Genomic DNA, 141,956 nt, shown 5'->3' on the forward strand with positions numbered 1-141,956 from the left:
CAGTTGGACACATCCTAAGCAGGCATGGAGGTTCACCTCCAGAGAGAATTGCTGCTACTATGATGTGTTTTCCAAAAACCTCCCAGGAATCATCTTTCTTCATTCTGTGGTCTAGGGAGCCCTGAAACCAAAACTGGGAAGCAGAGGCTAAGAGAACAAGAACTCATTATGGCAGGCACAGTTTCCCACATGTGATTTTCCTCCTGCTTTCTACTAGCAGAGGTTATTCTGTTATTAATGGAAGCAGTTCAATATTCTCCCCAAATAACCTGTCATAAAGGCTTAATATTCTCAATGCTACATTCAAAGTACTATATATAATTCATACCTATTATTTCAGTCTAATTTTCTCTTTAGCATTTCAATATATATATGTTTAAACTTATAATCCATTTTGTCCTGCATTTATTTAGGATTTATGAAAGTCCATCAGCTTTAAAGATACCTGTGCTCTGAAAAACACCCCACTAGAATTAAGTGATTTCAACTCCCTCTACCATCAAGGAACAGGAGTTCACATTCTAGCACAGTAGCCTAAATTCAGTGTTTCATCTACTGCTCTCTATATCTAATTTTATTTCTTGAACTTTTCCTTTTAATGCTCCCCATTTTTAGCAAGACTTATTAGAAATGTTTTCCAGCTTTGCATAACAGACAAAAATATACCACTTGTGACTGAGAGCATAGAAATCTTCCTGTATGAGTAACTGAAGAGTAACATCAAACTAATTTAATTTTAATATTCAGAATAACAATAATTAAAACAACATTTTTATGACAGTAGTCAATGATCTCACTGAGGAAGGAGAGAGAGTAAAGAAAATTACTTTTTCTTTTTTTTTTTTTTTTCATTAATTGCTCTCATCCTCAGGCCTGTTGGTTTTATGATATGATCCCTTGCTGCTTTGCATAAGCTAGCAGCAGCTTACTTCCTGCTACTCTGTATCATGAGAAAATGAACTCCCCTACCCTAAACAAGCACCCTTCAATTATTTTATCACTAATCCTTGCGTGCATGCAGCAGGCTGCTGCTTCCCCAGAAGATCTTAAACAATCTGTCTCAGGGTTGTGGTTCCAGGTGATTGTAACAGCGTTAGGTGCATTATTTCTACTTAATTTTCTGAAACTATACAAATTTTCCTTAATATACTAAAGAGTACTAAATTTCCCCTTTCTACTCAAGTGTATGACATTATCCAGTGAATGTTTTCAAAGCTACCCAAATATATTATTTGTCCCCATTCCAGCAAAAGTCAGATTTGGAGGTAGAGGATTTATGAAACCAAAATATACAACGCACTGGAAAATTCACCACACAGGAAAAATGCTACCTGCATCATCAGAAAATGCAGATTAGCATTTTTTGTGGTGAAATGGAAGCTGGAAATCATATAGGGAGAAAACAGAGGAGAGAGCACCCCACTTTGGGTACAAATCAACAGGTACAATGTCCAGTTCATGCCTGTAGGCAGAAAGGAATAGGCTGAAGACCTGACCTGAGGATCTGCAGGTCAGAGCTAATGCAGCAAAAAACTGTTACTCTACATAGACACAGCAAAACAGAGGAATGGGGAAAACAGTGTATAATCATTTAGTAGTTGTGTTGGCCAACTTTTATTTGAAAATCATTGCCTCTTGTCACTATCTAACAGACAAAGTCCCTATCCCTCCTTTCTGCAAGTCACAATAAAGTTTCCTTGGAGTTTTCTCTTTCCCAGGCTCTCCCAGCCTGACTTTGTAGGAGAGATGCTACAGCCATCTGATCATCTTCATGGCCCTCCTCTGGAGCTGCTCCAACAGGTCCCTGTCTTTTTATTTTTTTGCTGAGGATTCCAGAACTGGATGCAGCACTCCTGCACATCCTGGGATCTCCAGAGGGGGAGAACCGCCTCCTCACACTGCTGGCCATGCCGATTTTGCCACAGCCCAGGATGTGATCGACCTTCCAGGCTGCAAGTGCACACTTGTTGGCTCATGTCCAGCTTTTCATCCACAAGAACCCCCAAGTCCTTCTCCACAGGGCTGCTGACATTTTGTTTTGTTGATGTTGATGTCTCTGGCATCAACATCACAGAATCATAGAGTAGTTTGAGTTGGAAGGGACCTTCAAAGACCATCTAGTCCACCCTATTCACCATGGTTAGAGACCTCTTGCACTAGACCAGGTTGCTCAAAGCCCCACCCAACCTGACTTTGGACACCTGTTCATCCACACCACCTCTCTGACTCTGAGCAGAGCAGAAATACACTTTTACTAGCTATGCAAGCAAAGCCTCAAAAGATACCTCCTTGTCATCCATTTATTTTCACTTTTATTAAACAGCAGAAGTGCAAAGAGTTTAAATCCTCTGGGGGAAAAAAATGAGATAAAACAGAGCTGGTGGCAGGCTTCTAATTCATATACTCTTTTTCTCCACATCCCTGATGGGGCCTTACTGCCTCACTTTCGCCATTACTTTCCTCTCAGGTCAAATCACTGGCACCAATCCCAAGGTAACAACCAGACCTGATTCCCCACAGAACCACCAGGTGTTTTCTGTACCTCCCTCCTCATTTGTAAAACACAGCAAAGTCCAGACTGTCTAAAAGGAATTGGAAGATCTTGAGTTTGAACTCTTGGTCATAACCAACTGGGAAAGCTCTGGTGCTTCACTGATGGTTACCATTCACTTCGAAAATCTGATCATTAATTAGGTGAAAAAACTGCTTGTTCACACTTCATGCTCTTAATGTCCTCAAAACTACATCACACTAACACTATGTTCAGGAGACAAGGGGAAAGAGATTTAAGCTGTAATTACATGTAACTGGTCTCCAATGTTATCTGGTGGCAGCATTCAGATTTTAGTCCATTTTTCTCACATTTAGCAAAAAGTAACACCTTGTTCTTAAAAAGGACACCAAAAATCCTTCAGTAAACAAATATCCACACACTAAACTGGATGAGAGGGATGTAAATTTCTCACTACAGGTAATCAATTAAACTCAGCATTCTTCTGCAAGCACTGATCTAGCTCCCAGTTATTCAACAGGAGTTTAAATCACCACAACCTTACCAGTGGGACTATTCAATTTCTTCTGTGTCTCATTTCCCTGGCTCATGTTCTTCCAGTTAGAAGGAGAAAGCTAGTTTGGATTGCCGTGTTCCACTTCTTTCCCTTTCTAATTTGTTTTACCTTATTTTCTTTCATTCCCAGCTCTATTCCCTATTTTTCAGGCATATGAATGAACATTCAAATACATTTTGCAACAAAGATAGGAAAATTAGATTGTGGTGGCTCTCCAGAGCAAAAGCATGGAGACATCTGCTTTTAAGCCACCCAAGCTCTGATCATGCTCCAGTCAGAATCCACGTACAATTGTAATTTCCTCCCTGCTTATCTGGAGATAGTAAGAAATATTTTTCTGGCAGATGAAACAAGTAATCAAGTAATCACAAAAAAGGGATTCCTCCCCAGAATGGTGAAAAAAAGAAACAAACAAACAAACAAAACCAAACCAAAAACAAAAAAAAAAAAAAAAACCTTCAGAATTTTTATTTTTACTTGTCTCCAGTTCAGTAACAAACTGAAAGCCATGATTTGAAAATGCAACTAGGTAAGAAAGTAGGAGCACACAAACAACCAAGTACCAGTGACAGCATTCATAAGGCTACCCTCTTGCATCCATCCTCCAGTTTCTTTAACACAGTATCCAAATTCCGTGGTTTCCCTAATACTTCCCATTTAGGATAGGTTGCTCTGCTAAAAAGCAGTCATCCTGCAAAAGAACCACAATTAGGCATTTTCTCCCTTAAATGACACCTGCACAAATACTTTTGCCTATTGAAACACCTATAGCAAGACTACTGCTCAGTCTGATAATAACATCTACAGAATACAAACTTGTATCTGAACATACATGTTCCAACTGCAAAAAAAAAAGATGAGGAGAGTTAATATGGTTATCCACCACATCATAAACCAGAACTCCAACAAACTACACAGTGTCTAATTACATTTAATGCTACTACATGTCTTGATGTTAATCTGAAATAAGAAAAGTGTGAATCCAGGAGACCTAAAGGCTTAAATAATTTTTAAAAAAGTAGTATTCTTGATAGGTGTTGAGGCAAAGACATGAGATCTGAAACCCAGCCTGAATCTCAAAGCATGCGAAGAACACAGTGTTTTGCAGTAATTCTCCACAGGAAAGGCATTCTCTCTAAAAATACCTTTTTTCTTTTCCTTCAGGAAAACATGAAATTAGTTGTTTTCTTTCACTAATGTGTATAGATTTGGGAAAAGAATAAAAAACCCATCTACCTAGTAAAAACAATGAAGGGCTTGTACAGTAACAGTCTCGTGTAACTTGACCTTTCAGCTGCTTGTCACACACAATGACAAAACAGAGAATACAAACCCCCACTTCTGATTCAGCGTTTATTTCAGAGGGACAAAACACAACATCTACAAAGGCTAACATAATGGTTTTCTTGCAGAAAACACACGAAGACATTTTATGCCTGAAACATCCTGAAAATCTGTTCTGTCTGACCTCTGCTTTAGACTGCCCCAAAATGTACATCCAGAGGCAAAGCAAGCAGCTACATCAGACTTTAGGTAATGCATTTGCAATGATTCACCTCAAATGAGGTACACAATGATGCACTCCCACCCCTCCACTCCCAAAATAATGATAGAAGTATACTGGTATACTTAATCTTAAGGAAATGAAAATAATTTAACATAATAGAAGCGTCCTGGAAAAAATTCACAAACGGTCATTTGCAAAGAATATAAAAGTATATTTCTATCTCTCACAATCATGGTTTTATGATCAGAAACCAGTTTGTTCATTAATTAAAATATTATACTTGTAATGGTTGCCAAGTTTTGCTACATGATAATACTAACATTTGAAAACTGAATTTGAAAAAAATCTTAGTAATCTTTTTTTTAAATCCTTCAGACAAATCTGTTAACCCACAAAATTAGGTCAACTAAGAAAATCTGAAAAAAATCCTTTAAGGTTTGTTTTGGATGGCTTAAGATGAAAAGGCGTCCAGTGAAAGCCAGCTGCACAGAGCACATGAAAATCCAAACACACAAGAAAAGAGCTCAGCTCTACCTTAGTGGAAGTAAGCAGGTGCTGGGGGATCTATTCTCTGCACAAAACTACATGTGGGTATAATTCCTCTCTACCAGAGGGAAACATAAAATGCTGGCACAGGTCTGCCAGCACAAGGTTGGAGAAAGGTTTACAGTTCTAGATTCTGTGGATACATCTCATTTCCAGTATCACCACTAACACACCACTGATTTCCTTAACCCTTCCCCCCTGCAGTTTCTCAGCACAGTTACCACAAACTGTCTCAGCTTTGCCATCTAGGCTCCCCAGTTCATTCTGAGTGACAAAAATCCAGTGTTTTAACCAGGTAAATTAAGCAAAATAGTTTTGGCAGAAACAGAAGGGTTCCTATTTTCAGCTGGCAAGTCAGGGGCAGTTAGTGCACGCAGAAGATGAATGACCAGCTGCAGGGGTGGGGGGATGACTGATGCAGAAGACAAGCAGACATCACAGCTATGGGCTATGCTCTAGAGATTCATTGTTCCTTAGACAACACATTGTTATCACAACATAACTGGATGTTGGATTCAACAAGGACAAAGTTGGATCAGTCAGTGTTCCTATGGCAGTACGTGAACACTAAGTACTGTCACCACCCTTTTTCTGACCAGTCTTGCTGTCCTCCCACAATACCACTTCCCTTGTCATTTATCTTAAAAAATACCAAATCCCATGGCACAGGATGGCATAACCTTGTCACCCCTTCTGTAAACTGGTGACAAAGCCCACTCTCAGCTTCCCTTAAAACAAACATATTTGCCATAATTCTCTTAATCAACAGTGGACATTAAAAACAACAGACCTTTCAATTTCTCCTACACCTCTCCCTTTTAACAGAATGAAAGAACAGAGTACAGATACCAGAATGCTGTTCAATATCCCCTTGCCTGGAAAAGGTCTTTGAAGGTCTGCAGCAAGTTGCAGAATCCTACAGTTTTTCCATTGCTCCATCACCAGCTCATGCCCCATCTCCAAAGAGCCCAAACACAGCCCAGAATCATCAACACAGGCTGACATGCAAGCTGCTGGAAATGACACAGCGGCAGAGCCTCTCTGGGCAGCAGCAGATGCTGAAACAGAAGCTGCAGCAGCAGATAAGGGTGTGAGCAACCTTCTGCCAGGACCTGGAGAGTGCTTGGCTTTCTACCTGAATCTATGACACGCAAATGAGTCACAGAACAAGGTCAAGCAAGCTGAAACACCTCATTAAATTTTGTTGATGCCTGTATCACCAGGAACTCCAGACAATGTAACTGCTTAAGGTCACTATTGTATTCACGACGGGAAAAAACCAGGATATCCACTGCCTAAAGTAGACAAGTGGGTGTTAGTACTAGGTTTTAACAAGAAAAAAAAATTGTGTATACACATACAAATAAAAGGAAGTTAAATTCTGGAGAGTCAGCAAAATTACATCTTCACTGGCCACAGGTGTGCTGGATTAGGCACCAAATGGGAAGTTTGCACAACAGGTAAAGTGTAATGCATTCCACAAAAACACCTAACTCTTGACTATTCTGATTATAATGAGACTTGGCTGTGGTGAGGTGGAAAATCAAACCTGACAGATAACACAGTCCTACTATTATTTCTAGTATTTGTTGATTCAGGGTGCATCATTATCCTACACACATAAGTTTGTGCTGTTAAGCATACGAACAGTCAGCTATATAGCTCAACTACTTAACAGTATTATGTTAAAAGAGTATATGCCTCTGAGATGGACATTTAACAATTCCGACAGTTTTAATCTCAGCCTCAAACATTGTTTCACCTCAGAACCAGGAAGGGAATGAAACCCACTAAATATTACAAACACGGTAAGATGCCACAAAGTGGCAAACTACAACCCACGAATGCACTTTCAAAACAGACACAATGTGACAACACTCATTATCATCTTATATTAACACAAGTTTTATCCAAGTACTGAAACATCAAAATAGAATGCCAAATTCATTGTTCTCTGATTCTGCCATTTTCTGAGAAGAAACTTATTAAATAGCCTAACTAGAGCTCTTTAAAACTGAAAGCATCCGATCTGATTTGTACATTTGTTATTAAGTCGGCTCCTGCATGTCCTAGAAATCAATAGTGCATTATTATTAACTCCAATGAACACAGCAACAGGCATATGGGCCAAACCCTAGAAAGCTGTACTGTCATTATTTTCCCAAACATGAACATCTCAATAGAGCAGATGAGGAAAGTGTATTTGAAAATCATGTTTGAGAGGAGTGCTTGGTATTTCCAAGTCAGTGGAAACACTCATATATACATGCTTTCAAGTCTAAAGATAGTGACTTGCAACAACTTTGTCTCTTCAAGTTTCAGTTGTACTCAACAAGAAAACTTCCAGTAAACTCATCCTACATAGAAAATGTTTTATTACCTTAAAACTTTCATAGGATATCTTAAAAGTGTGAATGAAAAAGCCAAACCAAAACCACTGTAAAAGACTGAACATCAGATTTTTGATACCATATACACTACAGTACATGCAATAAAATATGTTTTTTACAGAAAGAAATATTTCAACTCTTTAGAGTATATTTGTCCTAGTTCAGCTGCAGGAGGAAAAAATGTGTCTGCTTGTTATATCAAAAAGAATGGACTATGGAATTATAAAGCACCATCTCACAGATATCTAGGCTCAAGTTCAATTCCCAGGCTAAATTAAACTTTCAGGTTTATTGTGAAGCTGCCTGAAAAGGAGCGTTGCAGGTAATGCTTCACCTTGATTCAGGCAGTCAGTCATGTTTCAGGTTACAAAACGATTTCACCGACATACCCTCTGCTGCTTTAGTGACTGCTGGGGGTGTTCTGCTGCCAGGCCAAGTGCACATTGCCTGCCTCTGTCTGCTTGCAGCAGATGCGGCTGCAGGAGAGCAATGCCCGAAGGACAGAGAGATGGTTCAGGGAAGAGCAGTGAGCAGCTGACTTCTGAACTATGAGCAATGTCCTTGCCTAGCTAAAGGCAGAAGAAAATCTTTCTCACCCCTGAATATAACTGACAGTATCCTGAACAAAGAAAGATGATACACCAACCTGGGAATAGGAGGGGACTGTGTAAAGTGAGGATCTGATATCCTCTCACCAGCTGCCACCACATGTGTTGATACTCTAGAGGGAAGTACACAATAATTAATCACACTCCCAAAAGTCAAATTAGGCACCAAGAAAAAATGGTCCTCCTGACCCAAGAGAAAACCAGCCAAGTTCTGAAGTATGGCACTTTATTGTAATCTTGTCAATGTAGCAATATGTGCTACAATCCACGGAAAGCACTGCAAATAATCTTGTTTCAACCTAGGGAAAAATGCATGTGAATGGAGTACAATCCTTCCCCCTTCTACACACACTGAAAACATCCTCCACCAAAGCAAGTGAAAGCACATCTTTAAGAAGAAAAACCCAGCAACTTTAAACACTCTCAGCAACTGCAAATCCACTACAATCCTCTACTGCCCTCGTCGCTAATTATTAGTTCAAAGTACAACATGCCTAACTTCATCTTTCAGACACTGGATAGTCAAGTAAATATCATGTATTTTCCTTACACACATGTATGATATATACAGGCACCATATCCTTCCTCAGATGTACAATCTGCAATTGTGACACCTGGTCTCCAAATCCTGGATCACTTTGGTCCCTGTGCTCTTGTAAGTATTTCACATCCTTCCTCACGTGTGAGCAGCAAAACCAGACATGGAATTCCTGTGATCTTACTAATACCATGTACTTTCCTACTTCTGTGCAATATTTATATTGCTGCACAGCCAAAGACCACACTTCAGTTGCCGCATTGCAAAGAAAACTCCTGTTGAGATGATTCTCTGCACAAATTCTTAAGCCTTCTTTCAATAAATTATCAGTTTGAGGACAATCCCCTATCGTGCTGGTGTAACCACAATCCTGGTTCCTCTGTATGTGGCTGCATGAAAAATGCCTTCTGATGGACGCTCATAATTTAAAAAAAATTATTTGGAGTATGGTGTACTAGTAACTTGTTCTACACGTGCACAAACCTGCACATAATATGCTGGTAATGATGCAATATCATCACATAAGCTGTGAATATATTGATATTAACCAGTCTTACACCAAGTTCCAGCCCCCAGGGAACCTCACAAGAAACAGCTGCACTCCCATAGAAGAAAGGCACGCCTAAGTTCCTCTCTAAACTAAGAAAGATTTATGAAGCAACTTTGCCAATGTTTGTGGTATTTATTCCACAGTGACTCCATGGCACAATTGTTTTAAACTCACACTTCACTGCAGACTTAATAGATATATCAGGGACACAATATAGGGTGAGTCTGCTACAATAGAGCAGTTGATGAATAGCTTAGGAATTTAGGAGATGTGGGTTTTTTACAATTCAAAATGCTGGGAAGCTATTTGCTTTAGTTCTACTGTAAACTGTTCTTTAACAATCGTTAAGTCATTTTGAAGTATTCAGAACAAGTAAGCCCTGGCTTGTCATTTATTTCAGAGGTTCCATTTTAAAGTTTTCAATTTTTCAGCCAGGAAAACAATGAATAATGTGAGTAAGGAAAATAATTCATAGCATTTACCAAAGATGTTTAAGTTCCTTTCTCTAGTAAGGAAAAAAAAACCCCAAACAACAAACCAAAAGAACAGTTAGTAGACCCGGTAACCAGTCAAATAACATTGTTATTCAGCAGCGTATTTCCATGTACAAAAACATACACACAGGACTGGTGAAGCTTGTAGCATTGCCTATTAGGCAGCTACAACACTGAACACTTTAGGCTGAACACTTCCAATGCAAGATGCTGCTTCCAGCTGCTTGTAACTTGGCCAGACTTTGACTGCTTGGGTTAAAATTTTCCAAGTTGAATGTCTGCCTCAGGCTAAATTCTGTTCCATGTGCTGTAGAAGTTACCTCTGAGTGAGGGGTGCAGAAAGAGGCAGATTGGGATTAAAAGAACTCAGCCAAAATACTTGAGCTGTTCTCAGAACAAAACTAGGGAAAATACTGTCTCCCAATGGCAATACGTGGCTGAAAACTTGAAAGGCTTTAATGTTCTTCCATCTCCTCTCGAAGACAGATCTGAATGAGGGGTGGAGCCCTTTTGGAGGTCCCTCTTTTCCTGCCCCCATGAAAAGTGCATCTGCATTTGGTCAAATGTCCAAAACCAAACTGCACTGTGTGTATTTTCAGTAGGTGTTTTCTAGGCCACATCCACATTCTTCTCAGCTCCTCATGGTGATCAGACAACACAAGCAATTACGAGCAAGTACAGCAACACAGACCACAGCCATGACCTACCACCACTGGTTACCCCCAACAGGGGCTCTGACAGCAGAGTCCCAGGTGCTACCTTACAAATCCAGCTGATGAAGGACAGTGGACAAATATGCTACCCTAGGCTGCCTATCTACTTTTTGGCACTTTTCCTAAGGGAAAGAAAATCTAGGAAAATATTAAAAGCATGATAAGCAAAGCAGATTTTAGAAATTATTAGAACTAAGTGGTCTATATTAACTAAAAATATCTCCTAGTGCTCATATGCATCAATCTCTAATTAGATAAATCTGTATTTGCAACTGACCTGGTCACATTTTTTCCCACTGAAGCTTTGCTATAATTAACACACAAACTCCTCTTTTTGCCCTTGTTCTCTAGAGCATCATCAAACGCTTTCAAATCACAGAGGAAGTTATTTATTTTCTCTTAGGTTCTTATATGCTTCTCATCACTACAGTAATCTGTAAGATAAAGGATACTGTTATCCACATATTTTTAATACAGGAAACTAAGATATATTAAAGCAAAAAACTATGGACACTGAGTCAGCAATTCTGACACTCAAGGCTTGTATTTCTAACATGCTTAGACCTGCAAAACATCTTCTGTACACAGAGACCAAACAGACACTCATTTATGTTCCAGATGGTTAAGTTTAGCAAAACTGCAAAGCAGATCCCAGGGAGTCAGGCCAGGCTCCCAGAAAACCCAACAGACCACGGGCAAAAACCTTTATGTTTATATGGAAATCAACGGCAAAGGCCGGGGCTGCAAAATCTGATTCTCCAGCTGTCTCAGCCCCGTTGCTGCCTCTCCCTCTGTGCACAGTTGTTTGCCCCATTCACCTCTCCTCACTGCTGCCCGGCCAGAGAGCTGCTACACCTGGGGGGACACATGTTGTGTCCCGAGCCGGCCGGGAAGGATGTTTGGCACATCCTGTCACGACCAACACCACCGTGGCGAGGCGGACAGGTGAGCCCGGCATCCTGAGCACTTGGCTTTGCAAGCTTACCGGCGGGGTAGGGCTGGGCACAGGGGAGAGGCGGTAAATGTATAGAATATATAGAGACCAGCGACATCCACTGGGTGGCAGGCATGTTTCACGGGATCCAGATCCAGCGCGTATATAGAGGTACACAAAACGAAAGCTCCTAAATACTGGGCTTGTTCCCTGTCTCAGAAGCAGCAATTGAACGGACAAGGTAAAAAAAAAAAAAAATAAGGAAAGAAAAATTAAATCCCACAGCGGGAAGTTAACGTATTCTGCCTTGATTTTAACATCAGCTTCTTGACTTCTTGTCCGTGGTGCTGAGGCATTGGAGCTGCCCTGGCACTCGGGGGTTAGAGCTGTGCAGACACACAGTGTCCCCTCTCCCTCCTGTAGGTGGGTGCCCTCACTCGAGGTAGCAGAGACCTTGTAAGAGTCTTCAGAGTCTCTGCTGCACTAATTAATGACCAATGCCTACTGAGGAAAAGTCTTTAAACTCTTCCTCAGTTTAACAAACTCAAGGGGAAAGGAATTTTTTTTGGACTAACAGCTGTAAATGAGTCCATGTGTGTAAGCAGCTAAACTTTAAAGTTGAAAGAAACATAAAAAGCCAGAATTTTCCATGGAATTCCACTTAGCATCTAAGCAGAACCATTTCAAAAGTTGCTTAGATAGAGAAGATGCCATCAACTAAATTTCAACCCAGGGCGTATATTTATAGCCATGTTGTGAACTACATAAAAAGTACACTTATAATGGAAATGCTGACAAATGCAAAACTCCTGCAGCTAGCTATGACAGTCTGACCACAAGCCCTCCTTGTGAGAGGAAAAGGCAACCTCCCCACCTCCTTTCTCAGGCAGCCCGACAGCGAGCCGGGGCGGGGGGTGCTAGGCACAGGTACCACCGCTCTGTCCTTGTAGGATGGATCGAGGCAACTCTTACTCCCCGTATTTCCCACATGTTGAATGAGCCACCCCCCCGGTTTTGCCATAAACAACCGGAGGGCCTCTTACAGCCATGACTCACTCCGCAGGCTTCTCCTCCACCCCTGTGCGTGACTGTAGCAAACAGGCTGCCAGCTGCAGCCGGTGAATTAACACGACTTTTTTCGCAAAACCGTGGGGAGATCAGTCACACAGGGCAGGGCGGAGGGGGAGGGAGGGGGTGAGGGTGTGCTGCGGAACACCAGCCCGGAGTGGGTTTTATTTGTGGGGGAAGCAGCGGAGGAGGTGATCCGGGGTCAGTGTGCCGGGGACGCCCGAGTGTGACCGTGTCGTCCCCGTCCCCCCCGCCCCGGCACGGCGCCGGCCCTTGCGCCCCCCTCCCGCGGCTGCCCCAGCACGGCGAGAGAGGCGGGCGGCCGGGAGGCAGGCAGGGACAGAGGGAGGGCAGGGCGGCGGCGCCGGGGGCAGCGGGGAGAGGGAGGAGGTGAAGCTGGTACGCAGCAGGAGCCCTCCCGACACACGCGCCGCCGAACTCCCAGAAAGTTGGCAGCGGCGTCCGGCGGGACTGGGCTCCGCTGGCCGCCGCCCCAGGGCGCGCTCCGCCGCCCGGCCGGGGCCCGCTGCCTCCCCAGCCCCTTCGCACCCTGTCACCGCCCTTCTCCCCACATCCTTCATCTCCCATGGGTGCCGCGGGGCAGGGACTGCTCGGCACAGGGCGCTGCCGGCGGTGGGGCTCGAACCCGTGGTCCGCGGTGTCTCTGCCCACAGTAGGGGAGGCGGCTGAGCCTCCCGGTGCCCCCGAACGCGGGACGCGGGCGGCGGGCGGCACTCACCGAGCGGCCGCAGCTCCTTCTCCCGGTCCGGGCGGCTCCCGCTGAGCGCTCGCCTCCTCGGGGACGAGGGAGGAGGAGCGGGTGAGGGCAGGAGGGGGAGAAGGGCGGGGAGGAGAGCGCGGCTTGAGCCCTCCCGGCTCCCGTCGCCGCGCTCCCTCCCTCTCCCGGCGCCGCCCCATCCCACCCCAGCGGCGCGGCGAGCGGAGGGGAGCGGAGGGCTGCGGCGCGGCGAGCTGCCGGGGCAGCGGCGATGTGAGTGCCGGGGGCCGGGAGGGAGCGGGCACAACCCCCCGCCCTGCGAGCCGGGGTCGGGCAGTGCTGGTGGCGTGTGATGCGGGGGCCGGGCCGGGCCCCCGCAGGCCGTGGGGAGGTCGGGGACACGGGGGCTGTGGCCGTGCCCCGGCTGTGGCCGGCGACCCCTGCCCCGCTGAGTGAGGTGTTTCACTGCCGCTCCGGTCCCTCTGCTCCCGTCCGGCCTGCCGCTCTCGTCAGGTTGTTTGTTTCTGCAGCGCTGCCTTGCTCTTATCGCCCCAGCCCAGGCCGGGCAGCTTCTCCTCCCGCCGGCGGGGCACTCGGCGTCCCTCAGAGCGGGCGGGAGCGCTGCGAGGCATGGGGCCCGTGGCTCCTCAGCCTGCACCCCCTCTCTGTGCCCTTTCTCACCCCCGCGCTCTCTCTCCCTCCCCCTCCCCTGCACTCCCTCCTGCCCTCTCTCCATCCCCCCGGCCTCCCTCCCTCGCTGTCCCAGGTCCCCCCACCTTGCGGCCTCCTTTGCCGCCTTTGGTTCTGGGCGAGGCGTGAGGAAGAAAATTGCCTGTGCCTTGGTTTTACCCGCGCATCACTATCTGTTTGAAGCCTTTCATTAGGAAATTTGTGTTAATACCTGACCGCGTATTGGGGAGGGGGATGTGTAAAAATCAAGCCGCTGTCTCTATTAGGTGAGAATGGCATATAGAATGGTATGTCCATCTGCTTGTTTCTGTTACTTTTCAAAATATCCTAACTTCCGTGCTGAAAAAAAAAAATCTTGATGTGTTCAAACATTTCTTTAGAGGTCTGTCTGTGGGGCAGTACTTGATGGTGAGCTATGTGAGCCTGCCTTGCAGACTGGTACAAGGTACAGCAGTGTTCTTAATTTTAGTTATTGCTAAAATTATACCTGAGCAGATTCCTGACCCAATTTTTGTTGCTGTTTTTTCCCTCTCTTCTAATTCTTATCACATTCTTCCTGACATAGCCCATATCCTTCTTCTGCATCTAGCAGCAGCAGACCTCTGCTCTCAGGAGATATCCCTGACTTCAGATATTTAACTTTTGAAAGCTGACTCAGACAGTTCACTTTAGGTTCCCTGTGTAAGGATGAAACACACACCTGAGGAGTTCAATATGCTTCTCAAGTGTCTCTTTCGGATGCAAAGAGTGCTGGTTTTGAGATGACAGTTTCCATCTATTGACAGGGAGAAGTGAGACAACTCTACCTCACTGTTTAGACAACTGAAGTAAGAGGAGATGACCTAGGGAACTGCAGCTCCATACATGCAGAAGGCTGCTTCCCTGATATCTTTGTGCATTCTTGTATGTTAAAAGTATTTGTGGCATTGGAAGTGGTTGAGTCACCATCCCTGGAGGTAGCTAAAAGACACATAGACGTGTCACTTAGGGACATGGTTTAGTGGTAGATTTTGCAGTGCTGGGCTAAGGGTTGGACTTAATGATCTTAAAGGTCTTTTCCAACCTAAGTGATTCTGTGATTCTGTAATTTACAATTTTGAAAAGAGGCCTGGCAAAGCAGATTCATGCAAATACAGGTCAGGCTGAGCAGCTTCTGCAGACTCTGGTTTCCATTGGATATTGTAGTTCGTATGTAGTTCACAGGGGGCTAATGTAATGATAAAAAGAAGCAGACATTTGGGTTGTGAATTAGAATTTACTGAGGGCTTGAAAAAAATATATGTGACTTGAGGGCCAGAAGAGCAAAACCCTTCCAGACAACTGCCATGTTTCATGTGGATGAAACTCTCATCTGGCTCTGCTCTGTAGGAGCCCACGTATAAACATATATTGTGTGATCTATTAGAAAGACAGCAAGCTGGGGTTAGGCAGGACAGTCCCATGTACTCACAGTGTCAGGGATAATCTTTTCCTTACCTTATTTTTAAATGCCTTTAAAAAATCCAAAAGTTAAGGATATTTAACTAAGAAGAGTTTTTAGAGTACAGTTAGTAAACTATGAGTGAACAGAGTTGCTGTGAATTGTTGGGGAGTGTGAGTCATTAGCGGCCATGGCACTGGGACCTACTTCACAGTACAAGAAAGCATTTTTGATCTTCTTCTACTTTGCCAGTCTTGGCATTGCGATTTTAGATCTCACCAATACTGGGATATTTGAATTAGAATTAGCTGTTCTAGAACAGCTTCCCATGTGGAGGAGGGTCCGTGGTGGAATACATGGAATTCTTTTTTTTTTTCTTTTTTTTTTCTCTACTTCTTTCCATTACAGAAGTGTTACTTTTGTTCAGAAGTATGCAGTATTTCAAAGTGTCAAAGTGTTCAGAAATAATAACAGATTCTGACCTTCTGACTGGCTGTTCTAGAACAGCTGCAGTATCTACCCTGAATTAATTTGCTTGTGTACTCGAGAACTTGAATCTTACTCACACACGTGTATTCAAGGCGATGATGCACATAGCAGCTCGTTAGTGCTCAAACTTGCAGAAAGCTCTGAGATGTTACATTCTTGTAAAGTGTTTGGAGGTTGTAGATACTCAAACCAAAGAAGACTGCTGAGCCCATGTATTCTGTTTTTTACCCCTGAGGGCTTCTGATTTGGACAGATACATCCTGGATACAAACCCCCTGCATCCCTGCCAGATATTTTAGAACCGAGCTATTCAAAGCAAATGCTTCCAGGTTTTGTTTGTACAATAAAATTCTTTTTCATTGTGTTCAGAACCACCAATTGTTTCTCTTTCCCTCTTGATTTCAGTACATGGTAGTAACAAAATCCTCTGGCCCAATCTCCACGTAAAGCTGTCTCAGCTCAAGACAGCTACTTTGAGGGTTTTAAAGCTTCCCTTTGTAAGGAAGCTGTTTGCACCACCTGTTGAAACATTACTGGTACAGTAACTTGTGAGGAGAAGGAGTCTGCAGGTTGAGAGCACTCTAGTACTTGAGTTACTCTGCAGGTCACTTCTGAACCTGTCCTTTTTGCATACTCTCAAACACTGCGCTGGGATGCGTAACCTGGTCACTGCAGCATAGACTAGGTGATTCTCCTGGCTCAAGAAATGCATTGTGCAGAGTATAAGTACCTGAGTTTCAGTGCTTTCTCTCTGAGTTTCACCGTTTTCATATCTTTTTGGAATCGCAAGTAATAGGCATTGTTAATATAGAGTTGCTACTTGTTCTTTCTCGTCTTCTTGTTCACTCTGATGTTTTAAATTAGTTTCAGAAATCTGAACATGTTTTTAACATTGATCAATTTACACTCTGCTGTTTGCAGACAAGACTTTGTCATCTCATGAGTTCCAAAAAACCAGCTTGATGTTCATTTCCTCCTTTTCCTTCCTTTTCCTTTAGCCCCCTAAATTGTTGTACATTCTTTTTCTGAGTGGTATGACCAGTAAAAGTTGAAAGAAGATCACTGTTCTTGGGGAGACACCAATTGGTTGTGAGTTAGTATGGGATTTCCAAGTCTGGATGGGTCTACAGCAGTTTGCCCAGAGGTTGCCCAGTACCCATCTGTATTGGTGCTGCCCTGTTCCCTGGTAGCAGACTACCAAATCAATTTGCTCAGTGAGCTTGGGAAAGTCAGGCTCCAAAGAGACTTGGTCCAGAACCCTTCTGCAGAGTTAGAGCTCTGCAGTAAAACTGGAACCTCTCTCTGGGTCTGTGTCACCGAGCTCCCTTTTGGGAGGCACGCCTGGTGAAATGTGTGCAGTGCTAAACTTCAACCTGCAAACCTGGACAATGCAGATGTGATGTACTCTAGACTGTCTCCTTGTTTTAGTAAAAGGAAGAACGGGAGTTGTACTGGTGTTGTTCAGCTGGCCAACTTTCTAGTCTTTAGGAGGCTGGCCCAGCTGTAGAGCTGAAAACAAGAATCAACCTTAACTTCTGGCAGAAGACAAGGAGTCTTAAAAGCTGTACTATTTTGACTGCAATGACTTTATAAGATAGCTATTTCCCATTACTTTTACACAGTTATTCAAGAATAAAAAACCTTTGTACTATTTTATTCTCAAGCCTGTATTTGTCAGGTTGATAAAACAATCACAGACTTAAAAAATTGTCATGGATCTGAATTGTGACTGGAGCCCATGAAGCACCTCAGTAAAGTGGGGTTTCACTTCAATTGCTGCTCTTTTCCAAATAGTCCTCTTTGGTTTGCTCTCATTGCAGCACTACTAGAACTTTGCAGGTTCTGCTGTTGTTATAGTGGCAGGTGTTATTCAATGACCATTTCAGCTGAGCTTGCTCTTTTTTTTTTTCCAGTGGTGTCAATTCAAGTAGAAAATCTTTAAGATAAATAGTTGTATATAAGATTCGTGCTCATAAGCCACAGTATTGAGATCATAAGTTACACAATTTCATTAGTCATGAAGTGCAGGATTTAAGGTTCTTAGGACAGCTGTGCACACTACCATTTACATTTGTTTTATATGTAACAGTAGAGAGACTTTTTATGAAAGCCAATACGAGAAGAAGCTAAAATACTTATATCAAGATGTGGATTTGTACTGAAGCCACAGGTGTGCCCTCAGGTTCTCCAGAGTGATTACTCTATGTATTGCTACAGTGGTTTGCAACAGATGTGGTGACCAGCAGGATTTAGGAAAGAAATCGGTGTAAAATAGAGCTGTGAAACTATGGCTTGTCAAATTCTCAGGTATTGACTTGTGGTGGATGCAGCTGTACAGTCTTAATTTTAGCACTTACATTTGATTCTGTTGAAGAGAAAGAGCCTCCTGTCTTAGGTTAAACTTGGAAGAAGGCAGAGGTTCTTGCATATCCAAAACATGCAGTGAGGCTTTTTTTAGTTTATGTTTTCTATCAAAATTGGTCCATTGCCATAGGAAATTTAACCCTGCATTTAGCTGGAAATTTATTGTAGATGATGTCAAACAGTTTAGAGACAATTTATGGCTCAAGCAGGAAAAGGGAGCTTGAGGTATTTCTGAGCTTTGAATTTCTCCCTCCCACTCAGGTGGTTTTCCAGCCAAAGCATTAGATTTCTCGGGCTTTGCCCCATTATGTTTGGGTATAAGTCTCAAAAACCCCCTTGTAATTAAATGTGTGACTAAGTAATCACACAGTTCTAAAGTACACCATTTAGGGATGAGCAGATTTCTGTTTAAATCGAGGAAAGCCCAGCTGCTTCTTTCTAGATTTCCAGGAAATTGCTTGAAAAGCTGTGCATTGCTAACCATGCTATTGCTTATAGCTTGATATATTTTTGCAGAGTACATCCTTTGTACTTAGACTTTCAAATACTCATAGCCTCTTGGCAATTGTATTTTTGTGTGAAGCACTGATGGGAGAGTGTATTTTGATATCTGCTACAATTGTAGGAGTTGAGTTGATCAGGTCTGTTTCTGTAATTAAAGATCTTCTCACACATATCATAAGGATTGAGGGTGTTATTGTTGTGCATGGAAGAATTTTTGGTTTTATTCAATATCAGGAAGTATTTTCCTTGAACTTTGTACAGTGATCTACACACAAAAGGCCAAGATTCAATTTTTCTGATGTTATCAGCATAATTGTGAATATTTTTTGAAATTTTGTCCCTCATTCTTTGTCATTTTAATTTAAAAATGTAGAAGTCTGTTGTTCAAATGTCTTCTGGTGAGCCAAAGCATTGTGTCTGTTCCTGCAAGCCAATGAGAAATAGAATTGCTTCTACAAAAGTCTCATCTGGCATTAGAAAGCAGTTTTTGATGAAGAAACAGCCATTGGAGGTTGTTGGTTTTATTGTTAAGTACTTTGATATACTAACTTTTCAGCTCTGAAGTTTTCCCCAAGTTTGCTTGCTTATCTAATTACATGGGTCAGAAATTCCTTACTTTTTTACACTGAAACCAAACAGTGGTTTCAGTGTAAAAAATCCAAACAATTTACTGCTGTGTCTGTGACCCCACAGGTCAGAATCTGGTCTGGGATTCACTCCCCACGGTAGCTCAGTGTCATCCAGAACTGCACCTTTGTGTTGCTGAGTTCACTGTGTACAGTATCCAGCATTTTTATGAAAAACAGTGCAAGTGGCACTTTTCTGACTGTTCCATGTTAAAATGGGGTACCTAGAGCTGCTTTTTTATCTCTGGCTTGCTTTGTTTCATATTTCTGGTTCTTACAATACCAACTCAGTTATAAAAATTCTGCAGTTTTTGGAGGTCAGATGGTCAAAATCCCAATACTGAACTGTGCTTTATGAGACACAGTTGTTAATACAGCTACCCTTGGTAGGCTTGGTTTAAAAAAAAAAAAAGAAAACCAAACTCTTAGTATTTAATCACACAATGAAGACTAAATTTAGTTTCTGAAGATATATATAAATATATATGAAAACCTGTGGCTTTGGTTATTGTTTCAGATTATACATCTTTTTTTTTCTTTCCCCAGGGCCGATTACTGGAAATCTCAGCCTAAAAAATTCTGCGATTACTGCAAGTGCTGGATAGCAGACAACAGACCTGTACGATGGTCTACCATACTATGTCCATTATTTCAAATATTAGGAATTTGATTTACAGGCTTTAAACATCACTTTTTGATACTAGTCTGTTGATGCATGAAATCTGTTCTATAAAAATGCCCTTGTAATACCTGTAGTGCTTAAAATATATTACATCAGAACCAGATACCCACATACACGATGGTGTCTGCTGCTCTCCTTGGCAGTAGAGATAGGGACTAAATATCTGACCCTGCTTATTCTTTGAGTTCTGTAACTTAACATTTGGTCTGTGTTGAAACTGTCTGCACCTGTCCTTCGCTTTCATGTGCAAGTAGAAAGCAAAACCTGGCGTCTGTACTGTTTGTATGTGGTAGGCACAGTACAGCCAGTGCTCTGGGCTCTTAAAGCAGGTTTCTTTCATTTCACACAGCCCACAGAAGCATTACTGGGTTACAGAAAGGTGTTTCAGACTTGCAGATGCCTTCTGCAGACTATTAGACACATTGATGTCTTCCTTAGCAGTAGGTTTTGCATTCCTGACTGGATGCCAGGGATACTCCTAGAGTTGAGCTTCCTCTGGCTTACAGTAAGATACCTAATTAGCTCACATGAACTGCAGGTATCTTCTCGGAGTAAGTGAAGAGAAATACATGTCAAGGGGGGGATTTGAGCAATTTATAAAGTCTGTCTCTAAACAAGATGAGTCATCCTGGGATGTGCATCCTCTGCACATCAGTTTGTGCAAAGGTCAGGCTTAGGCATCTAACATCTGAACACCCAAATGAGCACAGATGTTTTTATGTGAGAACTGCATGAGGACTACCACTGTTGTACCTGAGCTTCTGAACTCCTTCTAGCTCCTACTGGTGTCAGTCTTTCTGGCAGCTTTTTGGTTTGCAGACTGTTCTGTTGTCCTTAGTTATCCAACTCTCACACTTTGCCTTTTCCTCCTTTTCTCTCTCTTTTTCAGATTTTTGAACCTGCAGATTAGTTTAAATTCATGAGATATTTCTGAAGTGCAGCATAATGTAATTAAGGGCCGTAGATACTTGGAACCCTAAATAACCCATATGGTTTTTAAAAGCTTGCATTAGAACAGGGACAAAAAAAATCCTGATGATACATGGAAGGATAGCATGAAGAGGGAACCCAGATTCCCTGTTGTCTCTAACATGTGTGCTGAGCAGTATTATTTGAAAAAAAATGAATCTTATTCTAATACCATGAGATTACTCATAGTAATCTCATAGTATCTATGTGATTACTCATAGAATCTAATACTATGAGATTTTATAATTTCTCTGTTGAATGTTTCTCAGTGTTCCTGTATTCCTATAGCCATTTTAGAGCTGTAGTGTTTGCTGTAAGTCTTCTCAGAACAGGTTGCATTTAGGCTTGTTGAACTAAAATTAGTCCAACTAAATTTTAAGTAACTAAAATTAACTGTTTTAAAATTGTATAATACATATTACTTTTCTTGATTTTTTTCTTACTTTGAAGAGCATTGAGTTTCATGAAAGAGGAAAGAATCATAAAGAAAATGTGGCAAAGAGAATTAGTGAGGTAACTCAAATATCTTAATTGCACAAACGCTTATTTTTACTCCTTTTCATTATCAGGTTGGTTTAATTTATTCTCTTGGGATTTCTTTTTGTTTGTTTTAGATTAAGAAGAAAAGCTTGGAAAAGGCAAAAGAAGAAGAAAACATGTCAAAAGAATTTGCAGCAATGGAGGAGGCTGCAATGAAAGCATATCAAGAGGATATGAAAAGGCTTGGAATTAAGCCAGGTAGTTCATACAGCTGCCAGAAGATTAAAGACAGAATTGAAAGAATATTAAATAGGAGAGTTTTGTCTTAAATTACGTTTAGGAGTGAGAGAGAAGGCCTCCAGGACTGTTGCTCATTAAAAAAAAAAAAAATGGAGTCTGCAAAGTACCAGTAGTAGAAGTTGCAGTACAGAGTATTTATAGCTATGGTATCCCCTGATCCATGGAACAATCAAATTTGGAGTAGAAAAATTAAACAGTGTGTTAACAGAAAGGCTGTAGTTGGTGCTTTGAATCAGCAGTGCAGCATCCTTTGATTAATTTTATATTTCACTTTTGTAAGTTGGAGGAAAAAGTTCCCATGAGTAGCAGAGGCTGGCTTCTCACTGGTATGAAACAGTGGAGATGAGAATCTCCTAGTCAGCTTGCAGCTCAGCAAGTACTTTTGTTCTGGACATTGAAGACATATTGTCCTTTAAAAACAGGTTTGTAGTTTCAGGCCCCTGTAGCAACTGTCTTTTTCATAACTCTTTTGTTTTCTCTTTTGTTGTTCAGTTAGAGCTCATTGGTCCTTATGATTTTTTTCTTTGTAACTCATCATTTTAAGTTTGGATGTTGTTGTGATGCTATAGTGGTACAAAGCAAGATTCTTTTAATGTAGTCTTTTAAGTGCACCTGCTAGGAGTGTAATACTAATGATTTTCACTCATTAGTGAAAATACTCATAAGACCAAAGATTCCTATTTTCTGTTGTGCAGGAGTGACTAATATTTAAGTTTAGAATAGTACTCTTTTTTCAAGGATATTTTTTTCTCCAAGATGATGTAGGTTCCAGTTCAACACAGAGTAAAACACAGAGTAACACAGTGGAAACTAAAGCAAAGAAAGAAAAGAAAGAGAAGAAGGAAAAGAAAGAAAAGAAAAAAAAGACACCTCAGGACGCTTCAATGCCATCAAAAATTGAAACAAAGGAGTGGGTGCAAGGATTATCTCCCGAAGGCTATACATACTACTACAACACAAAAACTGGAGGTAAAAGCTACTGAGGAGCAAGTGCAGATATAATTCCCAAATATAAGTGAGAAAAGACTATCTGCATTTTTTTTTTTACTTCTCTGCTCTTTCAGTAGTATGCTGTTAATTAAAATGTGAACACTTAGATGGAGTTTTGGTATTTAACATTGGAGACTTGGGTATCCAGCATTTCAGACTGGTTTTACTGTTGATTAATAATGGAAGAATACAGTAATTCCACAGTTTCTGGAAATGTTTAGCCTGCCAGGGGTTAAGTACACAAAGATAGCCGTGTTCTTCCTGAAGAAGCTTTGTGATCAGGGATGTGAAATAAACTCATTGTGTCTTTCCACATTACAGGATTTATCTAACTGACTTCTGTTGAGGAGCTCATGTTGTGATTTTACTTTAGAATATAAAAGCAACTCTCTTTTATGATTAATGAGAATGTTACAAACTATTTCTTACAAATTTAACAATTGGCATTAGTATTTACTGTAGTCTTTCATAATTTCCTAATTTTTTTTTTTAACCAAAAATCCTGTATCTGTGTATCAGGCATAGTAATAGAGTCTGGAGGGTTGTTAGCTCCAGTAGAGCCAGCTGTAATTGTGATACTGTGGTTTATTGTTCATACCATTGTTTGGTCAAGGATTATTCATATTCCAGAGTGGTGTATATATATTTATATAATTTGTTTATATGTGTGCACATATAGCAGTGTCATATCCTTTAGATCTGTTTTTAGTAAAAATTATTAAATATCAATGAAATTGAACAATGTGAAGCAGTGAAATGTGCTTTTGTTTTTTAAGAATCACAGTGGGAGAAACCTAAAGGATTCCAAGGCAACTCTCAAAACTCACAAACGGTAATCAAATTATTAACAGTTTTCTTTGTCCTTGTAAACACTTAAATAATATAAGCAATTTGCAAGTTGTCTGATTGAGGAAGCTAATTTTTTTGCCCTTTAAAGTTAGGAAAATATAATTTGAATATGTAGAATATTTTTTGATAACCTGCAGTTTTACTATAGAAATCCTATTTGGCTAATTTGTCTGTCAGGGGAAGAGAAGTAATTAGTGATGGTTGGGTTCCTGCAGAATATACTTCTTTTATGCTTCAACCCATGCAATGGAAAGCTTTTGGGAAATGCTGAATAAATTCTGTTAAAGCTTTTTTGAATGAAATGTAATTACAAAAACTAAATATTACACAGTTGAAGTCGATAAGCTTCCTTAATCTAAGGCAATACTGAGACTGCATTGTCAGGTAGTTAAGAAAAAAAATGTCCATTTTTTTTGTGTTTGCTTTGTGATACAGTTACATGATAAATTGTGTTTTTACTGGGTTTCTTACGATCATGGAACATATATGCAAGCAATTATTCAGCAAAATTAGTATTTAGTACATTACTTCATATTCCTTATTTGAGGCACAGAAAAACTTGCAGAATAGTCCAAAGGCAGAAGAAGTTATAATTATGATTAATGGGTTTTCCCATGATACTTACCACTCTAGGATTTTTGTGCTTCACAGCATTAAAAACAGGATTTTTCCAACATATCTGTGATGTTACGTTTCCCTGTTTCCAAGATAGGTGTCATATATACACTTTAATTTTATGTCAGTTTTGTTAGGTTTGCCAGTGTTGGATTTTACACTAGAGTTCAAAAAAACCTTGGTGTTTTCAGAGTACTTGACATTGTGTAGCTCTCTGTCTTTACATTGTGTGCTACTCTGGCTTTTTGATTCCCTTGTCCTGTGGTTTTGCACAACTTGTTAATCAGCACTTCAACTTTATCTTTCCAGTCGATGCATAACATTGCAATATGTAAAGTCAGCCTTACTGTAGCCTTCCACTGAAAGATGTGGTCCTGAAACTAATCTTGTATGGTCCTTGGTACATATTTACCCTGACAGTGACCTAGTGCAGGCAGTGAAGGCATCAGAGTTTAGGTTAGTGCTTTGGAGACTTATTTCCCTGCTATCAGCATTCTGAATAATCAGAAAAAATGCCAATGTGGGCAGAGCAGATTGGGGGCCAGAAGGCACTCCCTTCTTGGCATCAATATGAAGTTAGCTCATCCTAGCCATATCAGAGGCACACACCTTCAGCCCCCAGTATCTCTAACACCACACAGCTGTATTTTGCCATTCCTCCCTTACCCTGCTCAGTGACTTCGTCCTGTCTTGACTTATTTTCGCTATCACTAAAAACAAGCATTTGATTGCTCCCTTATTTAGTCTGAGCTAAGGATATTGGGCACATTCCAGATCCCTAGCAAGGACTTACTGCCCAGAAATTAAAGGGCATACTTGCAACACGTTGTGCCAGGAGCCCTCCTGGTTTTACATCACATTAGGTTTTGCTCAGACTTGGTAAGCAGTGGGGAGAACAGGAAGGGGCATGTTGAAGGTTGCCTATAACCAGTTGGACTGAAAGTGTGCTTCTTAGCATTTATGTCACACTCAGTGTGCCTAGTGTCAGATTTTGGCTGAAAACCACTAACCAACAGCTCTACAAATGCTCAGGATCTAATTCTTAATAAAAAGAGATGGGTTATATGTTTTTAGCCTCTTTATCCTTAAAATAAACTTTCCTTTTGCTTCTTTTGTCAAAACCAGCACACTGAAACTTCTGAGGGCAAAACCTTGAGAAAGCTTGATTCTGAAGGCTTTTGTGCCTTTGCCTGCTCTGAAACTATCAGTACAATTTTTTGTGTTTACAGAGTGGGTGCAAGAACTTCAGCTTCTGACTGCATTTTTATTAAAGAAACCCCAAAGTTTTAACAATATTAAGCAAATGTATAGCTATGCAAAAGCCTGTCTGTATACACATACACATTTATTAATACCAAATTAATATATGGTGAAGTTGCCCAACACAGAGCTGGGAGTATTGGTACTTAGGAGCAGGGAAGTAGTTGTGTGTGTAAGAGGGGATGAAAACTGGTGTCTTAAGGAAGATGTTAGGACATGTGTAATGACTGATTATATAACTGTAGCTGATTCTGAAAAAAAAAATTACATATCCACAAAGATATACCAGCAAGTTCAGCCACATTTCATGTTTATTTATTAATCAGTAGGGAAAAAGAGTGCATTGTTGAAATTGGTGCTATAAATTGTTGACATGCAAAGTTTGATTCTATAATTATTTGTTGCAATGTTCTGGTTTGGGATAAATTTTTATTTGTTTGGGTATATTTAATTTGTGATAAAATTTATTGGTACTAGTTTTCTGTAGCCCTCACAAAGACCTAAGTCTCCTAGAGAATTTTTTTCAGCCGTCTCCACTGAAGACAATGACACAAATAGGAAATTACAGCCTCAGGGGTGAATACTTTGAGAAAATCCAAACATGTAAAATAATGGTCTATATAAAAATTTAAACAGTATGGCAACGGTTATTATGCAGCCTCATACTAATTATCCACTGTTTGAGTAGTAATTGTGTAGGTGCATTTGCAGTATTTTAAGTTGTGGAATTCCATCTTATTGGAGTCAGAGGAAATACTTTGTAACAACATTAGGGATTCAAGGTTTAAACCAGCAAGGTGCTCACAGACAAAAAGTACTCAGGGGTTGAATAGACTCATAAGTGATGTATTGACTGGTCCTGAAAATTTTTTTTCATGAGCTCCTGTATCTTTTTCCTAGGGAGCAGAGTGGGTGGAAGGTGTCACTGAAGATGGTCATACCTATTACTATAACACACAAACTGGAGGTAAATACTTTCTTTCTTCTTAAATACTGCGTCAGGAGAGAGGGTTTTCAGAAAAATCTCTTTTGTTTTGCAAATAGCTGAATTTTTTACCAAGTTTTGTATTTTTTTAGTTGCTGGCTTAGTTGGAATCAAATAGTTGCTTAAGTCAGCAGTGGCTTTCTGGCTGCATTGTCAGTGTGCATACATTTTTGCTTCAGAGATTTTTTTGGACATTCAACTTGCAATTCTAAACTAGGCATTAATCTTTACTACATATATATTGAAATTACAATTTGAAAACTAGAAGAAGGCAGGATTTTGTGTTGATGGGCATGTAGAACTGACTAAGAATCTCTTAAACTTTTGCTCTTGCTGACATAGCATTGATAAGAAAGTCCAGAATCTTACCTCCTACTTCTTTTCCACTTTTTTCTCCCTACATGGGGAACTTTGTGGTAACTCCCTCAGAATAGCGTCTGTTTTCTAAATCTATTTGAATCATTTTAAGGTCAATGATGCCTCTCTGGAGAGCAAGTGGGTTTTTTTGCTGGCTATGAGTTTTCCTTCTGCAGTTGGGTATGAAGTGACATTGCTAGTGATGCCAAGAATAGGAAAAAAAGAAAAAAAACCAAGCCAACCAAAAAAACCAACCAATAAAACTAATCCAAAACCTTTCAGTTTTTCACTGGGCCACTCCCCTGCCCAAAGGATTTGCAATTTCTTTTGAAAGGGAAAGGAGATGTTGGTTATTTTTAAACATTGCCTTTCAAGTTCAGATACATTTTTGACTATGTTTGCTGTTCTTTTAAGTACTTCATGGACATATGACACTTGTGAAGAATATGTTTCTAATCATCACATTTGGCAGAATTTTGGCTGTTGAGATTTCAAAATCCCTCACTTTTATATAGCTGTAAGTGTGTGTCTTGGGAGTGCTTGAAAATTACTTCTCTGTTCTGTTAACAGTAATCCCATCCTCCAATGACAAGACACATTTTTAACTGATGTAAATAGTTATAAGTGTCTCGTGTCAGACACATAACTTAGGGGACTGCTGGCTCCATGTTTGTTGTTATGAGTCTGGGAGGCTGCACCTACTGCACTGTTCATGAGGCACCTGGGAAAGTGGAATTGCTCAGTTCCTAATCTGAAGACAGGTGACAGCACTAACTTTAAGAGACTGCCCTGTTCATGCAAATTCATGCATTGCCAGTTTCTTACATCTGTACTTCTTCAAGATACATCTAGGCACTTACATGTTGTGTTGTTTGCAATTAGGAAAAAAAGTAGGGTTTTTTTTGCATCTGAAAGCTTATATAAAATTATAGACTGAAAGTTAGTGTACTTTTGCCATATTCTTACTAAAACCAGTTTTAAGACCATTGAGTCAACTTTTATTTGAGTATTTCTTCTCAGTGTACATACTGGAATACTACTTTTAAATTGAAAATGAGGATATATGTGTATGTATATATTGTGTCTGTACTTCCATGTCTTTTCAGATTGATGTTTTTATTTCCTTGTTTGCTTGAGAGCTCTTTTAATTAGAGACCTAATATTACTAAGAAAAGTAGCACTAGAAAAGGGTTTAGCTGCCTGGAGACCTGAAGCTTGCAGTTATCATTCTTTACTTTATCATGTCCTTCTAATCAATGAACAGCTCAAATCAAGTAGGCACATCTACAGGGCAATTAATTTATTTGTCTGCCCTGTGTAAGGATGAGAGGGTCACAGTTCGCCTTGTGTGATGTTTTTTTGTAAGAGCTAATTAAAACAAGCTTTATCACCAGTGAATTCACCTGTCCTGACTGTGTCTCTGCTGGGAAGAAATGTTATCTTTCTGATTATAGTTATTAAAACAAATGTACCAAACAAAGGCAAAAGCTTTTTGCTCAATTATTTGCTGTATTTTTGCATAAGGCAGCACTGCTTCTGAAAGGTTATGTTGTCGAAGCAATAACAGATGAAAACAAGAAGCATAAATAATGTGGTTGTTCAAATGTCTTGGACAGTATCCACATGGGAGAAACCGGATGGTTTTGTTTCATCTTCAAATGAGAAGGGTCAGCGTGACAAGCCTGCAGAAACAGCATCTGATTCAGACTCAGAAGATAGTGAGGATGAAGCAGAGAGTTCAGAAACAAACTTCAAGGTAAGTTTTCTTCAGATTTATTTTGCATACATGATCTTATACTAGAAAATTATAACTGAATCTTTGATGATTTGTGGTAGGCTGTACTTACTGAAATGAGATTAAAACGTGTGACTGAAAGTAAAATTTTGCACTTAATACAATGAATCTTTATTCAGTTATTTGGCTCATTAGTGGCACTGTTCCAGAATAGAAAGCATGATCTTTCCTTCAACACGCCAGAAGTACCTTGAATTCTACAAGACATGTGATGGTCTCTGAGAAAGGTCACTGTCATCTCTCTGAAATAATCCCCAAAATTGTTTGGATTTCAGTGTGGGGATGACTTCAACCTTTCATTGGTAAATGTGACTGCCAATAGACCTTCAGGGAATACTTTGGACTGAAAATGACATGGTTGTAGCTTCCTTATTAAATTGAGAAAAAACACAGCACATAGTACAAAATCTGTATCAATCATATGTTTAAAACATAAATTAAAAACTTGAGATAAAACATGTGATTATGTCTCTGGTTGGGTTAGATGGTTTCCCTGAAGCTGGTAATTCAGAACAGACAGAGGCAGTTTAAATAAAAAATGTATTCCTAGACAGGTGTTAATTGTGAAACACATACTTTTGTATCACTGTGCATCACTACAAACTGCTATCAGGTATTAGCAATAAGTGTGTGCATCTGCATATAAAGGAAGTTGCATGTGAAAATTTTCCTCTTTATTTTAAGATATGCTAAGCTTTTCAAGTGAGTTTGTAAGTTTGCTAACTTCAGCCTTGGTAGATGGGATTTTCCTGCTTTAATTTCTTGTAACATTGAAGATTTTGTTTTCATCTATAAAGCTCAAGAAGAAAAGTGTGTAGATTGTATTGCAATATGAATTTATTGCTTCAATAAATTACTCTTGGTTGAAAAGCATGAATAGTAGATAATAAGTAGATAATAATAGTACCAAATAGAAGATGTAAAATAAAGCTACGTTATGTTTTTATTTAGGCTTTTTTGCTTAAGATGGGTTTTTTCCTCTTTAGAGGAAAGGAGATAATGGTGAGGAATCACAGGAAGGGAAAAAATCTCCCAAAGCTAAAAAGTTAAGCCCTTATGGGAAATGGCGAGAAGTTAAGTCGGAAGACACCACGGATAAAGAGGAGAGTACATCAGCTTCCCAAGAAAACTCTGGTGATGGATCTAACAAGAACAACCCATATGGGAAATGGAAAGCACTTAAGGAAGTAGGGGAAGAACAAGAAGAAGAAGAAGGAGGGTGAGTAGCTTTTTACCATCCTTATTTTCATAATATTGTTTGCAAGAACTGAAGCTTTTTCCTCCGAATTCTGGCAGAATTAGCACAACTGTGATTGGAAATGTTGCTCAAATACAATTCTTTTCACAATTATTATTTTAAGTAATAGGTCTCCATTGCAGACAGAGGTGGTGTTTTGGGTTTTGTGTACAAGTTCACCATGAGTACAAAGTAAATTGAAGTGATTTAAGAATCATAGTAATGCACTGTTTTTTTCAGAGGCTGAGTATCAAATATTTAAATGTTGTTACTCTGATGTTATGTTCCTTACATCATCTCCTTCAACAAACTGATTCAGCTGCCCCCGGAGTTCCTGTCTCTCTCTCTCTCTCCCCCATGTCAGAACAATGAACTGCAGATGTTTTCATGAAGTGCATCTGATCAGAAGGATTGTTTTTCAGCATAATGCCTGTGGTGGATCTTTTGTTTCTTATTATTTTTTTGTTTATTATTTACTTTAAATTCAGTCTAGACCAACCACAGTGCCAACCACTTCCAGAAAGTTTATACTTTTGGCATACTACAACAATCGCATTTTCTCGACTTGCCATCACTCTTGTGGCTCCTGTCTGGGTGCTTGAGCCAGATCCATCTCTTCCTAGAAGCTTGGAACCTCAGACTGGGTGTAGTACACGAGCTGACACCAGGCTAACACTCAGTAGTAGCAAAAGTATTCTTGTGTGGATTGGCCAGTGTCTCTGCAGCAGTGTTGTGCTGCTGCAATACCTGTGATTTAGGTAACTTTCTGCCAGCTCTTCGGTTCTCCTTCTTCGTCATACGTTTGTGCCATAGGTTATCCTTGTGGAACACGGTGTTTTGTTGCTGACCCCTTAAAAGTGATAGGTCATTTTTAGTTTTTGTCTTTGATTTGTTTGGATCAGTATTGGCTGTGATCCTGCCCTCCGAAGCCGCCTCTCCCACCTTAGGATCACTGTCTGATTTGGTAAGCTGGGTCTCTTTGCCATGCAGTCCCTTCAGAATGGACATTTGAGGCAAACAACTCAGTGGTGCTCTGGCAGTGAACCACTGCTACTACTCACTGTCTCCTGTCTTTCACTAGTCTTAAATTTACAGACATACAGCCCTGTTATCTCTTGCAGGACTGTTGACACAATGAGTGCTTGGGCCATGCTATAAGTTCTGTACAGAATGAGGTATTCATTTGTTACTTTTTATGGCAGCCCACGCAGAAGAAACAAAGAACATGGGTGTTTTTTCTTGATGCCTGTCATGATGATAACTACAAGACTGCATCTAGCTCAAAGCTGCTTTGTGAAATAAAAATAGCTGTTGCTGACTGCAGTACACCATGTTGTTTTCTCCTGTAGATTAACCCTTTTACATTTTCCTCTCTTCTCCCAGTGAAAAAGTGGACCTGGAGCTTCCAAGTACAGAGAGTGACAATGTAGCACCCCCAGTGCTGGAGGATCCAGAAGAGGAAACAGTCATATTTAAAGAGAAGACAGTCACCTCCCTTGGAGACCTGACAGAAGGGGTGCCAACGTTTAAGAAGAGGAAATTTGAAAATGGAAAATCTAGAAACTTAAGACAAAGACTAAGTGATCAGTAATGCTTAACAAATCATTTTAGATTCTGTTTAAGCTAGAGTGAATCAAAAGTTTAATATTTTCAACAGGCTTTTATAAAGAAAGTGTTGGATAGAAGTTAAGGATTTATAGGTAATAAAACATATGTGAGTTTAATATTTTTTTATTTTATTTTGATGTGATTGGTTTTGGAATGGAAGTTGGTGTTAAATTACTTATGCAATATTGTAAATACATGTATTCTTTATTGTAACCATGCCATCCAAGTTCTATTTCCACTGTGTATGCTGTTTTAAATACATTTCATAAGGTTTTTTACTCCTTTTCTAAGTATGTGAGAATGTAGTAATCCTTAATCTGACAAAAATGAAGCAGACCTTTTATTTTCATAGAGGAACTGGATCACTAGAGTATACTAGAGAGTAAAATCATCCCCCAAGGTTGTTTATGTGGCGTAGTTTCTCTACTAACGAGTAAAATATTGTGCTTACTAACCTTTGTCTGATGACTTGCAAAGGAGTGGGTGGTGAGACTGCCAGCATTTCAAACTGATCATTTAGAAGCTGTTTTTAGAAGAGTTAGTCACATCAGTGCCACCCATTCCAAATGATGTTCTGAAAAATTGTGTATGTGCATAGTAACTGTATTAAACCTCTGCAGAAAATCTAACCCTGATGAATCCTGACTTGTAGTAACAGCACCAGAGCCACTCCTGTTGGAGTAGACATTTCTGTGATGTCTTCCTGTCTCCTGCTTTATTGCTGTCTACTTGAATTTTTCCTTCCTTTTACTTATCAAGTTTTCTTTTTTAGTCTTGCTTTCTTTTTGTCTATTTCCTAGCAAAAAACCCACTTGCCTGTTATTTTAATGAAAAAATACTTTAGAGACTTGGCCCTGATACAGCATACAGGACCATTTTTGAGGTGGTTGTGTTTTTTCTGTTGATAAGTGTGTGTTTTATGGTTGCAGTGTTTGATAAGCTGAGAGGGCCTAAGTGTGTTGACACTTCATCATTCTCAGTACCATAGGGGAGGAAACCAAAAGATCAGGTGAGCTGATGGCTGTAGAGTCCAAGATGACTTGGACATTTTCTTAAGGATTGTCCCACTTGGTGGGATTGGTCTGCATTTAGCATCACCAGGATTTGTTGTCTGTGTCAGAATACAGCTGCACTCATTATATATAATATAGCCATCAAACAGTGAACCAGAAAGGTCCAAATAATGAATTTATTAAAAACTATGTCTCTGTTCTTGAAGGTCACAGTGTTTTGTTCAGGAGAGTCTCAGTCAAAAAAAAGAAGGAATGTGGCTAAGGCAATTGTCAAGAGTCCAGTAAAACAGAGTTGGTAACTGCTGGGCTTGAATTTCTTTGAGAAAACAACAATTAATATGTTGGCTCAATTGAGAAAGGAGTGCAGGATAGGGAATCTGGTTTGTTCTGTATTACAGTGGAAGTTGAAGTTCTTTTTTCTATTTTTTGTGACTTTTATTGTATTTAGAAGAGAATTAATTATTGTATTTAATCCCATGTGTTTTCTTGGCTTCCTCAGGGTTGGTGTATTTTGGCTGATGTTTGTTCTGATAAATTTGAAAGTTTACTGTAATATCTGACCCTGGATTATTGTTTGGAGATGCAGGACACATGCAGGATGCTTCAAAGTCTGAGATGCAGGAATGTACAACATGTACTCCCAGGAGAGAGTTTGTTAATCACATTTTTTAGGGTTTGTTCTTACTTGTGCATTTCTCTGGGAGCCTGCTCTAACTTGAAGTTTTCTTGTGTTTGTGGCCAGTTTACTCTTCCAATTTACACAAGTCCTGCCCTTGAGCTAAGTAGCTTCCCTTCACCTTGAATCCATCACATCTTCTCTCTTTGAAATCACAAGCAGCATCCTTGTGTGACAGGACCTTCAGTGTCCCACCAGTGCTTCTCATCACCCATTCCAGCCTGCGTCTGCCTGGACTACACTTGCCTAGATGGATTTCCCTGGGCTAGTTCACCTTGATTAAGGCCATGCATGAGGTCACCAATACTTCTTAGCATATTGAAAGTAACTCTTGATACTTCCCTAAACCTCATTTGCTTTTCACATGACTCACCCACTGTCTGCCATGGGCACCCTTACCAGTGACTTACCACTACATCTGATTCCTTCTGCTCCTTTGCTTTTGCCAGCCTCTGTGTTACCAGCTGGTCATGCTTTCCTTTCAAGCACAATTCTTTATTTTCTTAGACATTTTTTTGTACTGCTGTACTCATCCTCCTTCTGTTATTCCAAGCCTAAAGTATATGCATTTCATTATGATTTTTGAAAAGATGTTTTTGTTTATTAGTACAGTTTTATTGAACAGTATAGGGCTTGTTTGTAGGCTCCACTTTTAATATCCTCTGAGGAGCATAGCTTTCCATTTTTAGTGAGGTTCCCAAAATATTAGCATCTTTCCTTTAAAATGCTTTGTCACTTTGAAGTGGTCACAGGCAGCGATTTAAGATACCTGTAACTAAATCTCTTGAGCAGGTGTTTAAAGACATCTGAAAATGAGTGTTCAAAACTTGTTTCCTTGTGGAGCTGCTGTTAGTTGTAATATGAGCCAAAGGTCTTTGTATTGTGTTAAGTAGACAAACCAGAACATTAGGAAAAAAGATTAGAAGTTTTCTTTGCTTACAGCTAGTAAAGTTAGTTTAACTACCATACGTGTGGTTTTAGCTGATGGGACTTTTAAAGCCTGCATTTCACAAAGAAATACAGCACTTTGCTCTCCACTACCTCTGAAAGTCAGAGACCAGTTAATTCTTTGTTAAGTGTAAGTTATAAAAAGGACCAGTTGAGTTTTGATATATCCTAAACCTAATTGTTTAATTAATTAAACCTAATTGTTTAATTTTGCACCATGCTGTCATTCAATTTCCTTACTGTGTATCTAAACCAAATATTTTCTGCTCTACACAAAAATACTGTCTTGTGTGTGATTTAAGGCAGACGTTGCTTTTCCAGGACATCTGTTTTGCACAGATCTCCCTCCCTTCTGTCCCATCTCCCTGCAAACTCTTCTGCTTTTGGAATTTGTTATAGGAGCCCTCTAGGTATTGCCACTGTTATGCTCCTCATCTGCTAACCCTTCTTCGGGCTGTGCTGGCTTTTGACAAAGGAATGTTCCTTCTACTGTTTCAGCCAAGCGTTGTCTTTTCTGGCTGATCTATTTTCTATTGGACAGAGTGTTTTTATCTGCTTGCCTGTTTTTATTGCAAGCTCCTTGACTACACCATTGGTTTTATATGATGTCATAGACATTATGAGCAATATGAGGAGAGCCAGAGAGCAGGGGGCAGTCATTGCAGTTTCTGATGATGATTTCTTCTGTGCGGTTTTGAGCCAGTCAATTCTCTGCTCTGTATTTTTCTTTCCTTGCCTCATGTTTTCATCCACCTCGTCTGCTTAGAAAGGCAGCTTCACAGCATAAAACTCGTGTGTGTTTTTACAGCAGGGCCTGCCTGAAGTTGGTGATGCTTTCAGAAGAAAATATATTGCATATACAGAAAAAAAGAAAAATTATTTTGTTGAGCATTTGTTATGCCAGGAGCTGTGCAGAGACTGCTCAATTTTAGCCATGTTATAGAATAATCCTTGTTCCTATTTAGGCTAAAATACATTTTAATCCTTTACCTGCAGATTTGTAGATTGAAATCCACACTTTCCTAATAGGGTAAGTTTTATTTGACCCTCATAGATAAAATCTGTGCCTGCAGCATCATCCAGTTCCAATATTCAGTTTTAGAAGTGGGAGGGCTGGGGAGATCATGACATGGATCTGAGTTAAATTCACTAACTTGTGCATGTATAAATATTTCTCCTTTTTCTTTTTTCTTCCCTGAAAGAAATTTTATTTCAGCGCAAATTTTGGCATCTCAGAAAGGGAGTAAAAACCAATTTCATGCTGCTTGGTTTCTTTGATGTGTTTCTTTGAGTTGTGTCTCCCCTTTTTTAGTACTTTCCTTATTATTGCTGTCTTCCTTGAATTGTCTTCCTCCAGTATTCCCAGATATGCAAATCTCTGTCACCGCTGTGCCGTGTTTCTGTTGTCCTCCTTCACCTTCTCCCCTGCTCTGCTGAGGTTTCCAGAAAGCTTTGTGTTCTTCTCTAGCCACCGTGTGTCCAGGTCCCGGCTCCCAGGAGCAATTCTGCTGCCTGGTCTGCACTGTGACCTGAAGAGCCCTGTCTGTTTTCCAACAACACACAAGCTAGTTCAGGACTTTACATGTGCTCTTTTGATTTCCTTGATAATTCCTTTTCCCAAGACAGATTCCATTCCTCATACAGGGTTTGCAGGCCTTAGATCCCTTTGCTTGTTGTACAAAAGCTGTCTTTATACCTCCTTCTATCAGCTGTGGCAACCCTTGGGTTCTGTCAGCCAGACCTCTTCAGTCTCGCTTCTATCTACCTCTTAAGTGCCCCCACCTTCTACCTGCTAAATTATTTAACTTTTAGAATTTGTGTTAAATGTTTGTGTGATTAACAGGTTTAGCTTTGTGAAGTGTTTCAGGATAGAACTTGAATAAAATTTTCCATACAAAGCAAAAAGTGTTGCAAATTATCATCTCAAAAAGGCTAAATTTGCCCAAGAGGATTCCCAGAGAGCCAGATTTCAGAGATTCCTGGAGAATTTGGGGGATTCCCAGGATTCAAAAGCAGATTTGATTTTACCTGTAAAACCATGCCTGCCTGTTAAAAACCAGCAGACAATGTTTTACAGACCAGGGACTGGAGACAGTGGATTTTAATGGCTTGCTTGGGGTGATTGAAAAGCGTTTGTTTTAGTTTAAAAGTAATGTCTGCAAAGTTAAACAGCTGGTTTCTCTTCTCAGTTGCAATTACAAAGTATTGCAAGCTCTTGAAGTGGAATTTATATGAAAATACTGAATAAAGCTTTCATTTGAACAATCTGTGTTTGTACCATCGTGCATCTGTTCAGGGGGTTTAGGGCAACCTGGGAGTTTTAGGGGTGCAGATTCTGTTCAAAATGGAGCCTGGGGTAAATATAAACTAAAATAGGTCTGTAAATGCTTCTTAAAAATAAATACTTCTATTTTGTGGCCACCAACAGAATATCTGTGTGCCTTCCTGTGGCACCTTAAGCAGTAACTGGATGTTGTTTCATTCTGTGCATCAGTTATGAGTAACAAAAGCCCCGGGTTTAAATTTTTGAAGTTTTTAACAGTTCAGGTTAAGATTTGTTGCAGTTACTGTTAGTAACATTCAAAATAAAGCTGAATATGTGAGCTTTTTGATTATAACCGTGATTCAGTATTTCATGTATTTGCTGGCCTTCGGAACAATGAGCAGTGCTCTGAGGGTCAGGTGCACACTCGATGACTCAATGAAAACAGTCCAGGTGAGGTACCCAGGCTGCCCTCCTTTTGCAGAGGGTGAACATCCATCTCTGCACTGCCATGGAAAGGCTGCTGCTTCCAGGCACACAGCTTTCGTCTGCCTTCCCTGCTGGCTGGGTGAGACAGTGCTGTGTGAGACCTCAGCAGAGAATGAAAGAGGTCCAGGAACTACATTTCCTATCAATCTGCAGGAGCTGCAGAGCGGTGAAGCTGGAGCCTTGCACGAGCTGTGACGTGGCGTCTGTGGGTAAGGTCCCCAGGCAATGCCGAGGGGAAGCCAGGCAGAGGGTGGAAGTTTATGTTTGCTGTAACACCATTTGACAAGGAAAGCTGCAGAAGGCTGTTTTGAGCAGAGGAACGTCCTCTTGCTCTGTTGTGTTGTTTGTTTTTTGCCAGTAAACTGTTTACCCTTTTTCTCCCCATGCTTTGTTACTGTAACTTTTCCTGCTATTGATTTCGCTGCTGAAAGTCCTGACTGCTTGTAGGAACCAAAAAGCCCAAGCTGAAATATTCCATCCTGAGAACACCTCAGAAATAGCAGTGTTATGCTGCACACCCCTTCCTTGAGGACAAGTGCCAGGCCATGGTCTAACACAATCTCTCAGCTCTTACATCCCACAGAAAGGCTGGGGTGGAAGAGCTTGGAATAAAATATGGCTTCAAGTATTTTTTAAGTTTGGAGAAAACACTTTCAAATAACGTGTTCTCGATGAGGAAAAGCAAATATATCTGGTTTTGGTAAAGCAGAGCATTGCAGGCAGTGGCCTCCAGTAGAAGTGTTTCCACTCTATCCCAAATGTCATAGCTGTATTTTGCTGACATACACGTCTATGCAATTGCAGGAAAAGCTTAGGACAAGACCCTTCAGGATTTCCTGGGCCAAGCTGGCAGAAGGGACTCAGCTTCTAAATTTCAATACCTGTATTTAGGACATCCATAGTAAAGAGGGGAGCTGTTGTCTGCTTTCCCTCTTCTCATCACTCTGCACAAAACCATCAACAAAAAAGGGCTACAGAAAATTAATCAATCACAAATATCCATAAGGTCCTGCAGAAATATAATTTTCTTCCAGTAAAATAAATGAGGCTCATATTTTTAAGTGTTTCAATAATTTTGTATAGTAAAGAACTTCACAGACACTAACTAATCCTGGAAGTGGAGTCTTATTGTTTAAATTTTTAAAGAAGGTTTTAAGAGAAACTTAGAAATGTTTGAGAGATATAATTAATAAAATTAATTGGTGCATTTAATTGCGTAATCAAAGTGAGCATGGTAATTGGATAACAATGTTAGCTGGATATTCTCCTATTACAGCTGATCATATTAGTTCTTACCAGTCTGTTGGCACTGCAAAAAATACATGCCCAGCTGCAGATCTTTCTGGAGGGTTCTTTTTCTGGACTGCTTACTGAAAGAAGTCAAAGTCCAAATGAATCCTGAATTGCATGATGATAAGTTTCCTGACTGACTTGCAGAGCAACCAATCAAGAAAAAAACAAACCAACCAACCCAACTGAAGCCCCAAAGCTTTTATAATTACAGTGTTGAAAGCAAGAAATTGTCAGACAAAGCTTGCTGATAAAAACACATAAAAGAATGGGAAAATAACTGCAGAATGGAGGAACTGAGTATAATTTTCCTGCTTTCTTCCTGTTACAAATTCTGTTTTTCTTAATATAGGTGAATAGTGTTACAATTGTTGCTATATATACAGTAATAAAAACTACACCCTTTAGAAGAACATTTTCTCACACTGCATCATTCCTGATTACAAAACAAATATGCAAATAAAACTCAACCACAAGGCATAATTTAAATTGCAACAATGAACTGGTTTTTCTCATGCAGAAGACAGTGCAGAGCAGCTTTCCAGCAGAACCCGGGATAAGCAGAATGAAAAGAAGATGCCATGATGTGGCAAGTGAACGCAGCTGAGCAGAATACCAATCTTTGTGTCACCCTGAGCACGGAGCATTCCTGAGTCAGGCACACAAGGAGTGCCTGCCGGTGCCCAGCGCCTGCCAGCGCCGAACACGTGCAGGGCAAAACATCAGCACGAGTCCTGCCAAAGCCAAGGGTGCCCTGTAGACATCTGGATCCCCTCAAGGACAGGCAAAGGCAGACATTCCCAAAGACAGGAGCTCAATTCCAGAGCTACCTGGTTTGTTGAAATGCATCTGCAGTATGAACTCGTTTTCTTTGCCAGGAGGCAGGGAGCTGCCTGTTACCTTATAAATTTAATTGAAAACTAGAGCACTTTCTTCTACACTGCAGCACATGGGCCAGTCCCACCACAAGCTGACCCAAGAATTCCTGGGAGAAATTTAACAGGTTTCTCTTACAACATTCTGACCCCTTTACTCCCTTTGCTTTTGAATATTTACTCTAAAGAAAAAATAAAGCATCTTAATAGAAAGTTATTTCTAAGGTACTTAATTTAGGAAGTTCACATAACAAGTGGAAAAAAATAAACATATTCAGGAGGCAAGATTCTAGACTATGTCAGGGGAGCTCAGTTTCTTTCACCTGGAGAGAAACATCTCCCACCACCAAATAAAAAGTGCGCTATGTGGTATTTATTCTGCTCCACCACCACAATTCTGTGCCTTTCCATGCGATACTGTCAAGAGAACGATCAGCTTAACAAAGCCCAGCTGCCAAGACAGGAGGAGTGTGCATACAGAACTCCAAGCTGATGCTTTTCTGCCAGGGCTGCTGCAATAAATTCAACCCACTTGCACCAAGATACAAAAAGAATAGTATCACACCCTGAAAAACAGAGTAATAGGTTTTAATCAACATATCATCTAACAAACACATCTGTTTTATTCGATTACCAAACACAACAATTTTGTTCTAATTCTACTTGAGGTCTTCAGCCTCCTCCTTCTAAAGCCTGCAAATTTTCTAGATATTGGGTGACAGCCTCTATCTCTGCAAACTCCAGTAATCTGTTGATTAGCTTATCCAGTGCTTCTTTCCCACTTAGAATTTCCTGTGGAAAAAAAAGCAGAAAAAAAGCATTACTGACTGTTCTTCAGCATTATTCTGAAACACCAACTACTCAAACCCCTGAAATGCACTTTGCCTGCAATCCCTCCACTTGCTCATCCTTGCAGATCCCTCCCATGTGAAAGCAGCAGTGGTGGACAGCAGCAGGACATCAGCTGCCTGCCTGTGCAAGGCACATGGATTCTGGCAGCAACAAAAGCAGCTACTGCCTTGGCCTGAAAATTTTCATGCACCTACATGAAAATTCCCTGCAAGAACAATCAAGGATTGAAGAACCTCATTCAAATAGTGTTGGCCACGGCAAGAGTGAGACTGTTTTGCAAAGCTCAACTAACTTTTGTTAGGCACTTTATGGTTCCAGTTTCACTCAAGAAAGATCCGAACACTAAGGAACTGACTAACAAAAGCCACTTTTATGCAATCAAGGAACTATTTCCTCTGCCATTAACCATGAACCATTCCATATTCGTGTATGCCCTGCACTCTGGAGGACACCTGTGGGTACAGTTTGAAAAGTGTTCCTCCTTATGCAACAGCATTTAATGCAAACTGGATACCTAAGCCAAAACATTGAGGGATCACCCTAAACTTTGTTTTTCATAAATGAATTTTTTTAAAATCCATTATTACGTTTTTTTTTCCCCTATTGTAAAAAAACCCCAGTAAACAGAATCATAGAATGGCCTGGGTTGGAAAGTGCAGAAAAGATCACCCAGTTCCAAGACCCCCTGCTATGGGCAGGGACACCTTTCACTAGACCAGGCTGGTCAAAGCCCCATCCAACACTTCCAGAGATGAGGTACCCACAGCTTCACTGGGCAACCTGCTCCAGTCTCTCCACCCTCACAGTAAAGACATTTTCCTAATATCTAATCGAAATATACCTTATTTTACTTTGAAGCCATTCCCCCTTGTCCTGTCACTACATGCTCTTGTAAAAATCTCCCTCTTTCTGGTAGACTCCCTTTGAGCACTGGAAGGCTGCAATTAGGTCACCCCAAAGCTTTCTCTTTTCCAGGTTGAAAAATCAGTAAGATTCAAGCCATATGTAGATATTTACTCAGAGACAAGATCTCAGATAATCTTAAAATGAAAACATTCCAGTTTCAGTTTCTTTTAACTGTGGGCCTGTGATGCAAACATAAAAGATTTTCTCATTCTTTACTCCAGCATTAGGAGGAGAAAATAATGGCCTAACAAAAATAAAAAGTCCTTCCTGTCAGGTTTTTGGTTTGGATGTACTATGCTTCAAGAATCTCAAATGTCACTTGCCCAGTTTGGCCAAAGGACTCATGGATCTCATTACATGCTTGGTCACTTGGCACTCACATGGTAGGAGAAAAACACACAGAGAAGTAACCAGTGAGCTACAGCCTGTGCCAGTAACCTCTAAGACTACAAGAAGGCAGGAAAGAAAGTTTAAACTTTCTAAATCTAGCGTTCTGTCAGAGCACAACTGGCTACTTTCTTCATATACAGACATCTATATCTTAAGTTGTACTCACTAAGTTAGTTTTTTCTTTTTATGGTAAATATGAGTATCTAAATATTGTCATGAGGAGCCCTTACCTTGATATTGCGTGCATCATATGAGATCCTGTGGTCAGTCACTCTGTCCTGGGTGAAGTTGTAAGTACGAATCCTCTCTGACTGAGCTCTTGTTCCCAACTGCAGCAAAGCAGGAAAAAACAAAATCTGTTGTGTTTTAAAAAAACCAAATAGTTCTCTAGAACAGGATGCTTAAAATAAACTGTAAAGGATCAGCCTGTTCCAACTACCTACCTAGTGGTCACTGGCTTGGCATTACTGAACTGCACGGTCTGTGAGTCTGTATCACAAACAAAGTTTCTACATCCTCCAGCACATTTCTGTTCCCCCTCTGTAGCTGAAAGAACCACACAGCTTTCAGAGGCCATGTAAGGTACCAAAGTCCTTACTTCAAAAATTATACAAGTGGGGTTTTCTGGGGGGAGAGAGGGTTGTAGCTTCCACACAAAATAATGAAAATAGGCTCCATTAATAATGGAAGCAGCACAGTCAATGTGTGGCTGTCAGAAGTTAGCACCAAAAGAGGCTTAGAGTAAGAAGTGAAGTTACCCTCTAGTGGTGAAATGTGAGAGTGCAAATAACAATTTTAACTTGAAGCAGAAACCCAAATGTAGCACTGTTGGGATTAAACACCTCACCAAACACTGTGGTCTCCACTAAAATGGTAAATTAAATGTTAAAAAACGCTCAGAGAAATAAATAGATGTCCGTTTAAGTGGGCTTTGGTGAAAATTTCATCTGCACCCAACACGTATATTTTAGAACATGGAATTTCTTGAATAAATTCCAAAGCATTAGGAAATGTAATTCAATTTTGCCTGATTTTCCACACTAGTCATATAAATTTAGAAATAGAAATAGAAATAGAAATCCTTTAATCAGCTTTGAAGTCTCTCAAACTGAAATTAATAACAAAAGATAAATGGCTCACTGCTTACAAAGATGGGGTTAATAATCTGCAGGGACAATACACTTAAATGCAACCTGAAATAAGTGACTAAATAGCTGAGCTGGAAAATCTGGAGTACTGAGTAATTCTCTACTTCTGAAGCATTTTTATTCCAATAGATCACTGTTGAAGTTTGAACCACAAATGGGAAAATACTCAAAGAATGGGAAAAGAATGACAGGACATTTCAAGCAAAAAGCACACTTTGCAGCCTAACTTGAGGTAACTCTTCCAGAAGCTGTTTCTTCCTCAAAAGGTTACCTAAACTGTATCAAATAAGCTGCTACTTAATTGCATAGTGGCAGGAATGCTCATTTACTTGTTTCTCTTAAAGCCTCCATATGGCCTTAAAATAGTCTCCTTTAGAAACTTCTGAGAATTCCTGATCCTAGTTTCCATTGAATGTAAGTTTTTATTGATGCGTAACTTGTGCAACTCTGGCCTTAATGGGGGCATTCAGTACACGATGTTGAATTTTCCCTTCTGAAAAATTTCAGCCAGTCTTTTGACCCTTCTTTCCAGCCACAGTTGATGTCTCTTTTCATTGCATGAGAAGTCTACAATACCATTGCACCGGGGTAAGTAAGGGCAGACTTACCATTTTGAAGGACAAGATTCTCCTCCCTTGTAAGCACCCCTAGTTTAGACACACACTCTCACTTGCTGTCCCCTCACCCAAAGAGATGAAAAACAAATCTACAACACAGATCTCAGCTTGCCTCACCTGCAGCTTCCTGGCGCTCTGCTCCTGACTGAGCTGCTTTTCAAGCACCTGCTGGTAGAGCTTCGCTCTCAGTGTCCGCAGGGCGATCTCCTTGTTCAGCTGCTGCGACCGCTCCTGCTGGCACTCCACTGCCAGCCCTGCAGAGAGGCACCCCAGAGCCCATCAGGGCAGAGAACAAACAAGCTGAATTCATTCTGACACATTAAGCACTACTGGAGTGCTGGTCTGTGAGGCCTCACACACTGGCTAGAACGATTAGGGCGTTTTTAAACTTGTCACAGCTGCACCGGTGGGTTTTTGTTCTGTGCTACAGAAAAGTCGGGAATATTTTAAAATTTCATTAAGCAATCAAGTTTCTGACATTGCCATAAGAAACTGGGCTCACTCCAATTAGCTGTCACATGTTAAAAATGCAATTTGAACGGTCTACAAGAGCATGTTTAAAAGAGTGTAACACAAGTTTTTAAAATCTTAGTCCAGATAAGCTCTTGGAGACTGGAAAATTCATTATTCTAGGAGAAAGGAGTGCCTAATCAACACTGGTGAGTCTTGAACTTAATTATGAAAAAATAGATAAAACAAAATAAAGGTCTTTAAAATAAATGTGTAACTTCCCATTTGATTTCTGAAAGAAAAAGGCATATAGGGAACAGCTGTTTTCAGGTCAATTTCCTGTGCCTAAAGTGATTCTGCATCTTACGGAGAGAAGCTCACTGAGTTTCAATAAAACAAATCCCAAAAAAGACAGAGTGGTCCTTCCATCAATATACATTTTCCTCTCTATCCAACGTATGATAGCATTATCTAGTATTGAATGAAGATCTTCAAGCCTTCTTTTTAATCAGCCATGTAACTACACAAATTCCAGCTAGCCTAAAAGCATGCCCTTGGTTGCCAGTGGCAATTACTCCTGAAGGTACAGAGCACACAAATGATGCAAATTATTTACATCTTCTACGCCATCCCTGTCACCCTCCATTTGTTCTTTCATCCTTCAAAGACAGTGTATTCATGAAACCCTCCCTCTGAAGACAGAACTGGCATAATCACTGTGCCCCTGGTACACAGCTCCTTTCTCACACTGCCTGGCTACAAGAGGGACAGAAACAGAAGGGACTACTTGTCTTTTTTTTTGGATTAAGTCCCAGCCCTGCCAGAGGCAACCTGCAGGATCACAAGCTTCCTTTTCAAGATACAGAGTCAGTGTGATTAAAAGTGCAAAGTACGGCCAGACTTACCTGTAGGAAGGTGCACAATCCTCACAGCACTGTCAGTTTTGTTAACGTGTTGCCCTCCTGCTCCTTTGGCTCTGAACGTATCTATGCGCAAATCTTTGGGATCCACTTTAACATCAACCTAAAATCAAAGAAAATTACTACTTTCTACTCATTCTAAAAATATTTGGATGTCAGTGACAGTGAGCATTAATAAGAAATCACTTCTCAAAAATTGCTCCTTTACAACTGTTCCTAAGTAACAATCATAATCATTATAATTTAAAAAATGCAGTATCAAATATCTCTGAAAAGCAAACGATGCCTTAAAGATTTCACTTAGTTTTTCAAATTCTTACTCCAGGTGCTTCACAAAACAAGGTATGTGTGCGTGTCAAACAAAACACAATCACTGTTTGCAGAACCACTAGCTTTGGCAGAGAGGCTAAGAAATAAGCAAATATTTAAAAACCACATCTAAACAGCAGTGCAAGGATCTTGTTCATGAGTCAAGCCTGAATGATTCTTCCAACAGTACTTAGAATCATCTGAGGAGAAAACAGGCATATCCAGATCTATTCAAGTAAGGACTGCCACCCTGGAAATAGGAGTCCATGATGACCTGGACCACAGTTTGAGCTCAGTGGATGGGAAAGGAACATTCAGATCTGACCAATGTTGCAAGTAAAGTATAATGAAGAAGCAGAAGAAAGTGCAGAAAAAGCCTACAGGATCTGGTTTTGTTTATTTTTTTGTGTAAATTGGTCTAAGTGAGAACTGTTCATATCAGTGAGATCTCAGAGTAGCCAACACATTCAAAGGAGACCGTCCTTGATTCACCAGAGAAGGGCACCAATAAATTACATGAAACAAAAAAAATCAAAAGAATGTACAGAATCCCATCACTATGCAACACTGAGTATTTTCTTGGATATATTCTGTGTCTTAGTATGTGATGTAATTTAAAATTGGCTTACTCATAGCAGTGAGCCTTGTCAGTGTTGGGGCTGGAACACTTAAATAAATGATCACCCACTTACATGCCATTTCAGGCAACAGCAAATCTCTGCAAAGTTGCTTCTGATGATCCATTTATACACGTAAGGTACAGAGCCAAGGACTATCACCTCCCAGAGTCAAAGCCCTTGTGTTTCATTTGCTGGGACTTGCATGAAGCACTTGGTTATCAGTGAAATCCCCAAAACAGTAACAAGGTTTTAAATAACACCTACTCCAAAATGGGTGAGCAGGGTTCACCTTACCAAACCAATGAACAGTTTACCTCCTCTGGCTGAGGGAGGACAATGACTGACATTGTCCCAGTGTGAATACGCTGCATTCTTGATGACATGCCCGTCTCAGGGATTCGCTGGACTCGGTGAGTCCCTCCTTCATATTTCAGATGCCTGTAGACATTCTCTCCTGAAATATGAGCAGCAGCATGATGCAAGCCTCCTGCAGAGACAAATAGTGTGTGACAAATACAGCAGAGAAACTGTACTCCATTGTCTTGGAATCTCTGAAGAACTGCTGTACCTATCTCAGCCGGCGTATAGTTCACAATGTCAAAGGTCCAACGTTTGTAGTCGGCATAGCTCTGGTACATGTCAAACATTTCTTTAGTGAACTGTTGGCAGATGTCCCCTAAAAATTACAAGGCATTACCACATAAACAGCACTTTTTAGATTTATCTGCAACTCTAACCCCAGTTATTAGGCAGGTTAATGCTCATCTTTACTTTATGCCAGTAAAGTATAAAAAAGGCTTTAAGAATAAACCATAAGAGGTTTAATGGAGTTGGATGGAGGTTGGAAGTAATCTTCACTGTAGGGGCTTTGCTGACCTCCAGTTGTTCTGCCAGCTGTCACTTCTAATATGACAGGACTTCTATCATATTTTTCCTTTGGCACTAGAAGCTGGAAAAGCTGAGGAAAAAAAAAAAAGAATGCCATTATCTCTGTCATGACCCTGGATCTTCTCTTAATCAAATTTACAGCCAGACTTCACAATTGCCACAGCCTGAGCACACACAACCACTGCCTTCCTTTGACAAGCTAGTTAAGTAGGACTAAAAGCTGTCCAATGACCATTGCAACTCAGTGCAGTCAGTGTGGAAATGTGACTTGCTAGTGCATCCACATGAAAGAGAGCTGAAAGTCCAGTCCTGCCAAGTCAGGTGCCAGGTCACCCATCCCAGCCCCAGCTACCTATGAAGACAAAGTTATTAACTAACCCAGCCAATTTTTAGATTAATCTTATTTTTCAGAAAGTCACATTTCATATTATTTCAGTCTGAGTATAGAAATGAGCCCAAACACAGTGGTCTCCACTGAATTGTTTCAACTTCTTTGCATTTATTTTCCCCACTCATGGGATGCTGTCAGCTGAAGAGAAAATGAAGGACTGCAAGTTCCAATAAGAAATCCCTCAAGAGTGCATGGTCCACTGCCACAAACAGTTACTAGGATGTTATGCCAAATCTCAGTAGCACAGACTCACCACTTTTTTAATCCCTTTCAGCATTTGAAGATAGACAAGTAAGCAAGAGAAATTACTCAATCATCTCCTAAGACACAATTGTCACTAAGAAGCTTATTAATAATTAATGTTGCCACTTCTTTTCAGGGAGAATACAGAAGCTGGACTTCTGTTTCATTAAACTCAAGTGTCAGAATCTATTAGTAAGATCACAGAGGAAAGGTTTTCTGACATCTTTATTTACAAAGCTGTAAAATTTTACCTCAGGCTCACCTTTCTGCACAACATGTTCATTTTTTTATCCAGGCTTTCCTTCTCTTCTAAGGCAAGCTCTAGAAGTTGTTTCTCATCTCTGCTGTCTAGTTCTAAATTCGAACAAGAGGAATACATGTTAGCCAATCTCACCTAGAGCAAATTATAACACAGTTGTCCAAAGACATGCACTGCAGCACAGAAAAGCTTGTAGTGTTTTGCCAGCATAAAATACTAAATAAGAGCAGCCCAAGCTAGGATGCACATTGCTAACTCAATGACCGTATTTTCCAGGTGTGCTAGAAGGAGCAGCAGATATTTTACCTGTGATTAGACAGCCCCATCCCACATTTTAGAGCTTACTAACAAACTACGACACATTCTCAGGTAAAGCTCACAGAAGCTCCAAGCCTTTTCTGCTATGGAGGCTCCAGCTCACAGCAACAAAAAACATTGATCAGTCAGCAATAGATTATACACTAAATAGAAACTTGGAAGACAGTTGGAGTCAAGTGGAAAAACTGTCACTGCTAAAACAGGGAACCCCCTCCCCTTTTCATCTTACTGTCCACTTTTCTACTCACTGAAATTAAAAAGCAAGTCTGATTGAATAAGCACACATTTTTACCGTGCCAAGTTGAACTAGATTTAAATTACAACTGGACAATTACCAACACAAATGAGGAGGGAATGGCTGAAGCCAGCTTTGAGCAGCTGCGAGTAACAATGAGGGAACAAAGCAACAAAGAGAAGGTGAAAACCTTCTGCCTCGTGGCTAGCATGGAAACCATAGGTTTGTCTCAGATGCAGCATAAAACTGGACTCTCAACTGCTTCTAGCTGGTCCAAAAAGTATTGATCAGTCAGATAAACAGTATCAAATTAACTACTGTCAACAGTGCTGAGAGATGGTCTGGTGGTGACCAGTGAGCTTAAGGTTCAAAGGATTGAACCCATGGTATCCCATTCCTACCTCCCTTCAAAACAGAATTCACTTAACCTACCTTGTGACTCACGTCACCAGAGGGAAACTGGGAAATATTTTTCTGCTTCACTAAGTGTTGCAAATATAAAATCCTACATCAATTGTCAGGAATTCAGGTAGTAGAGATAAGAGGGTCAGTTAGGGAACTAAGTGGAAAACACTGAATAGCCAAAGGAAGGGGACATCTGTGTTTTAACTTGGCCACAAGATAAATGGTACAGACAGAATAATGTGGCTCTATTTAATTAATTTATTGTCTGTAATTTTTTACCATTCTTTTCCCTTCTTTCAACTAGACCTCACACCATCCCTCCACATCATAATTTATGGAATTAGAAGAAGTCTTCATTATATTCATTTGATTCAAAAACAGCCTAAGTTGAAATATTAATTTTCCAGAGTTTTCTTAATATTTTTTAATTATTTCAAGAGTATTTATCTTATTAAATTTTTGTACCTTGTCTCCTTCACTCTTTCTCCTCTTTTCTCCAGGGAAGAGAATTAGAGAGGGTTGAGGATTAAAACATTTTAAATAACAATTTTTTTTCCAAAAGCACAAACATAATTTTATTTTTAAAACTAAAGTATACAAATGTTTTCTACCTGTCTAAATAAGCTACATTTACATCTTTATTTTATTATGTCTCTTACTGTTTTGTCCAAACCCCTTGTCTCTCTCTCTGAAAAGCACCATGAACTTTTGTCCTCCTCCGTTTACACTGCTGGGTACTGATTTCTCCTGTCCTTTGATTTTCCCCTCCTTCACTGCTTTAATGCAAACCCCATTCTCTGCAGGTCAGTGTTTCCCTCTCTTGGCTTAATACTTACCACTGTAGCAGCATGGATTCCATTTTTGCCTTCCTACTGTGTGCACCTCCTCACACCTGTAACAGTACTGGGTTTTTTTCCCAAATGTTGCACCATTACTTATTTTGTAAATTCTTTTATATATTCACTGTGTACTTTCTTATTCCTAAATAATACAAAAACCAGTGACAATTTTTCATTATTTTTTACCACAACTTCTACTGCAGCAGACCATTGAAAAACAGCAGCTTCTTAAACAACCATCATTCTTTATTCCTTAAAGGACTCCCCAAATATTTTCAAAGAAATATTAGCTTTTGCCATTTAAATTGGAAGCTGACAACTCAGAGCCTAATGGAAGTTCATGTCATTTGCTCAATAAATATCACTGAACTGGTCAGGTGGAATCCCATTTTAAATAACACAGCTGAGGTCTGCATCTATCAAAGGTTTTAGCCTCGCTAATTTTTTTCTTCTGTTCGAACTGCTCTCAGTTCAACCAAAAAATAACCTCAAAATGAATGCTTTCCAACTATTTCTGTTAGATGGATATCCCTGAGGTTCCAGACAATCCCTACTCCCCCAAAATTACCATATTAAGACCTCAAACTAAAGTGAGGTGAGATGAAAAACAGAAGGATGTGACTGGATGCAGAAAGCTCTTGCAACATACAAGTTCCTGGGAGCAGGGAGGACCAGGGAGTATTCCATGGCTGGCTAAACTTACTCACAAGCTTTCCTTAAAGGCTGGGCAATGACATTTATCACAAGCACAGCTGCTCTTCTGAAGCAATCAAGTAGATGTGTTTTCCTTTACCTGCGCACATTGCTTCTAACTCCTGAACTTCTCTTTCAGCCTCTTTGATTTCTTGAAACGCAGCTGCAATGGGGGACAGATCAGCACATCTTCTCCTCAGGGCTCTTTGCTCAAAGTCATTTAATGAGTGTGCACTTAACTGATGACTAACCTGCTGGTATTCCTTGCTGAGAGACTCCAGATACTTCTGCACAGCCTCATGCTTCCACAAAGCTTGAGAATCCTGATGGTTTTTTCTGTGCCAACTTTTAAAAGACAGAGTGAATCTAGCTGTGTCCAATAAAGGTTTTGGCCTCCAAAATCCATGGTTGTGCAGTCCCACCATGCAGCCTATCTTCTTTGCAACAGGAGGGAGAAGACAGCTGTCAAGTTGGCTGTGACAGCAGCAATTGGCAAGCAGGCTCTTGAAAAGGTAGACCTTTCGCAAAGGCTTCATTTTGTTTCTTATTTTTCCACCACCTGAAATTAAAAGTTCACAGTACATTGGCCAGTGTTGTTATCTAGAAAAAGAAAGCATTCTAGTTAAAAACCCCCACAACAAACAAACACAAGGACAGTATCCAGCCCATATCCTGGTTTCAGTACACCGACACAAATGCAACTGTCATTGACAAAACTACTCCTGTTTTAGTCCTAGTTTAAACCAGAAGCTCTTATCACTACCATTGTACTGACTGAGGGTTGGAAAAAGTCTTTTCTCTCCCCTCCCCAAACAGTTTATTTATACTATGGAAAAGCTCCTGTGGATGAGGCTTTACTGACAATAGCTTCATTTTTCCATATATCTCATTAGAAAAATCTAACCATTTCATGCCTTACTGATGAAAGAAAAATGTTGCTGAGAAGACAAATCAATACTAGAGGTAAAGAATTCTATACAGAGAATGTAAGAAATGTCCAGAATTATGTGCCAAATTATATCCACTACCATAAAAGGAGGACATTAGTAGATGACCACACAACAGATCAGTCAATAGGACTGCAATGCACTTACACAAAAATCACTCACTCATACATGAAGAAGACAGGAGAAGTTCTTTACGTGCTTTATGTCTCCTGCATACTCCTTACTATGATATATTTACACTTAAACAAGGTAATATTTTCCATCCAAAAAGTGAGTAAGAAGCAGGTAGTCTGAAATACAACTCCTGTATTTTTCTGAGACATTTGGCCTACAGTTTTATACAACCCAGGCTCCGTTAGCATTACTGCTGCTCTATGAAAGATCACTTCCTCTTATATCATCAACATTGCAAACTATGTTATGAATTACTATTGTGCTTTAAAATTTTATATTGGAGTGCAAGATTCTACCAGGGAGGCAACATTGAGATCACACCTATTCTAGGGCTACTCACACAGAAACTTAACATACAAAGAAGCATTCCTAGTAACCCTGCCAGTGCCACGATCCCATCTGCCCACTGATTTCTACAAAAAAGTGGATTCTGAGAAAATAAGAGCATGAACCTTTTTGCAACAAGACCTCCTGGAAACACACATTTCAGTTTCCTGAAAAAAATTATTTTTTACTCATCAGTGACAAGACCTTCTGTGCATCTTCATGCATTTTACTAACAAATTACTTTGACACTCTAACTACTCAACTCACCCATTATTCTCACCTATTTACTGTCATGCATTTGTCCATAAAAAAGAAAGAGCAATATGCAGTAGAATCAGAAGTACTGCATCTTGTCTGAATGCTTGATTTACTACCTACAGAAGGAGGCAAGGATCTTTATTCTACTTCTGTACCCTCCCCAGATTCCCCAGCCAGCAGCTGCTATCGAATCCACAGCAGCAACTTCAAGATTGCTTTAACATACAGAAAGCAAATTATACTCCTCCTGGATTGCTATAGTGACTAAAACCAGTTGCAGCAGAGAGATCCTCTTCCCTTCAACAGGAACACAGCAAAAGGCACAAATCAGGCTCATAATCTATGATCCTGGATTTAGGCATAAGTGGACTCAGTGCCAAAAGACCTAATTCTGCTGATGAATATGGACTTGCTCCAAGATCAGCATGGCCCATTTTTGTTTGGCTAAGTGCTGACCATCATCAACTCAATTTTAAATCATTAATGTTATATTTTATTCCAATTAATTCATTAAACATATTAATTACAACCATCTAGCTAACTTTTACTGGTGTAGTTAAGAAGCAATGTACTCAAATTACACATTTGCTGTATTGCTTTGCCTGAGCTCTCAGAAGTAAAATTATTGGGGTTTAAAAAAAAAAAAAAAAAGAAAAAAAAAAGAATAATGAATTAACACAGACCTTCAAGGAAGTCAGAGGCTTCAAAATAATTTTGCTATGTTAAATAAAAAAGGTATCTCCTTCTCAGAATAGGGCTGCCACACCTTATTTGCATAAACAGACATATAACTTTTACAGAGCTATAAGCATTAAATGACCTATTAACTGATCTCCAAACCAGATTTTAATAACTTTTAAGTGTGCTTAAAATTACCTCGTGCACACCACAAAACAAAAACCAGTAAGCGAAAGTGACAATTATAATTGTCCAATTAAGATAATATTAAAAAAAAATAATTTCAAGGCAGGAAAGAACTCTCAATCTTGCGAACTCTTTCAGACATTATAAAACGCATTTCTAACAACCAAGGATGCGACCGGCGCCACGCAGCAGCACTGAGGCACACAGGAACTGGCAGGTGCAGGCAGGAGGAGGCACTCCAGTGCTCAGCGACTGGATCAGGGGCAGCTCGAGCCGCGGGAGCACCTCCCGCACACCTGGGCCTCCCACCACGGCCCCCCAGCAAAGCCCCCCAGAGCCGCACAGGGAGCGCCCCGGCAGCCCGGCCTCGCTGCGGGGCTCACGGGGCAGGGAGAGGCAGGAGCGGGCAGGGAAAGGAGCGGGGAGGGAGAGGCAGGAGCGGGCAGGGAAAGGAGCGGGGAGGGAGAGGCAGGAGCGGGCAGAGGAGGCGGGAGCACCGGCGGGGCGGGGGCTGCGCTGCCCGGCGGGGCTCCGGCACTCACCGTCCGCACGCCCGGACGCCGCGGGGATCCCGGCCCGGCCCGCGGGCCCACGGCAGACGGGAAGTGCAGCGGGCGCACTCCCAGTCCCAGCATGCCTGCGGGAAAACGCGCTTCCCGTCCCCCCGCTGCTCGGGCAGCGCCTCAGCCACGCCGGCGGCAAAGGCAGCCTCCGCCCTGCGAATCTGGTTAGTAAAAGATTAATTTCAGAGACGTCTGAATAAAATCGCATTAAGCGCCACTTTGTGTCAAAGCTCACTATTCAATTCTATTTAAATGAATCACTGCTATTCTACTAAAGGCAAACAAAATATTAATAAAAATTACCTTTCTGATTATGCTAGTTTGCTGCAGCTTCCTCATAAAGTACGCTTTCAAACATTGTATGTATGTGGACATTTTGAAAGCTATTATTAAATATTATACCACTACGTCCCTAATTAATTTTTAAAAAATATTTAAGCAATGGTTTTTTTATACCTATAACCACCAAAATACCTTTCTTCCCAGCTACTGTCATTCTACGAAATTAAAAAAAAAAAAAAAACAAAAGGTAAAACTTGTATTTGGCATGTAAAACATGGGCTTTGGTGTGGTATATATTCCAAAAGACTGAAAACGGGACCAATCAATGGATAGGATTCTGATCAAAGCTCAACACCTGAATGACAACTAACCGCTTGTTTAGGCCTGAGGACAGGTTCTGGCTCTGCTCTGCCTGTGGGTACAGGAGGCAAGGCACACAGATGGAAAACCACTTCCACAGAACAGGACCCACCCCAGAGTTGGTTCACAGGAAACAGCACCCTGAAATCTTCCCCAGGCCTGAGCCCACATTGATGTGCCATTAGAGATGTCATGAGCCAGACACCATTCCCATTGTATCTCACTCTTCTTCCATTATGACTTTCTGGGGCTCAGTGAAATGAAATAATAAAATTGTACTTGCATTGGTACTCTAAATATGCAACTTGATACTTAAAAATATTGAGAAGGTCCTCTCTGGGAGGACAACCAAGAACCTAATAACTTGAAACTGCAAGTAGACCTCATGCTCCAAAATTGGTTTAAAAAGAAGAAGGTAGGCCAAGAAAAATCAAATCAGCTTCTACTCCAGCCAGTTCTTGCATTAAATCCTCTGATTAAACATGATCATGTTCAGTTTTTATTATGCCTTGTGGGCAAATGTTTTAACTTAAGTGTGAAAAGAAAGACTCTAACAAAGTCCTGCTCCCCGCTACCAGGCAGCAGAGCATGCAGGGGCAACACAGCCAAGACAAGAGCTGGATTCTGTGCAGCCAGCAGGGCTGCCAGGGACCATCCACCACAGGACCTGTCCATGCATCTCATACTCAAAACATGGAAGATACACTCTTTCCTATGGTGTGCTTTTAGACTGCAGCATGGGAACTGAGTATGAAGGATGTGGAATCTGCTTCTACCCCTCTCACAGCTTGTTTCAATGCCTTAAAGCCTGCATGCCTGAAGCAGCAGCTGCTGATGGAACTGGTGAGGATAAGGGGTTATGGGGCATGGGCTGTTTGGGGCAGGGTGCCACCACCTTCCTCAGCAGCCCACAGTGACACTGGGTGCAGAAGGGAAGAGTGACAGCAGGAAGACAGCTGGGCTCCGGGACTTCGGGATACATAGAGCAGTCCTGTACTTTAAAACCTGGCACTATTAACCTGCCAATTTAGAAACTGGAGGCAAAAGGATGGCTCGTCAGACAGAACAGGCTCCAGGCCTTGCAACATGCTTGGCTTGAAAGCAGGTCCATGCCCACGCAGGGGCCCCTCTTCACCCAGGGGGCCCTAACTGGGTTTAGTGGTGTGCGAGCATCTCCCCGCAGCTTCCACAGGAGCAAAGTGACACATCCCGCAAAAACAGCAAACTTGTTACAATGTTCACTTCAATATTGTTCTCCCCTTTCAGCCCAAACCGTTCAGACTTCTGCAATCTTTCTGTTTGAAGGAAAAAATGGTGACAGAATCATATGCGTCTTGAATACAGTCCTGTTTATTAACAAAGCCTGTAGAGAGAGCTTTGTTTTGCCCAGCACAGTGGGATTAAATGACAAGAAGTTTTCTTGACTGCACTCCCAAACCTCACTTTCAGTTGGAGCTCTGCCTTCCCACAAAGCTCATTTCTTTGTTTATTCTCTCCCAGCTAGCCTACAAACGTTTCTTTTATTGCCTCCATGCTTTCCTTTTCTTGCTGCTTTTAACAGACTTTTAATACGGACACATCTAGATGCAAATTGAACCCCTGCCTCTTATTTGCAATCTGCCTACTTTCATACAGCATTCTTTCCAGTGTTTGTACTATCAGGAAACAGAGACCTTTAGCTATTAAGAACTTATTGCTTCAGATCAAAGGTCCACCTAGCACAACATTTGTCTAACCATTCTCCATGATGCATCGGTTTATCATTCAGCCCAGAGGCATAATATGTCTTTTGCCAAGACAGAAACCAGGGTTCATAGAGTTGAGGCTTCAGCTAGTTGTTAGAAGTGCTGAAGAAGTGCCATGGTCCAAACAGGCTCTGTTTGCCTGTTTGATGCTGCAGGGCAAAGCCAAGGCTGCCGTCCCTCTCAGTAATACTCCTGCTTTGTAAAAATTGGATACCCAATGCAGCACTACTACAGCATATAGCAGAAAGAACAGTGAATTGGGTACTGCATGTGGAAAACACATACTGTTGTCAGTGACCCTGCTGACATCATTAGAAGCATGCCAGACCAAAAAAATTGAGAAATAAACACAATAGAGATATTTCTTATGACAGACCATACATCTAGACAGATTAACAAAACACTGTGAAAACCAACAACCATTCACTAAAAGTGTCCATAACCTGATGGCTCAGCTATAAAGAACCATATCAAAACATATACTTTACATTCTTTTCTATTTTCTTTTTTTTTTTTACTTATTAGTCTACAAGTTATTAGGCTGACATGCAGGTTACTCTCTTCCAAGAAATTGTCTACTGTCTTGTTCCCTCTGTTAGCTGGAAAGGAAAGCAGCTATCATGTCATCAGCTTCGGCAAGGCTTATGTCAAGTCAAGGACATGCTGCTTGGGATCTTCAATCTCACAGCCATCTGCTCACCGAGCACCAAATAAAATATATTAAGTACACAGACTTTCTAACTGTCTCTTGTTGAGTTTCTGTTTCGCACACACTTGCTTTACTTGGGGATATCGATCGTGTTCATCATCTGCGACTGTAGGTGGGTAGCCATATCATTACAGAACTAAGATACTTTGAAATAAATGCCAAAATAGAATTAATATTTTTAAAGGTTAATTATATAAACAGAGATTTTAATTGCAGTCGCCTAGTTTGTTTTCCCCATAAGATGGTCTTTTTAATTGGTTGTAACCTTGACAGTTAACCCATTTTCCTTTTAAGTAATGCCCTGGGCCATGTAATTTTAGCGTTCCTGGTTGTTGGTGGTTTTGTTTTTACGAACGATTTTTGGGAATAACAAGAAAAAAAAATAAAAGACCTTAGACCTCCTTCGGTGAAGGAGCCAAGCGATGAAAAAACGCCGCTGTTCTGTGGACGCACGATGGTGTCGGGAAGTTTTACATAACCAACTGCTGAAAATGCCTTAATGCGACGGGGGCCGTCCCCGCTTGCTCAAAGCCTGGCTGCCAAGTTTGCTGTTGTTTCCTTAAATACCAGCCAGGGCACTGCAAGCCCGCAGAGCCTCTCCGAGCCCCGCCGCCGACAGAGGCTGCGCTCCTTCCCAACGCCGCCTCCCACCCAGGCTTGCGGGCAGCCTGGCTCTCCGAAGCGGCCGTTTGAGCGCCGGGAGCGGAGCGCTTCAGCCGCCACCCCGGGAATAGCACCGGGAATCACGGAGGGAATCCTCACTCCGTGCCCTGGGGCCGGGCGGGCGGAGGGGGTGTCTGTGAGGGGGAGCGGCACCGCGCCTGCGCCGAGGGGACCCCGGTGGCCATTTTGCAGCGTCAGGCGGGCTGCGAGGCGCCCCGGCAGCTGCGCAGAGGGGCCCGGGGGAGCCGGCGGGGAGGGCGGGCGGCGCAGGGCTATGAGTTAAAGTGCCGCCGCCGCCGCCCCGCCGAGTTCGGGCTTTTCCTCCCCGGCGTTCCCCCCTCCTCCCGTCCCTCGTACCGACAGCCGCCCCTCCCGGGCTGCCCCCACCCCCGCCAGCCGTGCCTGTCCCAGGGCCGCCCGCGCCATGCCGTCCGTGCCGCTGCCGCCCAAGGAGAGCAACCTCTTCAAGCGGATCCTGGTGAGCCACCGGCCCCGCTCCTCTCTCCTTCTCCCGCCGCCGCTTCTCCCTCCTCTTCCCTCTGGCTCGCCGGCCTCGCTCGGTGCCCTCCGGGTCACTTCGCCCGCCGCCGGAGTTGGCCCCGGCTGAGCGCACACGGATGCGGCGGCCGCGCTCGCCGGGGGGAGCCGGGCTGCCGTCGCCTCCTCGCCCCGGTTCGTCCCCGCTTCCTTCCTTCCTTTGTTTGGGGCCCGCCGAGCAGGCCGGGCGAGCCACCCCTGCTCGTGTTGGCGGCCGGGAAGGGCTGGTGTGGCCCCCGGCCGGGGGAGGGCGGGAAGGAGGGAGGGAGCCCGGCAGCCTCCCCAGGCCGCCGAGCGCCTTCCTCCCGCCCGCCGCGGGGACTGCGGGGCGAGCCGGGGCTGCGCCGCCGCTCCCCTGCGCGCTGCGCCGATGGAGAAGACCTCGAAGCACGGTGCGAGTGGAGCAGTGTTTGCTGTTGCTTGGTTAATTGCCATCTGCGCTTCATTTCCAGCGAGAGCTTCGGTTTTGGTGTAGGAACCGGGTTAAAAGTAGTTCGCTCGCTCAGCAGTTTTGAGTGTAGTTGAAGACGTGTGGTGGAATGAAGTATCTTGCTTCTGTGTGTCCTTTGGAGGACTTGTCTCAACTCCTTTGTGCTGGGCGAATTCCGCTCTTTGAGACTTAACGGTGCAAGGGACGTTTAGTGTTTGCGAGATAGCTTTGAAGGATGAGCTCTCTTTAGCTGTGAGTTTCTAACTCGATCACTATACTTTATCATGCTAAAACTTTATCGAAAAAAAAAGCCCCACTCCTCCTTCCCGAGACAAAAAAACACCACACTCCCCTTTTCGCGAGCTTGTCAGTGTTGATAGTAATGGAGTTCCAGCCCCAACAAAATTGAGGTGTTTTGTTTCATTTTACCACTCTGCAGGCAGAGGACGTCTGTGCAGCACACTAAGTAATCCTGCTGGCAGGCGCAAATTTCTTTAGTTCTCTCTGAATTAGTTAGGTAGTTTCAGTGCTTCAGAACCACAGTAGTGGTTCAGACGTACACATTTGGGCTTCAGGAAGCTGAGTTCAAACAGTGTCAGTAAGCTCCTGTACTCTGTACGGAGCTGTTTTTTTCAGCAAGTTCTTCAGAGCTGTTTTCTTTTGCGTGCTTTGTGTAGTATACAGGTTTAAAAAAATTACTGGTTCTTAATGGTGATTTGTTGCTTACTGCATGCTTATGGTATGCATCTTAGTAAGTCATTCTAGCACTCCTCTTTCTCTCGGCTAAAAATAAGTGACTAATATTAGAACAGTTAAGTGATTATTCTTACTAGCAGCAGACAAGTTCACAGTAGCAGCCACTTCTAAAGTTTTTTTCATTGGATTATAGAGTGGCTTTTCTGGAGATCATATTTTAGACAGTGTTTTTTAATATTAAACAGTGGATAAAACTGTTGGAAATTAGTGCTTAGGCTTAAAACTTCAGTGAAGTTCGTGCAGAAATTTACTTGGGTTCTAAAACTTTCATAAGCCTTTAACTGGTGCTGTATAGTGGCCAGTTGCACTTCCTAAAGTGTTGATCACAAAATTACTGGCTTGCCTCTTCATATAGTGTGTCTTCTTGAAACGTAATTTCTTAAAATTATTTTCTGACTAGCTCTGACTCTTTGTGGTGCACTTCTTTCTGGAATACTAATGTTGGCATACTACAAATGGAACTCTTTGGTTGCTTGACATGTCTCAGAGTGTTTTTGTTTAGTGGTATAGCTTGTGGTGCTAAAGGCTCTTTAATCAAACCAGCTTTTGCTTACTTTGGCACTGCTAGAATATTTTAAATGCTCATAGCACCCCTAGTATTTTCCAAAATTGGGGGCAGGGATTAAGTGGGAGGCTGCATAATAAGACCCTACAAGCATGTAGTGATTTAATCTCTTGGAACAGATGCAAGGAAATTATACTCATATATAATAAGACTTTAGTATGTCTATGAACGCTCTGCAGAGAATTAGCAGTTGAGAAAGGGAAAACTCATTTGGAGATCATGAGAAATCCTTCACAGTGACTCGGTGTGTGGATGTAACATGTAAGACAGGTTATCAATGTTCTGAGCAGGACACCCAAGTAACAGCAAAGCTGACAGAGCTGCCCTGGCTAGTGTGGCCTCCTGGAGATCAGTGTAAGCTGAGAAGTCTGCTCGAGAAGCTGAGTAAATAGTCTTTAAGCCACATCAATTTGTGTGCTTGCATGCTTGGCAGGGCTTGAACAAGCTGACTTAAAACTAGCAGTTAGGTGATTAGGGAAGTAATAGCAATTGTAGCATAGGTAGTAGTCCTAGTTGATCAGGACTACTGTAAGGTGGTGCTAAAGCTCCTTTCTTGCTCTATTCTGTCTTCCAGTTCTGTTTTGTTTCTTTGGCTGCTTTCACTGTTCTGCAGAGACTTTCTCAGTCTCGGTGCTCTTTCCCTGGAAGACCCTGGTGCTTACAGGTGTGGTGTTCTTTGGGAGTAAGGGGCTGAGCAGCTTCAAGCTCTTCTCTTCCATTTCACAGCCCCACAGAAGGCATGGATGAAGTATTTGAATATGTTCCCCTCTCATGGAAGGAGAAAAGCATCATAAATGAGAATTTATACAGGAGTGCTTGTGTGTTTCTTGCCAATTAAAGTCAGTCTTCAGCTTAGCTGACTTTTTAAGTGAATGGGGCAGATGCTGTCTAAAATAAGCATACTCATGGTAACTTAGAAAGGCTTCTTGTTAAGGCTGAAGTTTGGTATCATGTGTTTGGATGTTTACTTCTAGTAAACTTACCCTGATCTTCTATTTTGTATATTTAAAATTGAGCTGTAAATTTACCTTCAGAGAATGTTTCAGTTTAAGCAGCTTTGATTTTTTTTTTTTTTTCCTTTACCCAAGAATTCATACTATAAACTGTCTTAGAGTTAATCTTAAACATTGGCTTTATGGAATCAAATCAGCTCTGCCTGGACAGGGCATGGCAGTAGTCTTTGTAAGTAGTCCAGTAGGCTTTAGAGTAAAGCCTTGGGGTTCTTGTCTTGCTTTCATGGCTCACTTGCCAAGTTGTTTTTGTTTTCAAGAAATGCTGTCTTCTAATATGTATTGGTGTGAGCCCAGGCTCATGAGGTGTAAGGTATGGTCTGATGTTTGTTTCATCTTTAATAGAAGTGTGGATAGTATCGTGCCTGTAACTGACTAATCCTTTGGTTTCTTAGTGAAGATTCCTCATATTCCTGTTGCCTAAAATAAGGTTTGCTGCTTTAATTGCAGCTGACTTCCAGACTTTTTAGTTGAAGTGTAATAGTTTAAGTATATAGCCTTGCAGCAGTGGGTTGTTGTTGCTCAGTTCATTCAGGCATGCATTTTCAGTTTTTCAGGGTAAGGAAATGTTAGAAATTACTTAAAGTGCCCTCTCTGATGACTTGTTTAACTTCTCTGTAATGTCCTTTTTGTTCTCCAACTTCTTCAATAACCTTAAGAGATTTAGTCTTTGATGAAATATAAATATACAGGTGTTAGTAAGATTTAATTAATTCTTACCCATAGAATTCTGAAAGCTTTTTAAAATTTTTATTTAATGAAATAATAATGGTTTATATGCATGCAACTAGTCAGTCTCTTGGGAATGATGTGGGGGAGTTACTGAGCTATTAAACTTGACAGTTGGGAAGTTGTTATCCTAATTAGGGTCTCCCAGACGAGATAGATACCATAGCTGAGGTAGCCATTATTAATCCACCACTGGAGCAGTGGAAGTTTGAAGTCTCTGACATTGAAGATCCATTCCTTTAAAAGACAGGAGTTTGGAGCAGTCACTTAAAATCTTCTGGTGTAACTTAAGACTGATTCTTTGTGTGGTTGTTGCTTGTGCTGCTGAGGACAGGCAGCCTAGGAAGAGGGTAAGCAGTTCCCTCCATACAGCCATTCAGATGAGGTGGTGAGGTTGCCTAGCCAGCTGCAAACTACTGAAATGACAGAATTGTGGAAGATAGATGCCAGGCTAGTGGTAACAGACAGTCGGTAAGAATTTCATAAAAAAATCACACACACATCTCAGTGACTTGAGAGTCTCATTTGGAGAAGACTTAATCCCAAACAGATATTCTTGGTTTAGTTTTTCAACAGGAGTTTGTGAAGGTCATCATGCAAGGCTCAGAAAGCAGGCTTCTGTGGAATGCTGTGGGTTGTTTCTTGATTCTGGACTTGTATTTATGCTTTTCTTTTAAAAATATTAATTTTTCAGAGTCAAGTCTCTCCATGTTTTATGCTGGAATTTTTTTCTTATTTGGCTTTTTATATGGAACAGAACAAGCACTGAATAGCAAGAAGAGTTCAGTTCTGAAGTATTTGTGGCACAAAAAGTGAAGGCCACCTGAAAGCTTTTATGTTTTTGGAGCAAGTTGAGTCATAACAAGTCAAATTGGTTGTAGATGAATGTAAGGCTTGGAAATCCTGATTTATTACAGACCTTGTATGGGCTGTGAGATGGATTGCCCCAAGATTTGAGATTTTTAGAGGTATTTGAAGTTTTATTAAAACAGTTTCCCCTATACACTGAAAACTGGTGAATCCTGGGCAAAGAAGTAGGCTGTTATGCTACTGCTCAAGTACACTGCAAGTCTATGTTTGCAGTGCAGTGTCCTTTGCTCTTTCCCTTGGTTCTTCCCCCAAACCTCCTTGGAAGGAGAAGTATGAAATTACCTTCTAGAGGGAGAAAGGCAAGTACCTACTTAACTTCTCAATCTTCTGTTCTATCTTCAAGCTATTGTGATTCATTTTGATTTTGGCAGAAATGGTGGCTGCAAAGTAGCAGGCTCCAAACAAGAAGTTGTTAACAAAAAGGTAGTTTTACTGTGGAACCCTTTGCTGCATGATGATGATTATTATTGATGATTATGATGATTATTAGCCATATAACAAGTTTTGGAACTTTGAAAGGTGTGTGGTGGGGACCCTCCACTCTTCTTGTGAGTGAAGATAAACCCTTTGGCTTGGAGTGTTGGTGAGGCACAAATAACTGGAGGCTGAGAACTGCAGTAGACCTTGTCTTGCTCAAAAGCCTCTCTCTCTGCATCCAGCCCTTGTATCTTACCTCTAGTGGCCTGTACCAGGTGTGTCTGATCTCAGCTCTGATCTGCTGTGATTCATGCCATTTTTGGCTGAATCACTATTGTTAAGTATGGAATGTCAAGATTAAATTGATGTTGAAGGCTTGTGTTGTAATTGTCTTGAATTTGCTTGAAGATGCCAAAATAAAATTGTAAGTTTTAAAGCCTGATGTTTATTTTACTGTGTTTTGTATCAGATCCACAAAACAGTGCTGGTGTTCATGGTTTCATTTTCTTAACTGCTCTCAGATGCAGTTCCACTAGGTTGTGGAGCCACCTGCTTAGTGTGAGTTCTTGCTATGCAAATTGCAATTCTTCCCAGGAGATGGGGAAGATTGGTCCCTTCAGTACTTCTGCACAAAGTGCAGATTGAAAATTACTGGAAAATGCCTGTCTGGGCTACGACTTGTCTCATTGCTGGTGTTGCTGTTACGGTTTTTGCTTTGCAGGGGCACGCACATGTTCATAAACAGGAGAGAATTGTATTAAGTCAGGCAATGTAAAAGTTAAAAATGCAAAGTACTTGTCAGCAAGAGCTCTTTCTGCACTTTTCTTATTTCTGCCCTTTTGAAGCAAAGGACATTTTAGGAATTCAAATTGTCTTGAGTGTGTGTGCACAGCACGAAATTACACTAGGTCTTAATTTAAGGCAAACTTACTGATAATAGCTTCCCCTTTTAAAAGGGGTGTAGTTTATAGGGCTGTTAAAGAGGTCTGTGGCAGTAATGGTGAAAAAATATTGTCTGATCATACGTGTTCTTTCCCGTAATAAATAGAATATGAATTTATTCTGCCAATAATGAAGAATATAAACAGCAAGTGATTACAACTATTACTACAAGCTGCATTATGTACCAAGTTTTGCATCTTCTGATGATTTGAACTTGAATAATTACGAAAATTTGGTTGAGGAGCAAAAATGCTTTTGTTGTATACAGAGTATCATGGTAGTGAAAGCTTAGATATTACTGTGACATTAATACATTGATCAAAATGTTACCACTACCATGTAGTGCTGGCTGCTTGTTCTGTTGTACACCGTTGTCTGTCTTCTGACTCAGCACTGTTCTGCATTGCTAAGTCCCCAGGTCTGGGGAAGAATGATGTAGCCTGTCCATTTTAACAGTCAAAGCAAGCAAGGATGTATCTAGGTTGTCTTGCTCTTTTTATTTCAGATGATGAGGTTAACTGCCCTTATCAGTGGAGTAATAGCAGACGTGGGGTGGCCATGCATATATGAAATCCTGGTAGGGTATGGAGAATGGGTAGAAAAACATATTGATACTCTGGAATGGTTGCCCTGGGACTAGAAGTTTAAGAGCTTGAGACAAGGCTTTCTTGGCCTCCATGACCCGAAGCCCCTTCCAGCTGATACTTTTTTGCGTTCTCTAAAACACTGGTGAACTGAAGTCAGTGTGGAGTGAGGGATGCTGTTTGGAAAACCTCATGGAGAGGTTTCTAGTCTGTCTCTGAACTTCAGTGGTATCATGATACTTTCTTTTTGTGTATTGGCATTGGAAATATCCGCATAGTTTGTAAATATGAGGAGCATTTCCAACACAGATGCTGAACGCCTTCAAACAAGATGGACAGACCTTGCTATGAAACTGGTGAATAATTTAATAATTATTTATTAGCTTAGAAGCAGTAACTACTGAGTGTTGCTAAATCTAAGGTACTTAGACAACTAATTTTGTCAGCTGCTGTAGGAAGTAGATTGCCTGTTTTATGCTGATGGCATTTTTTAATAGATGTGCAGTAAAACAAGGTTTTTTAAAAGGTCTGAGTGTTAAATGCCAATTAAGAATACTGACAGTGTGCTGATGTTCCTGTATTGATTGTGCCTGGTTTTGGTCAGAAATGTGTATGAGTAATTTGATCAGCCCAAAAGTGCTTGTGAGATAGCTCCTAGGAAAAGGTGCTGATCAGAATCTGTGTCATTGATAACTCTGAGGGTTTTTTACTACTGAACTTGACCACTGTTGTGACTGGGAGAGATTTCCAGTATAACTGATTTCCAACACTCTTTCCATAAGGCTTGATGGAAGCCTTGCTGTGAAGTTCCACATTTAGTCCTTGGTCTCCTTCTTTAAGCAGCACTTCCATCAGTGTTACAGAGTATTGAGAAGAGTAGTTTTTTTTAAATGAATCCTAGGTGTTGCCAAAATCTTCCCTGAGTTCTACACCAAAATCTTGGCAACAGGAGCCAAGACACTACCTGGCAAGAAGAAAGTTGAAACTGTTGAGTGCCGAGAGGTCTGCAGCCAGGATTTTATGGAAGTACAGTAGCAGGGAAGACTAAAACAAATGATGTTTTGAAGAAGTCTTATTGAGGAGTAGCCAAGGGAGCTGTGGATGTTTAGCCTGGAGAAAAGGAGGCTCAAGGGAGACCTTATCACTTGCTACAGCTGCCTGAAAGGAGGTGGTAGTTGAGGTGGGAGTCAGTATTTTCTCCAGGTAACAAGTGGCAGGACATGAAGAAATGGCCTCAAGTTGCATCAGGGGAGGTTTAGATTGGATATGGGGAAAAATTTCCACACTGAAAGGGTGGTTAAGCACTGGAACAGGCTTCCCAGGGAAGTGGTTGAGTCACCAACCCTGGGAGTATTTACAGGGGCATGTAAATATGGCACTTGGGAACGTGGTTCAATGAGAACATTACAGCTGGACTTGGCAATTATAGAGGTCTTTTCCAGCCTAATGTTTCTCTCATTTGTTCTTCTGATAAAATTTGAAGCTGTATTTATCCAGCTATGTTAAAATTCTTTAATTGGTTTGAAGTGCTTATTTTTCTTTTTGGTGGTTCTGATGCTCCATGATGTTTCTGGCAAGGCAGCCTATTGATGTGCAGTCTCAACAGAGTGTGGGCTGTACAAGTAGAATCAGAGAATAATGTTAAAGTTCTGGTCAAGGTTTGGATTTTGTGTTTGATAAGTTCTTATCAAGAGACAGCAGAATCAATTTTTAAATTGCAGTGTTGTTATTAAAGCAATTTCGCATAGAATTACAGATCAGCTTGGATTGGAAGGAACCTTTAAAGGCCATGTTGTCCACTCCCCCTGCCATTAGGAGTGACATCTTTGACCAGATCTGATGGCTCAGAACCCCTTGAATATTTCCAGGAAGGGGTCATCTGTCACCTTTGTGGACAATCTATTTCAATTTCACCACTATAATCATAAAAAATGTCTTCTTCATGTCTAGTCTGAATTGATCTTTTAGCCTATTAGCCTAATTGGCCTTTTAGCCTAGAAACATCAGCCCTTAGCCTATCACAAAGGCCCTGCTAAAAAGTTGTCCCCACCTTTCTTACAAGCCCTCTTTAGACAAGCTCACCATTAGATGGGTCAGTGTACAATTTGGATTGAACTTCAGTGCAGCTTTGTTACAGTCACAGACCATCTTAAACAACTTTAAATTATTAAAACATTTAAGCTGATTGGAAAGTCTCTTTGCTATGTTTAACACTACTTGGTTTGATGCAATAGCTGTCCTGAGTCTTTGAATGTCATGCCACTCTTTTTCTAGTTTTCACATAAAAATGCTTTGTGAAATAATGCATCACTTGAATACCTTCAGAGGCACTGGGGCCATGGAGTGAGGAAAGGAATTGGTTGCTGCAGCTGCAGTCTCTCTTCAAGTCACCAGTTGAGATTATTTTTTGTTAAAATGATTTCTTGGAAGTGTGTGTTAATGTCTGAGATAATGGGATGTTCTTCAGCCATAAAATTGCGTAACTGTGTTTTAAACTATGTATGTGAAAAATGTAACTGTTCTTTCAATGCAGAACCTTTTTCAAAGCAGCAGATGCTATGCTAGGGAGATACAGTTTGTTAAATCATCCCTGCACTAACCTGGTGTTGTAAAGAGTTAAACCTAAGTAAGATATAAATGACACATGTGATTGATAGTGATATGTGAAGTCCTTCTGTTTTACAGGTAATGCTGGAGATTGAATTCCTTGATTCTCTTTATATTTAGTTGTGGAAGGGATTTTAGGTCTTTAAAAAAATGACATCATACAAAAAAATTAGACTGTATGAATGGCATTTTGCTAAGTAGATGCAGCAAAGAATTCTAATACAGGAATAAAATATTTTCTCATTTTTTGTTGTTGTATTCTTGTTAGTAGGATTTTTTACCTTTACAGTTACTTCTTAGATGCGGTGCCAATTTGACATCTGTGTAGAGGCACTTGATAACTTACCTGAAAGTACACAAAATGGTATCTAGATTGGTATGGCAGTCTACAAGCAGATTATATTGTTGAGTTAGTGTTGAAAAAGGGAATAAATGAGATTTTTGCCAGGTGAGGTAGGATCTTTCTAGGAACATTTTGTAGCAGAAGTTCTGAATAATATTTTGGTCTTGCCACAATTTCCTCTTGAGGTTTCAAGTGTGTAAACATTCACAATTTGATTTTAGCTTTAGGAGGAAATGATGGCCATAAAGGGGTGATGGGGGCATCACATTAAGCACTACAGGTAAGAGTTTAAAAAAAAACAAAAGCAACTCAGCAAATTAACTTGAGCTTTTAGTGAACCAAGGACAGTGCAGTGGGACAGATTCTAATAAATGCATTTCAGCTACATTTGTCCTGATAAGTTAAAAAACTTAAGAACATGTATGGAGACATCAGGCTTCCCAATTATGAAGTGTCCATCTGTGCTACAACTACCTGAAAGGAGGCTGTAGTGACATGGGGGTTGGTCTTTTCTCCTAAAAGCTTCAGGATAAGAGGAAATGACCTCAAGTTGCACCAGGGGAGGTTTAAATTTGATATGAGGAAAAATTTCTTCACTTGAAAGGGTTGTCCAGCATTGGAAGAGGCTGCCAAGGGAGTGGTTTAGATCACCAACCCTAGAGATATTTAAAAGGTGTGTAGATGTGGCACCTGGGGACATGGTTTAGTGGTGGACTTGGATGTACTGGATTAAAGATTGGACTTGGGCTTCTGAGGTCTTCTCTCAACCTAAAAGAAGGATGCTGGTTGTCTTGTCAGCAAGCCAAAAAACTGAATATTGAACTAACATTTCCTCTCAGTATGGAGGGCATTAATTTCTCTCTCCCATTCATCTCTTGGGCTTTAGAAAATGTGATCTTGTCTGTCCTCCAAAAATCACATTTGTCTCTGATTATCTTCAATTCAGTTCTTATTCTAGGCCTGAGACTGAACTATATAGAATAAAAATGTCAGAACAAGGATAATGGATCTGATTTTATCCCGTAGTTAATCTATTTTAAGTGCACACTTGTCTCAGATAGCTTCTGGTTAAGCACTGCTGTATATTTGGGGTTTCACTCAACATTGCAAGGGTTGTAGAACCGTGAATGAATGTTCACTATTGCTAATTTTTAGGCATACTCGAATAAGTTTAGAAAGCGTACATAGCACAATGTTGGTATTTTCCTAGGATTCCTTAAAAATTATACAAAGCATCATAAGTTAATAAAGAAGGTAGGATGAATAGGAGAATTTCACCTTCCCCTAGAGGGGACTCCAAGTTTTGCCACAACCTAGGTTATTTCTGGTAAAATAGGTTGAAACTAGTTCTCAGTTTAAAAAAAAAAAAAAAGCCAAACACTCAGAGCTTTTCTGTTGCTGTTGTTTAAATGTGAATTCCCATAGTATAACTGTTTGACTTCTGGCAGGATGGCTAGAGGAGCAGTCAGGCAGATCACCCTGATCTAATATCAAGGTTAGCTCTCTTTTGTTTTGAGAGTTGATTTTGGTGACCTCCAAGGGTTCCTGCTGACCTAAATTATTCTATGATTTAGTCTGCACTTAGTCATGGTTAGCTGCAAGTGTCTCGAGTTGCAGGCAACAAGAACCAAAAAACTGTCTGCAGTTAAGCCCTTCCTCACAGACTGGGGAGGACCCTTATTTTGCTACCTTAGCCAATTACCCCAAAGTGAGCATATGTATGTTTCTGTATTGCTTTTACCTTCTGTATTACATTTTTAAAGTAATGGGATAATCTGTTCTGATTGCAAAGGAGTTGCTGTCGCCATATTAATTTAACACAGATTTTGCATTTGTCTTGGAAGACTGATGGAGTGGGGATGATCTGTGAGAGGCTGCTAAAGCACTCAAGCACATAACTGAAATGACATGTCTTCTCCTGAGAATAGCTATCTAAATTACAGCAGGACAACACTCCGCCAAGTTAAGCCTGGTTTGGTGGTTTTTCTACAGTTAAAAAGCTTAAGTGACCTGAAATTGCTTTCATACTTACTGACACAAGCATGCCTTTAACTGATTTAAACAGATTGGTCTTAGTGATCCACTGTAGTGATCAGTAGTTGATATAAATTGCTAAAACTTTAGTGATTTAGGTAGTATCTTCCTAAAGGAGAAAAGGGACCCACATTCACATTTTGTTTCTTCCATGTGTTCCCGCAGTTGAACCATAGAGTTTGCCAGATACCTAGTTTACCTAGTTTTTAGGTAAAAACCTAGTAATTAGGTAAATTGTGTTCTAAGTATGTATATAAGTAGCCCTTAGCTGTACTATTACAGGTACAAATTAAATGTTTTATTGTTTTAATACCCAGGTAAATTCTCCCACCCTGATGCCTCTGTATCAATTTCTGAGGTTTATTATAAGAGTATCCTACTTCATAGTTTCTCTCTTTTTTCTAAAAGTCTGTACTGGCAACTAGGAAAGTTTTCTGTCTTGAGATGTCTTGTTGGGAAGTCACTAGGCCAGGGAAATGGGATTTTGAAAGGAATGTCAATACTCTTGAGTTTAATTCTCCTCAAAAGTTCTGTGGAGTCAAGATTCCTAACTCTGATTTCTATTTTAAGAATTTCCAAGTTGAAGTAGATATTGCTACTTCCCTTTCCTATTTTTGTTGGAAAGGCATTACTTTTTTAATAAAAAAGTAGACTATGAGGTAGGGTGTTTGTTGCATGTTCTGAATGCTGAGAAGAAGCAATCTAATATGAATAGGGATATTTGCCTAGAGTTTGTTAGTGATCTTATAACCATGCCTTGCTGGACGAGTGACTACATTTGTAATAGTATGTTAAGGTACTATGGTTTTAAATGCATTTCAATGATTATATTTCACATCTTTTACAGAAATGTTACGAACAAAAACAGTACAAAAATGGACTCAAGTTCTGCAAGATGATCCTTTCTAACCCAAAATTTGCTGAGCATGGAGGTAACTGCAGACTCAAGATTATTTTTTTGTCTTCTGTCAAGAGCTTAAATGTTTTATTAGTGTATATCATACTGTTGAGAAAGAAAAGAGCCTGTTGTGGAATGTGATTCTGTTATGACTGAATAATTACTCTGGATTTTCAGTCTTTGTGCATTCAGATCAGGTTTCCACTCTGCCTCAGTCAAACTCTCCTGTGCACAGGGATGTTGAAATACATGGTGGAAGCAACACTTCAGTCAAGCTTCCAACTTGTCTTTCTAGGTTTCTGGGTCAGAATGCTAGTGTGGGTTTTCCTTACATTCCTATTTAAAGCAAGCCCAGCCTTTTTTTGAATATTATATGAACGTGTTCTGCCAATAAGTTAAAAATCTGGAGGGTTTTTTGTTACGTTCATAGGCTTAAATTTTCTGTACTGCATACCAAGTTGCTGCTTGAAGGGAGCAGAGTTAAGTGTAATACTGTTGGTGTTAAAATACTTTGAAGCTGAAGACAGAATCTGGTGATCCTGCTCTGATAAATATTGTAGAAACAGGGAAGCAGAATATTGCTTCTATTTACATCTGTTAAATTCTATTTACATTCTCAATAGGATACTCTAGTCTTACTGTATTACAGGTTTCTGATACATTATTCAGACTCTTTCCTTCTGATACAGTGGATTTTTTGTTTTTTTTTTTTTTTTAGTGTTGAAGCAACCTAACACTGAGTGTGCATGTACTGTGTCAGTAAAATTATTTTCCTACTTGATGTTGTCAAGTCTTGTCAAAATGTTTGACTAATCCTTTTTGTGCTTCCATCCATGTCTGCTGTTTCTTTGTTGTCTTCATTACTTCCCTAGAGATAAAAGCAGTTTTTTTGTTGCTTCAAAGCTAGAGTGGTTTTTCAGCTCTGACCTAATGCATTTGTCTCTACTAGCACTTCTGTTTTTGTAACATCTCAGTATACAGATGTGTATTTTCTGCTCTTGCTGCCTCTTAAACTTTTCCAGGACAGCTAGCTGCCTTGGCAGTCCACATACTACGTGGCTTTGAGCCACTAATGGCTTTGAAGCTTGGGAGTAAAGCCTGGAATGGACAGCTGAGGCAGAACTAAGCCAGTAAAATGATCTGATGGAAAGCTGCACTTGTCACCCTTAGCCTCAGAGAAAAGGAGTTTCACAAGTTTAGTGAGAAGGTGGCAAAACAGATGGATTGATGTGGCTGGGCAGTTATCTCCCTGGTGTGGGAAGGCAGGATTAGCTTGCTCCCTTCCCCACTGTGCAGATACTCTTTTTAAAATGTCTTAATATTATTTGAAAGGTATCATTCTGGCTTTCTCTGTTCTTACAGTGTGGATGTAGGACAACTAAAAAACAACCAAAAAAAGCCCTTACTAATTTTGGGTCATTGTTCACTTATAGGTCTTAAGACATTTGAAAATGTCTTAATATTATTTGAAAATGTCTTAATATTATTTGGCTTTCTCTGTTCTTACAGTATGGATGTAGGACAACTAAAAAACAACCCAAAAAAGCCCTTACTAATTTTGGGTCATTGTTCACTTATAGGTGTACTGTACAGAAAAAGTGTTAAATGGGTCTATCAATGAAACTTCAAACTGCTGTTACAGCTGACCTTGAGATCACGGTCTGTTGCTATTAATACTGGGGAAGAGGTTGTAGTTGGAAGAAAACCAGAGCATTATGATGAAAAAGGTGACTGATCTTCTGGCAGGGATGAAAACAAGTGGCCTCTTAATTAACAAAAACACTGAAATATGAATCTGGAACAGCTTTCAGGCATAGTGCATGCATTACATGCAAATTACTTGTCTACTGCGTGCCTTGAAGAATGGGGGAGGAGGGAGAGCAGTAGTCATACCAACATACTGTTTGAAATCCTGTGCCTCTCAGAATGTTGATGAAAATGTTACTGCATTGAGGTCTCTTACACTCCTAATATGGTAGCAGTAAATGTGCTTCCCTTAACTAATGCTTTGTAAGGAGTCTGTAACAGGGGAACGGTCTGTGACAGAGATTTGTTTCTTGTGGTGGACACAGCCTTTTATCCCGTTAGTCTTTGCATGGAGAACTTTAATACACATTGAGGAGCTCTCTAAATTTGCTTTAGCTTATTGTCAACTCCCTCAAAGTCAGCTAAGTGTATTTTTAATTAATAAAAGTTTGTGTTGTCTGTTTTTGTCACATCTGCATTATGCTCTACAAGTGATCTTTTTAAGACCAGTTTCAAGAGAGGAAATGATCCATGTAATAGTCTTCAGCTGTGGTAGGCTGCTATTGTGATCTAAATTTATTTTTTAATGGGGGACTTGAGTGTGTAACAACTTCAAAGGGTATCTGCACTGTGAAGCTGGCATATGGGAAGTCAGAAACATAAGTATCTGATACTTCTTACAGAGACACTTGCGATGAAAGGACTGACCTTGAACTGCTTAGGGAAGAAGGAGGAAGCGTATGAATTTGTTCGTAAAGGACTTCGTAACGATGTGAAGAGTCACGTCTGTATCCTTTGTAGTGCAAAACCTGATTGTTTTGCTATGCCACCCTGTTGATGGAAATCTAAGATGCTGAGATTGTGACAAAGACTCCTGATGCACAAAATGCTAAGTTTCCCCTTGTCGGTGAATCAAGTGGAGTTCTGTATTTTTTCCTTACTGTAAAAGCTGGAGTCTAATTGAGGTTACAGATAAGCAAGCAAGGAAAAGTTGAAATCGTACGTGAATTCCATTGTAGAATGAAACACTTGTATGAGTAAGAATTCCTACTGTAATTGTGGTAGCATGTTTTAAACAATAAATCTGTGGCTAACTCTTACAGTCTTGTCGAGTTTGGATAATGTGTAACAGTGCTCAGGGGGTTCTGAATGTGACTTAAGCAGTAACATGTCATTTAAAAACAAGTTTGGAAGCATTTAATATTTTACAATGTGTTAGTAAAGTCTGGCTTTAGTAATCCTTCTTCACTTGTAAGGGTATTACTGATCTTCAAGGAAGATGTCAGGTTGTTTGGCCTGTAACACAAGCGCACTGCAGATACTTTGTGAAAATTGTAAATGTATCTTCCTTAACCTGTATTAGGTTGGCATGTCTATGGTCTTCTGCAGCGTTCTGATAAGAAATATGATGAAGCCATCAAGTGTTACCGGAATGCACTCAAACTAGATAAAGATAACCTACAGATCTTGAGAGATCTCTCTCTATTGCAGATTCAGATGAGGGATTTAGAAGGATATAGAGTAAGTATTCTCGTTGAATTCCCACTCATTGCTGCTCGCTTTCGCTCGTTCTATTCCTCTGTGAAGCCTTTTATTGATAGTATTTCTATTGCTACTCTTTATCTGTTTCAAAAATATTTTAAACTATTGTTTAGGAAACCAGGAAAAGATATTGCAGTAAAGCTCTATATAAGGTTGAGAGCAGAACTAGAAATATTTCTGTGTGCAATTGGATTCACTAGTCACTTTGTAAAAATAGTTCTTAACTAATTATTTACTAAAACAGTAAGAAAAAGGTACAGTACTTAAATTAGCAAGTATTTACCAAGCAATTGTGAACCCTACAAACTGTGTTTTGGGTGCAAATGCTGAAGGTGTTTTTGGTAAGAAATACACTATCACATTTCTTGTTAGTATGTAACTTGTCCCATGATGACTGATTCTGGAATCCCAGTGATGATGATTATTATAAAGAAAACCTTAAAATTTATCCAAAATTAAAGAGTAGTTTCAAAATGGCTGAACTGGTTTGTCTGTTTCATATGAAGTAGAGGACTGGACTGTGGGCTTTGCATTAGCTGGTCTCCTTACTAAGGATGTTAATTCCCTTGAATTTGCTAATGCAAAGGGAAAACAGAATTGCTGATCCGAGGATATGATTTGACTCGGGAAGAAGTTCTGAGAAGTGTTGCAGTAGTTTGTGAGGACTTTGTGTCTGTGAGAATGAATGCCACTCTTTCAGTGGCAGTGAGCTCCTGCTTTCTGGTGGAAAGGGCTTTTTGAGATTTCAGAGCTCTATCTTTGGAAATAATTTGGGCCCTTAGGAGGTGCTCTTGAAATGACACCTTCTGTGTCTCCACAAATAGATTTTATGCTTTGTTCCATGACTTGTGCATTTAGAATGTAACCTCCAAATTTATGAAACAGAAATGTGTAGCTTTTTGCCATGCTATTAGAATTTCAAAGGTTGCCTAGGGCTTTCAAAAGTTCTTTTAAAATACTAGCTGTCTTGGTGTTAAATCATGATACATGTGTACTGGTTAAAAATTCTTCTTTTGAAATTGTTTTTCTTTTACTGAAGGAGACAAGATACCAGCTGCTTCAACTGCGCCCCACACAACGCGCTTCCTGGATTGGATATGCCATTGCATACCACTTACTAAAAGATTATGATATGGCCTTAAAATTACTTGAAGAGTTTAGGAAAACCCAGCAGGTAAGATTTTCTGGTCTGGCAAGAGAACACTTCTTTTATAAGGGATAGAATCTGAGGAATTAGTTCTTTGGAAATAGAAATAATTTATGAATTAGGAATAAATTTGTTATTTGTGGAGATTTCTGCTTTGAGAAATAAACTGTTAGAGTTGAATTTATAACAGTAGTCTCACGTGAAGTAACTTAATGTTTGTGAGACTTAATGTGTAGCTAGAGAAAACCTGTGATGATCCTGCCCCTTTGCAGTAGATGAAACTACAGAAAATATTTCTAGTATTTTGGATGTGGTCATTTACCATTTCTCCTGCCACCCAGTCTGCCATTTCTCATGCCATTGCATCTCTACAAATAATGAAATAAATATTGTCAATGGTTTGTATCTGTGTCTAGTACACTTAAAATCAATGCTTGGTTTCAGAGTAACATGAATGCGTAGATGGAGATTCTTTGGTCAGATGTGGTGTTGATGAGACCGGAGTAAATCAAATGGTATACAATCCTAAAATCACTGAGTGTAACCTTTTTCTGAGGGAGGCTATTCCCTTGTTCTGTTAGTGATAATGCAGAGCTGTGAAGTCTAAATTAGCAGAACAGAGTGGTTGTGTTGATTATTCTGCAATGTGGAAAGAAAAAGAAATATGTTTATAGATCCATTCAGCTGGGGAGGCATCTGGGAAGTACTGTGTAAAAATACCAAGATATTACCTGATGTCTAAACTGTGTTTTTAAAACAAAAATCTCATATCCTTTCTGAGTTGCTATATATGAGATTAAGTGTAAGAAAGGAAATAAATGGCTAGGAGAGACCAGGGTTTGTCTTGATCACATATCATGGTCAAAAAAAGGATGTTGCAAGCTGGGTATATCTGCTTGATATTTCAAAAGAGCTGTGACTTCAGCATTGAGTAAAAACTGAAAAGAATTAAGTTGCAATCAAAATTGGGTCATCTTCTGTGAGTGTTTGACAACCAAAAAGTTGTCATTCTCAAATGAGTCAGCAGCGCCCAGTCTGAGTTTGGTGTCAAAATGGCTGAGTTAGAAAGAAAGAATCTATAGTAGATGGAAACTCAGAAAATGTTGCATAAGAAACTGAGGCTCTTCAAGGACTAAGAGAGCTTAGTAGTGGTATTGGCCCCTTGGAAGTGATGCTGTTAGTGTTGTTGTCTTTTCTAAAAGGTTGTGTGTAAATATGCTTGTTTGAGGGCTGTCGTGATACACTGTGCAGTCTAGTGACTAAGCCAGATTTAAGTACTGTAGATGAGTGCATTGTATTGGTTGAGTCTGCTGTGCAAGTTACCACCATCTCAAATCTCACCCTAAAACAAAGACGATCCTAAGATGAGCGCAAACACTGATGCCATTTTCTGATAAAGCTGGAGCTATTTGGGAAATTTGTGTAAATAGGAAGATGGCTTGTACTTGTACAATGAGCTGGTTTAACTGTTGATTAGCATTGTGTCAGTCAGAGGTAAGTGGTGGAAAAGCTGCTTAAGCATTGAAGGACAGGAATATGCTATGAATGTTGGACAACATAGTTTTATAGGAAATTAGTCCCATCAAGCCTGTCCTCTTTTCCTGAGATTGTTACAGACAGTTAAATGGTATATTTTCTTTTCTTCTCCAAAACACTAAAAATACATATGAACACATCAGTTCCGTTTCTCTTGAAAATAGTCTTGTGTTTTGTTGTGCCAGCTCCCTGATGAATGCAGGCCTGGGTGGAACCCCAAACACTGGAAGAGAGAATCAGTGTTTTGGGTCCAGAACAGTCAGGAGAGCCCAGGCAAACTCACAGCTCAGTTTTGCCGTACATTGGCTCTTCCACAGTATTCCCAAACCATACTGCTTTTGCGGTGTCTGGATTTTTCAGTCCTGCAGTTAAAATAATTAAGTTCAGGACATTGCACGGAGGAGATACACATCTTGCTTACTTTCCTTTCCAAATCTCCCTGCTTGGCCTGTAGTTTGTGTGCACTCGGCTTGATAGGTGAACTTCTGTGATGGACTTTACAGACTATTGCATGTGACTGCAATAGAAGAGTGGTAGTTTAAAAGGAGGGTTAAAAGATGGGTATCCAAATGACTCGTGAGCAGCACTCTTCAACAAATGGATGTTTTTGAGGAGTTTTATGGTAATCTGTATTAGGCCTGATACTGTCTACCATTCATGTTAATGAATAGACAAAGAAATGTAACACGTTGCATAAAACACTGCTGTCATAATAATTGAGAAATAATGGTAATGTAGGATGACGATATTTATTTACTTGAATTACTCAGGCAACTCTGTCCTTTCAAATATGAATGCAAACAGCCAAGACTAAGCAGTAAAACTAAAGAAAGAAATCAAGGAACTGTCATTTTAGTGATTGTAGATTAATATCTATGTAGATGCAGTATTTTTGTAATACTGCATATATCTCTGAAGATGCAGTATTACAAAAAAAATGCAGATGATCTAGCTACAAGTTGTTGCCAAAACCAGCAATCTGAGTTTTTCCTCTGTGCTCACACCACTTCCTTGTGCAGCACTGGCTGACTTGTGGAGGGTTGGTTCAGGAAGACTAAGTGCCAGAAAGATAATTACTCTTGGGAAGGATTGATTGGCTGAACTGAATAACTGTGAGGTGAGAGGGGAGAGAGGAAGGGGAATAATAGAGGGAAGTGAGCTGCCTTTGTTGATCCAGGCTGCAGTTAGTCTGACTCAGTTCACTGCAAAACTATCCCTCAGGGCAAGCTTACGGGTGAAAAGTAAAGTACACTCTTAGTTCAGACAAGCAGGGATTTTTATCCATAAATTACTCATTACTGAGAGATCAGGACTTACTGATGAGCTGGTTGTTGAAAAAAGAACAATATGTCAAGATAGATGACTACAGAGAAAGCTGTATGAAGGGCAGAGTCTCTTTGTTTACTGTAGACAGAAAAAAACCTAGGTGATGTTAGTAAAAACCGTGTGCTGGGTTTGGGACGAGTAATAGCTAAGAAGTTTGCTTAGCAGGTAAAATGAAGGAATAGTGTCAGGAAGCTGATCAACAAATTAAAGTGATAAATTGCTTTTTATCCTTGACAGTTTTATTCTAGTGGCTAAGTTATCGCTGGAAATCGTGTATTTTCTCTTAGTGTGTTAAGATCAATGTTGCCTGTCATCTGAAAGCTGTAAATTGGCCAGATGCACACAATATTTCAGTCAAAAACAGGTTATGAGGTTAAAGGTAGACATCACTGCAGGAAATGTAACAGCTTGTGCTGTCCCAGTCAAGCTTAAGTCAAAATTATGTAAGAGTCAGTTCAGAATTAAAATTTTGGGAACCAAGGTGTAAAACAGCTATGCAATTTGTTTTACTGTTGTATGTCCCATTTTTTCTTTCTTCTTTTCCAGAACAACTTTTTATTCTTAATTTTTTTATTTTATTCCTAATTTTCGCATCAGGCCCACAAATACAGATATGGACAGAAAACCTCTGGAGTTTTGGGGGTCTGCTCTTAGGTATGTTTTGGCTGCATCTTGTCACATTGTTTCAGTGACAGTTGTTAGGGGACCTGTGGTTGAAAAGCTGTTCCTTCTTTGGTCCAGGAGGAGAGGAAAAAAATTATTCTGGAGCAGCAGAATTGAGTTCAGGGGAAAGTTGGACATCTCCTGTGGAAGAATCACAACTTTTCTAGGGGGAGGGAGGAGTAAAGATGTATTGAGCAGCAATGACAATGGTGTGGACATTGTCTTTATAGAGTATCTTATTCTTTATAAACAATCTGATTATTCAGATTAACTACTGGGGTTGTTAACAGCTTGCCTACTGATGAATTACAGATTTAAATCTTCGTTAAATTGATGAGATGTCAAAGTATCTTTGAAAACGGACTTTCCTTACAATTACTTTTAAAAATAACTTTTTAAATGGAGTGATAGTAAGTGCGATATCTTTCTGGTAGATTTACTCTATGTGTAAGAATAATTTAATTGCTTTGTTGGGAGTTTGGGGCTTTTTTGGTTGTTGTGGGTTTTTTTGGTGGTTTTGGGGTTTTTTTTCATTTTGTTTTGTGGTTTTTTTAGGATGTTTGTTTGTGTTTTTTTGTTTTCTGGGGGTTTTTGGTGATTTTTTTTTGGTTTTTTTTGTTTTTTTGTTATCCCGTTGAGCCAGAACAGCCACAAGGAGGTCAACTGATACCTGTTTGTGTATTGTGTATATATTTTTTATGGGGTTTTGGGTAATCTGTTTCAAAGGCCTAAAAACAATTCATGATGTGCCAAAAAAGCTGTGCTACTTGTGGAATTTGGAATTTAGATAGGTGTATTGTATTGGAGGAAAGGATATTTTTAGGAGGAGGTGAAGGAGAAAGAACTGAATTGGTGCTCTGTAGTTTGGTTCTGTGATACTGCAGTAAGGATAAACAGGAAGACATGCTTAGTGCTCAACCCCTGTTCCATGAGTCCATTCTGTGAAGTAAAAAAATGCTTTCCTGGTAACGATGTTTTTATTAGTGATTTCTAGTGAGTGATATAGACTAAAAATTGAACAAAGGTGCAAATGGAAGTGGAGCTGTGGATGAGAGAGCTACTTTGAGGAGCGTATAGAATTTCATGTTACCTGTGGACTAGTTTGTGTATGGTATAGTCTTGTTCCATCAGTGATCATTTGCTATACTGTATTAGCTGGTAAAAAATGTACTTAAATGGTATTATTTTCATAGTTCATTGTCAGATACACACATCTTTACAGTATTTTATTTAGTTATACTGTTTTTCAGACCAGTTATATATAAAAGGAAACATTTCTAAAAATGCCCAGCAATACTGTAAAAGTTGGCTCTCAAAATCTGAAGAGAATGTAGTCACACATGCTAAATCCTATGGAATCAGTTTGTGCTTCAGAAAGGGCTGGAAGTCGTGGTTTAGGACAGTATTCTTAATAGGAAAGTTCCTTTCAGCCAGTATAATGTTTTGGTTGTTTCTGTTGTTTTTTTCTTACTAAATAATTTGTGTCTTTAAAGACCAAGGCAAAGCCTTTTTTAGGGAACAGAAAGTTACAGTAAACTGTTTAGTGACCGATGTGACTTTGAAGTGTTGATTGCTCGGGAAGAAACAAAGTATGTAGTGTCACAGGAAAAGATATCATTAACATTTATGAAATTCAACTGCTTCTCATCTTTTATTTTGTAAAAAATCATGTTAGATTTGTTGGGACAGTACATTTAATGTAATTTTATTGATCTGCTGGGCTTTTTCTGGAGATTGCATTTGCTCTCGAACTTTCTTGCAGTTGAAGAAGTGTTTTGTATATTAGAAAAGAGCATTTAGTATGAAAAGAATTACTATAACTCTGGCAAGACTTTTCATTGCCCAAATCCGCTTTAGGGAGTTGCCTCTGAAAGGAATAATTTTCAGTGTCACCCTGCTTCCTTGGCTGTTGTAGCACTGCAAGGTGGATGAGCCACTACTTGTACTGTAGCCTCTAGAAAGTCCTAGGTTTGCAACTGCAGGCAGACCTAAAAATAATTATCTGTTGCTTGAAAAATTCTGTATGCTTGTGTGCTGTATTTTCTGGGGGATTGAAGTTTAGTAGAGAACACTTGGTTAGAAAGAAATGGTCTAAGTTTTCTGTCTGAAAAATTCCAGTTGTCAAGCTACGGATGGGTCATTCCTCTTGGAAATAGTTTGATCCAGAACTCTGGTATACTGAAAATGATGCTGCTAGACCCCAGCCATCTGTTGTAGAACTTATCTCAAAATTGTGGTGCAGTGCATAAGTCCTTCAGAAAGAAAATGTATGAAGATCTTTGCTTTCTACTCTTACAATTCAGTTTTTAATTAGCTTGCCACAGTGATAGAAAAAAGAGAACTAAAGGATTTCTTCTAAAATGTTAACTACAATGGATATCCTTAAATTAATCTGATTTGATTGTGAGCAATGGAAGTTGTACATTTTGAATGTTCAGGTGGTGTGTATAAACAGACCTGATTATGTTCCCTAGCTTAATTCTTGTATTCTGTAATACAGCATGCATTTGAGGTACAGGTAAATGTTAACTGATATATTGTTTTCTTCCCCCCAGGTTCCTCCTAATAAAATAGATTATGAATATAGTGAACTGATTTTGTATCAGAATCAAGTGATGAGAGAGGCAGATCTTTTTCAGGAGTCTTTAGAACATATAGAGACATATGAAAAGCAAATATGTGATAAATTAATAGTAGAAGAAATCAAAGGTAAGTCATAATTATTCTTCCCTTACCCAGTTTTGTTAGAAATTTTTGCTAATAGCTTTCAGATACGATAAAGCAGTGAAAGGAAGAAAATACAGCATGTAAAGTCTTCAATTTATTTGTAGCAATTACTATTGGAAAACTGGTACTAACAGATTTACAATTTTGTGCACAAGTAAATAACTTTTCCTGCCAAAGTTGGTAGTGGATGCAGGTAGTCTTTCTGGGTTTGACATGGGAATAGAAGACATCTCAGAGATGATGTTGGTACACTACAGTAGCTTTCCATAAATCAGAACTATTATAATCCAGTTTTAATCTTACGAAAAAGAATTTAATGAAGAATACTGTTCGAAGTACAAACAAATTTTTCTTTTTTTATGCTGAAAGTATCAAGTTCTTGTTTCCTTTTCAAGCTTCCTAATGCACTTACTTATTGAAGTGAATATTGAAGTTGACCTTTTTGGTTAAAAATAACTCTCAGTTGTTTTGTGGATTTGAAGTGCTAATACTGAGTTCTGAATATGTGTGAGTAATGGCATGTGTTCTTCAGCTACTCCTTGCTTGCACAGTTGTGGTGGGCTGACCCTGACCAGTGGGGTAAGTCCCACACAGCTGCCCACTCACTTCACCCAGCCTCACTTGTCAAATCAGGAGGGAATAGGAAGAGCAAAAGGAAGAGATGAAGGTAGCTTGAGTGATGGAAAGGGGAAGGAAGGAAAATGAAACCCAGCTCCTCAATTTACGCTCTCTGTACACTTCCCACAGACTGATGCTCAGCTAGTCTCCCGGCAATGGCTACCTGCCCCAACATTCCTCCTTAATTTTTATTGCTTAGTATGAAACTAAATAGCACAAAATACCTCTTTGGCCAGCTTGGATCAGCTGGCCAGGTTGTGTCCACTCCTGCGTTATTGTCCACCCTGGTCTAGTTACTGAGTGGCAGAGTGGGAATAAAATGACAAAGCCTTAATGGTCTACAAGTACTGCTTAGCAGTGGTGGAAATGTTGGTGTATTTGTCTACATTTAGTCACAAATCCCAAAACACAGCGTGGCATGAGCTGCTGTGAAGAAAATTAATTCCCTTCAAGCTAGACCTGGTAGAACAATTTACTTAGCAGCAAACTAGTGTGATTTAACCAGTTAAGAACTGATTAGTTGATGAGAAAAACGTGCTTAAGTAAACAGCTTGATAAAAACTGATCTAGTTGTATGATGAAGTCCTGGAAGGGGGAGTTGCTTTTATTTGACATTGCCAATAGCTATTTTAAATACTCAGATACAGACATTCAGGTAGTCTTTATTTTCACAGCCGATGGGTGTTCTGAGCTCTGTATGTGGTAGCTTCAAGTAGGATTCATAACACACAGCATGTGCCTTTGGGAAAATAAGACCTCTTTTTAATAATCTGTGAATGCTTAAGAACAACTTTATATATCTAGTATGTATATTTTATATATCTAGAATCTATCTTTTTGTATTAGATATCTTTATTATATCTTTACTCACACGTGTTTTCTGATGTAATTCATAGTTCTGTACTTTGTTGTTTCTAGGAGAGATGTTACTGAAGTTAGGAAGACTGAAAGAAGCTGGTGAAGTATACAAAGAGTTAATTGAGCGTAATGCAGAAAACTGGTATTATTATGAAGGCTTGGAAAAGGCCCTACAACCCAGTAAGTTAAGCTACACAGATACAGTGAAAATATGTATGATGTAGGATACACTGTTTGATATGGTACTGCTTTAGATTAGAAAGTTCTATTTGGCAGAAAATTATGCTCCTTCTGATATTGAATATTACATAGTATGTTCGTTCATTTTTAAAATGTTCACTGAAAAACTTGTATGCTGAAATATGAAAATACCAATACCAAGTATTTATTGTCTTGGAACTAAGGGTGGCATTTACTAAGATGCTTATATGAGGAACATGCCCTTTCCACACGTGAACTTGGAAACCAAATGGCTAATAATTCCTGTCTAGTAGTTGATTATCAGACTGCTATCATATGCCACAATTTTATGTAATTAGAATTTTGAAACGTGTTTAGGTTTGTATTGCCTCCTTCTAGGAGTAGGAAGTACTCAAATATCTATTTAAGATGGCCTTTTAAGATAGACCATCTGAAAAAAATGCCTTTTTTCCTATTTTTTTAAGTTGGCACTTCAGAAGGTAAAGGTGATAAATGTGTTAAAGCCTTTGTTACTTCAGTGCCGGCTCACATTTCTACTATTGTGTTTTTCCAGAAAAAATAGATCATTTTTCAAAACTACAATATTGCAACTATTTATGCTATATTAAGTGTTTTGCAGGATAACTTTCCAGAGTGTTTACATTTATACAGGAATGGTTTCTTTGCATTTATTTTTTCACTAATTACTGAAAATTTATTGGAATTATTCTGATGACATCATAAATCATAAGCTCACAATTATATTATTTGTAGATGTTATAGCTGCATTACATTTCTCAACCAACTTTCTTCTAGAAAGTTTTACCATTAGGTCTCATGAGGTCTGAGAATACAGCTAGTGATTGGGTAATGAAAATTATTTAATTTGCTACATATATTCAGAGTGTAGTGTTTCTCTTTGAGTGGTTTTCCCGGTGAATCCATAGAGGTCAATCACATAGTTACTGTCTCAGAAACTGAACTACCCAGGAACTCAATTATTCTCTCTTGATACAACAAATATGTTGATGAATGCATGTAGTTTTTAACAAAGAACCAGTCCCGTAGTTTTTGACATATTAAAATCCTGTGTAGACTAAAACTGTACTAATTCTATAAAACTAATAATGCTACTTTATTTTTTAGGTGGTCTTAGGACTATTTCCTCCCCCATGGTAAGTTCTGGAGCTCCAACTTGTGACTTCAATTAGGGCTTTTATATGCTTTAGTTCCAGTCCAAACAATATTTTAGTATTACTTTTATAACTCTACATCTGTTGGAGACACTGGGTAATAGATTCCCCCCCCTTCCCCAACATCTGAGCTCAGTGACAAGATAAACTGTTTTTCTTATGAAAGGAAAACAGATATATTTAATACATGTGTATTGTAGCCTTGATCTGTACATTCAGTTTTAAATTATTTGATGAATTTAATATTTTAATATTTAAGCAAAATCGATTTTATTTACATTAAAAAATGGCATTTTAAAGCAAAAGATCAGTGTTATTTAAGTTCTAACCACATTGGAGCTCCAAAGCGTATTATGGGGGAAAGGGGAGGAGTGGGCAGAAAATCTTCAAGTAGCTTAATTTTTGTTAAACATTAAGGTATAAAGAGAGTTTTGGTGCTCAGTACTTACTTCGCAGTATTGTACCCTGGTTGTGCTGTCACCAGAGGACCTATAATAGAGGTGTACTTGTATAGTGTGCTCTCTGTATACTTATGGTTTAGAAATGCAGCATGTTTCTCTGAATGCTTTGAGTGTGTCTGAAATGAATGCATAGTGAAAAAAGGGTTAATTGAAGCTATGAATGTAATACAATGTCTTGAATGGGTCTGAACGATCATGCAACTGAAAGAAACCAAACTCCAGCTCTGTGTGATTGAATGTGCAAAGTAATACTCCTGTTTACAGTTTATCCTTAGAGTGGTTAATGCTAGTAGTTGTGTATTGTATATACAGTGTGTTCTCGGTACAGTTTTTGTTTATGATTAACTGGAAAAAGTAACATGAAATGTTTAAAGTGTTCCAAATCCACATAAGGAGTTGAGCTCAATTAATTCTCGACACTTAAATTCTCAAAATTTAAAGACATTTAAAAGAATAGGTTTTTATGTCTCTTACTTATATCTATTGTATTTGCTAATAATAGGCACTTTAGAAGAGAGGCTTCAGATTTATGAAGAAGTTAGTAAAAGACATCCCAGAGCAGTTTCACCTAGAAGATTACCTTTAAACTTTGTTTCAGGTAACAAGTTGCATATCTGTTCTATAATAGTTTTTTCCCCTATTTTTTCTGCAGTTTTCATCAGGCTGTTTAATGTGTATTTAATACCTACTTGTGCATTTAATACCTACTTGAACAATGTAGACAAATCAAATGTATGCATTTCTCTTGGGTTAGACATTCTTTCATGTTTTAGGACTTGATAGAAAAGCTTCATACACTCATATGATATGAACTATGTAATATTTGTGATGATACAACTACTGTACAGAATAATATGTAGATTGTAGGAATTTCTGTACATAATTTTTCTGCTTTATGCAAGTCAAGAATCATGAGTAAAAATGTAGGGTATAGTACACTTCAATTCAATGTGTGAGCGTATATACGTATGCATACCCCCTCCTGTATCTTTAATGGGCATACTTTTACTATTAAAATGTACACCTACTTTCTTGTAGAGCAATTAGAACTTAATTTGACAACAAAAACTACCTTTGTGCTGTTAATTTGATAAGGAAGAAAAATATCTGCAGTATTACGTAGCCCAAATTATTTCATTTTATAGCTAAGTTTTTTGTTACTTTGCACTTTCAAAATTTTTTGTTTTGAAGTATGGTGCACAAATACCCTCAGTTTTGGAAGGAAAATGTGTGCATGCTTGTTAAAATAGAAAGCTGGGCTCTTCTAAAATGGAAGGAAGGAAATTAAATGAAATGGTAATATCATAAAAATATATAATTAGTGTGTAGCTGTCTAGCTGAAATTACAGTAGAAGACTTTGGGAAAGTACATGAGCTAGATATCAAATATCAATAAATTTGAGATCAGTTAGATCAGTTGCTAATTCACAACATACCTCCTCATGCTTTTAAATTTTTAAGGTTAGTTTTTAGTTTAGCTCATTTGCAGAGCACCAGATTTTTTGCTACCTTTTAATGTTTCAGAGCATCTAGTCCACTCCCCTGCTGTTGCTCATGTGTCTCAGTGTGCATACACATTTTCTGTGTAAAATAAAAAGATTTAAACTGCTTCATAAAAAGTTGCCACTTGTTCCTTTTATCGTCCTGCATACTTCAGTTTATTTGTAGATACAGGGGCAAATTTTAAGGCTTTTCAGCTAATTTTGAAAAGGAGGGTTATGAGTAATTGGGTTTTTTTTTGTTTTTTTTTCTTTAATATACAATAAGATTGTTATGGTAACACAGAAAATAAGGAAATAACCTGCAAAATGCTTTCCTGTATCTTTATTAATAGTGTTTTGCTGTTGACTTCATTTCACTGTGTTTTGCTCTAGGTGGCCTTACACCTGACAGTGTAGTTTCACAGCTTATGTTCATCTAAGTAGAAATATGTGTAGTAACAAGAATTAGTTGCTCATGCTGGAACAATAGGATAAATGAAAGCAAAATCCATTATTAGATTGGTCAAGAGAAATCTCTTTGCTACTTTCTGTAGCATTTTATAACAAATAAGAATTTTTCAAAATTAAAATTTGTTTCTGCTAACTTATTTATTAAGCCTATCAGGCATGAATGTGTAAGACTGTTTTTGATCCTGTAGAGATTAGTCTGTTTACTAAATTATTTTCTATATTTACAAGTACAGGAGACAAGAATTTCTTTTGGCTGGAATTTGGTAGTGAGAATGTGAAGGTGTACAAAGGAACATCCTTGCAGAAAAATGTTGGCATGTTTCAAGAGGATAGAATTTCTGGTTAAATGCAGTTACTGTTCCAGTGTGGTCACTGAGCAGTTACAGCTGTCACTATTTGATTCAGAATTAAATTGCTTTTAAAAATTAAAATGCTGTAAAATCCAGGCTTATGCTAAAAGGACAAGTTCTTGTCCAGACTCTGTGAATCCTAACCTTGTATTTGAAACAAATCAGCTCCTTGATTGAGCTGGAAACCACCTTTATGGAGGAAGGCTGTTACCATCAGTTTCACTGATAAAGTGCGTGTGCACGCATTGTTAGATTTGTTTATGCTCTTGTGGTAAGGTGTGTGCCTCAGACTAAATTGTAACTCTGCTTCTTGTCATAGGTGGGTACCCAGCTGTGTGCCTTTTTTTTTTTTTTTTTAATTTGTTTTAAACCTGTTGTTTTCTAATGGACACTTGAATCTTGCTTTCTGAAATTCTAAATTGTCGTTCTTCCAGCAAGATAATAAATTAGAAGAATTCAACAGGAGAAACTGAGATGGATTTTTTTTCTTTACATAGGGGAGTTTCTGTACTGTGAGACAACACATTTTAATTAATCCTTCTGTAATAAAGCATGTGCTTACAGTCCAGTTATGGATCCCCATCCACAGGTAGTAGGAGTTTCTATATACAGCAGTTTGGTTTAGTACATCAAGGTGAGAACATGAATTACTTTCATTAGTCTCAGTATTTATTAGCAACACTGCTGATAACAGTAAATGTAGGACAGTTGAGAATTGATAGAAGTAGATGAAAATGCTATATACAAAGCAATAGTGTCTGCATTTTCTGAATATCTAAAAAAAAGCTGTTATTAAAATTGTTGATGTGTTCTTATTGAAGTTAAGTTTATTTCAACAGTTCTGTCAGTTTTGTGGGTGAATCTTAGTATTACATGAAGTGTGGTACTTCCTTGTTGAGAAAGTTAGGGAAGTCCACAACAGAGGAGGCACTGAAGTGTGGAAAAAGTTCATCCCTATGCAAAGCAAACACAGTCAATAAAAATAATAGAAAAAACCACAACCAAACAACAACAACTACCCACTCCCTCCAGCCGTAATCAATCACTTTTATCATAGGAATAAACAAAGAAAACCAGCTGTTTTCCTGGCTGCATGTCTTCTGTTCAAAGTACTGCTTTTTTTTTTTTTTTTTTTAAACAGCATTTCTGAGAAAGGTAGCACTTAATGCAAGTATTGTAATTTTTAACTGAAAATATAATTGGATCAGATTTTTAGCTTTCTTGAGTATATATTTTGATATAGGTGATTCTGATATGGAGCTTATGTTTCTGAAACAGTAAGTCTTGCTTCTAATTCCAGAAACAATTCTATCACAAGTCATGTCCTGCTAATAAAAATAGGACTAGAAGAGTAGCAAAGGATTCATTTCATCCATCCTTCTTCCTCAAATCAGGATACTTTATATCTGCACTACTCCTAATACATATTTGTCTAATTTACTCATAAAAACCTGTGATGATGGAGCTTTTGCAAGTTTTCCATTGTTATTCTTAATATTATAGGGTGTTTTCAGTGTTTGTTTAAATAGCTTTTGCTACATCCTCTGTAGTCAGCACTTCTTATTTTCTCTTTCTAATATGCTGCAGGTTTGAGGACTGTTACCATGTGTGCCAGCAGACTCCTAAACACTAGCAACTTAAGCATTTTACGCTGTTTGGTTTTTCGTTGTTGTTTTGTTTTTGGTTTTTTTTTTAAAGTGGAGCATATTTGTGTCTTATTTAATAACAGGAAAAACTAAAGCCCTCAATTGCAGTTTCTCAGTTCCTCTGTTATCAGAGTTGCACAGCAGTTAGTGCGTATATTTATATAACACTTGCAATCACTGACATATAACCAAACACACTTTTGTTCCTAGGTGAAAAATTTAGAGAACTAACGGATAAGTTCCTGAGGGTTAACTTCAGTAAAGGCTGTCCACCCTTGTTTACCACTTTGAAATCTTTATATTACAATCCAGAAAAGGTAAAATTTAGTATTTATTTGGTTTTAATGAAGTCTTCTGTATTGAATTGTTACTAGACTATCTAAGTTTTTGTAGCTTTCCCTGTAAACTACCAATTAGAGTTTTTGAACATTTTTTCCCTAATGTGCTATTTTTGTTGTATGTGAATGATCACTTGATGTCAAAATGCTTGAAGTCAGATTGGTGCAGAGGGCACTGAGGTTCTTGAAAATGCAAAGATGATCACTAATTTTGTGTGCTTTGAGTGCAAGTGTTGCAGAATTCTTTCAACTTATGGTTTATGATGTCACCAGAAGTATTGCTTTTAAAAAAATAGGTGGCTATTGTTCTATGTACATTTCTGAATTGCATGAATACATTAGTATTTTCCACAAAGGCTTGTTTCCTTTTTCAGTCTTTCGCTGAAACTCAGTGTATAATTTTTGTACTTCTAAACTCTGTTTTGGTGTAATTGTGTTACAAAAGAGCCGTTGTTTCAGATGTAATTCTTCCTTCCCAACTTGACAGTAAGGTATACCAAAAAATAACTTTTTGAACTAAAGCATGTTAATGAAATGTGTAGAGAACAGAATAATTTAGATCAGTCTCTTCAGATATCTCTTCAGATCCTTGCTACAAACATTATAGGTATTCTAATCCATTCATGACTAGGTAAAAAGAGGGGGTTGGTATGTGGAAAAACCCTAAATACGTGATGCAGTTTTTCATCAAGAAGTGAATACTCCTTTATTTGGACTAAAATTATTCTTCTTCCAAAGAGTTTATTTGCTAGGGTTGTAACATGAAATTTTCAGTACACTTCTGTAATGTCTACTTTTTCTGTGGTTGTCATAATTTTAGTAAATTCTGGTATCATGTTGTTGCAGTTTAACCTCAACTGGCAACTTAAGTACCATGCAGCTGCTTGCTCACTCTGCCCTCCTGATGGGGAGTAAAATCAGGAATACCTAAACCTTGTGGACTGAGATATAAGGACTTAACTTCAATGTTGAATCAAAATAAACTATAATAATACTAATAATTGTAATGAAAAGGGGAGAGGGAAGAATAAAATTCAAGAGAAACAAATCATGCATGGAACAACTGCTCTCCATTTGCTGACCAGTGCCCTGCCCATCCCTGAGCAGTGATTGACAGCTCACAGCCAATTCCCCCCATTTATATACTGGCCATGACACTGTATGGTATGGAATATCCTTTTGGCTACTTCAGGTCATATGTCCTGGCCATGCTTCTCCTTGGCTTCTTGTTCCCCTGCTGCCTCACAGACCATGGGAACCTGAACAGTCCTCACCTCAGTGCAAGCACACCTTAGCAACAACTAAAACATCAGTGTCTTAGCAGCATTGTACTCACGCTAAGTTCCAAAGACAGCACTGTACTGGCTACTAAGAAGCAAATTAACTCTATCCCAGCTGAAAACAAGATACTTGTGTAGTACAGGCTTTTTTACAGTGCCTATTGCTAATGCACACTTATCAATGTAAGCGAAATGGAATTGAAATTTTTTACATCATGATACATGGGGTATCTAGATAGAAGCACAGTCAGTGCTAGGGAAGTCTAGCCTCTGCTATTTCAAGTGTGAAGAATCTTGATGTTGAAAGATGCGTGTTAATTCATTTGACATCTGAAAAGATTTTTAGCACTTAATTACTATTTGACATGATGGGTTAAAAAAGAGGGCTACCATATTTTGAGGCAAACTTATACAGAAAGTTTCCTTTCTGGTAGTCATCTTCATTATACCAAATCAGTGCTGTTCAAAACTGCCAGCTTAATCCTAAAAACTAATTAAAATCAAGAGCTTTGCCTTTTCCAAACTTGCTTGGGATTTATTTGTACTGCTAACTTCTGCAAAGCATTTTTGTCATATTTCAAATTATTTCCTTAATAAAGCAGGCTGTCTTTTACATTTCACTTGGTTAGGTTTACCTATACCTATAGTGTGACAGAAGAATCTTTGAAACTAAAAGAAACTTTAATTTTATTCCCTCACAGTTAATTTTAGAATTACTAAAATTCAGGGGTCGAGGGCAGAAAATTGTGACAAACTAATGTGTGCTACATCTTTCAGGAAATTAGTCTATTTTTATCTAATTTGTCTAAGTTGGTGCTTAGTACTAGCTTCTCACATAAATTACTTGTATTGTTTGACTGAAGGAGGATTGTAGTCAGTATTGTGTTATGCCTTCCAGACAATATCTAGCAAAATTCTGATTTCTCTACCATTTGGGAAGAAAGTTACCCCTGTGTTTCTTTGGAAGCAAGTGTAGTTTGGTGCAGTCAACTGTGGTTGGATTTTGAAGTGGCATAGGTATGAAGACTTGATGAAAGAGTTGGCATTTAAGCCAACTTCTTTCTGGAGCTCAAGGTAGGTCTGTGATTCATGAACAGCAGGGAGAAAAGAGTGGTTGTATAGAAGGCAAACATTTGTTAGATGTGTTCAGGAAAATGCTTATTAACTAATTGCTCTAAGATGGTACTTGGCCTTTTGGCTGTGCTAGGTATCTATTACATGAGCACTTCATATCTATGAAACTAACATTGAGGAAGCTTTCCCAGCTGCTTCTTGAAAGAATTAATGAGTGCCCTACCAAAAATAAAACTGAAATCACTGCAGTGCCAACTGGGTGCATGGCATGTTATTTTTTTCAGCTACTGAATTGGAGTTTGTTTACGTACTGGTGCAAATATTGGTGTAAATGAAGGGTGTGGATTGCAACTTGCTCTTCATCACTTCATAAAGAATGAGCCCCTTATGATTAAGTAGGAAAGGTGGTTTTAATCTTCCTTCACAGTGCAAGTAGAACTGTCTAGGGTCCTTTGGATGAAGTCTCAGAAGGGTGCTGTAAGTAGGAAATGTAAGCTGTTTGTTTCATTTAAAAAGTAATCTTAAGGTTATCGCTGGAAGAAACTTTCTTTCAGCAACCAGACATGAGAATCTGAAATATCTTCAATAAAGAAAGACTGCCAAAAAGCAACAAAGCTCTATGTATACTCAAAGACTTGTTTTGAAGTAAATCATTCCTTAATAAATAAGTCTCTAATTAGTTAAAATATGCTTCGTATTGCATTACGCAATCTATGCCTTTCCTGTAATTCTGGAGCAGAAAAAAATTATATGTGTGTTGGCCTTGTGTTCAGTTTGTGATGTACAGAGGCTTATATTTGAGTGCCCAGTTGGGTTGAAAAGGAAACTTCAAGATTTGGTAACTGTGAAACTTGGATGCTTGAGAAAGTGACAGAGATGGTGTGGTAAAACCTGGGACAAGCGGTGCTGGATTTCATCACTCCCAGCAATACTGATGCCTCTTAGGAGAAAGTTGCTAACCCACTAATGATTATGTTAAAGCCGACTTTAAAAGAACTACAGAACCTGATGTGTAGATGGTATTAAGCTGGCTTTGCTGTAAATTACTGTGTATGCTTTTGCAGCAAGACCCAGTTTCAGACTTGTGGTACATCACTGCTTGCAAGTCAGTGATCTGACTTACGTTTTTCTCCGTAGTTTTAGAAGGGAGTTATACAAGACATGGTTTAATCCTTCAAAGCTCTTCAGATGAGGTTGTGATTTCTTCAGGTTTTGTGCTGTTAAGCTACTGCGAGAAAGTAGTGTGTGAACTGGTTTCATTTTTTACTGTTTCTTCTTTGTCAAGCCACCTAGACTGGAGGAGACATAAGTAGTTCAGGCTGAAGGGTGAGAAGCCATAAGAAAAGAAGCGAACAATTGCCTTTTGCCTAGAAACTGTACGGTCATGTTAACTTGATCGGTGTATTGTGCTGTGGATAGAACTTTTGATTATAAAAATACTGCAAATAACATAAAATACAGAAAATATAAAAATACTTTAAAAAATTGTGCCAGCTGTTTAGTATCCTGAGTCCAGTTCTATACCATGCTGTAGCATAAAATTACTTTTAATATTGGAATAAGGAGAGGGGCATTGAATTGCAGGATGAACAGTTGGACAAAGACCATTTGAATCAATGTCCGCTTACTTTTTTTGTAATATTGGCAGTTGATTTTTGTATAGGTTATGTGCATGAAAAAGGAGTAAAAGGAGTTAGGATGTAAAGAGTTCAAGTTATTTCTCAAGTGATAATTGTTACTGTGCTCCCTGTTTGTAGATACCAAAGGCATGTACTAATCACTTCCTAACTTGCTACACTGGTACAGAGCCAGATTCTGTGTCTTTCCAGCTGAAAGCAAGGTCAGTTGGAGGGTGACAGAGACTGCTGGGCTCAGTCTTACACTATTTTCCAGTGTCTCATTCAAAGGAAGTTTATAGTATCATATAGACTATATTCAGTGGTACATCATTGCTGATACTCATAGATCACTTTTTATCTGCAAAATATTAGAGAAATCATTTGATGCAACACTGTCTTGATGGCTTTTTGTTAAAAAAAAATACTTGAAGTATAATGTTCATTACTACCAGTTTGTTTCAGATGATTCTTGAAGTAACCATTGTACATTGTGAAGAAATTAGCTGTGCTTTCCTTCAGTTCATTATATGGCAGCCTGAGGCTTTTTAAACATGAAAACCCTGGGTTATAATGAAGTAGTGTAAATGAGTCTGGCATTAAGGCAGAGTTCACAAATGGTAAAAAGCATTACTCCAGATTCTACTCACCCGTGAGGTTTGGAGAAAGGAAATGGCTGATCTGGACAAGACCTGAGAGTTTCCTCTACAGGTTACTAGTGTTAAAGAACTTGTGTTCTGAGCTTGATATTAATTTTTCTTACCTAATCTTGAGTTTAGTCAACTTCTCAAATACCAGCCTTTGGCTGTTCATATCATTCCCCTTGAAACACATTCTTGGTCCTGGCTATTTTCTAAGACATCTTGAGGGAACCCTATGAATGTCTTACTGCTCTACAAAACTCTCTAAGTTCATTCCATGTTTGCTTCTCAGACCTTTTTGTCCCCCATGTTAACTTTATTTGGATAATTTTTATCATAAAATGGATGAATTCTGGGGTAACAGTTACCTGTAAAGGCAAAGCACTCTGTGATAAAGAACATCATGGTGGTGTTGACATGTTGACACTAAATCTGCAGTTTAAACTTTATTCTTCGTGTATTGCATCTATGGCTTTAATTGGTAGATACAGCATGTGCCTCATCTTCCTGGGAGGAAGACCTGTCCCAAGCAGGTACTTAAGTTTCTTTTACCTTCTCAACTGGCATCTTCGTATCTGTTAGCACCAAGACAAACATTGGATATGGTGATATTTATCTTTTCATCTTCTAGGACACTTTTGCTCCTCTGGTAGGACACTTTTTAAATCAGGAGACTCAGTTAAGGCACCTGCATACATTCTGTAGTTGACTGCATACAACACAACTTCAGTGTATTGCTCAGCTGATGCCTAGTTGGTTCATGTAGTGCTGTCTTGGATGATACATGTGTTTATTCTTTCACATGTACAAGAGTGGATTCCTGTTGTGTATCAAGGAGAAGCAGAAGGTACCAATTGTCAGTGACTTCATTGACAACTTTGCTGGTGTGCTAAAAAAAAAAAAAAAAAAGGAAAACAAATGAAAATACAACTTGTACAACTTCACACTTCTTGATAAGAGAGGATCCAGTAAAATATAAAGCACCTTCCATGGTAGTGTTTTGTCATCTTTTCTAACAAGATTCTCATTTCAAGTTCAACACTTCTGGTAAATCTTCTGGTAGTCTTCGAAGAGTTGCTGATGATGTATCAGGTTTGGTATATCAAGGCAGCAGAGAATGTTCACCACTTTTGTGATTTTTGAGGGTATCTGGGTGTCACTTTCATTGCTTTCTTAAATACACACATCTTGGTACTAGAGGATAGAATGTCTAAACTTACTAGGTGTGCACGTCAAACTTGATTGGGATGCATTCCCAGCTCTTAGCAGAGCTAGATAATGTAATTGCACTTCTTCTCAGTCTTTGAGAGATCATCATGATGGATGGAGTTTGCTAAAATCTTGAGAAGAGTGAATGTCTCCTGTTTTCAAGTACAAAAAGGAGGATCTGAGGAGCTATGAGCCAGTCAGGTTGATCTCAATCTTTGTGAAGCTGATAAGGCAAATAATCCTGGAAACCATTACCAAACACAAAGGACAGTAGATAGGATGGATTTATGAAGGGCAATTCATGCCTGATTAACTTAATAGCCTTCTGTAACAAAATTACTATCTCACCATAGAAGGGGACAGCAGTTGATCCCTGTGTATTAGCAAGGCTTTTGGCACCATCTGTGATAACACAGACAACATGTTGAAGTACATCTTAGTAGACAGTAATTTGTACTGAATACTGACTGAACTGCCACGCTCAGTGTTGTCATCTGCTGCGTGAACTCCAGCCAGTAGTGGGGAACATCTTTGTGTAGTGATTTAGTTCAGCCTGGTGAAGAGAAGGCTTAGATGGGATGTTGTGTATGTAACTAACTGAAGGCAAGAATGGAAAAAAGACAAGGCAGATGCTTCTCATTGCTGCTCAGAGACAAGGTGGTATATGCATGAATTAAAATATAAGAGAATATTTGAGCAAAAGAAGAGACAATTGTTATAGAGGTTGTCAAACATAAGAACAGATTGTTGAGAGGTAGTGAAGTTGCCTTCTTGGAGATGGTCAAAATGTGACTGGTCATGGCCAGGAATAGTCTGCTTCAGCTGTCTGTAACAAGGGGTTGAACCAAGTCATGCTGTAGAGGTCTCTTCAAACCTTCATGATTCTTCATCTTCTTACTGTGTTTTACCTGCAAGTCCAGGATCAGCTTGTTGCCATTCACTTGCCAACAGGCAAGCTTGTCTGAACTGCTACTGCAGTGCCAGGGCAAGTGCATTTTATGTAAGTGTGGCAGCACTGAGACACTACAACAAACAGTGCAGAAATGCGCAGTAAAGACTGACATGCTGATATGCATTAATGCCTATATACACAAGCACTGAGATCCCTAATCCACGTAATAATACTGTAATTTGGAATCTCCAGCTGTGATTTTTATATCCATTTGACAGCAGAGCCCTAATCACTTCCTAGAATGTCTTGCTGTGGGCTATTCACAAGGGGAAAAAACTTGTCACAGAATCTGCCTTTTAGACATGGTTTAACTTCAAAACACAGCTGAGTAACTGTAGACCCACATTAGGTTTATGTTAAATGTGAGTAAATGCATGGTTCACCACAGGTCACATGAAGCTGATGCTTCACAAGAACAGGTTGTTTATTAAAGAGTGCAGTGGGGTTAGGCTGGAGATGTGATCAGCAGATCACATACAATTGTTTCCATACAGTCCTTCATCAGCCTTGATTTTGGAGCTCTCAGTGGCACATATGGTATCTGTCTTTATTTCTGCAGAATTTCACAGTGCAAATTCTAATAGAAAGTGTTGTGCATTTGGTATTTTGTCAGTGTTCATCTGCTCGTAGTCTCAATTAAAGAAAAAGAGCTGTGCAAAGAAAACTTCCGGCTTAGAAATCAGCAATCATTTGGCCAGGCTGTTGATGTAAATGCTCACTGAATATGAGTTTTCCCCCATCTAGATGATGAAGGAAAACTGGAGAACAAAATACTAATAAAAGTCTAATAAAGTCATAATTGCATCCAGATTAATTTCTTAGGTTGGATAGCTCATGTTCACTTTGAGTAGGTTTGTGCTGAGGGAGTCAGTTTCTTCTAGCAAAGCTGCTGGTGTTGGTAACATGATGGAGCAGGGACCGTGGGTGTGACACTGGTGGGGTCAGTGTACTGTTCCCCTGCCCTTGATGTACTGTGTAAGTGCACAGCTGTTGGGAGGTGCTCAGTGGCACAGTTGTCTAAGGCTTGAAAGATGTCATATATAAGTTTATAAATGAGGTGCTGTGCTTTGGAGATCAGGACTTCAATTTTTACCAACTGATACAGTTACCTATGTCTGCTGTTCCCAGTACCTGGTGCCTTACTGTGATCTACAGTGGCAACTACAATGCTATATGTTTAAAAAGAAGATGGCCTTTAGCCCAAAAAAATAGCTTGCTTTATGGGAGGTGATAACACAAATCCCATGAGCTGGCATCTTCATCTTGGAGTTTTAATATATAGAAATTCTGCAGCAGAAAAGTTCTTGCTCTTTCTCTACTGCGTATTTTGAAGGGGAGAATAAAAGACACAGAATTTATAGGACTCTAGCAGATTATGTTCTTAGGGAGCTGATTTATGAGTCTCTCATGCAGTTCAGAATGGATTATCTAAGAGCCCTGACTTGCAGACAGAGTAGTTCACATTCCCAATTGTCTGTTCCACCCTGCCATTTTTGCTGAAAGAACAGTGCAAGTGTTTGAGTACCTGTGTCTGAGTCTATAAAGCTTTAAATTTGTACTCAGTTTTTTTTCCTTTGTATGTGCTAATAAGCTACAAGTGGAGTTGCTAATCAAAGCATTTCTGCAATGCCAAACTTGAAAAGATGCATGGATTAAACATGTGAAAATAGGAAAAAAAAATACTAGCTGTCCTAATTTGGAAAATCCACAGACATGATTAAAAAAAAAAATCTATGAGAGGCACTTGTGTGTATTGGGGCCAATTATGATAGTGTGTTTTGAAGAATTGCAGTTATTTCTGAAAAAAGTAGTTTCTTAAGAACACTTAAGACATGTAGTTCTCATATTGCCGTTAGAGATTTATTCACTTGATGATCTTGCCATAAAATACTAAGTTTTTTGCATCATCAATTTATAAATATACTTGGAGGTAACATGTATTTTAAAGTGAATTTCTGGTCTTTGTGACTTTTAACCAAAAGACTATGTAGTAAGAATTGTAGGTGGCTAATTACAATGAACTAATTCTATGCAGGGGAGATCCATGGTAGGATAGCAGGGAAGCTATAATAATAAAACCTCATCCAACATAAAGAAACTTACGTGGTTGTGTTTTGGGGGTTTTATTAACAAGATATCCTGCTTTGCTCTACAGCTTTGAAATGTTATTTAAAACACAGCTTTAAAAAATATAAATATAGTATATTTTTTTACTTATAGTTTATATTTCTGTAATGGTATAAACAATTTAATTTTCATCATTTGTTGATCATTTTTTGGGAAAGTCACCTAAACTACTAATAAGTGAATGAAAGGTTGTGAAATGTGACTGTATATATGGGGTTTTTTATATGCTGAGAAACATGGAGCATTTACAAGGAAAATGTCTTAACACGATATAGTCTGTGTGTAAATTTAAGTACTGTGATGTGGGTGTCTTAGTCTCCTGTGCAGGCAAAGAGATTTTCTGTCTAGCTGCTGCGCTTTTTTTTTATACTGCAAGTGGTTTCATAGCTTTTATACTTTGCTCTGTGCTTTGTTATTATAAAAATACTGATATCAGCAAAGTATAGCCATTTTCCCCGAGTTTCCTTGAGTTATGTGAAACTTCTCATTTAAAAAGCCTACTGTATAACATGGAGGATTATTAAATCTTTTTATCAGTTTTTTTTAGCTTCTAATCAGCAAGACTACTTGACTAAATTACATCCTATTGATATCTTTCTGCTTGAATAAAATTTGCGTAGTTGGTATAATCCTTATGTCAGGAATAAGCTGTAGGATTTGTATGTTTGAGAAGTAAAAACTAGGATTCAGGAGTACCACTTTATTATTATGAGTTGTTTATGCCAAGGGTGAATGTAATTGTGGCTCTTGGCCGAATATTTCTGCTAGAAGCTAATAACCTGAAGTATAAGCAATTACATGGGATACAGTAATTTTCACATTCTGTAAGCTACAGTCCAGATGTATTAGAAATATACGTGGAAAGCCTCATTTGTTACTCTTTCTCACAAGAAATGGATCTTGCAGTGCTACCCTCACCTCCTCCCCCGAAAATTCTCTTTGTACTTGATCAATGCTCAGAAATCCTCTTTGGTTCCCCATACATGCTGGTCTCTGTATCCATGAGATAAAAAATCCAAAGAGTGAAGATCTTCAATTAGTCAACATCAAGGTTTACGTCGATTGTGTTGCAGGTGCATTGGTTGATTCCATTGAAGCTCGACATTAGTGCACATGTGCCCTTTTTCTGAGTATCTAAAATCATGGAGACTGTGAGGAAATACTGGATGACAGAAAATGTCTGGCTGGAAGAAACATCAGAAACAACAGTCTCAAAAAAAGGTGTAAGACTGTCTACACAGGAAGGTAGGCTGTCTTCAGTGAAGATCTTTCTTTAACCTTTCTGGAAAGAAGCCATATTTCTTCCTTAATGTGGAAAGCTTAAGCAATATAAAGCAAGTTGCTACTGTTGGTTGATTTTTATTTTTTTTTAGTTAGATGTTCTCTGCAGATTATTGGTAGATTACATAAGGATGTAAAAAACATTAGTTCTGTTAGGAACTAACAGATTATTGGTAGATTACATAGGGAAGTAAAAAACATTAGTTCAGAGGAAACTCTGCATTTTAAGAAGAAGTACTTCTGAAAGATTAACTAAGGACAGCCCTTTGTTCATACTGGCTCCATCATTTCAAGTGTTAGGAAGTAGTGTCTTTGAGTTAAAATTCCAGGAGGAGGATTTGCTAGGTGGATTTACCCAGGATCTGTCTGACAACTGGTACATTCATAGTGAAAGATAGCATTTGTATTGTGCTGCTGGATCATAAGGAGGAGTTAAGGAAATATCTTAAAATAAGTGGAGGAAGGGGCAGGCATGGAAATGTCATTGTGGGTACAGCAAGGATGCAATGCGTCCACTCTGCAGTGAGAATGGGGAGTTTAAAACATGCTGATGGCTGACAGTTTAGGTCTGTGAGGCAACATGTAAGCCAGGAGCTGACAGGTGTAGCAGTTGATTTATGAACTATTCTATCAAGAGAGCTTGTTTAGTTTGAGTGATCTATCTTGGGATTAACCCATTTGGAGACTCACAAGAAATGCTCTACATATCTCTGCTCATGATTGTTCCTACTGATGTTTTGCTTATGTGAAGTGATGTGCTTTCTTTACTGCAGTCCCCAGACTTGTCGAAAAGCTTTCAGAAAACCAAATTCTCATTAAATGAGTCGTGTGATGACCACAGTGTCATCTTAGATAGAGTATTGGTGTGCTCTGAATTTGTATTTGTATTGTACTACAGCTGCTATAGATTTTCCAATTGGTTATGCTTGTACATAGCATTATTTTTAAGGGCATGTTGCTTCACCAGAGCAAGCATACAGAATAGCTGTTACAAGTTATTTTTTGAATGACAAATGCAAACTAGACTCACTTAGATAAATGGAGGAAGTTTTTTGTTCTGGAGTTTAGTGTTTCAGATAGCCTGTGTGTTCATTTGTGCTGTTGACACTAGGACGAAGTATAATTTGTTTTATTTCAAGATTAGCTTTTAGCAGTGCTAGCAGCAATGGGCACCAGTGGTTTTAAATATGGTAGTGCAAAATTACTGCTTTGTGGTTAGCCAGTCCTTACAAGCTGGTAGCTCTGTGGCAAAATTCCTGAGAGTAAATGTCTGCTTAACCACCGCACACTGAGAAATGCTGAAGTTGGTGACTAACCATGATACCATAAGATACGTGTTCTACTGCAGTTTACATGTTTTTGTCTTTCCCTGTGTAACATAAGCATATGCACGCATTTAAAAATGGTTTTGTCAGGGAAGCAGAAGGGAGTATTGATGGCTCAGTTGAATAAATTTAAAAATAGAGATGTACCTATATGTGAATTGCTGTTAGTTTTAAAGCAACTATTTCATTGAGTGTTACACAAAACAATAAAGCTACATCCATGATATCTGTATATGTCAAAGATAAACAAAAAAGGTGGCTTGTGTTAAGTAAAGGACAAGTTGTGCTTGTCCTGTTTTTCTGGTTTGATTTTCATGGTTGTAGAATATTTTTTGATTGTGACTTTTTTATTGCATTCAGATGTTAGCCTAACACACAAGCAATGGAAGTTGTCTGTATGAGGCTGACTAGGCTTTCACAATTGGAGTAACTTATTTGAATATTTTCTGTGGACTTGTTCATACCACATTGGGTGAGGGAAAGCTGTGTCTGCTATATAAAAAGTTGTGGAGCAGAAACTTTTCAAGTGAGACAAAGGAAGCAGTTGCAAGTTAGTGTATAGCTGCCATGACTAAAAATGGAAATATTCAGTCATTTGCATACCCTACACCTTTTACTTTTTACACTGATAAATCTGAATGTTAGTGTCTTATGTTTGAAAGCAGGTAGATATGGCATTTTTAAAACAATGGAGAAATGTTGCTTTAAAAAAAAAAATCAAAATCAGTCAGTCTGAGCCTTGCTGCAGAGTTTGGTGGGTTTTTTGTGGGGTTTGGTTTGTTGTTTTTTTTTTTTTTTTTTTGGGGGGGGGGTTTGTTTTGCGTTGTTTTTGGGTTTTTTTTTTTTTTTTTGTTGTTGTTGTTGTTGTTTTGGGTTTTTGTTGGTTTTTTTTTTGGTTGTTGTTTGTTTTTGGGTTTTTTGTTTTTTTTTTTTTGTTTTTGTGGGGTTTTTTTTGTTTTGTTTGTTTTTGTTTTTTCTCTAAACCAAGCTTATAGGTGCTTTGATCTTAGATATTAATTTATATAGAATTCTAATAAGCAATAGGAAATGCAACTTCTTAGGTGGCTGCCGATAAACACCTTCCTGTGTGGATTACATTGGGAGAGCACAAACTCAAACTTTTTGTGCAGAGCACAGTGGCTCATGTTTGGCATGTGTTGTTCTTTGTCTGGATATAAAGTAGATCTCAATTCATGCCAATTACCTCTTGGCTATAGATGAGCATGCTTCTTGTCTTCATTAGGCTGTAGTAAAACACTTCAGAAAACTGAAGTAAACTGAACTGAAGTTTTACTTAATTTACTTTTCCTACTGCCCTTCCCTCCTCCCCCCCATGTAGTTAATTGAATTTATGATCTTTTTTTTTTTTCTTTTTGAGTCTTTTGGCAGCTTCTTTATTTGAAACTTCCTTCCCTTTTCCATCCAGAAAGGAATCCATGGTCAAAGTGCCCTGGACTGAAATACCATATGATGTGTTGGGGTCATGCTAAATATCATGTGATGGGGTCATGCTAAGTAGAGATTATCAGAAGTGTGCCTCTGCTACCATTCTTAAGTATTTCTGCAGGCCTGAAAATTCACATCTAAGCATCGGCATTTGTAGGGATGGCGACTTTAGATTGCAGATTTGCCATATGGGCAGAGCTTAACTGGGTCTGAACCTGGGATCTTGCATCACAGTTTCCAGAGACCCTTCTCAAAAAGGGAGTACAAGTTTCTTGCCAGGCTGTATGTCTGGCTCATCCATCACAAGCAATCAAGTAACCCTTTCCAGGGAGACTATGAAAGTGTCTGTGAGCAGCAGGAGACATTCTTGTTTGTGCTGTCACTGTGTCAGAGCTTTTTCTAGTGCTAAGCTGTTTCTGGGAAGGTTCAGTTTAGAATGGTGTGAACATGGAATCAAAAGAAGGAAACAGCTTATTATAGTGGGAATCTTCATTTTTTGTGGGTTCAGCTTTCAGCTCTGTTCTGTTGGCTCGCTTTGTGTGTGTGTGTGTGAATGATTAGCACTGTCTCAGAAATGGACTGATACTGGAGAAAGCTGAAGAAAGGCTTGGTTTGGTGTGCCACAGACCAGCTGCAAACCCTGTTGAGAATGTTGTTGTCAATGGCCTTCTCCAGAACTCTAAGCTAGCAACTGTGTTATATTTTTTTCAGTCTTAATTTATTTGGTACTAAGCTCTTAAGTGTTACTCAGGGTGTATTGATACCACTTCTGCATGATGTGATACTGATACTGCTTCATGCACCTTCTTATCACTCTCTTAGATAAAATCTTGTTGCGGGAAAGACTTCAATTATTGGCATAGGACTCTTGTGGACTGTTTTTATTGTTGCTTCTCCATTTCCCAAGAGACATTTAGAGTATTTCCTCAGGGCATGCAGTAGATGCTCCTTTGTGTTGTGAAAGATATTCCTAATTTGGTCACAAGGACTTTCTGTTAATGTCTACATGTTTTCTGGCACAAGGATAATACTTAACTGCTCTTAAAAGGCTGTTTGTCTTTCAGTCTCTAGGTATTCCATTTCTTCTAGATGATGAGGACTGACTATTTTGAAGTTGCACAACAGCAGTTTCCTTTGGGTACTCTGTGGCAAAGCCATTTGCAAATGGTTTCTGAATATCTCAGTCCGTTGATATGGGGATATCTAGATGTAGGGGGTTTAGATATTTTGATAAGTACAGCTGTTTTTCAGTTTCTCAAATAGGCATAAGAGTGACAAATAGACATAAGTTTCATGGATGTTGCTTCTGCTAGGCTGGAAAAGCAGTGTCACAGACTCAACAAAATTCCATATTCCTCAATAAATAGTACTATTCTTGTGGAACCAGAAAACTTTCACATTCAGCACCACTACTAGCAAAGCCAGTGAAGAGAGATACTGGAAAAATTCAGTTGTACTTTGAGGTGTAAACCTAGTGATTGATTTACCTTTGAGATGTACTTTTCTGCTATTGAAGTGGAGTTTTTGCAACTTTAGGAGCTGGTTTCTCAAAAACAAGTACTCACTTGATTCAGAGATATTTGATTTGCTGATTATAAAGCAAGTGCTGCTTTGGGATCAGTTTCTGTGACCGGCAGGACCAATGTTGTCAGCACCATGCATTATCTGCAAGAAACAAGTTTTCTTCAGGAAAGATGCTTCAGTGGAGAATTCTCTGTTTAAGCAGAAACGTCATTCAATCCCTGCTTTCGAGGATGCATGACATAACCTTTCCTTGAAGGGCAAGAACATATGCTCTTTTTTCCCCTGTATGCATCATTTTGCCTTAAGTGAAAATGCAGTATGAGGAAATACTGCCTTTGCAGGTTGGTTTCTGCAGTCCTTCTCTTGCTCCAGAGCTTCAGAACCAACTGAAAAATCCATCTTCCCAGTGGTGAAGACCACCCATATCAACACTTCAAATCATAAGAAGCTGCCTGCCATCTGAGTGAGATTGTCAGATTCCAGATTAGAGAACGTCTGTTTTAGGAATTGTCCTGTTTACTTTACAACACAGAATACCTTCATCCTGTGGAGGAAGAGCAAGTTCATAAAGGGTACCCCCTCCTCCCAGCTGTTTTCCCTCTCTTTTCCAGGATTTTCTGCATTAGAAGTCCTTTTGCTAGAACAGTACAAGTTATTTATCAATATAAGGTGATATTCTTGTAAAATTACTCCCTTAGTTTGAAGGAGGGAGAAAAGTTGGGCAGCAGCAAACCGTTGTCTTCCTCAGTAAAGTGCTACAGTTGTCTTTAAAATTGTCTGCATATTGAAATTCAGAAAGTAATGCTTCATGTAACACGGTCTGTGAAATGAAGGGCCTGCCCATAGAGAATATATCTGATCCTTGTGCCAGAATACAGTTACTATTTGAACTTTCAGGCTGCTAACTGTTTGGAAGATACCTGCCCAGTAAAGCAATTACCAAGGCAGTTTTGATTCCTGAACGTTACAGGTCTTTTTCCTGCAACTGAAGGTTGATGTACCTCAGGACTGGATGTCTCAAATGAGTTCTGTTGCTTAGGTGGAGAATAAGAAGCACCAAAAACTTTCACTCTGGTTTTTCCAGTCTGATACTAGATGCTTTTGAAAGTAGAATGAGTCTTCTGTGTCATCCTTCTGTTATATTTTTGTTCAGGAGATTTCTGAGACAGATGAACCTGAGCAGGTGAGAGTCTTGTGAAATTTTTATTTTTTCCACTACCTATCTACTTTAATTATTACCAAGTAAGTACCCAGAAGTTGCTTAAGAGAAGCATTGTTAGGTCACCTCATGAAAAGCTGTTGTCTAGTTTTTCTCCTCTTGCCCTTTGTAGGAGGTTATGAGAAGGATTAGCCTAAGTTTTCCCACAGGAAAGAGTCTCCAGCTCCAGGAGATTTCAAACTTACGGAATCCATTGAATTCTGTTAAAAGATCAAGGTACAATATTAGACACTGATAATTAAGAAGCTTGTAGATTTGACACTGAGGTGAAACTGTTTTCTGAGGCAGCAGCATCACCTTCTTAGAGACACTGTTTGCTGTTTAGGAGTAGGCTGCAGTAGACTATGCTTGAAAGAGAATGAAGTGACTTTCATTAACACACGGAACACAGACTCATGAGGTTGCAAGAGACCTTCGAGTCCAACCCATGCTCCAACACCTCAACTAAACCATGGCATCGAGTGCCATATCCAGTCTTTTTTTTAAACGCATCCAGGGATGCCAATTTTACCACCTCCCCAGGCAGACCATTTATCACCCTTTCTATTAAAGATTTTCCTAATATTCAACTTATGTTATGCTTGGAGCAGCTTGAGACTGTCCTCTCCTTCTGTCAGTTGCTGTCTGGAGAAAGAGACCAACCTCCACCTGACTACAGCCACCTTTCAGGGAGTTGTAGAGAGTGATAAGGTTCTCCTTTTCTCCAGGCTAAACAACCCAGCTCCCTCAGCTGTTCCTCACAGGGCTTGTGTTCCAAGCCCCTCATCAGCCTTGTTGCTCTTCTCTGGACGCACTCAAGCATCTCAACATCCTTCCAAAACTGAGGGGCCCAGAATTGGACACAGCACTCGAGGTGTGGCCTCACCGGTGCTGAGTACAAGGGAAGGATGACGACCCTGCTTCTGCTGGCCATGCTATTCCTGAGGATGATGACCCTGCTTCTGCTGGCCATGCTATTCCTGATCCAGACCAGGATGCCATTGGCCTTCTTGGCCACCAGGTCACACTGCTGGCTCATGTTCAGATGGCTTTTGACCAGTACCCCCAGGTCCCTTTTTGCCTGGGCACTGTCCAGCCACACTGTCCCCAGCCTATAAAGTTGCAGGGGTTATTGTGTGCACATTTCAGTACCAGGATTCAGTTTCCCTTTTGGTCATTTGGCTTTGAGAACAGAGCAGATCATATTAAATGTGTCTTCAGGATATTCAAAGGCAAACCTGTGCCAAATGTCAGCATGTGGGCTGCTTCCCAAACTGCCTTTATAGGGTAGCTTTTGACTTGTGCTTGTGCTGGAAGTGCTAGTAACTTCTTACAGAATTCTAATGGGAGCAACTGAAAACAAGAATACTTAAATGAAGTGTTTATAACGGATAAATGAACAAGCTGAAAATTACTATTGATACAGCTTAAGTCTAACCACTTCATAGTACATTGCAATAATTCATTTCCTTTTTTTTTTGCAGTTGTCTCATTGAACGAAATACTGGTGTAGTATTGGTGTTTGGAAGGTTGTCATTGAAACAGAAGTCTATTATAGTTTTAATAGAATATGGAATCAAGTTAGGTTCTAGGTTGCATAAATAAACCAGAGAATTTAAGCCTTTTACTTGAAAAATTTGCATCCTTGCTTTGTAGTAGTGGGCTGTTGAGTTCGTCTTCCATTATGTATTTCACCCCACATTTGTCATTTCATTCAACTTAATTCCATGTAATAACATGGAATATAGAAAAAAAGCGCTAAAATTTAGGCTACTGTAGTTTTTACCTATTTTTTTTACCTTGCACAGCCTTCTTTATCTCTAAAGAGACATTTCTGTAGCACGAGTCATTTGGTGTATGGCATAGCATTTAGCACAGATTTTGGTTTCATGACTGGCCTGTAGGTGCCACTGTGATAGCTACAAAAGATGGTAGAAGAATTCTGGTCATCACTTATTTACCTGAAAAACAGTCCCTTAAACTGTCCCTTACAAAAGAGGACACAAAACATATCTTGGTGTGATCAGGTAATTGCAAGTGATCAGGTTGCAAATGAAATACCTTTTTCTGTGATCAGGTGATCACAGAAAAAGGTATTTCAGAGTTGGGATTTAAGTCAATTGGATTCTTGTTACTTATAATTTAAAAAGAAATTAAGGTGTATGTGCATTATATTTATTACAGTCTGTTTGTATTTCTCAACTATTCATTTTAAGACGTTTACTCAAAGTTTACTTTACAAAAATTGTCCTTTCCAATGGAAATAAACTGCACAGGAATGGAACAGCATTGCCACCTTTGTGGAGTCTCTGGCTGACATAGTACCAAGTGTGGAAGATGCTTTTTTAATTTTCAGGATTACTACAGTTGGCAAGAATATATAGTGGTTTGTGAGCATGTACAATTTCAATCTTTAGGATATAGGAGGAAAAATGAGCACTTCACTTTTTTGTGCAAATGAGAAGGCTAAAGCCCATTTCCTCCTTCTTGGATTCTTGCTGCTCAGCTCATTGTTCTTCCATAATGAATGGAAGATGTAGATAATGACCTATGAAAAGGTTTGGGGCTTGAATTTTGGTTAAGAGGCTTCTGAAACTGGTGACCCCAGGAATCAATTCATTCTTTTTGTAATGAAATGAGAGATTTGTTGATGACTTTTGTGATACCTTAAGCTTTCTCAAATCAATGGCAAGAGAACACACTGGTTTCCTAGAATAATTCCTTTTGAAATTAGCTTGTGGTCAGTGTTATGGTATTTCCAGATACCTCAGCTCAAATTTTGAAAATTATAAAATTATGAAGAATGCTGTGGCTTTTAGAAATAGTAAATATTATTGCCTTTATGATGGCAGTGGTATCTCTAGAATACAGATAATAGCAAATTCAAGAGACAGATTTTGCAACTAAATTTGCAGTTAATATGGACACAAATTACAGTTCATATTTCCAGATTATTTGCTCCCTGAAGTGGCACACCAACCTAGAATTATTTTCCTAAATTACTAGCAACAGACTGAAGCATAAGCATAAAAAGTAAGGGAAAAAGATGCTGCCATTTTCATTGAGTATGTCTGCAAGAATCTAGCTATTCCATTTGCATTTTCTTAGCTGTTGCTTTCACTGAATACTTGTTTCCAAATGTATTGTTCATAGTAGCTTCCAGAATGACAATTACAGTGCATTTTCTTGAGCTGCAAAAGCCAGAACCACTGCAGAGTTCTGAATTTGGAAGAACTTGGCATCTTTTACCAGGGGACACATCTTGGTATTCTCCATCTCCTCAAGATTCAGAGTATTTTATTTCATTGTTCATGTCAGCTGATTGAAGACCCTTATACAAGGACGTCCCAAGTCTGTCCACTGCCCCTGCCTGCTGCTGATGGAATGAGTAATTTGCTGTCACTAGCACTCAGCCAAAGCAGGGACCCAGGCACATGTGGCTCAGGGATGGTGATGCCATTCTTTTTGGTGCTAGCTTGGTCTTTGTCCAGATGTGAAGCTGTACTCCCAAGTGTGCAATAATTTAAACGTTTATATGTAGAATTTGGTGGTGGGGTGTGCTTATGCAAGAAATGAAGCAGTCTTTCTCCCTTTACGCACAGCTCACTGATTATGAGGTTAGTGGCAGCCACATGAGGAAAACTTTGGGAATTCTTGGAAATTGCAGTGAAAATCAGCAAGAAAATAACACTTACACAGTTGCATATACACAATGCAACCCTGCTACCTGAAGCAGATGTTTCTGCTTTTAAACTTTTTTTAGAGAAAAGAATCTTCAAATATTTTGAGGGTGTTGATTTCTTCCAGTGAACAGATGTCTGAGGTAGGCAAGAGAACAACTTAATGCATTTGTTTGCCTTCATCCATTTACTTGTGACTTCTTCATATTCCTTTATCACTTTGTAGTTATTTGAAGTCCAGTGACATTTTATTATATTTTATGAGATTTTGCTACTGAAACTCATTTCTTATGAGATTTGCCCAGAGCTTTCCAGAATGTATGTGTTTATACATTTTATTACCTTCTGAGATACTTACAGTGGCTGTGTGTGACTTGGGCTTGTCGTTTTCTCTGCTCTCCTTGAAAGCATTTTTGCCTATTGTGCTGGATTAGGTTAAATAAAGTGGTATTCCTTCAAATTGTCTACTTTGATCTTTTGGAACAAGGTTTATTCTCTTCTCCCTTCTCTCCCAAGGTATATATTGAAATGAATGCATGCATTGTCAATTCGTGCCTTTTTAAAATTTCGCTCTCTCCCTGTAATTCTATTTTACTCTTGCAATCGGCTTTTTAAATATAGGATCATCTTTAGTTTTAACCATTGAAGTTTTAGGTTTTTACTATGTGGAGATTTCACCATATGGTGAATGTAGCCATTATCCTGCTGTGCTTACAGTTGGGTCTTAGATTTTTAAGTCCCTTCTGTATTTTGGGTGTATATACATAGATCATATTTTTACTGTAATATTGTTCTTGTTACCTGAAGAGGCTCATTGGTTACTTGCTGGCTATGGCAGGCATGTTTTGAATGAAGGTACAAAACAGGTTGAGCACTTCGTAAAATGTCTAGAAATACTAAGTGGCATTTTCGAGCCATGGACCTGGAATTGGAATAGTTGCCATGAAATGCACAGATACTAACGTTTGTACTTACTGTGAATGTCAGACCTATATAGTGTGAGTTAAAAATGCATGGATGAATTTTGAGTCTTAGACCTAGAAATGAAAACCAATATTGTTGACAAGGTCTGATTTCAGGAAGTATTACCCTTCAGTCAGTCAATGTATAGATTTTTGTCAGAAGATGGAACCTGCATTCTAGGCAACAATACTTTTCAAACAAAATGGCAGTCATTAATAGTAGAGATCAATCTGCCAAAAAACAACAGAAGTCTGTGTCATCATTGTTATGGGAAGTTCATGAATGGTCTTTTTAAAGCACTTTTTAAAAAAATCGGCTCAGTTTCAATGCTTGCAAATGAATAGCCTAAATTAAGTTATATTTTGGAATTTTTACATAAGATACTAATCATATGCACTTCTTGAATACCTTCTGCTGTAAGCTGCCTGAGATTAACCCTGTTTCCTTGCTGCATCACTAGTTAAAATGGGTGATCAAAATACCTGCAAAAGGTGAAGTAAACTATGTGAAGATATATCCATTTTTTTCCAAATTAAGTAGTTATTTTTGTATAGTTTCTCTAATTTGCTCAAGTGTTCTTCTAGTGCATTGGTTACAATTAAAATGATAGTAAAGCAAAACTTAAACACATACTATTTTTTATATGTAGGTTTCTACGATCCAGGAACTTGTTACTGGTTATGAAGCCTCTTTGAAAACTTGTGACCTTTTTAGTACAAGTGGTAAGTTTCTATGGTCTTACTTTAGTCACCCTGTAGCTACTAATACTGTTCATGAAAGTTATCAAGAACTGTTGAAGTGCTGATACTTCTTGCAAAAAAATAGTTACTATATTTTCTAGTAAAATAATTCATCACAAGAAATATTTGCTAAATTTGCCAAGCTTTGTTTTTGTGTTCGTTTTTCAAATGCAGTCTTCAGCTTTACTAGTTACTGTAACCTTTGCCATTTTGTTGCAGAAAATGGAGAGAAAGAGCCCCCAACAACACTGCTTTGGGTTCGGTATTTCCTGGCACAGCACTTTGACAAACTTGGCCAGTGTTCTTTGGCCTTGGATTACATTAATGCTGCAATTGCAAGCACGCCAACATTAATAGAGCTATTCTATTTAAAAGCAAAAATTTACAAGGTAAAAGGGGGATTTGGACACGTGGAGTACCTAGTGTATTTAAAAAAAAAAAGTCAACCCATCAGACTGGTGTGAATGTGTGGGTAATATTTCAGTTAGCAGTTGTTGTGGAGTACCTAGTGTATTAAAAAAAAATAAAATCAACCCATCAGACTGGTGTGAATGTGTGGGTAATATTTCAGTTAGCAGTTGTTACGGGCATCAGTTTTCATGTGGGTTTCTTTTTGGACACTGTTTTGTCAAGAAGGAAATCAAAACCCTTTTGTCTGGGTTTTGCAAAGCCAGTCACAAATTACAGGGAATTTTAATTCTGAAGAAAATCTGGGACTGGGGGGAGTGAGGGTAACACTGGCTTTGGGTTCTGATGGAGAAATACCAGTACGCAAATACAGATTTAGGAGATGGTCAATAGCAGGCCTCAAATGAAAGTTAACTATTTAATTTCTCCCTAACAGCATGTAGGTAACATCAAGGAAGCTGCCAAATGGATGGATGAAGCACAGTCTTTGGATACTGCAGACAGATTTATCAATTCTAAATGTGCTAAATACATGCTGCGGGCAAATATGGTGAAGGATGCAGAGGAGATGTGCTCTAAATTCACAAGGGCAAGTACATTGCTTTAACTAAGAGGTGTTTTGCTTGCCTCTGATGATTTTTCACTCATAACTTTTGATCAAATATCATTTATTAATATCCATTTTTATTATAATACTTCTCTGCCTGATGGTAAGGAGCTACACAGAATCGTAGAACAGTTTGTGTTGGAAAGAGCCTTTTAAAGATGGAATAGTCCAGTGCCACTATCATGGGTGTGGACTTCTTTGGCTAACTCAAGTTGCTCAAAGCTGTGTCTATCCCCGTCTTGAACACTTCCAGGGACAGGACATCCACAACTTTCCTGGGCAGCTACAATCCGGTGTATTGCCGTGTTCTCACAGAAAATATTTTTTTTTTCCTTGCATTCAGTTTAAAGCTGCCCTCTTTAAGTCCAAATCTTTTGCTCTGTTGATGTTGCTACTGATCCTGGTGAAAAGTCTTTCTGTCATATGAACTTCCTTTATATATTGGCAGGCTATTGTAAGGTCTCCCTGGAGCCTGCCTGCTCTTCTCCAGGGTGAGCCTCAACTCTCTCAGCCTTTTGTCACAGGACAGGTGTTCCAGCCTTTTGATTTTTCATGGCCTTTCTTTGAATCTCTTCTGACAGGCCCATGTCCCTCTTGTGCTGGGGGCCCCAGAGATAGACACAGTACTGCAGTTGTCTACACCCACTAAATACTGAAAACAATGGACGTTCAAGGGTAGTTGTCCAGAAGTATTTTTTTTGCCATACTTCAAAATACTGCTTTTGAAATGCATCTGATGGATACCTTGTTTCCTTTTGGTACCATCTGATCTAACTGCACAGGAGTGTGTACTATATTTGTTATGATTTAGTATTAACATAAATTAATATGTATTTGAACATTTCATTCCTTTAAGCTAGTATTACACACTAAGATTTTGTTAAAACAGAGTCTGTCCCTAAAAGATGGAATAAGCACTTAAAATTCTATTTTTTTGACATTGGCAAAATTTGGATTCATAAATACCAGATTTTCATATAACTTATGGAACTAAACATGAAGACTACTTTGTGGGATATCCTGGAGTACATAAATTAGGTGCCTTCATTCTTTTAAATTCTAGGTGTGTTAACACTTGAAATTGGATTCAAGCTTGTTAGGTATTTCTAGGAATGATTGAAAATTTGGTTACTAAAACTCATCATGTTTGCTTGTCTGACGTGTTAGAGACAGAACTTTATCATAGACATCTGGAAAGACAGGATATCATCCTTAGTAACTAAATGTTGAGTGTAATTGGGTCTTTTTTCTGCTATAGACTGTTCTGAAAACGTAATGGATGATAATAATGATATATGCGATGTTTTAACAGTTCACTTAGTCTAGGGCATTACAACTATTATAAAGTCTCAATCCTAGGATTTTTTTTTCTTGGTCAAAACATCATGTATAAATCTAACTTTGCTTATTTAGACAAAGAAGTTCTAAGAAATGTGTAATTGCTCATACTGCGTGATAAAGCAGTGAATATATTGGTGGATTTTTAGACTGGTGGATGCCACTTACCTGATTGAGAAAAGCCAGCTAAAATTGTTTGCTGAACTCAAGGAATATTTCTAAATAATGTTATTTTGTGCCCCCAAATTGTAGAAGCGAGGCTGTGTGTACAAGCATGAGTTAATCTTAAAAACTCTGTTGAGACATTAGTCTTCAGGTAATTGGGGTTTTTAAATCATTTCAATCTATGACTGTCTGGGGGAGCATAGAATATCACAAGTGTTATTCTCACTTGAACACTGGGTTTATTTCCTGTTGTATTCCAAACACATTGAAGGATTGATTGTTTGCTCCTGATGGCCTGAAACCAGGCACGGTTGAAAGACGCAGTTGGTAAATTACAATAGCAAAACCTGATGATGACTCTTATTTCAGGAAGGAACTTCTGCTATGGAGAACCTTAACGAGATGCAGTGTATGTGGTTCCAGACGGAATGTGCCGCTGCTTATCAAAGGCTTGGGAAGTACGGTGACGCCTTGAAAAAATGTCATGAAGTAGAAAGGGTAAGTAGGTACAAACACCACCCACTGCTTCCCCAGTATTGCTCATATGCAAATGAAGATACTTATTGATTTGACCAGCACAGTTTTGTATGCTAGAAGGATATAAAACTTCTAGTATAATGGCTTTTAACAGCACTTTTAACAGTTAATACTTGATGATTTCTAACAGATGTCTTCTCTAACTATTATGTGAAAGACTTATTGAAGTGAAAAGGTTTCAATATAAAATACCATATCTTCTGTGCAGGTATTCCTACATTAACTTTACGCTGACTTATAACAATTGTGTTTCTAATCAGAATAGTCACATTTCAGTTGGCTTTTAGAGTGCCTAAGTCTTTGAATAATCACATTATAGGCTTTGTTAATTGAGATTTTTCTCTACCGATGGGTTCTCTTGACCAGTCAGTATTACAAGGATACGTCTATACTTGTTAAATATTGTCTGTAAATAATATCAATTGTAATTTTATTCACCTCTGTCTAATAAAAAGCAGACTAAGTAAAGGATGAGTATATGTGTGTGTTCTTTCTTTTTTAAGCATTTTTTTGAGATAACAGATGATCAATTTGACTTCCACACGTACTGCATGAGAAAGATGACTCTCCGTGCCTATGTAGACCTTCTGAGATTAGAAGATGTGCTCAGGAAACATGCCTTCTACTTCAAGGCTGCCCGATCAGCAATTGAAATTTACTTGAAGCTCCATGATAATCCTCTCACCAATGAAAGCAAAGAGCAAGAAGTGAATTCAGGTATATACACTCTAATGAAGGCTCATATGTCTATGACACATGTAAAAGCTTAGGCTAAGTAAGTTATGTGTTACAGAGTAAATAGAACACAAATTTTTCTTTTCTTCTGTCACAGTAACTGAAAAGAGATCATGAATAACAGGCTACAGTTCGCTCTGTTCACATCCCATTACTTTGTAGAGCTAAAACATGAGTGAACCTAGCTGTAGTTTTGGAGTACTTGGGGAGGAGTGACATTTCAGAACATTAAAATCAGATTCAGTTCAGCCATTAGATAAATATTAATAATGAGTTATGAAGCAGTTGATAGATTTTGTGGAAAAGCAGTCTAAATTGTAAGAATTTGATTTTTGTCTTGTGTATTTAATTCATTACATGGTAATACTAGTTACTACTGCATTAAGTTTTACCACTTTTCACGCAACTTGAGGACCAAAGAATAAATGGGTAAATGTGTTAGCAATATTAGTACATTTAGAACATTATTTAAAACTAGTATTAATGGAAAACAGACATTATTAGGAAGGCAGTGGGGTGTCGTTTGGAAATCTGAGGATTCAATGGCTGGTTATTTTAAGTTTTTTTGGTGGGTTTTTTTTGTGGGTTTTTTTTTTTTTTTTTTTTTTTTTTTTTTTTTTTTTTTTTTTTTTTTTTTTTTTGTTTGTTGTTTTTGTTTTTTTTTTACTTTCAGATAAATAGTCACTTCTCCTTTAGTGGAATCGCAGTTACTGCCAGCATTGCAGTGGCTGTTGACTAAAGCAGTGAAGTTCATGTCTGGCTTTTTTCAAAGGGAAAAAATATTTGACACGGGGGAAAAGGGAAGCTAAACTAAAAGTGCCAATTAATATTGCAAATAAAATCTTACCTTTATTTGGAGGTGAATAAGTTTTTCTATACCTGCCTATGACTAATGAAGAGGCATATTTGAACAGTTGAACTTGCACTTTTTTCTCTCCAGCTTTAATTTGCTTCTGTATGTAATGTAAGATAGATAGATATATATATCTTACGTTATATACAGAGTGTGGCAGAGAGGATAGCAATATATCATAAAGGTGGGTGGTGTCTAAGAAGTCATGTTAGTTCATTTGCCTGCTGCTCATTGGGATCCAGTAGGCTTATCTGTTGGGAGTAGGCAGCACTGTGTGGATGGGGTGAAAAGAACACTTGGTTCCTTGCATCAGAATAGGGATGACCCAAGCAGGGAGGTCATGCTGCCATAGCCACAAAAAAGATGTGTTAGTCCCTTTGGAGCCTGCTTTTTTGTGCCTTGCCACATATAGCAAAAATCCTACTCTCAGTGAAACACCACAGTAAACAGACTGGTAGCTGCAGTTTTATTCTGGCTAAACTGATCATTTCCATGTAGTTATCCCATGGCATTTGCATGAAATCAGTGCAGTTTTCATGGCTGTGTATTAGTCAGATGCTTTAATGAAAAATACCAAGTTTAGTATGTTTTCAGATGGAGTGTAAGTCCATGTGGATGTTTCTAGATGGATATTAGAAGCAAGCTGAGCTGAAGTCAAAATGAGAGCTTAGTATTACCGTTGTTCATTTTCTAAGGTAAAACCTGTGACAGATGTAACAACTTTATGTAGCTGACATAAAATCACTGAGATTTGAATCACTGAGGTTTCTGTAACAGCCATGTAAGAGAAAATATGCAAGATCAAGTGTTGTGTTAGGCTGTAAATACCAATCCAGCAGAAGTGTTGGCCTGTGTAGTGGTGATACTCTCGTTACTGTTGGTAGTTATGGAAATCACTTAAAAGTTTGCCTTATTGAGGTGGGGAGAAGCATAATGACCTGACTTGTTTGAGAGAAACAAGATTTTTAATTAAATGCGTTATATGTTGTCTGTTACTTTAATCTGTAGAAAATCTCTCAGCCAAAGAATTGAAGAAAATGCTTAGTAAGCAAAGAAGAGCACAGAAGAAAGCAAAACTTGAAGAAGAAAGAAAGCATGCAGAAAGAGAACGACAGCAAAAAAATCAAAAGAAAAAGAGAGATGAAGAAGAGGAGGAAACTAGTGGACCCAGGGAAGAGCTGGTTCCTGAAAAACTGGAAAGGGTTAGCATGGTCTTCCTTGTTAAACTCTCATGATTATCATAAAAAGCTATCATATGGGTTTGCTGTCAGATTCTCCTTAAAGAATCTAGGTATTTTTATAAAATCATTTTTGCATGCAGAGGTACTTCTTTGTTGTCCATCTTTTTTTACACTAAAGAGAAGTATTTTTCCTCAATAAATCCAAGTTCTATATTAATATTGTTACTTTCTTTAGTTCTCAGGGTTTTTTTCCCAAGCAGTAGGTCGTGCTTCATTAAAAGAGATACTGAACAAGAAGATGCATTTTTCTTGAAGAAATCTGCTTTTCATACAGTGAATTGAGGAAAAAGTAACAGAAATTATTGCAATTTGAAAAGTTTGAAGGCATGAGCCAGTATTTTACTATGCATGAAGAACTACCTCTGTTATCACAGTAAACTTCATGCTTGTTGTCTAAGGTGGCTGTATTTACTAGTTTCCTAAGTGCTAAATTACAGCACTGAGTGCACAAGCAGTACCAGAGTTAGCAATGATGTTGTCTTTGTCAACATGAAATGATGAATAAACACGTTAACATTTTTATTTAAACAGCAAGATTTTTTATGGTGTAGTTGAATTCAGAAAGCTAGCTTCAGTTCACTTTTGACATCTGATTATTTAAGTGCTTTGAGTAACAGAAACTATTGGTGGGTTTTGTTTGATGTTTATTTGAAGCCATAATTTTCACTGTTCTTTTATTTAAACAGGTAGAAAATCCATTAGAAGAAGCCATTAAGTTCCTTATACCACTTAAGAATCTTATTGGAGATGATATAGAAACACACTTATTAGCATTTGAAATATACTTCAGAAAAGGTAAAGTACTGCTTAATTTTATTTTTGCTTTGCAAAATTTTAGTACTTCAGTTCAGCATGTGTTACTCAAGTGTAGTAGAAAATGATCTGGAATACTTATCTGACTGAAGCTGAGGTGTGCATCATATCCAATAATAATAGAGTAAATATTGTTTTTGTTTAGTTACCCTTAAACAAAGAAAGCCCTAAGAGCAGATTATATTGTGGTATATGCTCTTTAATACTGTGGAATGGTATTTGTGGTGTGATCTTTAATTATCTAGAGGAGACCAAAGCTAAAAAGGCGGTAACATCTGTGCAGTGTTGCCAGAGTTGGAGCAGCAAGAACTTCTGTTTTATTAAGCAATTTGAATGGGAAAATAAGCTTCATTTGTAATTCTGAATAGAAATTGATGTTTCTAGTGTTTGTACTAGATTTACTAAAGAAAACAGTAATTGATTATGAAGAGAAAATGTTCTGTATTCTTAATCTTGGTTTCCTAATATTTTTTTCTCCTTCCTACAGGAAAGTTTCTGTTAATGTTACAGTCTGTCAAAAGAGCTTTTGCTATCAACAGGAATAATCCATGGCTACATGAGTGCTTGATTAAATTCTCTAAAGCTGGTATGTGTGTAGGAAATGTGTAATTATAAAGATATAAGAAGTTACATTTTGCAAGGACATAATTTCCTATTTTTGTGATGTATACTCTTGGAACATACACTGATACAAAGAAAAATAAAAACAAATAGATTTTTTTTTCACCAAAGAAAACATAGGCTGTGTTACCCAGTGTACTGTGTATTACACCTTCCTCTGTTAATCCACCAGGTGGACCCAAAAACTCATTTTGGCTAGATTTCACAGAAAAGTGAGTGTTCTAAGGATCCTGGAAAACCTTAAGATTTAAGAAAATAAGTGGCAGATACAGGAGAATGATTCTGACTGAAACAATTTGTGTGGTGAACTTGTAATAGAAAGTTTACAAGACAGAGCACCTTGTATGAATGTTTCAGTAAATTTATGAATGTTTCGTCAATAAATGCATCAGCAGTGTTTGTGTTGACACATCTTGATCTGAGATTTGTGTTTCTGCGCACAAATTTTAAAACTGGAACTTTTAGCAGTGATTTATGTGATTTCAGTGTTTTCTACAGTTGTTTAAATAGCATTTTTTTTGCTTCTCTCCCCCCCGCCTTCCCTCTTCTAGTGTCTGACCATAGTAACCTCCCAGAAATTGTGAGCAAGGTCCTAACTCAAGAAATGCAGAAAATCTTTGTTAATAAAAACTTGGAGAGTTTTAATGAAGAATTTCTCAAACACAATGCTACCTCCATTCAGCACCAGCTGTCAGGTTTGTCTGACTTTTTTATGCTCTTGAAAAAGAGATGATTTAAGTGATGTAAATCCAGAATCTTTATCTGTAGTCTGCAAGATCAGGTTGGATGGAGCTTAGGGCATCCTGGTCCAGTGTAAGGTGGCCCTGGGAATGGAAGAACATGTGGAACTAGATGATCTTTAAGGTTCCTTCAAATCAAACCATTCTATGAATTCATACACAAATTCTAATGAGATGTAAAATTGCATGTTTATATGGGGTGGTTGGGGGGGCATTTCTGTCTGCCTGTACCTTTCTTTTTAAATGTACCTCACTTTTTCATTAGATGCATAAGAAATCTGCTCCTTACCTACAAAAAGTGCAGTCAAACCACTATAGATACTCAAGTTTTGAGCACTGTCATCCTTCCTGTTACAGCTTTTTTTAAGTATTAGAGAATATAAAACAAAATCCTATATATATTAGCAAGTGCTTTTCCCTGTTTTCTTTTCAGCTGGAATGTCTCTGTTCCTACTCATAACTTTATCATGTAGCAACAGCATCAGTAAAAGTACCATGATGACCTTGTTATGCAGCCTTTGCTTTTCTGCTTCATGGTCAGCAGTGAAAATATTGAAATCTGACACTCAGACAATGTTTATATAGAAGAGCCACAAGTAGCTGCTGGAACTAAGTCAAAGGAAAATGGAATTGAATGATTACAGAAAGTTTTGAAATATTGCTGTGGCTTGATAAGCTGGTAGAGAAAATAAAATGCAATTCCAGCAGTTAAGAAACGAAAGTAAGTGTAGTTTTATCAGGCACTTCAAGTACTTACTGCTAACCTCACCTGGTCTTTAAAAGTTGTGCAGGGTCTGTCCAGAATAACTGGAAGAACTTCGTTTCAGAGGACTGCTCATCGCTCTAAAGGAAGGTTAGGTAGAATACCACAAACTTCCATTGGCTTCTATAAGATCTGTGTTTCAGGACAGCATTTTTGGAGAAATACTTTCACCTCTTTCCTGCAAGCAGGCTCAAGACTTGGGAAGTCAAGTACAGATATTTCAGCAGTCAGTTACTCCTAATTCTTACAGATGTGTTCTCCCACTCTTGTAATTGTTGAGCATCTCACTGGCTACTTTACAGGTCTTATTTTCTGATCCTCCAGTGTTACGGAAAACACTACAGTCACTGGCTAGGTTTTTGGTAGCTTTAGGACTTCAGCTGTGTATCAGTCTTCTCTTTATGCTGTAACAGGTTTGAGGCAATTGACTTACCTACTGTACAATTTTTAAGTTTCTTGAGCAGTTATCTTTAATTAAAGTTTTCAGATATGAAGATCTGGAAGACCTAAACCCTAAGTCTGAGAGCACAAATGAGTGCTTTCTCAGCTTAACATTACTAGTAAAAAACTGTAAGCAGACTTCTAACCTCTCTGGGTTGTTGTGGTTGGATTTCTTTTTTAATCTTTTCTCAGCTTAAAATTACTATTACTAGTAAAAAACTGTAAGCAGACTTCTAACCTCTTTCCAATTTCTGTACCATAGCCTCCCTAACTTTAGGCAAGAGTAACTAGGCTAATATAAGTGTTTTGGGCAGTAATGGCTCTGCATTGAGTCTAGCAATTTATTTTCTTAAACCTACAAAAAGCAGTAAGAACTAGGAAACTTTATTTAATTGGGAAAACTAATAATTGGGAAAATGAGTTAAGCAAAACCAAAAGGCAGACAAAACATCCAGAATGTGGGGTTTTAACTTTTCCAGTAAAATGATTAAGCCTTTTGGGTTTTGAAGTAGATTACATAGTGGGATGGTTCTGGACTCTGTACTTGGGCAAAGGAAAATACATTAAATGCCAACACATTAGGATGAGATTTTAAAATAAGGCAGCTATGATACAAGGAATAGAATTTTGCAGAGATGCCCAGGCCAGTTTTGGTAAACTGTGGTCTGAGAAGCTGTGTAGTTCCATGATGCAGTGTTTTCCTTTCCACCACTGTAGTCTGGTCCAGGCAAAGCACCCAACTTGTGCTGCGCTTTCCTTATACCTGAGCTGTGTCCTTAGCTCCAGGTGAGCAGCCATGGCCCTGTGTTCTGCCATGTGGACTGGCCTGAACTTTTATTGGGCCGTGTTCCACAGTTTGGTAACTGTTGTTCACTTAGCTCCAGTACTTCTAAAGAGAATCAGTGTGTCTCTGAGAATTACTGACTCCTGTATTTGTTGGATGGATTTCATTTAGCCTGCTGATTTGAAGGGCTTGAGATCAGTGTACTCTGTGATATTTTTCTCTACTGCAGGTCTGTCAGTCAAGTGAAGCGTGTCACTTTTGCAGGAACAGGTCTCCTGTATTATTCAATCCTTATGCTTCTAATAAATTTCAAAATGGCTTTAGCTTCATTAGTTTCCGGTTGCAAATCGGGGAGGAAGATATAGTTTATTAAAACTTGTAAGAAGTCTAATTCACATTCATGTGTAAGTTTTCAGGTTCTGTGTGTCTGTATATGTTGTATGGCATTTAGGAAAACTAAACATTGTGGGTTTTGTCTTGTGATAAGGTGCAAAGATGATGTATTTCCTGGACAAATCAAGACAAGAAAAAGCAATTGCTGTTGCAACGAGATTGGATAAAAACATGAGAGACAAAAATGTGAAGGTAAAAGATACAGTATATAAAGCCAAAACTGTGTGGGATCTTAAGTAGTGTATAATTTAGTGCAGGATAATGTGCATGCTTCATTTACCATGATAAATGATTACTTGAAAGAGCAAGGTTTCAAATTTTTCCTGTAAGTAAAAGATGCATAAATACCAATGGAGAAACCTGTTTGCTCAAACTAGTGATGGTTAACAATATGTGCCCTTAAAACAATTTTGAATTGCATTTATTAACTGATGCTTTTGTTCTTTAGACATTAACAAAGGTTTTTGAGGCGTTGCTTGATGGCAGTTTTGGAAGCTGCCATGCTCAATGTGAAGAATATCAAGCAGCATGTCATAAACTGTTTCCTTTTACGTCTGCCTTCATGCCTGCCACAAACGAAGACAACAGCAGCATTGCGTCTGTGAATCACACGGCCATTAACCATGACTTGCTGTCCAATGAAATCTGAAGTAGTGTGTGCAAGCCCCTGTGTGTGTGTATACCTACATGCACACGTGTATATGAAACTCTGACTCTCATTACATGCTGGCTGGATACAGATCAGGGTTACTTTTCCAGGTTGTATTTTAATATCTATAACAGGTATCTAAAACAAAATATTTGGATAGTTAAATGGAGTATGCTATTAGGGTTTTTTTCTTCCCAATGAAAACTGCCAATATTTATGTAAACATCTTTAATCAGCATTTTTCATGTTTATACTTGTACAGGTTTAAGTCTTTTAATAATTCATCAGCCCTCCCTCACAATAATATGGATATTAAAGACTGCTTTCACTTAAGTGTTGTTACATATGCAGGTATATGTGAACATATATTGTTAATAAATTATCATTTGAGAGTTTTTAGCAGATTGAGACTGAAGTGCTGCTTGAATTGCCCTCTTTGTCTTTACTGTTCTTTAGGGGTTTTTTTCTGGGTTGTTTTGGTTGGATTTCTTTTTTAATCTTTGGTCAGTTTGGTTTCTTTTGAAGCGCAGCAACAATGAAAGCATTGGCGGGGCGGGGGGGGTTGCATGTTTTTGTCAGGTGTGTGTCTTATATGGAACCAGTGTTGACAGATATGATGATTAGGTTGTGTAAAAAAACCCAAACCAACAAATATCTAAGGCTTTTTGAAAACGATTCACTCTGCTTTGTGTTCCATAGCTATTGTCTCCTTAGTTTTATGGTCAGTTTAACATTTTCAAGTTTTAATATCCTGAAGCAATTCCCTGAGAAGACATAACGAATTTGAATACTGTTGTTTGTCCTTTGTTCCATCTCCCCTTTCCTCTTCTTCCTTCTGGTTTCTCCCCATTTGTTCACCTATTGACACTTAGGATGAAAAAGCTGCTCCAATTTTGTGCAAGTGCAAAAGGTACAGTAATGGGGAATACAGTTTTTCTCTACATCATAAAAACTCACTGGTGGGTGTGCTGTATTACCTCCATTAAAAGTCTTAGTTGTCTACTTAAGTATTATGGCCAATACTCCAGAGTTTCTCCTGACTAAATGCTATTGCTGTAGGTGCTGAAAGGCAAAACAGAGAAATATGTTTTACATTTTAAAACTGTTTAAGGGAGCACAAAGAGGCTGACTGCAAATCATAATGAACCTTTTTCTTACTTTTTATTCTGGTGCATTAACTATTAAATATACAACACATCAAAATGGAAGTTTAAATCTAATATACCTATTTAAAGCATAGCATTGCTAGACAAAATGGCTACATATCACATGACAGCTTTACATTCTATAAAGACTGCTATCAAAACATAATTATACTGTGGCTTGTACAGAAAATTTCTGGAAACTGTAATGGAATTATTCAATCTCGGTTTGTTTTTATTTCACTGCAGTGTAAATAATTTCAGTAATATTAACTAGCCCCTCAAAGGCAAATACCAGTTCATGAAGAGGGGATTTTATTAAGACAAATAAACTGTTCTAATTAAAATTCTCCTTTGTGTGTCATCTGTTTAGATTAAAAAAATTGTTGAATGGAAAAGTCACTGTAAAATATTGCCAACATATGTTATGCTGTAATAAATTATTTTGTACACATTTGTCTTTGGTTTGGAATTTTTGCATATTTATGGACATCAAACTTTAACCCATCATTCTCATTTTTTAATATTGAGTTGCAACATTCACTGGTTTAATGTTAACTCTGTAAGTAGTTATGAAAAAAATTACTATTTAGCAGATTGAGATCTGTATCTAAAAATAGTAATGGCTTCAGGCTGCAGTCAGTAGATTTAGATCAGATAGCAGGGAGAGATTCTTTCCTGTGAGGATGGTGAGGCACTTGAACGGGGTGTGGACGCCCCATCCCTGGCAGTGTTCCAGGCCAGGTTGGATGGACTTCTGAGCAACCTGGTCTGAGGAAGGTGTCCCTGCCCATGGCAGGGGGTTGGAACCAGGCAGTGTTAAAGGTCCCTTCCAACACAAACCATTCTGTGGTTCTGTGATAGTAACACACTACACTGAGAAGTGGTGATGTGGTTTTGTCTTAAGTATTCACCATGTGCTGTTTGCTCTGGAACAGCTGGTTCAAAGATGTCTCAGACAGGGAAAGGTGGACCATAATGGGATTGTTTTGGCTCAGCAGCACCTGAGAAGCACTTGCGCCATACCACGAAGACATTATAAGTGATACAGTGTCTTCTATCTTTTTTTGGTGATAATACTTCTCTCGCTAGAGATTTAATTCAGGCCTTCAGAAAGAGGCTATGGCACTCTAGATAGGACTGCTTATCCAGTCCTGTGCTGTTTAGCTTGACACTTGAAGTCAGACTTCAAAAAAAACACCCAGGGTACCTCTTCAGTTATAGGAGCTTAAAGAGACTTCTGGAAATTGAGTCTTATGTCATGCAGTGAGTGGTTTGGTTTTCTCTTAGAATTGCTGGAGGCATGCAGCCTGCTGAGTTTTCCTCAGGACTGTCATTGCAGGTGTGAACTTCGTGGGGTAACAAATGCTTGGCAGTCTGATCTCCTCCAAATTTCATCTTTGTTGCAGTTGGATAGGGTGTGCTGTGTACCCCAACACCTTTAGGTGTCCCGGCACAAAGAAGGAAAATACGCAAATGCAGCACGAGGCTGCTGGCAGAATGCAAGACCTCGTTTATCTAAACAAGCCTGGCAGCATTAGATCATTCAGAGGGATGAGCTATATTGAGCTTCCTGAACTGATAGAGATGTTTTATGTTTTGACTGCTCTGATTTGGTGGTTAATGAGTTCATCAGACTCATCTGGCCATAACCCAGTGCAGGGGAAGTGTGGCAGCAGTGCTCTGAAGCAGGGCAGCTCCTCTTTTGTTGCAGTGCTGCTGCTTGGGACACTGTGCCAGCACTGTGAGCTAGCATGGCTCAGTATTCATCCCTGATGACTAGCAGGGTATCAAAAATGTTGCATCTCTGGTGCAAGAAGCTGCCTATCTGGCTTGGCCTTTCAGTCTGGCTCTGCTGTGGCTGTGCCCTTCCTCAGGGTCTGTGAAACCACATAAGGAGGAGCTGAGAACAACAGGAGTAGCAGCAGTGCTTCCTGAATACGTAATGAAGAATGTAGGACTAACACCACTGGGATATGTGTGCAACAAGGCTTGGGCACAATTCTGACTTGACCTTAGATTTTCTGCCCACCCCCATCAGATGTTCTGCAGTCCTATGATTGTTGAAGTATTCTGTGGTTAATTAAGCTTCATTTGCTCTTCACCAGTCTTAGCAACACCTTCAAATTTCCTTCACTGTTTGGATGTGAAGCTATAGATGCCTTGATTATGATTACTATTAATTACAGTACATTTGTTTACTTACCTGTCTTGTTTTCTGGATCTTTGAAAACCTTTTGTTTAGAGCTGGTTTGTAGTGGTTTTTCTAAAATTCCTATTGCTGATCCCTGCACCAACCAAATAATTGTGTTAACAGCATAAATGTCAAGAGAACTCATTGACTCAGGAGCTAATCTCGCAAAAGGGTCCTGCCATCTCACACAGTACACCCTCTTTCCTTCTCATGTTCCAGCAGGCAGACATACCCCGAGGCTGACAAACTTCTCATCGTAGAAAATAAGCTTGTTCCAAAACCCAGGCCCTAATGGAAAATCCTGACCTGATATGTGTGTCGATAGCAAACCTTTAGTCCTGAACAGGCAATTAAGGTCGAAGGGGCTGTTTCTCACATCTTTGCAGCTGTAGCAGCTAGGAGGAGGTCAAGCGTTAAGAGTGACCCAGAAGGTTGAAACATAATTGTGTTGGCATGTGTGAATGCGCTTGCCACTTGCTGTTTCAGCAGCAACATCATGTGTGCTTATGGCGTTTGTTTTTCCATGCCTTAACTGCAGTTCCTAATGAAAAGTTCGTGGATTTTCCACTAGAGGGAAGCCTTGCATCCAGAATATTTTCATAGTAACAAAACGCTGAAGTCTTGTAGGTGTTGTTTTGTAGTAAGAGTGTAGGAAAATGCTTACATTTTTCCTCCTTTCAGGCACTGGCGAGAGGTCGTTGTTCTGTATGTGCTTAAAAATCTGAATTAGACTCGTGTTTGCATAGCCTAGCTGTCTGTAGCCATTGATGTGGGGATCTCAAGTTGAGAGTGCAGTTGGTTGGACTTATTTCAAAGCATTGGAGAACAGACATACTGGGAAAATATGTTTGAGCCCACAGATGATCAGATCAGCTTTTTTGGGAATTCCCATGTCCTGTGCAAAAAGTTTTAGTCACCTGCTTTCCTGCCTTCAGGCTGCTGAAGAGAGGCAGAACGTGTCAGCCTTGAAGATTAGCTTTCATTCCAGTTAATTTATCGTGAACTAAACACGTTGTCTGTCCCCACTTGGACCTTGATGCTTGAACATATTTCAAGTCTAGACAAAGTATTTGAGAACGTGCTGTTAGCACTTAGGAGGAGGCTCAGGTTTTAAGAGGTTCCTAGATGTATTTTAGGTATGCAGTAAGATGGAAGAACTAATACATGGTAGTTTTAGGACTGATTTCATATGATAAATGCTCATATTTAAGGAACACGGAAGGAAGGAGCAGGAACTGTCTTCCTCTTCCCCATACAGTGCCTAGCACAGAGAACTCCTAGTTTGAGACAAGGGTTTATTCCACAGGTAGTAAACTGTCATAAAGCCTATCTGTAAATGCAAGCAAATTATACCTGCCTGAGGCCAGGCTCTGTAAAGAGTAGTGCAAGGAATCCACAAAAGACATCAAGCACCAAAGGAGTCTGATAACTGTCACTGGAGACATTTAATCAAATATTAGCTAATCCATGCATTTGATTGTATTTAAAACGAGCTCTGAGAGTTCCTGAAGTTGGAGGAACTGTTCTATTAGTAACACATTCCCTGTGTGTAAATACCTGTCCAGAGAAATTCTAACCACTGGGATGAAGCTGTTAGGTTTGCCATGGATAAATTTTTTTGGGATCAGTAAGAGAGTGCATGATTTGTTTGCTCAGGGGTTGTAGGGCTGCTCCAGGTGGTGAGCTGGGCACTGGTGATTAGCTCAGGCACTGCAGAGCATCCATCCCCAAAGTGGCATAGAAATTCAGCAGTCCCTTGCTATTCGTGCACTGCTCAGGACCCCGGCACTCAGCTGTGACATTTGTGAACACTGAAGGACCCATAAGGTGATTCTCCAGGGGACAGGTAATGAAAAACCAGCAGCCCTGTAGTGATATCAACAGGTGTAGTCCATCTTCTCTTTGGGACCTTACACCTTCACTGAAGTCTTTCTGGTTTAACAGGCAATTAATTAATAAAAAAACAGAAGGCTGCGCAGCCCTCTTATATATAGGGGCACCCCTATATCCAGTGCAAAGCTATGGGCACCTCAGGATGCCAGACATCTAAATTATTGCAGTACTGAGATCTGCAAGGCTGATTTTCTTTTTGCTTCTGAAGTGCCACCTAGACTATAATAAATTGTGCTGAAAGATATATACCAATGTGATTTCCTGACCTTATCAGACAATATGTTGCTAAAAGCTTTTTATGTTCTCCCCACTGTATTTCTCCAAGTCTCTCTGTCCACTTCAGGCTCTGCCACTTGCTGTTTGCTTCTGTGAACAGATTCAGGTCAACAGCCTAGCACGAACCTTACCTGGCAAATGTGGGTTGGTTTTCCAACAGTTACAGATGGATAGACAATGAAAAGACAGCAATGGCTAATCAAGGATTTGATGAGCAGTCCACACGTAGGTGTGTCAGGCTATTTTTTACATGGCCTTCCATTCAAGGAAGGTACAAATTCCTCTCCTCCTTCCATCTTAGGAAGTATGTTTTTTCTAGAAGAAGCTGTGATCCTTCTGGGTTTCCTATGACCTTGCTCTCCCTACCGTGTTTCACAGGTAACCTCTCACAATCCTGGCTATCTCAGAGGAGCCAGGCTGGGGGGCATGGGCACTGTGGAACTGGCAGCAACAAATAACTGATCAGAAGAAAGTTGTCACTGCATTTGGTGCTTGATTATTAGACACCCTCTCATGTTGGCAGAAGCCCTGAGGAGCAAGGGCCACAGTGGGCAGTGGCTGTGCTGGTTTGACTAGGTACAATGGCCTACCATGATATAAATTGGCTGCAGAGATCCTCCAAAAAACATAAGCTGCTTCTGTCCCTGGTGACCACCTCTTTTCCTCTCTTGTCTCCTACTCACTGAGGGCTTGTAATCTTGCTCTAACAACGAGGAACTCACATCTGCGTCAAGTGCCAAGTGTGGCACCCTGCTGTGTAAGTGTTGAGAGGTGTGTGCTCCTTGAATTTGCTTTCAGGAAGACCTACAGCCCAAGCAACCCTGGATACAATGGCACAACACAAATGTTTCTCTGTGCCATGGCAGGATAAATCTGGATATGCAGAGCTGTGATTTTTAAGTGTCTACACTGGCAAAGCCTCTGCTTTGCAGTGGTGTTTCATGTTCTTTTATTTTCTTAAACTGCCTCCCTCTTGTGTAAATGCTCTGAGCTCTAGTTTTGGATGCAAGTCCTCTGATATAGATGTGCAACTAGTAGAGCTGGGCAGTTTGGAGTGAGCAATTCTGAAAGCCTGTTATTTATGAAATAAGAGTTGAAAATAGAAAATGGGCATATGGAAGAAGTTGCTGTCACAGATCTTCCCTCTGGCTAGGAGAATTAGAGCATGGTTTACTTAACTTCCATTTCTGACAAAAACAGGATTCTGCTATGGCTTGTCACAAAAATTATTTGAAGCTGAGAAAAAATGGGGAAAATACTCAGGGCTCAATATTTATTCCTAAAATGAAGTGCAGTTGCCTCGCTCAGAGGAAAGGACTGGATGCAGTACATGGTTACTGGCTGTAACACTGATTCTTTTCTTCCCATCTACACAATCTCCTGTGCAGTGGTAACAGGAGAGGCTCCAATGGACTCAACCATTGTTATTTCCCAACCATAAACATGCAAATCCCCACCCCTTAGAGGGGCGTGAATTACTGGCTAACCAAAGCTCAAGGATTACAGCTTTTGTTCCACATTTGTATGGTGACTGACTCAATGGGGTCCTGGTCTATGACTGCCACTACTGCAACACAAATAATTGAAGAGCTCCTCTCCTGTACCAACCTCTGCAGCCACATGCCTTCAGCAAACAAGCAGTCTTGGCTCCTCCCTTTGCCTCCTACTGCCTTTCAGCCAACAGAGCATGGGAGGGAGAGGAAGTTTTGATTTTTTCAGCCTCTTTTGGTAGCTTGCTTCTGTGGGATGGATGGGAACAACACCCAGCACCCCCTGCCATTCCTAACTTCCCCTGTTCTTGTGGCTATATAAGTTTCCTTGAGAGTGGTGCAATATACCATGGAAAACTCGAAATATTGGTTTAATAACACAAGGACAAATGGAAACAACAAAATGGAAACACATGTACATTTTTAAAAACAAACCAAAAAACCACCACAAAACCCAGAGGGTATTCAGTGTTCCCAGGAAAATCTAATTTGAATTCTTTGGCAAGAAGCGTTTTTATACCTTTAGATATGATCAGTATCTTTCTGGCTAGGTATTTTGGCCACAAATAATTTTTATTATCATTGTAGTTATTAATTGCATCTATTTAGAATCTATTTCCTGGCAAGATTTAAGGCTTGAGAAACCCAGAGTCACAAACAGTGTTGGATAGGAAGTAACAGATGACTGAGGCAAGCAGGCTCTGTGTGCATGAGTGTGTGAAATACAACAGAAAAAATACAAAATGTGCAATTTTTAGTCACAGCAAATAGCACTGATGTGAAATATATCTGCCAGAAAAATTTGCTACCTTTTATTTTACTAATGGAGGAGACAAATTAGGAGAGATGTCTTACTGTTTTAATACATTAGACTTCCCTTATCTGTTCTCCTTCACAAGGCTTTAAATTTGCTTCCAATGTGGTTTGTGTGTCAGATATTTTTCATAAAATACAAGCCTCTCAAGCCTTAAATTCTCTTTGTTTTCTTGTATGTAATCACTCACTGTTGAGTGAACATTCCTTCTCCCTTGGACAAAATTGCCATTTTTTTCTAAAGTAGCACAGTATTCAGCAATCTTAACTCCTCAATTTATCAACAATTCAGAGCCAAACTAGGCAGAAAACAACTGTTTTTCATTTGTATTTGAAATAGTACAAGTTTCTTGATGGAGTGGTAATCATGAAAGGTTTTGAAGCAAAACTGGCAGAAAAGTAAAGAATTCAGTGTCTCAGGTAAAAGTAAAGAATTCAGGTATGGTGGCAGCAGCATCAGGTAGAGGTAGAGAAAGTGGTTTGCCCTGAGCTTGAACCCACAACCTAACACAGGAAATAAATTTCTTACCTAGCATTTGTAAGTATGCTTTTTCCTTTTTTTTTTTTTCCTTCTACATTACCCTTTAAAATGGATATTCACTGCTACTTGATCCTTTTGGATGAGGGAGGACTTAATGGAAGAAGAACAAAACAAACCCTTTCCTCCACGCAGCCTTGTGCAGAATCTCGTGTTCAACCTCCTCATGCAAAGGATATGTGCACAGCCTTGTTTTCTTGAACACAGAGCCAGAATGGAGGCAATTTCTTCACTCCTAATTGCCACACAGCCCTCCAAATGCCAGGCTCTCTCCCCCTCCTGGCTTACTGCCATGGTCCCTTTGCTTACATTTTCTTGGCTTTTTGTCCACTTCTCTCTGCTTGTTGTCTGGTGGCTCCTTCACACTGCAGGAAAAAGACTACAGACTTCTTCATGTCTTATTTACTCACTACCATCCCTCTCCTTACCTGAACTTCTCTCCCTTTCCCATGCAGTGCTCAGCCAAAGTCCCTAGACCCAGAACATTCAAAGTCTTGAGTGGTTTTGCATCTCTCTTCACTGTGGACAGAAGCTCAGCATTCAACTCACTATGCCAGTGATGTCAATATAGGTTACAAGTCTACTTTATCAGTTCAAATTACTTTTGTGACACTAGTGATTAAATCCAAACTGCCATAAATATGTTTCAGTGTCATTAACTTATGTAAAGACATCCCTTCAAAAACTCCAAGAGATTCTACCTCTAGTTGCTGAAAGACAGTATTGTGTTGACATTCAGGAGGTTAATTTGACAAGCAGAAAATTTAGAAGGATAGTGGGCCAGAGAAAGTGAGCTTGGGTTTTGGCAGAATTCATCAGGAAGGTGTATGGTTTGCTCACAAGGCCACAGCTGTGAATGGCTGTGAGCAGCTCCATGAGTTTGCATCCACTGTGCATCAGTCAAGGGCAGAGAGAAAACAAAAAGGAAATGCACCAGTCACTCAAAATTCCATGTTCCAGTTCAAGGTCTACAGAACATGTTGGGAGAAGAGGAAGTAAAGTCCTGTGAAAGACCTGTGGCAAATTTTTTGTTTGACAGTCTTTCAAGATTAATATATTGCTGTAAGTCACTCACTCTTCCCGCTAGTGGTGTGGATTGAGCTACAGGTCATAGGCTTTTATTTAGCTCAGCTGGCAGCCAAAGTAGCAAAACACCTTGGATGGTAGTTGGGCAGCCTGTGTAAAATGCATGGCTCATGTCTCTGACAAGGTTTAATCAGGCAGCTCTCTTCATTACACAAGTTTGGCAATTAACTCACATAGGCAATTTCACTTGCAGCGTGAAGAATAAAATGGGCTGGAGTGTCAACCACAGCCTCCCTTCAAATGAGCATCCTGAGGGCAGGATTGTGATGTGCTGCACAGGGAGACAGGTTATGCTGGTGATGTTTGATCTATTCCTGCTCTGCAGCCCAAGGAGTTGGGTTTCCCTGTGTGTCAGTCTGGCTGGCACCTGTGCTTTTTCCTCCTCTGGCAATTTTCGTTTTTCTGTTTGACAGCTGTCTTCATTTTGGGTTCCCTTGCTTCCTTCAGCTAGAAGTTTGGCAATGATGGGCTGTTGTTTGACATTCACAGGTTTTAAATCATCTACTTTAACAAGGTGGTATTATTATTTATGTAAAGAATTGTTATTTTCACAGACTAATAAATATTAAAATACTTGTGGAAATTAAATATTCAAAACTCCAGGCTGCTTCCATGGGCAGGGATCTGACACTCTGGCTTTTGTCTAGTATCAATACCAATGAGAAGACAGGTGTAGGTTTCACAAAACATTTGTTTTTAACTGTAGGAATATGGTATTGCTCAACAAAAATGATATTTTGGGTTATTCTTGATCTTTGAAGTGGTGAAAAGAAATGATTCGTTAGACAAAAACTTTTCAGCCACTTCAGATTTGCAAATTCCCCCTCTGCAGTTGCAGTTTCTGTGCATGTGCATATGGTGCTGCACCTGTACTGTGAATTGTAACCAGTTTCCAATGAATTTCTCATTCTGTTTTGGGGGTTTTTTTCTGTTTTATATGAATGCCTCCGAAGTAGTTCATGGATCTGTGGGCATCTCATTGCTTTGGAAGCAACTAGATTATTCAACCTGCAGCATCAATGCCTTTTTAAACCCATCCTAGGAGTCTCTTTGGTGCAGCAACACAGTGTGTTGTGTCCCAAATTATTCCATGGTTTGTTTAGAAAACAAATACTTCATGAGCTTTGCAGCTTGACTATATCAAAGTGCCTGTTTTAAAAACCTTTCCCTGAAGCATGTTTCCAGGCAGGATTTGTTGATTTAAATAGCTGTGTGGCTCACAAGTTTGTGAGGTTAAAAATGCAGTAGGAAACCACTGTAAACATCGCGTCACCAGCTGAGCAGGATCTGGAGACACTGTGTCGAATGGGCAAGAAGAAATTCACTTTAAATACAGCTTGGACGGCTGCCTAGAAAATGAGAGGGATTCAGTAGCTGAGGTTTACATTAGGAGTTGTGTTGGATGTTTCTCCCCATAAGCATGAGCAGCCAGGCGTGTCAGCCTGCAGAGTTTCAGGGCACTGCACTTAAAAGTGACTTCTTCCTTTTGCCAGATGTGGGCTGCTCCTGTTGGCATCTGTGGCAAAAGAGCAGCCAGTTCAGCTGGAGCATGCTGGGGCCTTTCAAGAATATTTATGGATGTGCATGGCTGCATGGTCCATGACATAGAACCAATAAGCATAAAAGTGAATCTTTGTTTTCTCTTGTATAAGCTAATGTTTTATGTGAAAAACTGAAATTCACCAGCTGTCTTGGCTGTATTCAGCAGAATCTAGGCTGCTTAGGAGAAAACATAAGTATTTACTGAAAGAAATGTTAAGAGATTAGCCTGTGGAGCAGTAAACACAACTAAGTAGTTTTAAGCCCAGGTTGTCTTAAGGAAAAGATTTCCCAAACACATGGCTGTAAAGAAAGGAAGTTTATAGAATAATTTCTTTAGCATGCCTAGAAATTATTCTGAAAATGGTCAATTTGAGTGAAAGATAATAATTTAAGGAGAATGCCAGGGATAAATTCTAGAGGGAAGCAGTTGGGTTTTTTTCCCCTACCTATCCATACCCTCCTTTTATTATCTCCCTGAGCTGAGCCCATTCAACTCAATTCAACAGAAATTTACTCACTTTCTTCCTGGATTAGTTTTCTGCTGTTCTAAAGTGTTGAATTGACTCAGCAGCAGATGAGAAAAACCTGTTTAAAAGACATGCAGAAGGTCTAGGCCAGGAGCACAGGAAGAGAGAAGGAGGCAGATCATTTCCCTTTTCTGGCAATAAGGCCCCAAGCAATACAAGGTTTCTTGTACAGTTTCATCCCCTTTGTGCTCTTTCTTTGTGACATGACCTCAGACCCCATCCCAAAAGGCTGTGAGATTGCTTGACCATCTTTATGAGAAACAACAGGAAGGGCACAGGAGGACTTTTAGCCTTTGGTTGTTTTGCCTGTATTCCTCAGAAAATGGACAGATTCAAGCCCAACCTCAAACACCTTTTGCCCCTAAGCCAGGTTGTGCTGTAGACCAAGCACCGGTGTCGGTGGGGATGTGTGTGGTACAGGTAGGGTTGAGCATATGCGATTGAGCAAGAGAGATTTGACATCAGCTGCAGGGCCAGGTCCTTGTCTTTTTGGGCTGTGAGCTGTGCCTAGTCACGTCCTCGACAGTTCCCCCTTCTGCTTTGCATCCATTGTCTTTCATCCTGCTCGTGCTACTGACGTCATGCCCTTGTATCTCCTTGTCCCCTACTTTTTAACCTCGTTTTCCCTCTGTGTCACTATGGTCTTTAAAAAGGATTGTTTGTAGACACTTTTATTAGCAGAAAGAAAAACAGAGGAAGACCACAGAGAGAAGGAAGCCACAGAATAAACAACAATTGAACTTTGTCATGAGAATGTCTTTTGATTCACTGCAAAAATAAATAAATGTCTCCATATCAGCTGGTAAGGAGAGGTGGACAAATCTGTTTTATTGTCTAGAACATTGTTTTTCTAACTTTGTATCTTGCAGGAGCAATGGCAGCATGTCTGAAAATGTCAAAAAAGTTTCAGAAATGTTTTTCTTACCTCTCCCTGACTGTTCTAACTCTAAATATTTTCATCAGCACACAAACATAATCATAACTCCTGACGCATTCTCATGGAATAGCACCTGATGTCTGTTTTCAGTATTTCTGGCCGTAACTAAACATGACAGAGTCTTCCCCAATGAGTATTTAACAGAACTGGTATTTTAGCTGCTCAGACAGCTTACATTAAAAACGAGCAAGAGACAGCACAAGAACAAACTCCGCAGCTATGGCATGTATGAACATCGGGTTTACCTGACTTCAGGACAAGTGCCAGAATCCTCCTCCTAAGAACAAGAAGAGCACTCCACTGGAGAGCACCCTGGCTGATGCACCTGGGGCTGTGACTCCCTCTGCCTGAGCATTCCCTGCGTGTCCCCTGCCACCTGCTCTTCTCCTCGGGTCATCCTCTGGAATTAACTGGCCCAGCTGCCCCCACGGCCGTGCCCGCAGCTCGCCGATGTACGGAGCAGGGCAATAACCACAGGCAGATGCCAGCCCGGTGCCATGGGAATGGGGAAGGAAGGGATCCCGGGGCTGTTCGAGCAGCACTGCTGTTTTATGCAAAGCCATGGGCTCACTGCAAGCGAGCTGCTGCCTCCTCGTCGTGCTGTGTGCCCTGTCCTGCTGGCAGTCACGGGCCTGACCCCGTCCTGCCTTCCCGTGATATTCCCTCCTTAACAGCCGGCTCTGACTCCCGCTGTATCCTCCCTGCAGCAGCCCGGCACGCAGCCGGTGCTGGGCTTAGCGCAGCGCGATCCTCCCGAAGGAGCCGCACTCCCGCTGCCGGCGGGACTGCGGCGGCCGGGACAGCCGGCCCGGAGCACCTGCACCGCCCGGGGCCGCCCCCGCCGCCCCGCCCCGGCCTGCCCNGGGCGCCCAGGCTGGCGGCGGGAGGCGGCAGCGGCGCTGGGGCATCTCCGCCCGCCGCCGCCATGAAGTCTCCGGCAGCCCAGAGCCCGGCGGGGCAAGGTGGGAGCGGCGGGCTGAGGGGCGGGCGGGACCCCCCTTCTCTTCCTTCTCCCCCTTCTCTTCCCTCCCTTTCCCTCTGCCGGGGTGGGGGCGGGCGGGGTCAGGGTCGGGTCGGGCAGGTCCGGTCCGGTCCTGACGCCGCTGCCGCCGCCCGGCAGCGCCGGGGGAGGACGGCGGGGGCCTGGCCGAGGCGCTGGGCGAGTTCGACGCGGTGCTGGCCGAGTTCTCCTGCCCCGCCGGCCGGCGCCGCTTCTTCTACGGCGAGCACCTGGAGCGCATGAAGCGGCGGAGCAGCGCCAGCGTCAGCGACGGCAGCGGCCTCAGCGACTCCGAGAGTGAGTGTCCGTCGGTCCGTCCGTGCCGGCTGTGCCGGTCCCGGGGGCGGGGGGCGGCCGGGAAGCGGCGCTCCAGAGCGGGTGCTAAAGCAGCACATCGCCGTCTTTGAGCGGGGCAGGAACCCGCCTGTTTCTGTAAAAGCAGTGCCTTCTGGTTCACGTTCTGGGCTGGAAGTGCAGCGGTGCAGAGTCTGGCCCCGCTGGTTTTACTCGCTGTTGTTGAACGGAGGGGAGAGTTGCTGGAGCGGAGCCTAAAGAGCTGTCTCTGGGAGAAGGTCGGGACACCGGGACGTCCCGGCATCTGCAGTGAAAGGTGTCTCTTAGGTTCGCAGGGACTGTCCGCTGTGTCTCGGTAACCAGCATCAGCCGGACAGAGCGAGCGAGCCCAAATGTGCTTTCCACAGCAGCTGGAAACTCACCCAGATATCCCGTTATAAGAATGGCCATCCATCTGTCCGTCCACCTGGATGGACGACAGTGTTATCACTGTTTCAGAGGTGCTGATTTTAAGCTACCTTGTGCCCAAGTACACTGGATGTATGTGAATGGTATGTGCAGAATATGGAACAGGAAGGGTAGAAAGCTACTTGGAGCAAGAAAATGTAGAATTGGAACTAAATTTTTTCTAGTTAATTTGGAAAAAAGTTCAACCCCTCTTACTGGCTTTACTAATCAGGGAGAGAAAACATCTTTCCTGTTCCAGATAGTGAGGCTGGAAACTGCTGTTCTCTTTGAGAACACTAGGTTACTTTCTCAGAAATAAGTCCTGCTAAATGCAGAATACAACCAATTGTGTTGATTTGGGTTTTGTGTTTAGTTTGGCCATTTTTTTTTTTAAAGTTCCTAACTGTATGTTGTTGATTTGGGTTTTGTGTTTGGTTTGGCCATTTTTTTTTAAAGTTCCTAACTGTATGGGAAGCTTGATGAAATTTACATGTTTGGCAGCTATTTACAATAAGACTGCTACTCTAACTTCTGTTCTGCCTCTTTATCAGTTTAGGGACTTAAGGTGCCATTCTGTTGATTTAGTGCTTAAATACTAATGCTATCTCCCTAGTACTTGAGCTGTGAGAGCATAGAGTCTCCAGATTATCAGAGCCCTTTATTTCATCATCAAGGATGTAATTCATTTTGTTGACAGGTATTGTTTTACCTGCCCTGAACTTGGATACCTTGCCTAGCACTGCCCTTGGGTTTTTTTCTGTGGAAGTACATGGATCAAGATGCTACTTTTCTGTTTCATTATGTAGTGAGTGTAGGACTCCTTATAATCTCTCTACCTCCAAGGAGGATTTTGAACTGTGTGCCCAGTTTAGACTGAATGTTTTTCTTTCGTATGGCTGAGAGTGTGCAAGGTGAAATCTGCCTTTACTGAGTCAAACTGGCTGCCCTAGTGCTTATATTTCTTGTGCAGTCTTTGCTGTGAGATGTTAACCTCTCACATACGCTTATTGTGTCTCACAATTGAGACACTTGTAATGATAGTGTGAAATAATTTACTATAGTGAAAATTATAAAAACCCCAACCCAGAATCTGGAACTTATTCTTCTTGTATGGAGAAATGCTAAGTAACTGCAGACAGCTGTCTGCTGTGGTTCAAAAATCTTAAATCTTGAAAACTGCTTAAAGTTGTTCTGTTAGAATTGACAAGAAGGATCTTTGGAGGAAGATGACAGTGCTCTCTGGCAGGGCAGCAGGCCTGGTGAGAAAACAGCATGCTCATGCAAACAGGCAGATCGGGAAGATCTGGAAAATAAAAATCTGTGTGGCCAATCCACATGGATTTAGGCTGAGGAGAGTAGTGGGGTTAATAGGATAGACAGGGTTTGATGGCTCTATATAAAGTCCTCAAAGGTCTTGTATGAGGAACTTGTCAAGTTTTCCATTCCAGTCCCATGCCTGAGTTGCTCCCTTGGTGTGAAAGGTGGCTCTGGAGAGGTGGAAATCACTGCCTTCTGGACACTGACCTGTGAGGGACCAGGAGGGCTTATCCTCAGAAACCAGAGTTTATGAGGATATATTTAAGGGAAAAGAAACAAAACCAGCCAGCCCTGCTCATGGCTTAGGAAAGGCCTGGTAAAAAACTTCTTCCTAAAGGAGTCATTCAGTGCAGTCACCTTTTTATTTTGAAGTTATGGTAGGATTGGAGAGGAATTGTGGATTTATGAAGAACTCCTTTTGTAAAACAGGCTCTAGTGTCTGATGTAATCCAGCTACACTCCCTACATCTATTTTAAGAATAAATGCAGGGAGTTGCCTACTTACCCAGGTTCTTTCAGTTCAAACTCAAGTATTTCTTGAGTTTATTTTCCTTTTGATTTCTTTAATTTAGTGTTAGCCAGCATAGTGCTGAATTCATGACCTTGCCCCTACTGTGGTAAGGGTTAGGTTAAAATACCACTGCAGAATCAAGGGGTAACTGGGCTGAAAGAGTAAGTTCTGATAACATGAATCTTTAAAAACCATATTGCCTGCAGGTAGGTTGAATGATCGTCTTGTTAATGAAGGTTCTTTACATCTTTGCAAAATCTTGTTATCCAGTGCCAAGACTATTTCAAGCACACTTTATCATGTGCGTATAGAACAGTTCAGACTATTGTGTTTTAGTGCTATCTGTAGTTTGTTGTTTGATCTAATCCTCCTAACTGATGTGGTGTGCCTGACGATAGGGATCTTTTGGCCACTCCTGCAGTGATAGCTTTCCACTCAGGGATGAAACTGTAAGGGAAGGAAACATTTTAAACTGTTGCAAGTGTTTGTTTCAGTTGTGCCCCTGAATCAGCCTTAAATTCAGTTTCATGAGAAGCTACTAACAGATGTCAAGGTGTTGTACTTGAACAATATTGTTTAGTAGGGTAAGGGAAGCCTTTCCTCTCCTGGGGTTTCTGCCATGACCATGAGCCCATTTAATTTAACAGAAAAGTTTTCAGAAGATCTCTGTCAATGCAGTTAATCCCAAAAATATTCTGTTATCCTTAAAATCTCTCAAGGGAGCTAGCTCCAAAAATACTGTTTTAAATTCTTGTATTACATCTTTCTGGCTCTTGAGAAAAAGTAGGATTTTGAAGACTCTGTATGAAAAATGGGTGCAATAGTACTTTGTTCTCCCACATCTTGTCCTGTCATTTGACTAAATGATCTTTGGACAAGGTCTGGCTTGGCTGTGGCTGAGCCTTGTAGGTAGCACAATGGACTCTAGACCTCGCAGTAGCAGAGAGGCTCTGAGTGCAGATGTGTGTGATGATCCCGGCCCACAGGTATTGCATTAACCACCACAGCTGAGTGGGTCAGTGCTGGGAATCGTGGTGCAACTGCTGAGTTACTGCAGCATTCCAGAGCTTCTGGACTGTGAGTGAGTACCAGTTATGTTTCAAGTTGATGCATTCGTACGAATTGGAGCCCAGCAGCTTCGTTCTTTAGGTTATTAATCGTGCTGGAGCTTCTGAGCTGAGGAATACTTTATAACTCTTTGCTGTTCACTGCATATCTTGGCTGTGATAAAGGAGGATTTGTGCTAGAGAGTGCTGTGCTGGCAGCAGCCACTCGTGTAGCTGCAGCTGTACTAATGAACTTACAGATAGCATTGTCTCCTTGTGTTGGAATAAGCTTGCAAAGGGGAGTGCAGGCTTGCCTCTGTAGAATGCATGCCCAAGCGCAGTTTATGGCAGTGTCAGGACAGCCTTCCAAGTTTAGTCTTAGCATAATGAATAGAAGTTGGACTTTACGAGAGGTTGAGAAGGGAAGTGCTTTTTATTTTTCTTGGGCCAAGTTACAGTTACACTGAAAAGCTACATCATAATCTGTTGTCTTGCTCTCAGAAATGTTTGACACTTGTAGCTCCATGTTTTCTTGAGGCAGGTTCAGCTTCCTGCCTCTCTGTTAAAAGCATTGCAAAATAAATTCATCAATTCACTTCTTGTGCTCATACAGCCAGCAGTGTTTTGGTGTAGTTATTTTTTAGGGATAAATAAATGGTTTCTGAGTAATGCCTCATGGCTTTTAAACACAAGAAAGAAATCCTGTGTGCATCTAGAACTCTTAATTTTATGATTTTAAAGCCAAGTAGGTGCAGGGGTTGAGCAGGATCTTTTAACACGTAGTCAGCACTTGTGTTTCCATGGATGTGGCTGTGGATGTCTCCATGTGCTCATGTTAATGCCTAGGCCATGCAGGAATGAAGCATCAGCCCCTGTTAGTACTGCAGCACTCACCCTGAAACAGTTTTACATTGTTTACATTGTCAGTCTTGTGATATGTGACCATAAACAAGGCAAAGAAAAAGGCAACAGAAATGATTTAAGGTGTAAAATATTTTCCAAATGCTTAAACAGCCTGGGACTTTCAGGCAAAAAAGAGATGTTTTGGGTGGGGATAAGACAGTCTTCTGGAGAATCCTAAGGGACATTAGGAAAGTGACTGCTAACTCACCAGTATGGGGAAGTCAAATTAAATTAGTGTGTTTCAAAGAAATGAGGTGTTATTTCTTTCATGAACAGTTAAAGATACTGCCTTAAGGTATTATTGATATTAAAAGTTCACATACTCAAAAATAACTTGATGACATCCCAGCAGGAGGGATGGGGCCACTGAGGACTGCTTGGGCTGATGCCACTGGTGTCTCCGGAGAGACTGGTGTGTGCATTGGGAGAACTTGGTAGAGCTCATCCTGCAGCTATCAGTGTGTGGCTGCACCACTCTGAAGCTCCTCTACAGGCATCTGCTGTCAGCTGGTGTGAGAGACAGGATGTGAAGTAGATGAGCCTGTGGTCTATGCAGCAAATGCCAGTCTTGTAACATGAAAAGGACATAGATTGTGCCTGTGAACTTCCTATGGCTTGTCTCAAACAAGACAATAAAATGCTTCTAATGAAAAAAAGTGAAGTGAGACTCTTCTGGAGAAAGTCCCTTTTATTAAATAATCTGAGAAATAATTTTTTTATTACACTATTGATATCCTCAAAGGGGAAAAAATTTGGAAGTTTCAGGTACATAGCCTTCTCTACAGGTATTTCAGTGTGCTGAGACATACAGTTTTCATGACATTTCCTGTGCTTGTCACTCCAGCATACCCATTGCTCTTACTCATTAGAAAGGAAGATTAGTAAAGGGAAGGCTGGAGTTGGAAACTGCCTCATAGCTGGTAAGCTTGGGGGGGAGTGGGAAGGTAAGCTTTGTATATAATGAGAAAACATGCTTGTGCATCTGGATTTCAGCTTCCTGGATCACTTTTGTGTAGCTATGGGATTTGAAATAATGGTGCTTAGATGTGTCAGTAGAGAAAAGGTGTCATTTTTTGGTCAGTATTGGAACAGATGTTTGTTAGCTAGGCAAAATCCCTGCAAAAACAAACAATGCAGCCAAGTGTAGCTGTGATGATGATAAAAATAAACACTGTCCTTGGGGGCCTGAAACATAAGCATTTTGAAACAGGCTTTTTGTATAATTAATATATCTCACTTCTGCTGGTGACATTACAAGTTCCAGATTTTTTCTGATTTTTTTTTTTTTTTTTTTTTTTTTTTAGCTAGTAGGCTGTGTTCTGTTAGGAATTATTTGTGTGGTCTGCTCATTAAGTGCTGAGTTACTGTTTCATAATGAATTCATGATTTGTAGACACTTGAGTGGACTTGTGAAGAAGCTTTTCTCTGAAAGCTTTATGGATGTGCTTTAACTTTTTCCCCTAAAACTTTCTTCACTGAAAACTGCAGTAAAAATGTTACCAACTCCAGCGCTCTTCAAAATTGTATCTTGAGCCATGGTACTAGAAACAGCATGATACTAAAGAAGCTACACAGCTGAATTTTTCCATTGCCTGATTTAAAATGAAAAGTTTGAGGTTTTCCTCCTTCAGTCCATTACTGCTGAGAGCCTTTCAATTGCTCATTTCATGGGGACATTTCTATATTTACATGGTGTTGCCATGGTTTAGTTTGTGGTTTAACCATATACTGGAACAGTAGAGTTATACTAACTACAGATTACTTTGCCAAAGTAAAATTCACCCATATTTATTCCTACCCCCTAATTTTGCAGAGTAGCCTGACTGATGCAAATCGACTCGCTGACAAAACTCAGTGTTTTTTTTTTTTTTTTTTTTTTTTTTTTTTTTTTTTTTTTTTTTTTTTTTTTTTTTAGGGGGGAACTTTTTTTTTTTTAAAATCATCTTTGAAGGAAAACGAAAACAGTAAACGGTAAATAGGCAATCCCCTCCTGCCCCTAGACCATTTACACTGTTCCACAGTCCCAGTACTCCCATATAGATACTTATGGAATTCCATCTGGGGGTAGGTGAAAAAGTCAGGAGTTATAATGAAATTGAGAATTCAGGGGAAATTAAATTAAATTTTTTTTTTTTTTTTTTTTTTTTTTTTTTTTTATATATATATATAGAGGGGAACCTGTTATTTTTTAAACAGCTGAAGTGGCATAGTTTATATATAAGCATGGGGACAGCAATCAATGTACAAAGTGCAAAATAGGTAATGAATTACAAACTTGTGGTGGGAGAGAAGGAGCTGGGTGAGGGAGGAGAGCAGCAATGAGATCCCTGGCATCAGCCCCTTGTTATTGGGTTGCAGAGGATGTTGTATTTGCCTGGCAGTGGAACTCTTCCAAGGGACATTATTGGAGGTGAATGAGCAAATCTTGGCTTTGGCAGCTGGTAGAGAGCAAAGACTGAAGTGTCCTTTTCCCAGAGCTTTCTGCCCTACAGCCACACTTTGCCAAAGAGGATATTTCTCTGTGCTGTGTGTCATAAGAATTTTTTAACAGCACATTGTTTTCAGCAGTTATGGTGACCTTGCTGGTGGAGTCAGTGCATTCCTCCTCACATCTCTAGAATTTCTGATGCTTGGTGGCATGAATAAGCCGCAGTCAGTAGCTAAAGTATATTTTTGCTTTGAGAAAGATAAATGTTGATATTTTCCTGAAACTATTGTAAACCATCAGAAGATAACATTGTTATGTGAAAACGTTTCTCCTTTTGAAACTGAAAGAAAAACATTCAGAAATTTAAAGCAACAGTTTTGTCATATTTTATCTTTGTCCATTTGTAAATATTTCCCAGCACAATGTTTGTGGAAGCCAGTATGAAATTACATTTTCTGATGTCAACCCAATCTTGCTGTATTTGGTGTCTGGATGTTAGTATCAGAGAGTTCACATTAAAAGTATACTCGGATTTATAACCATAGTTCTCTGTATTAATTTTTTATTAATTCAATTAGCTGTAAAATCTTTAAAATATTAATTGATTTGGAAATTCTTGTTGTCCTCTTTTCAAATAAATAGGCTGAAAAGTGCTTTATCTTTGATCTGTTCTGTCAGTGTTTCAGTGAGTTACAGTCTTGGCTAGAGCACTGTTTGTGTCAGCTATTACAAGTTACTTGGGCTTTTGGTGATGGTAGGGGTTTTGTCCTGAACAGCTAGAATTTTCCATTCTGTGTTCCTTAGTCACTGGGGTTTTCATCTTGGCTGGAAAAATGTGGCGTTAGCAAACTGTAAACTGATTTTGGAGGAAATTTCTCTCCTTTAGTGGAGAGAAAGTATCAGTTAATGTACAGGGTTCATGTGGCGTAGTACAGCACTGGTGGCACACATCATTGCAGAGCACTACCAGACTTATTTCACCTTTAGGTTATTTGAATTTTTTTTCTGTTTTTAGGAGCTACTTTTAAAATGGCTTATCTTTTTTTCCCATTTTTCTATCTAAAATGATCTCATTTCTTCATTGTATTCATGGAATCTTTCTTGTATTTGAAGTTTCAGTTAGCTTGGTTTTGATCTGCTGAAGTTTAGAGAGAACAGCACTTCTTAAGAGTGGAGATAAAGAAATTGCAATTAGTGGGTAGTTTGAAGAAGCCGTCAAACTCTACACCCATGTCTACAAACAAGAAATACCGAGTGGTGGCTGACCAGGTGGCAGTAGCCCCAGGTGAGAGATGTCAGTCACGTCATCGCTCACATTTTGTGGTGCTGTGGGCCACGTGTGTTTGCCAGAACAGGATCCGAGATGATGGCAGAGGAAACTGCAAATACAGCCCAGTGGTGGGCCACAGTGCATGGGAAGGAGGAAAGTATTCCAGGTTGAGGCTTTTCCCCCAGGCCTTTTCAGTATGTATTGTAACAGAGGTGAGCTTGGAAGCCGGCATGGAGCAAACAAATCAGCTTTTATGGCTGAGGAGAGAGCTGAGAGGCTTTGTAGTGCAATTGTCTGGCCTGGCTTGTCACTGTGCCTGTATGCTCCTGTGGAAGGTGCTTTGGTGCTGGAAAGGACAGCAGGCTAGAGGAGGTGGCTGGGGACACACACTCTTCTTCCCAAAGACGACTGACCTTGAGGGGCAGGTCTGCAAGAGGATGGTCTCAGTGTCTGCTCTTGGAGACATCCAGACCTTCCCTGGAGGTGGAGATGTGCAGATCTTGGCAAAGCAAGCTGTGCTCCTGCCCCCTTCTGCCAATTCATTAAGTATCACCCTTAATTTAGCTAAAGCAGCCCTCTCCTGGGACAGCAAATGGGACAGTTGTCCAAGGAAGAGTGACAATTCTCTCTTCAGTGGTCTTGGTGCTGCAGTGGAGCCCCCTCCCAGGCTGTGGCTCCAGGGACAGGGGCTGTGTGTGCTGCAGGGAGCAGAATTGCTGGCCTCAGTGGCAAGCAGTGGTAGTCACCACCCCACATATTAAGACAAATCATTGATGTCCTAGGCAATGTGCCAAGAAAATGGAGACCATGAACATGTTTGTATCACAATGGTGTCTTTTTGTAGAAGCACAGTTTTCAGGTCACTGGCTT

General features: G+C 39.7%; 5 protein-coding genes across 13 annotated transcripts in view; 3 read left to right on the plus strand and 2 right to left on the minus strand.

Annotated features, from left to right (window-relative positions):
• ELF1 (E74 like ETS transcription factor 1) overlaps window positions 1-13,287 on the minus strand; it is an 87,394-nt gene extending 74,107 nt beyond the window's left edge. For 2 of the 3 annotated variants that reach the window (XM_041407217.1, XM_041407215.1), the window contains exon 1: window positions 13,156-13,287. The gene's annotated coding sequence lies outside the window, so the exon portion shown is untranslated. The remainder of the gene's footprint in view (window positions 1-13,155) is intronic. The other variant, XM_041407216.1, reaches the window with a different exon arrangement.
• On the plus strand, window positions 13,275-36,256 carry WBP4 (WW domain binding protein 4). Of its 4 annotated transcripts, XM_041407218.1 has the most exons (10): window positions 13,284-13,407; window positions 19,774-19,846; window positions 21,329-21,391; window positions 21,493-21,616; window positions 22,415-22,627; window positions 23,425-23,480; window positions 26,273-26,339; window positions 28,331-28,470; window positions 29,496-29,728; window positions 31,130-36,256. In XM_041407218.1, coding segments are annotated over exons 1-10 (1,179 nt in total). In that variant the 5' UTR covers window positions 13,284-13,405; the 3' UTR covers window positions 31,338-36,256. The 4 variants fall into 4 exon arrangements, with proteins under 4 accessions (XP_041263155.1, XP_041263152.1, XP_041263153.1 ...); XM_041407219.1 differs by lacking the exon at window positions 21,329-21,391; XM_041407222.1 differs by lacking the exon at window positions 19,774-19,846 and having other exon boundaries at window positions 13,292-13,407.
• A 3,219-nt stretch (window positions 36,257-39,475) lies between these two features.
• Window positions 39,476-56,870, minus strand: MTRF1 (mitochondrial translation release factor 1). 4 transcript variants are annotated; one of them, XM_041407202.1, is made up of 10 exons: window positions 56,744-56,870; window positions 49,492-49,950; window positions 46,905-46,996; window positions 45,997-46,078; window positions 45,689-45,796; window positions 45,435-45,607; window positions 44,177-44,294; window positions 42,939-43,075; window positions 41,287-41,385; window positions 39,476-39,700 (listed from the first exon to the last, which is right to left on the minus strand). In XM_041407202.1, exons 2-10 carry the CDS (start codon window positions 49,925-49,927, stop codon window positions 39,581-39,583), a joined length of 1,365 nt encoding a protein of 454 aa, XP_041263136.1. In that variant the 5' UTR covers window positions 49,928-49,950; window positions 56,744-56,870; the 3' UTR covers window positions 39,476-39,580. The 4 variants fall into 4 exon arrangements, with proteins under 4 accessions (XP_041263136.1, XP_041263137.1, XP_041263135.1 ...); XM_041407203.1 differs by lacking the exon at window positions 56,744-56,870 and having other exon boundaries at window positions 49,492-49,554; window positions 49,643-49,783; XM_041407201.1 differs by lacking the exon at window positions 56,744-56,870 and having other exon boundaries at window positions 49,492-49,975.
• NAA16 (N-alpha-acetyltransferase 16, NatA auxiliary subunit) lies at window positions 56,630-121,028 on the plus strand. Its single transcript, XM_041407200.1, has 20 exons — window positions 56,630-56,761; window positions 68,955-69,039; window positions 71,435-71,539; window positions 72,115-72,272; window positions 73,333-73,467; window positions 79,521-79,674; window positions 81,229-81,348; window positions 83,505-83,600; window positions 87,161-87,267; window positions 108,254-108,326; window positions 108,564-108,733; window positions 109,189-109,341; window positions 111,232-111,360; window positions 111,903-112,116; window positions 113,996-114,189; window positions 114,915-115,023; window positions 115,529-115,627; window positions 116,214-116,357; window positions 118,878-118,975; window positions 119,232-121,028. The coding sequence occupies exons 1-20, from the start codon at window positions 56,708-56,710 to the stop codon at window positions 119,430-119,432; spliced, it is 2,598 nt and encodes an 865-aa protein (XP_041263134.1). The 5' UTR covers window positions 56,630-56,707; the 3' UTR covers window positions 119,433-121,028.
• Window positions 121,029-132,739: 11,711 nt separating this feature from the next.
• The window catches only part of RGCC (regulator of cell cycle), a 13,894-nt gene continuing 4,677 nt past the window's right edge, over window positions 132,740-141,956 (plus strand). The window contains exons 1-2 of the mRNA XM_041407328.1: window positions 132,740-132,832; window positions 132,991-133,167. Of these exons, the coding sequence (XP_041263262.1) occupies window positions 132,796-132,832; window positions 132,991-133,167 (214 nt within the window). The 5' untranslated portion in view covers window positions 132,740-132,795. The remainder of the gene's footprint in view (window positions 132,833-132,990; window positions 133,168-141,956) is intronic.

This window comes from Onychostruthus taczanowskii, unplaced genomic scaffold (genome assembly GCF_017590055.1).
Source record: "Onychostruthus taczanowskii isolate IOZ18803 unplaced genomic scaffold, ASM1759005v1 scaffold26, whole genome shotgun sequence".
NCBI lineage: Eukaryota > Metazoa > Chordata > Aves > Passeriformes > Passeridae > Onychostruthus > Onychostruthus taczanowskii.

Bases quoted from the DNA above. Each gene is read 5' to 3' on its own strand.
- WBP4 (XM_041407218.1), top strand. The intron at 22,628-23,424 runs GTAAAAGCTACT...TTGTTTTTTAAG, and splicing joins CTACAACACAAAAACTGGAG to AATCACAGTGGGAGAAACCT. The intron at 26,340-28,330 runs GTAAATACTTTC...TGTCTTGGACAG, and splicing joins CTATAACACACAAACTGGAG to TATCCACATGGGAGAAACCG.
- MTRF1 (XM_041407201.1), bottom strand. From the start codon at position 49,975: ATGTACTGTGAACTTTTAATTTCAGGTGGTGGAAAAATAAGAAACAAA. The intron at 46,997-49,491 runs GTAAAGGAAAAC...GTTCGAATTTAG, and splicing joins GTTAGAAGCAATGTGCGCAG to AACTAGACAGCAGAGATGAG. The intron at 43,076-44,176 runs GTAAGTCTGGCC...GCCTCTCTGCAG, and splicing joins GATTGTGCACCTTCCTACAG to GGCTGGCAGTGGAGTGCCAG.
- NAA16 (XM_041407200.1), top strand. From the start codon at position 56,708: ATGCCGTCCGTGCCGCTGCCGCCCAAGGAGAGCAACCTCTTCAAGCGG. The intron at 112,117-113,995 runs GTATATACACTC...TTTAATCTGTAG, and splicing joins AGAGCAAGAAGTGAATTCAG to AAAATCTCTCAGCCAAAGAA. The intron at 115,024-115,528 runs GTAAAGTACTGC...TCCTTCCTACAG, and splicing joins TGAAATATACTTCAGAAAAG to GAAAGTTTCTGTTAATGTTA.